This window comes from Chiloscyllium plagiosum, unplaced genomic scaffold (assembly GCF_037043375.1).
Source record: "Chiloscyllium plagiosum isolate Xiang-an unplaced genomic scaffold, Cpla_swu_hap1 HiC_scaffold_15, whole genome shotgun sequence".
In the NCBI taxonomy this organism is placed as follows: Eukaryota; Metazoa; Chordata; class Chondrichthyes; order Orectolobiformes; family Hemiscylliidae; genus Chiloscyllium; species Chiloscyllium plagiosum.
In genome coordinates, this window is record NW_028270153.1 from 32613568 (window position 1) to 32757746 (window position 144179).

Below are 144179 nucleotides of genomic sequence, written 5' to 3' on the forward strand. Positions count from 1 at the left end.
AGACACACACACAGACAAAGACCCACATGCACACATATATTTTGTGAGGTGAATTTGTACTTGCAGAGTTGCATTGTACTTTGCTCAAAAACTGCATGAGTTCATGTAAAACTCTGTTATCTCACTTTTTAGTTTAGAATCAATCTACACAACATGGCATAGACAGAGAACACAGGGGGCTAACACCTTCAACATATTGTCTAAATATCACCATTGTTAACAGCTAACCTGAGAATGCAACTTTTTTTTAAAAAGGTTTTGTGATTTACACATGAAAGAAGTGAAACTGTCATGGTATTCTAACAGATGAAAGGCTTAACAATCAATTTTTCAATGTATAATTTCAGTTACATCACACTGTAAATTTTTGCTATAAATTCTGTGTGTTAGGATTGAGCCCTCCACTACCACCTGTTAAAGGAGCGACGCTCCGAAAGCCAGTGTGCTTCCAATTGGACTGTAACCTGGTGTTGTGTGATTTTTAACTTTGTACACCCCAGTCCAACTCTGGCATCTCCAGATCATGACTACTCTCAAACATAGGGTGAATTCTATCATATTATGGTCACTGCACCTGAGCGTTTCCTTCACCTTAAGCTCCGTAATCTGCCACATTACATATCTCCAAATCCAGAATTGTCTGTTCCCCAGTGGGCTGAACCACAAGCTGCTCCAAAAGAACCATCTGATCGAAATTCTATAAATTCCTTGTCTTAAGATCTGCTCCCAACCTGATTTTCATAGTCCACATGCATATTGAAGTACCTCTACAATAATTGTAATAGTGCCTTTCTTATAAGCCTTTTCTATCTCTTTATTTATTTTCTTTCCCACGTGCTGACTACTGCTCGGAGGCCTGTACATAACTTCTATCAGGTTGTTTCTTCTTTTATCAAAAATCACACAACATCAGGTTATAGTGCAATGGTGTTGTGTGATTTTTAACTTTGTACACTCCAGTCGAACACCAGCATCTCCAAATCATTTCTTCCTTTGCTTGTCCCTAACTCTCCCCTGACAGTTTCCATGTCTTCCAATTCTATATCAGTTCTTGCAATCAATTTCATTTCATTTCTTACTCACAAGGCAACCCTGTCCCCCTAACTAGCTGCTTGTCCTTTCATTAGAACATGTATTCCTAAATATTTAGTTCCCAGCCTTGATCTTCTTACAGTCATCTCTCTGTGATACCGACAAAATCATATCTGCCAATTTCAGTTGGCACTACAAGCTCATTAACCTTGTTTTGTCTGCTGCATATATATAAAAGCACAACACCTTTAGTCCTGCGTTGACTGCCCTTTATTCACAGTTGTCCCCTCATCAGCTGCCTGAAGTTAGATTCATGATCCTTTACTTACCCTCTGTCTTATTACTTGTTCTGACACTTTAATAATTCCTGCTGTGCTCTCTCCTCCCTAACTTTTTCCCTAATTTCCTATGCAGCTGAACTCCGCCTGCTGTTTAGTTTAAAGTGCTAGCCACAGCTTTAATTATGCGATTCACCAGAACACTGGTCCCAACATGATTCAGATGGAGCCTGTCTCTCAGCGCAGCTCTCTACTGATGCCATCATCCCATAAATTTGAAATAAAAACAGAATTTGCTGGAAAAGCTCAGCAGGCGTGGCAGCATCTGTGGAGAGAAATCAGAGTTAACATTTCGGGTCCAGTGACCCTTCCTCAATGGGATGAATTTAAACCCATTTCTCCCACACCAATCTTTGAGCCAAGCATTTACCTCTTGTTGACCCTGTGCCAATTTGGCAATCATGGCTCAGGCAGTAATCCAGAGCTCATTATTCTTTTGGGTCTCTTTTTTAATTTAGTTCCTAGCTGGTCATATCCCCTCAGTAGAACCTTTTTTCCTCTTTCTACTTATATCATTAGTAAGTATGTAGACCACCATGACTGGATCTTTCCCCTCTGACTCGAATTTCCTTTGCCGCCTGAAGCCGGGCATCTTGCAGGCAACACAGCCTTCAGGACTATTGATCCTGGCCACAGAGAACAGTATCTATTCCCCTGACTCTGTCATCCCTAATTACAACTATATTTCTAATTTCTGCCTCCTCTTGAATGGCTCCCTGTAACACAATTCTACGGTCAGTTTGCTCATCGTCCCTATAATCCACACTCTCATCCACACAGGGAGCAAGAATCTCAAACCAATTAGCTCAAGGGTTGACGCTCCTTCTGTACTACCTTCTGGATCCTGCTGAAGGTCTCGACTCCCGGGAGGGGTGTCTCAGTTCTGCGATCAGTCAAATAATCAACAGGAATGCGGTGTGCTTCAGCAAGATTTCCAGGCACAGGTTTGTCCAGCAATACAGAGGTTAACAGCTTCTGTGTTCCTTGGAGAAACTGCACAATTTCACTTGAAACAAAGACAATTTTTATATGTTTCTTAAGGAATAGTACAGCCTTAATTGCAGATTAAATCCCATAAAGTGTAATAAAATGACGTAGTGGACAGCAGGTTAACCCAATGATATTTTCTGGGAAACAAAGTTGTTTACCACCCATTATCTCTTCACACTTGCATTTCAAGGTTAGCTGGGATGATTAGTAATGTCCTATCTAACTTAGTTAATTCCATACTGTGAAGGCTCCGTTGTCTGCTTTATCTTTTGATTCAGTTAGCTCAGCAAGGCAGGAATGCAGCTTTTAGCAGGGTGAGAAGCCATTTTAAACACAGTGTTAATGTGCAACCTGAAGCCATTTTGTTATGTTACTTTGTATTAAGAAGCCATTTTGTGGTTAATAAAAGCATGCATAAAAATGGTTACTCCTGACAACAGTCTAATTCCAGATTTTAGATCCTCACCTCTACCTGCCTCGCTTGTAGCCACACCTCCTGTCCCTGACCACTGACAAAATTTGCAGTAGTTCATCTAAAGGGTGTGACTGCCTTCTGAAACACCAGGTCCAAGTAACTGTCCCCTCCCTGTATTACAGTATTCAAAGCCAGAGTTCCTCAAGCAACCAACACTTGCTACGAGCAAGTGGTCACTACGAGCCCCAATGGGGTCTACCATGCAGTAACAACACGTCACCTGGCCCAGGAAATCTACTTTAGTTACTTAACTTGATTTTTAAAAATTTCATACTCTTATTTTAGTTTCTAATCTGTAAGTGTTTCACCTACTTGCATTCAATCTGAAAGTAACCTATAATAGATAGTCAAATTAGTAGCTATCACCAACCAATGAACTTATGGCTTACCTGCGATGTCATTCCTTTGTTCTGTGCCCCAGTGCTGGGTTTTAATTTATGTTAAAAAAAATCTTTGCAATCTTTGTGCCAGGAGAAAACAAGCAAAAAGCACCTGTTCACCTTGCACTAAATTCTGCATTGCCTTCCAATTCCCCAAACTATATATTCACTCAAGCTGTGTCTCACTACGCATATGATTGATCCTTTCTGACTGCGCAAAGCTTACTGATAGACAATTTTCATCACATCAATTTTAAATACTTTTCTGTTTTTGGATCAAGAATGATTTCAGCAAGTGGTGTGTATGCTGCATGCAGTTTTCTCAGATGAACACCAATTAAACCTTTTTGTTTTGAATATAGTTATCCGATTGTGGAACCAGAAGGTGTAAGAGTACACTGCTGGCATGATTAAGCTACTCATGATTTCCTGTTTCACTTTCTGGATGCACAATAGGTTTGATCTCAGCAGTACATCTCTATGACTCTATGACACAGTTGTAGCACTGCTTTTCAGGCACAACTGATCTTCCCAATATGCCAGTTGTGTCTTAATGATGCAAACAAACTTTAATTCCTTCTGGTCTTCTTGCTCATCCATTATGACGGGTGATTTATACTCATCTGAATTCAGATGCAGAACTATCTCATGGCCCATTGTTCTCAATGGGAGCAACAGCTAGTGGAGTATCTAAGAATGGAACTAACAAAGTTAGTGGTGCCCAATAAACTTTTGTTTGCTTTTGTGTATTTGTAGGGCAAAAATAGCTTCCAGAGGGAGAGTAGGATTTTATGAGATTAAGTGATGTTCCTACCTCCCTGATCTATTAGAGGTTAAGTATCTCAAGATACTTTGTGAAGACTCTATTTGACGTCTTCTGGTGTCCTAGCTGCAATTTGTTCCACATCACCAACATCACCACCAAAGACCAATATTCAACTCTTAACTATTAGTCTTGTTGCACTGAAATAACAAAAGTGATAGTACTCATTGGATATGTGTTAATGAGTGTTGGAGTAAGATGGTTTGGAAATTCCAAGGCACCTTTGATTGACAACTGTCAAATGAATGCATAGAAGAAATAGATATTACCCAGTGTGAAAAGCTCCAGTGAGGTATTATCCTAATAATCACATTTCTCCTTCTATTTGTCACTGATTAGTTTCTCAAATGACATGACTGTGCTTGTCAATTATTTTCTGTGGTTTGTCTTGACTTTGTTTTATTCATTCACGGGATGTGAGCATCACAGGCTAGGTCAGCGTTTATCATCTAACCTATGAGAAGGTCATGGTAACATCCTTCTTGAATCGTGCAGTCTCTTTGCTATAGGTAGATCCACAATGCCATCAGGGAGGGATTCCAGGATTTTGTCCGAGACATACTGAAAGAATAATGATATATTTCCAAATCAGGATGGTGAGATTATCCAGGTTTGTGCTGAAAGTGGCAAATAACATTTGTGCCACACAAGTGCCAGACAATAGAGGGAGCCCACCTCCAACGAGGGAGAATCTAACATTCAATGGCATTGCCATCACTGAATCCCTACTGTCAACTCCTGGGGTTATCATTGACCAGAAACTGAACTGTACTAGCCTTATAAATACTGTGGTTACAAGAGTATGTCAACTGTTATGGACCCCACAAACAGTAACTCACTTGCTGACACCACAAAACCTGTCCATCATCTACCAGACACAGTCAGGAGTGTGACGGAATACTGCTCACTTGCCTGGATGCAGGCATTCCAACAACACTTCATAAGCCTGATACCTCGCTGGCTTAGTTGGGACTGGACTCATTACCATTTATTCCTTTCACAATCAATTCCCAATAGCAGTAGTGTGTAACTTCTACAAAAAGTGCTGCAAAATTTCACCAAATTTTCTTTGACAACATCTTCCAAAACTAAAATCATGATCATATAGAAGAACAGGGCAGCAGATAATTGGAAACACTATAACCAGCAAGGTCTCCTTGAAGCAATGCAACATCTTGACTTGGAAATATAGTGTTATTCTTTCATTGTTGTTGGATGAAAATCCTGCAACTTTTCCTGTTATTGCTGTTCAGATCTCTACACTAGATTGACTTCAGTAGTTCAAGAACACAGTTCCATCTTCACAGTTCCACAGTCAAGGGCAAGAAGAAATGGGCAATAAATGCTGGCATAACCAGCGATGCCTACATCTTGTTAAACAATAAAAAAGATTGACAGAAGAGCATGGAGATATGAATTTGATTTTCTAGCAAGGCAGGCTTCTGGCTAGAAGTGTTTCTTTAATTTGTTAGAAAAGATGAGTTCAAAAAAATGTTCATTGATGCGATAGCCTTGTTTTTTTATATGGGAATATATAATGTAATCCAGGTGTAATGTTAGGGTTAAATTTACAAAGTTTTATTCCTTATACAGAATTTAGCAAGAAAGGAAAATATCAGACATTTGGGTAAGGAGTTCAGATAGTACTGTAGGTTATTTTGTTCATTAAAATCTGGTCAATGTAAGATCTTATGTGGAATTAAAAGAATTCAAGAAAATGCACCTGATAAGCTATGCAGCTGTTTTAGGACATTTGACTTCTGCCTTATTGTTCTCATTCTTTGCTTCATAATGTGAAAGCTTTTCACACATTATTAGAAACTGTATTGTGTTAAGTTGATTGTATGGTCCTGTTGGAAGGATAGGATGAAAACTTTGCAGTTAATCAGGTCCAATTTTCCAGTGTGTTTCCTAGCTGTTGCCTGTTTTCCAGACAAGTGAAAGAATGCAGAAAGTTAGCTTTGTTCCCTGTCTCTGATATTTGCACCAATCCAACATCTGCAATGGCAAATTAAGCTGAATTTTTCTCAAGCCTTGCTGGAAAAGCATCTTATGCACCCAAAGAAGTTGGCACATTTCTTAGGTATTCTGATCTTTAGAACTTATCACCTTGCCCAGAAGGAAAAAAATAGTAAAATAGGCAAATGAAACATTCTGCTCTGGTTTCTTTTTCAAAATACCTTCAATTCTAAGCAGAGGTCAAAAATCCTTTATCTGAAAACCTCAAGGCCAACTGTTATTCAAAAGAGGATATTTTCAGTTTTTATACACTTACCCTATCCTTCAGTAGGTTCATTCGAGTCCTTTGGAGATAAAAAAAAAATTTGCTTGGCCCAAACAGATGCAAAAGTCAAGTTTATTTTCAAAGGGCCCAAACCCATTATGTCTACAGGTCCATTCAGGTCCACTTGCGAAAGGTTCTTTGCTTTTTAAGTAATTTTGGTTTTCAAAAGTGCAGATAAAAGGTACTGGATCTTTATTACTGTTTCTTTCCCTCTGGATGACCAGCTTATCTGAGAAAGGACTAGCAACAAAGGTATAGGAAGTCCAGATGGGTGAAGATTCACTTCTTTTTCAAGCCTCCTTTCCAAAGTTTAACAGTCGCACAGTCAGCAGCCAGACTTGGAGCTGTATTTGTTGGCTGCAAATCAAACGTTTACGTCCAAGTCACTAGTGTGTACTCCTGCCTAGGAAAACCCTTCACTGGAGTTCTGTTTTGTAACATTTATCCTGTTTCTCTCATTAACGGAGTAAGTAAAGGATCTACACCAACTTGTGAGGATTATAAGGTAAAATTTCTTGTGTGTGAGAATTACCAATGAGCACAGATTAAGAAGTATAGATATGAAAAATATGCCTCAAATGTATAAACCTATACATACTGTGGAAGTGAGTGAGCTTTTAGGCCACTTGGCAATTTTTTTGGGAAGCCATAAGACACTTTTATCTATGCTATTTCAATGAGTCTACCAAGTATAATAATTTTAAAAATTGGATGTTGAACAGGTTTTATTTTGTGATAGTTTGTCACTGCTTTCGGACAGACTTGCACAGATGAATTTCTTGAATTTGTGTTTCCAGTGCTGAACTTTGCACAGGGCAGCCCATAGCGTGAACTTGGGAACATCCGGAAAATCCTGTAATGTATGCTGGACTTCTTTAATTTAAATTTCTGAGATGCAGTGCCAGCATTTGTGGTTTGGCACTAGCACTGTGAATTTGTAGTCTACCCTATTTTCTGTAACTGAGTGATACAGGTGGTGAGGATGTTCTCTATTATGAATTACATGAGCATTTGTTAACTGTATTCCACTGTGCTGTGCAATATTATATTATCAAACATTTAGAGTAAGAAGTGTCCTGACCAAGGAAAAGCCACCAATCTGTTCAGCTTGCTTCATTTATTGTCTGTCTATGATTATTTGATCACAAACTTTACCTCCTCTATTTGCTGTTGATCATTACTTAAGAAACGTTGAGTCCTTCTGATATTTCTCCCCTTTCAATAGATACCAACTAACTTCTTTAGGTGTCTGATCTACAAGGGGCACTTGCATTTGGAAGGGAGTTTTCTCACACCCCTTCCCCACCACCATTTCAAATATGTTAGAGAAATCATGATGCAATGAGATAAGCTGCTATTTTTTATTCCACAACAGGTTAATAATTACAGTATTTTTCATCTAAAACCTGTTTTTGCTTTGATTAGAATCACTTATTCAAGTTAACAAGGTAGCAACTTTTGTGTTGGACAATGAAGCTCTTTGTGTTGGACAATGAAGCATCCAGCACTTATAAAACAATATCACAGCCAGATGCTGAGTAAAACTCCTTGTGCTTTTGTGCAACAGCATATTTCAATCATAGCCTCAGGGAGAATCTTCACTCTACTATTGCTAACATTTTTTGCCCTACTGCTTGCACTAGCTACCCTGTGGCCTCTCTATGTGAGATTGTCAACTAACACCAAATTAGGAGCACTTTTGCACCCACTGGAAACTGAATTGAGACAGAGAAACTCATTTCACATCGTATCTTTACTGTAGATGGCCAGGAAACTTCCATATTGTTTTAGGTTTGAAATCAGATCCCTAAAAGGAAAGTCAGTTCAATTTCTTTATCAATTGCATGGAAGTTTCATTCATGGGGTTCTCAGGTCTCAATCTGTCAGTAAGAAGTGATTCATGTGAGAAAAAAGCTGAAGAGTTAAATTTAATATTTGCACTAAAAGACAATTTGAAGAATTTATAAATCATTCCTTGATTTTTAGTATTCAGTGTATCTTCTCCATTTTAATAATTGCTATCTTAAAGATCGTCCTGGAATTCAAATGACTGTGGTTATACTGTACTGTAGAGTATAATTGTATTTGCCATCTCAAATTAAGTATTATTTACCATGACCTTGATGTATTAGAGATTTATTTCAGTGAATTAAAATTACAGCTGAATGTCTGCTCAGCAGTGAACTCGCACAAGAACAGTAAGGTTCATATTGGTTGTTTATGGCTGAGTGCACACAAATCTATTCAAGAAGTTTCTGACTGTATATAAACAGAAAGAAGTTTCTGATTCTGTGATAACCCTTGTAGTGTGTTCTAATTTTGCACTTCAAGTAGCTGAAAAAAACAATTTAAAAAATCACAGCCATAAAGACCAAATTATTCTGTTAACTTGAGAAAGCAATGGCCTATCATTAACATTGTTTTTGTTCGAAAACATTTCTTCGTTATTTTGAACCCACCATTTACGATACACTAAAGTAGATTTTAAATGCTGCATAAATCAATGTAGTCACTTTTTGTGATTCCTAAGCATTTTTTAGCATTCAGCTGAAATGTGGGCAATGTTTTATAAACTGTTATTCAATGTTAATGTTATTTCTTGGGCAATATTCACTGTTATTAGAGTGTGTTCATAAACCTTAGTTTATTCACATTTAGGTTTATGCGCATTGATTTTTATGAAACATGTTAAAGACACTGCCGGTTGCTGTAGTTGTTCTATTTCCTTTTTACGAGTCTGTTCAAATAGACCATTGTGAAGAGTAAATAAATTACGCACTGCTTTGTTGGCTTTTTGCAGCAGCAGGCATAGTTCCAAGCAGCTGCTTTATTATAGATGCAGACCCAGCTGAACACAAAACAGGCAGCAGGCCGCACACTTCAAGGTCAAAGGTTTACAAACTGATGGCCTCATGCATCATTGAAAAGTTTTGTTAGCTATACACCTACGTATCTTCTGTATGAGTTTTGCTTGTCTGTCAGCAGCTCAGCTCAACAGCTGAAATTCTTGGGGGGAAGCAAAGATAAAGAAAGAATAATCATGACCAGAAAAAAAGTTTGTTTGTTCCAAACCTCCATGTTTACTTGTGTTAGTTATTGCTATTGGAAACAAAGACTGTTAATGTAGAATTTGATCACAGACCCTGGTTCACTTTTAGTGCAACGTTGTAAAATTGATACCAGTGTGACAGAGTACTTTATAGCACTGTCTACAGTTTAAATGTGTGTTTTTCTGAGCTAAACATTCAGAATAATAACAAAATGAATGTTTTAAAGAAAAAAAATCTGCTCCTTTGATATGTAGTTGTAGTATTAATTTCCATATTAAAAATTAATATTGCATAGAAATTTTCTGAAATATTTTAGAACATTACAGTGGTAAAATAATTTTGCACACTTAAGACTGACATAAATGTTTCCAAACATTTATTGTTTTGTGATATTCTTTTTGTTTAGAAGTAGTAGTGAACTTAAAATCCTGGTAATTACTGTAAGTGATGCCAGTGTACAAATGATTAATACCTAATCCACGTCATTTCTACTTTAACTCTGCAGTAATTCATTTAAAACAAACAGATAATCCCACCTTTTAAAATAGAATGAAATTCAATGTGAGCATGTTAAGGGTTTAAAGAATAAAAGCATCCATAAGGGGTAATCTTACAAGTCTGAGTGCTGGCAGGAAGTCTCATCTGATGGCAGCATAGACTCATAAAGTTACACCTACAATGTCAAGTAAAATAGTGAAGTGAGTCATCTGTTGATAAAATGCAATTAGTAGTGAATGGATTTAAACAAAATCATTGGTTAAATGCAAGCTGCAGTGAACGTCATCTAATTTTTATCACCTGCAAAAAATGTTTCCCATTTATTGTAGCAACTATGAGTATTACAATAAAGGTACGGGATTTAATTTGTCACCTAATCTACAGTTTTAAGCTAAAAATGAATCAGGCGCAACCTAACTATAGTTCTCAATAATTCAGCTGTCTTCATATTATTGTTCTCACTTACTCAAAACTAGATGCTACATGCTCTTGGTTTCAATTGAACTAATAAACCAGGAGGTTAAACGAACAACTTATTATGATGTAGAGGGAAAAAAAATCCATGAATTGAATTGTAAACAATACCAACGGCAGGTGCTATCCCAAATTTGTTCCAGATGGAACTATTTGTTTTGTTGCTAAGTTTTTGTAACTTCTTTGTGTAAGTTAAGACTTTATTGTGAAACTAAATGAAGGCTACCCCAGGCAAAGTTTGCTGCAACAGGTGTTTTCCAAGACCATTTGCACCTAGTACTTTGAAGTGATTGGTGAATGACAGCAGTCCCCTGCAGAACAGGATGATGAGAAAAAGTAGAAGAATTTGAATATTCCAAGAAACTTTTACAGAGTCAACTCAGTGCTTTAGAATAAATCATGGGAGACAAAGTACCATTTAAAAGTACTATGCCTACATAGAACTTCTGTTGATTTCCATATAATCTTAAACTATGTTTTTTTCCTCCTTGTTAATAAAATGCATTGCTAGAAGTTATATACTTTGGGGGAAAATTTTGATTAGATCTGCTTTGTGGTAAGGGGGCATAATTCATGATTTGCTCACACCCTGTTCCCCTTAAAGTTAAAAATCACACAACACCAGGTTATAGTCCAACAGGTTTATTTGAAAGCACGAGCTTTTGGAGCGCTGTTCCTTCGTCACGTGTTTTGTGGAGTATAAGATCATAAAACACAGAATTTATAGCAAAAGATTACAGTGTCATGAAACTAAAATGATATATTGAACAAACCTGGATTATTCAATATATTATTTCAGTTTCATGACGCTGTCATTTTTACTATAAATTCTGTGTCTTACGATCTTATACTCCACAAACACTGATGAAGTAGCAGTACTCTGAAAGCTAGTGCTTCCAAATAAACCTGTTGGACTATAACTTGGGTTTGTGTGATTTTTAACTTAGTGCATCCCGGTCCAACACCGACATTATGTTCCCCTTAAGAAAGACAGCATGGAGTCTTTCTTGCTAACTCCTCATTTCATTGCAGCTTGCTAATTCCCTCAATGCTGTCTGGCTGCAGACTTAATCAGTTACAACTAAACTCCAACTCTTAAAGGCAAATTATTTCTCTTGAAAGAAAATTGAACTGACCCAAAGGAGGAAGATGCTGACAGTTAGTGTTCCAATTGAAGATGATTTAAATCGAACACCTGGGCAGAGAGAGGGCTATGCAGTTCACAGATGCAATACCAAATTAGAGACACCATATTTCCGTCAGACCCAGGAAATGCCCTCTGAACGGTGGGTGTCAAAACAGGTCAATGCAAGGAGTCAGTTGTCGATAACTTGGCAGCATTGACAAAAGAGGTTAAATGTCCTCATTTAGGTGGTCAAGGTCAGTGAATGCATTCTCACATGAAATTCATACCCTCTACATCACCAGCCTTTCGGCGTGCACAACACATATTCTCACCCATCACCAGTCCATGGTATTCAGAACCCTTATCTAATATTCAGATTTTCCACCACATCCTCATACATCTTTCAATGAAGCTTGCTTCACATCCACCTATCACTTCATGCACACAACTCCAGCTATTCAATTATGAAAGTCACATCACCCAATATGTCTGCTGCCAGACACATTGCAATATGCTAACTGACATACTTCCCTGTCTTTTACAGAATAATAAGTTACAGTGAAGTATAGGGGAGCACCAAAGAACTGGGTGGGATCCATCGTATCTTCACCCTCTGTGCCTGGTTGAGAGGATTGTGGCCACATTGTTAGCACTGTTGTGACAGAACTCTTAGGATCCTGCATCATGGAGAGTTTTCAGGATTCTGATATGCTCCTTTTAAAACTCCCAGCTCATTTTCATCTACAAACTGAAGATGTTGTGACCATTAGCTTTATCGTCCATTGTTCATCCACCTCAACACCACCCCTTTCCAATTGTATACTTTCAAAAGAGCAGGAGGTACCACCAGGCCAGCCACAGCAAGTACAAACATTGCATGTACTTTAGAGAGAGTACAATCTCAATTGGATATTTTCATTAATGCAAGAAAAGTTGCTTATCTTTAAAATCAAATATGCTGTGACTGAACCTTTAATCTGACTTAAGAATTTAAGGACCAGCTAACCAGAATGAACCAACCCAGTGGCTGGTATTTGAGTTTGGAACCAAAGGTGGGCAGGCCCATAATTTTGTGCTGACAGCCATGTTGCCAGTTTGCTGCCACAATACAGCAAATCAACCCAAAATAAGCCTATTTTTGGAGAGGCTATGTCAGGCTCAAACTGTTTGCTGAGCGGTTGGAAGACATTTAGAGCCAGTTAGATGATTCTGTGACACTACAAGAGCTTATTAGATCCTAACATCAGCTCTGATGACTGCCAGAAAATCATGGAGATCTTCCATCAGGAAGTTCATTTATCTGGCAAGGAACCCCACGCACACCAGTCACTGGACTCTCAACATCTCCACAGCCACTGGCCATCCTGTGGTGGGGTTGCCCCTCTGTATTCAAGGCCAGGCATTGGTGATCATTCTAAATTTAAAAAACACTGCCCACTTTTTCAGCGGTCATCTCTATGTTCAAGCCTTGTAACACACTATAAGCAGCTCCTATCTTTGTGGTGGTTCAGCCTCTATGTCAGTTCTGGATAGCCTGCTATTGGCCTTTCAGCCTTGGCTGCCCACCAAGTACTGCCATACTGCGTTCTGTCATTAGTTGGTCCAGGCCATTTAACAATCCAGTTAATCATATCTGGAAAGCACCATGTTATGTCCAAAAACTGGTCCCAGTGTGTGGTTTATAACCTGAAATTGAAAAACCAACCCCTGGTATCTACAAAATCTTTATTTTCATTCTGGCAAAATCACCCTCATTTATCTTGGTCCATGTACTTGCTTATTCCAATCTCCATTGTCATAAGAATGAATGATCACACATTTAAATGCACAAGGATTGACTATTGATCATTAAATGAAGAAAATAACGGTGAACCCCAACTTTGGTCATAGTTTTGATGAAGATTGACACTTTTTCTTAATTGCATTCTGTGGAAGTTCTTACCAATGCAAGACTTTATTCATCTTTAAATGTGGACTATTTTGTTGAAACTGCAATAAGCTTTAACAAATGCAATCTAAAATGGGCGAATTAGAAAATGCTTTGGAAGACCATATTCACTGTGTGGCAAGTCCACTGTGAAACTAATAAAGCTAGCCCAGTGTGAGATTCAATTTTTTAAATCACTGTTAAAATGAATGATGCTCTAAAGCAGCACTGTTTTTTTGCAGAGAATGTCCTGAATGTCAGAACTGATGTAAGATTGATTACAAAGCCAACATTCTTTCCCAAGTGTTCAATTTCCATTGTTATATACTCTGCTCAGGATAAAGCAGTGGTATAGACATTTTAGACCTGTAATGCTACCTAGATATTTAAACATTCAGTTATTTGGTTGATGCTATCATCTGAACTTGGGATCCTGGAAGTTTCTTAGTTTTAGATGAACATATTTTGTCAAGAACAGATCTTACTCTTTGGTCAAACTTCAATCCTCAAAGTGTTCACGCATAGCTGTGATAATCTCTCACTTGATTCTGAGGATGCAATTCACCTTCACATAGTTTCAGTCTAATAACCAGTGTGCTTTTATTATATGCTAGAAAAGTTCCAAATGAATCCTCAAAGTTATTAGTTTTGCACAAATCTGGTTCTTATCCATCCAAATGTATCTTGACTTGTTTGCTGACTTTCCTTAAACTTGTCAGTAATAGGAAGACAGAACAATTTGTTGACTAATGTCAAACAAAACCATGCAAAATCATTGTTTCATGACTATCAAACAAGCTTCTAAAATGGAGAAGTGAAAACATTATGTAATTAGGATTGCTGACTTACGACTGAATTAATAACAGTCTGAATTTTTGGCAAAGTTGTATCCTGATAGCCAGAACTCTAATCTGAAATGTTTTTAAGATGTCCTTTAGACTTTGATGTCATTTTGTCTCTTCCTTCATCATTACCACTTCCTGCACATCAACCATTTTACAATAATATCATGAATCTGTAGTATATGGACTATTAATCACCAATTCCATTGACTGATTTCGTGTTTGGAATTTTGTTTTGGTAGAAAATATTTTTAAATGAACCTGTACTCTAAAATGGCTGCAGAAGCTATTGGAAACTGGCCAGGTACTACAGAGGATTATGAAATGGATGCCTAAACAATACTTCTAAGGGATTGATTTGTATTAGGATAGTTTATTACTGACATTAAACAGTAGAGCTGTCATCTATAGGAATGACCAGCGACAAATATGGTCGAACAAAATTCATGCTGCAAAGAGAAGGCTGAAGTATCCCTAATCTATTTTAATTGCGTCCTGATATCATTGACAAGGGAGATCAAATCTCTTTGTTAATATGGATTGCCTCTATTGTATGTCAATAGCCATCTGTCACATGGTCAAAACCCTACCCAGGACGAACCTGTAAGTTTGTATCGTTCATTCTGTTCTAACTTTTCATCAATGTGAATTTGCTATAATGCGATCGATGAATTGAGAATGTTGTTTCTACAGTGTGAACTTTTAAAACATGTGCTGGCTGTAACGCAATTAGAGCATTGACACTTTAGGCACTGTTTCGAAAGCGTGATTTTTCTGTAACGTTGGGTTACATCAAGAAGGCCTGTAGGGTAGCTTAATGGTACAACAGATCTCTATCAACTGTTTTTGACCAGCTTTAACCCTATCGCTGTTAAAGGTTGGAATGTATCACTGAGATAGCGAATTTTTCTAAAAAGAAGGAACACAAGTGCCATAGAATCTACTTTGTGAAAAGGGCTAACTGCAGGTTTGAAGAGATTGTCTCCAGGTGATTCATCAACTTACATTAGTAGTTATGCCTTGAACTTCCAAACAACAAAATGAACATCAAAGCATATGATTATTTTGCTAATGAGCTTTTTTTTTCAATTCCATTTCCTCCTACCCTATAACTTGTACTATTTGCTCACATGCTAGAGTATATGTGTGTCTGTCATGCGCTTCAGGATACACCTAACCTTTGAATGATGTACCATTTAACCAAGTGAATATTTTTGAGAAGAAAACCAAACTCTTTATTTGCAAAGTCACATAATCTGGCTGGTTTGTTTCTTCAGAAGCACAACTTTTAAAAAGTTCAAACTCTGTTACAGCCAACCTCAGGAGTGTCAGAGAAATTTAGTCAGCCCTCTGGACTTGGCCATAATAGTCAAGAGGCAATCATTTCCAGTTATATTTAATTAAATAGTGGTTGCTCTCAAGGAAAGCTGTCCTGGATTTTGAGATATATTTTCTTTGAAATAGTTTATAGGGTTTTATTTGTCCTTAAGCAAATTAAAAGTGCTTGTGGCTGCTGCATATTCTGAACTGTAAAACGATTTCTGACATTTGTTTCATTTCATCATGGGAGTCCTTCTAGGAATCTTACTTTGTGATGATGAATAGAAGGGCAAAACAAGCTACAAAAGAAGAAAGCAAATTGACAAAGTTTGCCCTCAGGATTTTCTACCTGTCCAATAGAGTTTATAAGCCAAAGACAGGAGAGCTATAGTTCTCTAAAAGACACTTAATCTGGAAGCTGTATTTCTTGAAAGAGACTAATAGAATGCAGCACCCCCTGCAATACTATATGTAAACAGCTGCCACCAGCTAGCCCATTATCATCTGTTGTAGTCAAGGTCACTACAACCCTGAACCTTTTTGCCCCTGGCTTCTCTGAGATTGCCACAGAGAATATTAATAATAATAGTTAGTCTGCAGTCCATGTTTGCATTAATCAACTGATGCTTTGCAAGTCTGAATAAGTTATCCACAAAGGATAGTGTGCTTGGCTTTGCACAGATTGCAAAATCTTTGTGTTCATGACATCATCAACTGCATCCATGTGACCTTGCACTGTCCTTCATATGACCCAACTACCTTCATGAATTTTAAGGGCTTGGTTATCAATGTGCAACTAGTAATTTATCATCAAGAAAATGGTGGCTGCCATTATCTTTATGTATTATATCTTCTATCCCTAAAACATTTGCCCTGCCCAACAATTGAGAGCCTTGCTGTTTGGAGACAAGAACTACCCATGGCACATATGGTCACTTTTAGGAATCCATACTCAGCACCAAAACTGCATGCAATCAGATCCATTGGTCAAATGTCAGTTCCAATACATGGAAGGTCTGGTGGCTTTTCATAGTGTAGCACAGAAAGAGTGCTCTCAATGATCACTATTTGCTTAATGCTTCTGTTTGTGAGGGATTGCTGCTGCTGTGTGAAAATGGGAATCAAGTCCCCGCTGCACCAGGAAACTGCTCAAACACATTGTCACAGCTGTGAAAGTCAGAATAAAACAAACAAAGCAGCTAAATGGCTCTCACACCATACAGTCACCGTACCTTCCTCCCTGACAAACCACACCACATCCATGTTAAGCCATGCCACCTCATAAATCCAAACACACTCTCCATGCCAATCTACTCTGCCTTTACCCACCCCGTGTCCTATGACAACTCAGTTCTACCTCAAGCTATGTCATGTTCCCCACCACCATCCTTTGCTATTACATCCTCATAGAGAAAGTAAGGACTGCAGATACTGGAGATCAGAGTAGAGATTGTGGTGCTGGAAAAGCACAGCAGGTCAGGCAGGATCGGAGGCGCAGGAGAATCAATGTTTTGGGCATAAGCCCTTCATCAGGAACGAAGGGCTTATTACATCCTCATGTCAACTTATCCAGTAACCATCATGGGCAGATCTTAGAACTGAGTCTGAAATAAAATAAAGTACATAATAATCATAATAAATTAAATAAAGTTTATTGATGAACTCACTATTGATAAAATCCTCCCATTAACCCATTCACTATATGTAACTTCCTTTATTCCCTTAAAAAAAGCAAGCATTGGAATTCATAGAGTGAATCATATCATTCCTTGGCCAAGTGAGAGTCACATGAGTTTGATAGAGTGATTCTTACCTCGAGCCGAGCAAAATTTTCTTGCTGTATCTGATCAAACTCGCCTCATTAATTGCTGTTTGAATCCTCATGGTGAGAATAATGTCCAATCTCCACCCCATCTTACCATGTGCTGTCCACAGATGAACCTCTCGCTCACCAGGTCCTCCATAACACCAGCATCTCTTGGTACCATGCTATCTTTCAAAGCCTCCTGCACAAGTGCAGGGCTGCTGCCATTTGCATCAAGAGAGGTGGAGAAAGTGAGGACTGCAGATGCTGGAGATCAGAGCTGAAAATGTGTTGCTGGAAAAGCGCAGCAGGTCAGGCAGCACCCAAGGAGCAGGAGAATCGACGTTTCGGGCATGAGCCCTTCTTCAGGAAGAAAGGTGGCAGAGAAGAGAAAGCTGGCACCCTACCTCTCAGAGCGGATCTGGAAGTGATGGAGAGAAGAGTCCCCTTTCTAGAGGACCATGAGAAGAGGTACATGACGGTAACATGCAAGCCTGATTAGAAATGGCCACCCAGATCAATGCCATCTACAGGATGGGCATCAGTTCGGGAAGAAGATTAATGATCTTCCCCACTCCACCACAAGTAAGTGCAATACTCTGCTCTCTGCTGCCTCGTACTAATCTATGGCACTATACCCACCTCTCACCAACGATTATGTTCTGACACCCCTCAGTTGAATACAACACCTTCCCACACTTGGTTGTTAGCCCCCCACCCACCTCATCGTTCCACACCACTAACCCTGCATACTGTCTGCATTGCCTCCTCACTCTTTCGAACACCTCAACACCTTTTCCCCACAAGCACCAGCACTAATAGCCATGCTACCCACTTGCATATTTTGCATTTATAACAGGAGAAGACATCCCATAATAGGGTGGTATGATGCCATATAGGTTGGAGTTGTTGGAAATTCATGTCCTCACCCCCTCTCAGGAAAGGATTCTTGCACTAGTAAGAGAAGAACAGGAACAGGAATATGAAGACATCCATGTACTGATACTAGAGTAAGTAACACTTGCTATCCCATTCTTATGGTGACTTTACCAGGCACAGAACACTATTACTAACTAGTGGCTGCAATGCCTTTTGTTTCTTATGTCTTGCATCCTCCCAAAAACTAGCCCATCATTTACACAGGAGATTTCCTCAACCTCCCAAGATCATAATGGGGAAGCATTGGTGAGACCATCATCCTTAGAGGCTCCTGTATCGCCATCGATTTTCCTGCTCCTGCAGGTTTCACACACCTGCAGTTCTGCACCTGGGTGAGGGAGAAACTCCTTAGACTGCTAGAAGTCAGCAGAGTGCAGGAGACCAGGCATCCACTGAGCCCCCGACAGGGGATGACACTATGGTCTCAGCCACAAGTGACTTTGTGCAGATGCACATGGAGCTCCAGCGTTGGCATACAGGCATTCAACTCACTGGCCCTCATTGCTGAGAAGTTGGATAATGCAGCCACTGCATCAGTGCACTGCCTGTTATTGTCCAGACTCTACATCAGTGTAGGCTGTCCATCAATTCACTGCCATTTATCATTCAGACTCTGCAGCCAGTTTTATGACCACCCCTGAGGCTTCCAGCCTCATTCCTGTTGAAGGGCTCCTGCCCGAAATGTTGATTTTCCTGCTCCTTGGATGCTGCCTGAATTGCTGTGCTTTTCCAGCACCAAGGTAATCTTGACTGTAATCTCCAGCATCTGCGGTCCTCACTTTCACCTCGTTGATTTTAACCTTACTGCGAATCCTTTTGCAAGGATGCCTATCTTGAAGAAGTTCTCCTCCTCTCTCTACAAAGATCTCAATGAGTCTCTCTCTCACTGCACCCCCACGTCGTCTCCTCTGCCCCAAAGCTCTTCAACCATGTCTGAACCTCATTCTCCCCCCCCCCCCCCCCACCTTACCCCAGTTCCAAACTTCCAGCTCAGCACCATCCACATGACCTATGCAACCTGTCAATCTTTCTTCCCATCTATCTGCTCAACCCTCCTCTCCGACCTATCACTATTACCCCTTCCTCCATCCACCTATTGCACTCTCAACTACCTTCACCCCAGCCCCTCCTATTTATCTCTCCACCCCTGAGGCTTTCAGCCTCATTCGTGATGAAGAGCTCCTGCCCGAAACATCGATTTTCCTGCTCCTTGGATTTTGCCTGACCTGCTGTGCTTTTCCAGCACCACTCTAATCTTGACTCTAATCTCCAGCATCTGCAGTCCTCACTTTCACCTAGCCAGTTTTATGCATCTGTCTCCATGGACAGGTTGGAGACTGCCATGGCGAGTCAGGCCCAGCAAACTCAGAGGTAGCTGGAGAGTCATCAGCTCCAGCACCCCATCGCCAACATATTTGTCCTCACGGCCAAAGACTGGGCTTCTGCAGAACATAGGGCCTTGGTACTAACCCTGATGCTTTCCCCTTCCTAATGAGACAAGACTGTGCCACAAGGCACCCAGCAGGAGAAGGAACCACACACAGGTCCTTTGATAGAGTCTCCACTGATGAGACTGAAGGTGGCCAGGCCTTTCCTCTTCACTCCATCTGTCCCTGTGTGATCATTAGAAGTTCCAATCTGTCCGTGGAGGTGGACAGTCAACTTGCCCCTAGCAAGAAGACCCTCAGCGTGTCTGTTCCACCCAAACCCAAGCACTCTGGACCTACAGGCTCGTCTATGGAGCAGACTTCCTCCACCCTATCTGGGGAGCAGAAGAGCTTTCTACAGCACAATGGGAAGGACAGGAGGAGTAAAATTTACTAATGCCTCGTGGGCAATGGTTAGAAAACTTAAACATAATTAATGGATCATTGCTACACTATGGTCGTTTGCCACACTATGTTCTGTCCACAGTTTGTTTGGAAAACATTTTCATGTTTAAAGTTTCTGTCACAAACAATGATATGAAAATAGATTTAATATTTCATGAACCCTTGTGATTCACCTTCCGTGTGATGAACCCTTTCTCCTTTATGGCTGTAGATGCTTTGTAACCCCCTGTGGCATTATTCCTTGGCCATCAATGTTTGGGTATCTGCAACGATCACTCGATACATCTTTTCAAAGAGTCTGTAACTACTTGGAGCTATTAATCAAGTTGTAAACTGAGAGGTACCCCACTGTAATAATGAAAGATTTTGAAATCAGTCATGCAGCACCATACCTGTGATGATAGTTGTCAACACTGCAGCTTTTGAGTAAAATATTTGAAGAGCAGGATATTTAAATTCCTTGACAGCCTGACAATTCTAAGAGGATTTAAATGCCTTGGAATTTTGACCTTTCCATTGGGTTTTACATGAATACATATCAGACAATGTAGATTATGTGAAAGCTTTGCATCACCTCTGTACACACCCATTCACTATGCTGTGATACCATCAATCACCTTTGAGGAGGATGATGACTTGATTTGTCAACATCGCCACCAAAACACAGGAAAACCTCAGGACTCTAGTGGGACTCATCTTTCTTGCTTCCCCACAGCTTTTCTTAACTCTCATATTGATTTGAAAATATGCATCCTTGTTTTCCAATACCTCACTGCCCCTATATGTGTAACGTCCTCCAAGATCTTTAACTTCTTCATGTTCTGGTAAATTATGCAAATGCAATTTAAATTTCTCCAGCATTGACCATTGTGCCTTCAGCTTACCTAGACTTCAGGCTCTGAAATTCAATTTCAAATTCTCATCACTTTCCTATCCTCCTTGTCCATCTTGACTCTAAATTATCCTCTTTCACACCTCTAAAACACTGGACTGTACTTGATTAGTTCCACTTTAATTGTAGTCAAACAACTACTTGCTAATGGTTTCTCTCCACCCTCCCACCATACCCCACCCACCAAGTTATTACATGCAGACAAAAATGCCCTTCAAATTCCTTAAGACTCATAGGACATACCTCTCTTTCTGATTGCAAAGTATACATAAACATAGAACACCTGACATCTTTCAGAATTGCATAGCCATAACCGTAAAATGTTGATTATGATGTTATTCTGATTACAATCAAGAGGCAAGGAGAGGGCCACTGGCAAAATGAAAGATAATTATGCAAAAATAACACTTGATATGTGAGATATGTTAAAACGTTTGAGTACAACAAAACATTGCTATCCTGACCTGATTGCAAACGCAGAATTTTGATTTCATCAGCCTTCAATTCTAAACAGGCATGCCCTTTTACTCTTGAAATGATATTGAGTTAGAACAATTATCCTTAATATTTGAAAAAATGTTAACTAAATCATATTAGCCCTAATAATATCTATTCTCATGTAGCAAATTACCAATTGTTCTTTCCATTCCAGAAATGACAGTTAACTATATTAATGGACATGTATTTAATACATTCTTCTGTTAGATGTTAAACTTGTTTACTTTAAATGAGTTAATGCATGTGTTAATCCATTGGAGTGAAGGATGTCTTATGTTTCATAATGTTCCAAACAGATACTTGGTGTTTTTGGGGATGTAAAAATAATGCTCAACATGTATTGTTTATTATACTTATGTAAGCCTTTGCGATCAGGGGCTGATTTTGGTCAGCATCAGTAAATGCAGGATAGACTGACTAAGGATCTGCTGTGCATTTTACACTTGCCAAATTTTCATTAGCATTTGACTTCAATGGAAAAGAAAATAATACATGTTGTAAAATGTATTGCTGAATTGACAGTCCGGTGCTGCTGGGTGTTAATCAATTTCACTTTCCCTTCTCCTTAGTATTTTGTAAAAAAGATTTAAGTGCTTCCCATAATCATTTTCACCCCTGTTCTGCTGTGTTTAATCCTAAATTATAAAGTGGAGTCTGGTTTACCAGATAGCTTTATGTTACCTAAGATAAATGAAAGTGGATTTTTGTCCCTGATCAAAATATTTAGGGTAAACAACAAAGATGTTTGATCATTCACTCAAAGGAAGTCATCAAGTTGCTGATAATTATGTTACCTATCCTCTTTTTGTCTAAAAGACAATATCAGTTGAACAGTCTCATGAGGCAGGGAAATCAAATGGGTCAAGACATGCTGAGAATTATTTTCCAATGGGTGGCAACATTTGCAATAGTTGCAGCCAAAGGTGCACAATCATCCTTTTGTATACATTCCAATCTGTCATTATCAAGAATAAAATTCAGATACTACTATTTCTGAAAACAGTTTGCAATTTGTACGTGGAGTATTCCAGATTGATTACGCTTTCAGAACCCAATATAATTAACAGAAAATACAAAGAATGCTGGAGAAACCCATCAGGTATGGAAGCATTTGTGGAGAGAGAAACAGTTAACTTTTTGAATCTGTATGAATCTTCTCCCTTTCCCTTCCTTGACTTCACCAGTTCCAATTCTGAGGATAGGCTATCCAGCAATATCAATTACGAGGCCACCAACTCCCGCAGTTATCTTGACTACACCGCCTCACACCTTGCTTCCTGCAAGAGTTCCATTCTATTCTTCCAGTTTCTCTATCTCCATTGTATCTGTTCAGATTTTACCTCCTTGCACCAGACTACCTGTGATAACCCCCCATCACACTGTGGTTGACTGGGCCTTCAGCCACGTGCGACCCTCTCCCACATTTCTGCCCTCATCCCTTCCCTTCTTCCCATAACAATAGAAGCATTCCACTTGCCCTTACCTTCTACTTAACCATCTTTCAAAGGATCATCCTCAGCCATTTCTACTACCTCTAGTCTGATATCACCACCAAACACATTGTTCCCTCTTCTGCATTATCAGCATTCTGCATGGACCGTTCCCTCAATGACATCCTGGCCCACTCTTCCATCACACCTACTGCTACCCCACTTCCCCATGGCACCTTTCCATCAATCACAATCAGTGTAATACTTGTCCATTCACCACCTCCCTCCTCTGAGGTCCCAAACACACCTTCCAGGTGGAGCAGCATTTCAGTTGTACTACTTTATATTTAAAAACAAAGCTTTGGTAACAGAAGTGATGTAATAATGATCTGCACAATGTGCAACTATTCATTGAATTCCTTAGATTTAGTTATTTATGTATATATGAATTAACTCAGCTGCTTTAGAATATTACATTTTCCTACTCAGAAGTACTTAACTTTATGCACATCTGTTTTCATGATGCTCCAAAATTTTCAAAGGTTTCCAGAGTGAAGCCAGCCTTGCCAACTAAATTCCCTTCTGGATCAGGATGACTCATTTCCTACATTTTGTTTAATCCAGAAGTGCTGTTACAGACACTGAATTCTTTTTCTTTTCATCATTAAATCACCTGTGACTTTTGTTTTCTATCTATTAGCCGCCACCAGTAAATCATCCATGCAAAACCTGTAATGTCCAATGCAAACCATCAAAAACTGAGTGACTCAGTTTAGAATTGCTACTTCCTTTCACCTGTAAATAATTTTCATAATTGAGCTTATCCATTGTAAATTAAAGGATATTTAAAGCATCTCTTATGGCTCCTGCGAAAGTTGCAAGTCCCAACCTATGAAAACTGCAGATATTAGTGAAGTCCTATTGACACATAGTGTGTCAGTGAACTAAAAAATTATGATGTTGTTTGCATTCAAACACCATCCATGAAAAAAGATGTTTTGAAATCACTAAGCCATGTGATCACAACAAGTAAGGCTGTTTATTAATGGTGATGTCACTTGGTAAGTTTCTTCAATGTGGTTCGTGCAGATTAAGGCTTCAGGTCTCAGAAAGTTCTGAAAAATGAGGAAGTTTTTAAACAAAGGAGACTGAATGGAGCATTGGTAATGGATCTGTGCCTATGAATCAAATAAAGCTCCTGAACTAAATCCCATGCTGAAATTAGTCAGCAGACATTGAAGTAGGCCACAGACTCTCATCCTCAAAGAGTGGGAATAGTGTTTCTTCTTCTCTGCTTCATCGAGTTTGGAAAGGGCAGTTCTCTCAGTGATGGATAAATCCTAATGCAAGACTGCAAGATCTATTTTTGTCACTACCTCCTTCAAATGGATGGGCATATAGCTTGGTCACTCCGCCAAGTATGTTGGTGAAGCCAAAGTATGCTGTCTATGCCAAGCTGTGGCTTTTTCTTGCCCGTTCACTCACTATATTACCAACAATTCCTATAATGACAAGCAGAGGTATTTAAAAAAATTCTTCATGTAACAGTTATTCACTTTCTTAAAACAAAAATGCATTCGCTGGCTGCCAATAAAAGTGTATCACCTGAACTATTTAAAGTACCAACTGCAGCAACTGCAAGCACTGAAACCTGTTAATCATTTTTTTATTTTCCTGGGAATCAGCTGATGACCATCAGCTAATGTTCTAATGTCTGTCAATCAAGAATAAAGAATGAGACTTTGAAGAAACAAAACATCCAAGTTATGTTAGTTATCCAGTCCTCTCCTTATTCACCCCGACAACTTCCTTCCTTCCCTTCCGTACCTTTCATTGCAATCATTGGAGATGGATTTCAGCTATTTCACTACCTCCTTTCTCATTGTCCAATGACCCAAATATTCTTTGCAAGTAATCAGTAATTTAGTTCTTTTAATTTTCTCTTTTGTTTATCCTAACCCCTTCCATTGGCTTAAAAACTCTTAAATGTCTATTTTCCTGCAGTTCTGTTGAAACACATTGACCTGAAACGTTATTGCTGTCACAGATGCTGCCTGATCTTCTGAGTGTTTCCGGTCTTTTTTGTTTTTATTTCAGGTTTTCATTGTCTGCAGTACTTTGCTTCTGAAAACCTACATATGCTAATAAAACTTCTGGCTTTCCAATTTTTAATCTTTTCATTTCAAATTTTCAATTTAGCTTTTCATTTTTATTTCTGTACTGATGTATCCTACTCAATTTCCCCACACAGATTATGTTACCGGATTATGACATTATTTCAGAGTGAATGATTATTGTCAAGATTGGGTAAAATTATAATTGTACCTTTCATTCTCAGACCACAAATAAGAGATTAGATTACTTACAGTGTGGAAACATGCCTTTCGGCCCAACAAATCCACACCGACCCTCCGAAGAGCAACCCACCCAGACCCATTCCCCTCTTCACTTAACACTACGGGCAATTTAGCATGGCCAATTCACCGAACTTGCAAATCTTTGGACTGTGGGAGGAAACCGGAGCACTTGGAGGAAACCCACGCAGACACGGGGAGAACGTGCAAACTCCACACAGACAGTTGCCAATTGAACCCAGGTCTCTGGCGCTGTGAGTCAGCAGTGCTAACCACTGTGCCACCGTGCTGCATGGATATAAAAAGGGCAATAATAGTGAACCTTTAAAGATTACAAATCTTTAAAGCATTGTTGTCAAAAGAAAAAACCTGTCCTAAAAAAATTTTTTAAAATCATAATTTAATGTAAAAATCATATGTATTTTAGTTCAGTATCTTGACTTAATTGCAGTTAAAACAACTTAACTTGTTCAAAGATTTAACTCTCATGTTTTCTCATTTACTTCTGTGATTATAATAATTGTTAGTTATGGTCTTCAGGGTATTAAACACTATTAAAGGAAAAAAATATACAGCTCTACCCTGAAAGTGCATTAGAACACAGCACTTTAGGGAAGGAACTGTTGCAGTACAGCTGTAATGAATAATTCATGTTGTATTTTGAGTGCCTTCTGCTATAATGGATAAAAGTGGTAGCTGTGTTTAAGAATTTGAATAAATTAGATCTGAAGAAGAAATAGCATAAAAATAAAACTCAAAAATGAAATGCTGATAGAAGGAAAAGGGCTATCATAGCAGTTTCATGATGTTACTGGAAGCTGGGCCTAAAATACAGCGTAGATAGTAGAAAAGTGTAGAACAATCATCACACAGGAGAAAATTGTTGAAATGCTCTATTGGTATAACACCTCAGCATAAAGTACTTGCATACCAAACTCCAAGGCAGAATGTGATTTGCATACAGATGCCAAAATCTCTGGCTCAGTTAAAGTTGAGGGTTGCATGTGTGGCCACCTAAATCCCCTGTAGTACATGAGCATGCTGACTCAGGGTGTCCAGGTGGCTGGACAATGACCATTCATTTGGAGCCATTATTTTCCCTGGGGTTCCCCCTTGCTTGTAGTTGGTAATCCTAAAACCCAAGATGAACACATGGCGAGGCATTGTTTTGGACTTTGCTGATTGCTCTAGATTTTATATCGGGGTGGGGATGGTAGGGAGAATGTGTGGAAGGCAGTGGTTAGTAGGAAGGAGACGTTGTTGGAATAATTGTCATTGGCTCACCGGCTGACAGTCTTAATTCACTTTCTTCCATGACTGAAATTTAAAAGAATGCATTTTTTATCCTGAAGTGTGCCACCATTACTTTAGGACATCTGCTAAGCTGATTTATGGGGCTTAACTGCAAGACTATCAAACAGATTACGTGTCAGTACAACTAATACAGCAGCAATTTCATTCTTTGTATGGAGCTGGCAGCAAAGTTTGTTTCTTTTACTGTGGTAATTTTCTGAAAATCTGATGCATTTACTCTGTTACAGAATAGTAATTTATTTTCCTTTGCAGTGCTTGTTTCTTTTAGAAAATCAAATATTAATTAAAAAGGTAGACAAGCTATTCAAATAAATATTTACATAGCACTTAGTTCAACAAAATTTTGGAGAAGGAGATTCAATGGATATATGTCAACAAACATAAGATTAGGTAAAATACACTCTTAATTTTTAAATCATACAGAAATTACATATGCAATTATATTCAGTCTATATATCAGTTATACACCAAGTGAGTTTCAACCTATGAAGAGCCATGTAAAATATGTACTATGCTTTTTTGTTGTAAAGTGCTGATTTGAGTAGTACTCTTGATCAACTAAATTTTCTTAGTCTCTTTTGATTTATCATTGGACACAATCAGTAAATTGTGTTCAATTCATTTGTTTTTGTATTAATTGCTCCCTTTCACTGGCTGTCCTTAAATCCACAGTCTGGATCATTTTGCTATTCTATAGTGACAGCTGGTAATGGAAGCTTACACTTCTATAGAAAGCCTATTAAGTATGCCGCTCACTCAGTGGCCTGTGGTCCAGGATAGAGAGCTCCTCCCATAAGTGTGGCAGGCTTTTGTCATTGTAATTGGGCTCTGTTTGTAGAGTGCTGTCTGTATTTACTCTTTGCCAGGGCTCATATTTACACAGCCTGTTAGGGGGCTTGATGTCTCCCTGCCATGCCACAAATGCATGCAAATACTGCTACAATGCCTTTCGGCACTTCTGCTTTCTTGTAGATCTGTTAAGTTACTCTGTCAAAGAGTACAGTATGTGCAGTAGGGGTAAAAGGCCTTGAGGGGTTGGGGAAGTTAATAGGTTAATGACCCTTAGACTTTGGGAATAATATTAAAGGTGTCTGGCGTTATGGGATTTTTTAAAAAAAGCTATCCAGAGACATTAGCTGGCCCTACCTCTTTCACTGAGCTCATTCATTCAAGAAGTAGAAAGCACAGAGCTAGCAAATTTAATAAGCGCTGCATCCATTACACATTTAGCTTCTGCCATAGCAACAGAGTCAGGGCCATTCAATCTCCTGTGCTCAGCCATCATTATCTCCTGAGCCATCTGTTGTAGAGGAGTACAATTCCATCTTATTTAAATGAAGTGAAGCTAGCATCTATTTAGCAGGACATATGTCACAGAAAGCATGCAACTAGAAATATAGCTACATAGATTTGGCTTGTGCTTTCTTTCGAGATGTTTGTATGCTATTGTGTTTCATGTGACAGACCAAGAAGAAATTTAGGAGTAACTCTATTAAGGTAAAGTGTTCATATGCTGCTGTAAAGTGGTTAAATGTGTCTGTGGTGAGTTTGTATTTAAATATGGTGTATATCATCCTGGGAAGTTGCCCTATTTAAACTTAAAATGAACAAATAACAAAATCGGACAAGGGAAGCTTTAACAACAATGGTAGGGCTGAATGTAGTTTTTAGTATTTTATTCTTCTTGAATGATAATTGTTTTGTGTATGCAGCATTGCTGCAATGTGATTGGCTCTTGTGTGTTGCATTGAATTTTAATTATGTACAAAATTGGCTGTGATTGGTGCAGCTGTCAGGCTGCGCTTCCCCTTCAACTGATAAGTTGCATGCACTTGGCAGTAACTTTCCAGGAATGATACTCACTTCTGTACTATTCTTCCAGATATCCAGAGACTAGCAAGAATGAAGCTGTGTGGAACATTTCTTGGTTTGTGAAAAGCATAACTTATTTACTTTCCTTACAGTTGTTCCTTCTCCAACTCAGCTGATAATACAGGGCAATAGTGAAGCTGAGAGGTTATAACATAAGCAATTGCAATTCTTTAATAATATTTGTACTTATTTTGTTGTAGATTATTGTGCATCTGCAAAAAGGAATTCTTATAGTTTAGCTTATATAGATCTGTGCAAATAAAATAGTGTTTTTGATCTATTTCTTGCATTATATTATGGTGTCTTAAGTTTGCTTTCCAGAATTTGTTTGCTTAGACTTTGTTAAGTGTAGTTTGGAATATATTATTTTACATGTAAGGTGTTAGAGTCTGTAAACCTGAGCAGTGAGGATGTGGAAAATGTAATGTAAACTTTCCTTTCCTTAAAATTAGGTTTTTTTATTGAAATAGAAGAGAGATAAATATTGTCCTTAGACTTTGGGCAAAAAAGTTTTGTCTCTCAATGATTCTGATATTCCTCTGACAAGGATCATTAAGACAATGTTAGCCTGAAGGCTTATTAAAAGTTTCTGTGTGCTGCTTCCATCTGCCAGGATCTGCCACAGGCAGGTTTCACTCCAAATGCTCAGCTGTTACGTATACAATATTAATGCTGACCAGTTGCATCCAGCATACAACAGGATTAATTGTAGTTTGGTGAATTAGGGTTGCCCATCTGCATAGGTTCAAAATCTGTTGCAAGACTAACATGAAAAATGAATTTAGTTCCAGCTGGTAATTGAAGAAGCTATCTTCATTGACTATGCAAAAAGTTTAACTTGGAACTTGCTCAAAGTAAAATTTAGCAGATGTAGAACTGGAAATACTTCAGAAATTGGCATATTCATTTTAATACAAGTTTAAAATAGCATTTCATCATTTCAAATATTTTTTAATGTTGGTTGAATAGTTTTGTTCTTTTCTGAATTTCTAAACTCTTTCTCACTTAAGGTTACAACATTGTATAAAATTTTAATGTTTAACTATTGTGAAAAAAGTTGGGAAACTTCACTTTGAAAAGTAGCTAATTAGTAAGAACTGTTTAAAAGGGCAAAGTAGTTTTACTTCACAAGATTTGTGAATAACTCCACTACTGAGCAATTTACTTAAAACGTATAAGTCTAAGAATTACTACAGGTACAGTTTATGTATGAATGTTTAAACTACTCACATCAAATTGTTCTCTCTCTTTTATTTTAATTGTTTTTTAATTGCTAATTGTAAATATTATTTATTTAAAAGTATTGATAGAATTGCACAGTAATTAAATAAGTTCGTAAACTCAGGTAGGTTGAGTTTTTGAAACGTTTGGGATTGCATAGCAGCTTTCTAACAAATCTTCACTAGCTACAGTCATCAGTATTTTCACTATAACTCTTCACTAATTGATGGATATGAATATTTATATTTTCTGTTTAGTAATATTAAGGAAAATCCTGGAATTGGAGTAATTAGCAAATTGAGGTTTGCACAGGAAGCAGAAATCCCTGGAGCTGACTAAAGTGCTGAAACATCTATTTGTTCAGGACTGATTATACAGGGACTGAAAGGAGCTGTCCAAGGTGTCTGTCATGCAGAAATTCTCATATAGGGATTCCTGTTGCAAAACAAAATGTTATAATAACTCGAGCCAAATCTCTAGCTAAATTGATAAGATTCTAAGGTTTACTCATTGTGTTGTACTTTAATTTAAATTCATGACACAATTTAGATTTTTTCTAAATGTGATTTTGTGTGGAAATCTATGTAGTTTGTGTCTGTCTGCTTTTGTTCTAAAAGTAGTTTGTGTAATTACACAGTCAATTCTATTAATCTGAGTTAAAAGTATGTTGTAAGAAACCAAAGTTTTCCTGCATCTAGAGATGTCCTTTGGTTGAGGCTTGTCTCTGTGTTTAGTCTCTGTGGTCTCTGCCAGTTGTTTGTTTCTTTGTTATTCTTTCTTAAAATGGCATGATACAGCTGATCCACACCAGACACTGCTGATTGATTTCAGCCATAATGCATAACAAAAGAAGTGCAATGTATAATACTGCCTGGTGCTTTGAGATAAGAATTTAATAGAATTTTGGCAAGGGGAGATTGGCTTGTAGAAGCTTACTATATGCACAACCTGGTAAAGTGAGATAGAAAATGACATTTGAATGCAAATCTCAAATGATCTTAATGAATGGCTGCTGTCCTTTGCCTCTAATAAGGTTTGAAGCCAACAAAGGAAGTAGCTTTGATAACCTAGGGCATCTGTCATATCCTGGGCCGCTTACAGTGTTTCTAATAGGAATCCTAGGACTCTACCACAAGTATGGATAGAGGGGGTAGGTTGACAGTTGTGACATTAACAAGCTTTTAGTTCAAAGCATTTATTAAAGTAAGCAATCGTACCCATTAAATTTTAATAAGATTGGATGCATTAACCAGCGGTGTGTGGCACTTCTTTTTAACACAGTGGAAACAAGGATATTTGAAACAATAGTTCTGAGATGTTTAAATTTCAAGGACCACCTATTAGATAGTATACAGTAAATTCATTTCTCCTCATAGAGTAAACAGATATATTGCAACCCCAAGGGTTTATGGGTAGTGTATTTACACAGAAAATGCATCAAGCCTTCTCTGCCATCTAACTAATGAGACTGGTCATTAAGTAAATGACACACAGCCTTTAGCAGGCTTATACGACACACTGGAGTATCAAATATTTAATTCAACCACCACATGTCTCATACTCCGTTGTGGACTGCCGTGGCCCAGCCCCTGCTGTAGATTTCATTATTGCTTTCCGTGATGTCATTTCACCGAGGTGGACAATAGCTGTGGGGAAAAGGTAAGTCAATATTAATGTTCTCCTCCTGACAAAGGAAGACAAAGCTTGTGTTCTTGCCCTCTGTTGAAGTCTGATAAATACAACTGAAACTGCCGGTGCTACCTTGTTGGGAAAAAACTATTTGTTTAACTGGGACAGCTTGGAGAGAGCTTAATTTACAGTTACATCCAGTATGTTGTTGCATCTCTTCTGTTCTCTGAGCTTTGTACGGACACAGCTGATCTGTTTGCCAATTGCAGTCACTTTAGGTTGAATTTACATTACTTTAGCTGTATCTCATGAATCTCCTTTTCCTCATCAGCTTCCATTATCATAATTTTCTATCTGGTCATTTTAATTTTGGAAACAATGACCAACACGTCCTCATTCTAGAATTACCCTTTTGACGAAATCGATCTGTGCATTCTAAAGTAAAAAAGGATTGTGGTGCTGTTTTGATATGTCAGCTGTTTGAACTGTCGGGCTCTTGTCAGTACAAAAACTATCTAACACAGTGATAAGTTACTTCAGAGCAGAATCAAATCAGGACTGACTTTTTGATGCTTTTTCTGCAGAGGACTTCCGCATTTGATAAGTCGGGTCCAGCAATAAGATCATTTTTCAAAAGAAAACAGTTGCTGAGATCTTTGATAAACCTGGAATTCAAAGAGAAATTGTGTTTTCTCCTTGTTTCTCCGTGTTTTCAACTTCGGATCCCTGCTTCTGTAGAACTCAATCTGTGCACTGCAATTGGGATACTAATATCTGTTCAAATTAAGGATTCAAGAAAAGATTAGTTTCTATTGGAAATATTTCAAAAGGCTGGAATTTAGAAAAGCTTTAAGATGATTAGGTTGATTTACATTTCCTGCTTTATAATATTGATAAAATAATCTATCAATAAGATGTAATACAACTTTACACAAGCTTTAGTTAATTTTTCTAATTTTATTTTGATACTTTAAAATTTCTTTCTTCACATGAACTTTAGCAATATTTACATGCTGGTAAACCGCAATCACATGCTTTTAAATAGACACAATTAAAAAATTAATTGTATCAAAAGTTCATGATTTAAGTAGTTAAATCCCATTAGTATATGGCTTTTTTAAAAAGGGCAACTTTCCAGCTAAGTGCAAGTTTGTTCATGTGTTAAAAATCAGAAATTACCTTTACATGAAAACCTTGCTCAATGTAAATTAGCTTGAGTACATCTCGTCTCCTAATTGTTTTGTGTTTTAGTTCAAAGCCGTTTGGCAGAATGTTTACAATGCCAGCAGATAATTTGGTGGTAGGTGTTTTCTGGGACTAATTTTGCACAGATTTGTTTGCATGATTTGTGGGAAAGTGCTGATTTCTATCATTGATTACACAGTGACAGGAACAGGTGACTTGCTAATAAAGACCTGGAAAAAAAGCAATTAGCTGTGAGAAAAGAACAGCTGTTTCAAGCAGCTCCTTGCTTTCCAGAGAACATGGTCAATAATCAATGAAAAAAATACTTAACCTATAGAAACAAATCCTATCATTGCAGCAGTGAGAAGGAGCCTATTATTCCCATTCAGCAGCCTTTGCATTTATTATACTGCAATTAACAGATTTGTTTCTTAAAACCACATAATTTGTGCATTTGTTTTTGGGAATTCTCATATTTTTTGAGATGGATAATTGAAAATCCTTCTTAAAATGGTTATTATATAACAGAATTGATTCACTAACAATCATGTACAAGTATTTAAATTGCTTTACAAATTACACCAATGCGAAATTAACCACACAACTTAGTTTTAGTGAGTGTTATTAGAGATGATATGCTTCAGTTCTAATTGGAAATAATAATTACATTGCCCCATTTTTTAAAAATGCTGTATGAAGTGTCAAACGTGTTGTACTGTATATTTCCTGCAAGCTTTAAAGGAGCCATTTACATTTGTAAGAAAGGAATCACGTGGTTTCTGTAAGTACAGTCAGCAGGAAGCCTTTGTTTAACCTCACCACATTTGTCACATTTCAAATTGAAATCTGCTGAACATGAGAAGAGTCACAAAGGATTTATTTTTAAATGAGTACGCCAATGATCATTTATTTTTAATTTGATTGAATGATTTGTATAAAACTATTACTGTATTTCCCAAGTAAAAGTTTTATTTTATTAAAACTTCAGCCAGCTGAACGTAACTACTGTGTACAGATGTATACATACAACGTGCAGCAAAGGGACAATGTAACAATATCATAAGCTTTATATTACTTACATTTGTCATGTAGCCACCTAAAAGGCTTGATTTTGTAGTTATTGTCTACGTTAATATTGATCAGAACAAGCAAACTCTAAGGATTGAACATTATTTATCTCAGTCAGCCAACTTAAGACTCCATAATTCTTGACTTGGTTTTGTTTGATCTCTGCATTAACACTGCATACATTCCTCATAATATCACACCATTTTACATGAAATCATATTGGTTCACAGCAATTTTCTGATAGCCCAGTACAGGATTCTCACATCCATAGGTCCAAAATTTAGTCCACTACTTCAAAAGGAAAAGCTAAGGGTGCAATGTATAAACCTTCTCCATTGCTGAAACTTGGGCTAGGATATGGATGGCACTGCCTTTTTGCAACTGTTTAAATAAGCCTGTAGCAGGAAGCAGGTTCATGGAATCTTCTCATCTGCCATAATTGAGGCCCTTAAGTGGGCAAGCATCCTTTTGCCACTGATACCAACGCAGTAGTGGGCGGGAGACTCACATTGTGGGGAACTGAAAAAGAAAACCTGATGGAGTTTTTTTGGCGCTAAAGAAAAGAGGCAGGTTAATAAGCATCCATTGCCTGATTGAGGGACCAAGCATTAGGTAGGGAGATTATAATGTCATACAATTTGGAAACAGCTGACAACTATGTCATTGCCCTTGCTGCCAAATGCCCCTGCCCCACTATCACTCACCTGTGCGAAGGTCCTTGCTCGATACGAGGTCTCATGTGAGTGAAGTGCTACCAACAAATACCCTCCCCCAATGGTATTGTCATACAATTAAACGCTGCCAACTTTCAATTAGCTGGCAGAACTTGGCAGGCAGGACTTCCACTCCTGATGTTCTTGATCATAGGCATGGCTTGCTGCAGTATAGATTGAAACTTAGTTTGGCTGGTCTTCCCAAAAAGAGCTGATCTGGAGCTCTCGCTAGCATTTCAGGAGACCTCCATCATCTCGATCAGAAGCCATCTTAAATTTATTGCACTGGGAAAGAAAGTTTTCCAGTTTATCAGAATGTATTTGCTGTTTTCGTCTCTAAAAGTGAAGAGCAGTGCCTGTGGAATATAAGAAGTAGAAAATTTTGAAGAAAAACAAGACAGATAAAGCTACTGTTACTGTAATTACCTACATTAGTGTAAAATATTTTGCTTATTTAATAAATCTAATCTCAACTGATGATTTATGGGACGTAAAAGCTGTCCCATAGGTATTTGTTTTATTGAACAAGCATTTCAGTTCTGAAATGTTGTCTGGTACAGTGTATTGTTAATTGTAGAGAAAGTTCAGTAAGTATCTATTTCAGCTCATTTCAGATGTTTATATGCCTAAGTTCTTAAAATATAATTCAGTGGATGCCAAAATCACGTTCCACAATAGAGGACTATATGCAAGGGTAAACTATCCTCTAAACTCATCTGAACTACGAAATGGCCATTAGTTATTTATTGTTATAGCATTTATAACTTACAGTGCTTAGAAAGCAACTCAAAAGCAATGTAGATTTAATATACATAGAGGCAGATATTCAGTAAGGTATAAATCAAAAGTGCATCTTAAATCCCTGTGCTGCAAGCTTTACAAAACCTGTTTTCCCTTTATGCTCAGAAAGTAATGAATTGATTCCAATATCACAGTGGAGATTAAATGATATTGTTAAAAGGGTTATGATTGAACAATATGGAGTAGTTCATTGTTAACAGAAAGTTAAGATCTTGAGTTAAATATTGTAAAAATTCATAAGGTACAATTTGTTTAATTTGTGTTGATGCTCACATGTGTGCAGGTGGTAGTTATCAACTGTCCGATTCCTTTTTTTAACTGGGAAAAAGAACAGATGGGGTTTCCAGCCAAGATCACTGTTGCACCTAGAAAATTAACCATATGTAATGAATAAGAAGTAATGTCTGGAAAAGCTTTTTACCCTGGAGCAAACAGGAAAAGTTGGTGGAGATTTTCACATGGGAAAAAAAACATCTAATTATTTATACACAAACAATAGTCAATTGAGTATGCACAGATAAGAACATGGCATTCCATGTTTAACTGATAATTTTATGACAAATTTGCAGCAATAATACTATATTTATTTTCCAACAAATTAGATTCCTTTTGGGTAAAAGTCAAACATTTATACTGAGCAAACTATATGCACAACTGATTGTTTTTAAGTTATATCAGCTAGCAGCTTTGAGTTGTAGAATTTCAATTAGTTAAATGTTAAAAAGTTCATTGAGCTAGTTGCAATAATTTAAGAAAGGGAACAACATTTATATTTTTGTTAGTTACCAACATCCACTGATCTGTGGGTTTCACAACAAAATCATCCAAACTGAGGATTGCAGTAAAAACTCAGTATAAAGTCAGCTTTGAAAAGTATTTAATCCCATGTAAAGCAACTATTTTTTTTTGCCAGCATAAGCCATTGGAGGTAAATTATAAATGTGTCCAAACCAAAGCAAATAAAAAATGGCATTTAATAAAAATAGATTTAAAGTCAATACATGGAGTAGTGGTCCTGGGTACAGCAAAGGACAATACAAACTATCACACTAAAGTAGAATAGAAAAGCATGTTCACTTCACTGTAAAAACTTTGGTGACCTATTAACTTTTCTAGTCATTGTCAACCTGTCAAATCTCACTATTTTTCTAGTGAGAATAGCACTTTAAAAATTAGGAAGTCTGTTACATACCTTGGAGTTCCATCAAAGACACAGCTTCAGCAATTTTAGACAACCTTGAATATGAGTCTGCATTGAGGTTTGAACTGATAGTATCAAGGTAGGAGTGCAATGCTACTATCAAGTGACCTCTCATTTGAACTTTTTCAAACAAAAAGCAAGTTTGAGTCCTGTATCAGTTTCATTGAAAGCACTTTTTAGTTGAATAGGTGTTGAATGATAAACCTTAATTTATTTTCTTTTTTGGCAATTTGACTGACATGTATTTATCTGATCACACTTTCTTATTTATAATTGCAATTAAGTGGCAACGTAATTAGAACTGTAGGGGTTTTTAACCATTAAAATATAGCTACATGTATCCAGAGGACATCCTATAGGATAGGTGTTTGGGACAGTAGTGAGGTTGTCATTTTAATACTTTTCTGAATCAGCTCATCTTTGATTTGAAGACAAAGCAACATAAAAGTGGAATATTAGACTTCTTCATGAAAAAGTACAGAAAAAACATGTTTTGATTAGAAGAAAACATTGAAATTAAGTTTTTTCATCTAAAGTGGGAAGTGATTTAAGAGAATCTGTGTAGACTAGTTCATATACTGATTGGACAGACAAAGAAAGTTTGCTGCATCATTCTCTTCTGGCCAAAATCTTCTGAACACATGCTTTGTCAGCTGGATTCAATGAGAAACTGGGGAAACAAATCTGTCATTACTGAGAAGTGACATAGAATACTTTGATTTTCTTGTCTTTCTTCCAAATCAACCTATTCTTGGAGTTTATAAGACATCTCCAAATAGCCATCCCTCATTGAATCATAGAATCCCATAGAATTGTTCAGGAGAATTAGATGTGAAGTAGAAGAATTTACTGTGACTCATGTGCAAATCCCAGTAGTAAGCTGTGCCATAGATTTCAGTCAAATGGGAAACATTCACAGCAAAAGCTGTGACCTTCACCTGTCTTTCATTGAGTACTCTGCATGATGAATTGTCTCCAAACATGCCTTTTTATCAATATCCCTCACACAGACTTCTATGATACTTGGCTACGCTGAGGGTCAGCTGTCTGTTGTATACCTTATGAGAAAACTTTGACTTGGTGGCTGCAAGTATATGATGAGGTTAGACCGACAGTTGAAAGTTCTGTATCTCAGACAGTGGGATTTTGTTCCAAGAGCTATAGTATGTATTCATGCTTCGGTCGGAAGATGATGGAAATGTTCTCATAAATTTTATAGTGGTACTCATTAAGGCACTCCTAAGGATATCCAAGTACAAGTGATCCAGTTAGCAGTGTTCATACCTGCACTTACCAGTTGTCCAATGACCAGCTTATGACTGTCTTCCTTAAGAGGAAGTGGGTGGGATTGAGAAGGGGTTGTAAGCAGGCATAACTACCCGTGGAATTTCAGAGTTCATGGCAAATTCAGTAATCCAGTACTTAATCTTGAAATTCTGTATAGTACTTAAGATATTGTTGATTGATCTGGCAACCTGCTTCACTAATGAAATCTGAAGGGATAGACATGTCACTGAGATCTGATACTTTCTCCATTTATTTCTAAAATCTCTGAAAGTCAATGCTTTAATTGCCAAGGTAATCTTGCCATTTCTGTATGCTAAAAGATTTACATGAGCTTACAGTATCCTCGCACACAGTTAATGTTCTCAAATCTTTGCTTTGCCAATTTGCATCAACGTTTTCTCTAATTGCATAAGTGTTGTATGTCCTTACTGCAACAGGAGCTGTTCACCCTAACTCGAGCAAATATAAATATGGATTTCTCAGGAACTTGCATTGCAGAGTATTGAGTATGGTGCAAGATATCTGTACATGTTGGCTATTCAACTTGTCCAAAGGAAAATATCAATAAGGCTTTGAGGCACCAGCAACTTACAAAATAACTAACACACCAATTAATCTAGCACCTTCTGGACTGTTCATATAGTGAAATGAAATATAAAACTCTTTGACTTAAGAAATCCAAATACATTTTGATGTTTTTCTTGTCTATATTTTTGCTTTGAATTATGACTGCTTTGTTTATTGGAAGATACAATCATAACAGAGAAATGTAAATTTTAGAATTTAGCAGCACAACTATCAAACAATATGAATAAGGTACAATTAAATGCTGTTGCTTGATATAGATTTAAAATGCTATTTCAATCATTTGTACAATGAGCTGGAAAAATAATTAAAAAGAGATGAGTGATCTCATTAATATTATGCAGGATTCATGGGGTAGCAGCTGTGCCACTGATGGCCAAATAGATAGTTTGCATGTTACTCACCATACACTAGGCATGTTTCTCTTTGGAAACTTGGCAAGTTTTCAAAATATGTTCAAGTTGACTGTAAATTGACTTTTGAGCGATGATTTTTGTTTAAAAGAAATCTTACTTTAAATCACACAGAAAATGAATTTAGAGGTGAGCTGCTGAATCAGACTTGGACTCAAGGAAGTACTGAAAAGCTCAGAACTTGTGAGACACCCCATAACCTGCACAACAAACACACCAAGGTGACAAAAAAAGGTTTCCAATCTCTTAGTGCTACATTTGATGCATTCATGTTGTAAATAATAGTAAAACTGCAATAGTCCCAACTACCACTGATGCAATCATACATCTCAACACAAAATATGATAATATATAGGGTGTATACTGCATATAATATGCCTCATTCCCAGCAAACTACTCCTCATACTTGCTTTATGGTTATATTCTGATTAACAATCTGAGACTACTACATTATCAGATCTACAGCTTTTTCTCCTGCACCTAATGTAGAACTACAGCACACTGATAACAATGAAATTTAAAATTGAGATCCTAATGTCCTACATCAGCTAGTCTGTTATTTCCCATGGTTATTTGTTCGTTTCAGCAATATGATTTTTTTTCTCTGTGGAAAATAAGTAGAATCAGATATGTAAGCTAATTTAAGTAGGATGCTACAACACATTAAACTAACAGATCACTTCCTACAAAGTAACAGAATTTAAAAGACCATGATATCTATATCTAGGAAGTCCAGGCTCTTAAATTACTTATCCTGCTGCACATAGAGTCATAGATGTGAATACTTTTGCGAGATCTAATGTTTCTGTATAAAATCTTTATTAAAAACCATTCTTCTGAACTCTTCTTTGCCTCCTTTCTGTTAAAATTTAGGAAAAGAATGTGATATTATTTATTTCCCCCAGATCAACACACAGATATAAATTTAACAAATATTGTGCACTACACATCAGAGTTTTATGTGTCATCTATTTTAATAATTTATTTGCTGAAAGCAGCAATTGCCAAGTCATCATACATAAAATTTGCATTGCTGTGAAATTTCAAATGTTTATGAAGAAAATGCTAAACAGAGATTTAGCTGAACGTAGGCCTCCATGATGAAAAGTAATATACCTATTGTGATAAAAAAAACCTTTGAGGTCATGGAATTGCTGCAGTCCTATATATTGAATGCCTACTAAATAGAATTGCAGCTTATCCCATACCTGAGTAAGTGCATACCATGCCACCAATGGGAATTTACACTAAGAATAGAAATTAATTGTGTTTTCTGGTATGACTGAAGTGATAATATAGTATTGGATGTTTCTTTTATTAATATAACATATCAACAAATCTTAAGTATATCAGTTACTTTGGAGATTATATCTTGAAACTTCAGTACGATCAATTATATTATCCTAAAAATATTTAGGTGGCTAAACATTCCACAGTTTAGGTCCCAGGACCTAGAAGTTTCTCTTTAAATTACTACTTCTCCATTTTCTTCTCCTTTTTTAACCCTCATTAAAATCTACCACTCTGTTCAAGTTCTTAGTCATTACTTCTGAAATCTCTTCCATGGGTTAAAAATCTTGATTGTCTGTGAAGCTCCTTGTGATGTTTTTAGATATTTAAGGAAATTTGTCATTGCCATTGTTGGTAGCAAATTCCTCTTTCTGATATTACATCAGAAAAGTGAACTAATTTAAACAAGGTCATGTCTCCACTAAAGTAGTGAAGAGAGGATTTTGGTCTGAGTCTCTTAAGTGTTATAACATCATAATTTAGAATAACTTATACAAAAAAATACCTTTAATGTCTTTGGAAATCAACCTGATCATGCATTATATAAGCTGCAAATATTTGAGGCAAAATTAAACCTACAGCCCATTAACTGCAACTTTTTACTTTACAGATGAATCAAGATGTTGATGAAAAGAGGTTACGCACCCGCTCAAAGGGAATCAGGAGTAAGTATGACCATCTTTCACAGTTTGCCATGTTGTGGTAATCACGGGTAATTAACGCAATGATGCAGTTTCGCAATAATTTGCTGCTAACTTTATTACTGCAAGTTCACTAACCAACGTAGGTGAAATGTAATATTATGAAATTGACCTTACAATGCTTTATAAAACTTTTATTTACTAATGCTGCATTTTCTATCTTGCTTTGTACTGCATAGATATATCTGTCTATTTCAATGTTACTTTTGTCGTAGTTTTGAAACTTTACTGCATAATTAAACTTAAATATCAATTATATCAAACTTAAGTCCTGATTATCACTTTTTTTTCATCAAATTGCCCAGTACCAGCAGAGCCTGTGGGACAGGATGTAAGGTATGATGTGTTCTTAATATGCTATTGCATTTTAGCTATTTACGTTCTTTAAGCCTCAGTAAACTTTTTTCTGAATAGACATGAGGAGTTTTGCTCTGGTCCTATCAGACAGAAATGGGATAATCATGAAAACCTTACGGTCCTGCTGCTAATCACAATCTGGCATATTTGGCCAGGTTCCACTCGAATTATGTAGGCCATTGCCATCCTGGCTACCCCATCTATCTCCAGGCCATTCAGTCACATTTCCAATCCCTGTCCCAAACCTACATTCCAGCCGAATGAGTTGTTCTCTGGATTGCTTTATTTTATATTCCCAGTACATGTTTAGTGATGTTTACAACAGCACATGTGCAGTGCCTTTAGCCCAATGACAGCAGGCTAATGAGGTCTGGCCCTCAAATAGTGCCATCAGATGACAGGTTAATTAAAAATTCCACCCACTGCTTTGGGTCAATGTTGTTTGCTCCCAGTATTTATAGGCCATTATACATAGAAAGAAAAACACTGTACACTGGGAAGGAAATCAAAAAAAAGGAAACAGTAGAAGTTCAGTTTTTCCAAAAACAAGCTTACACGATTTTATTCCAAGATACTTTAAATCTGATTAGAATATAGTATCGTTGCATGCTGAAAAATAGCAATCTGTGTGGATGTAGCAATTTAGCATAGCAAGGGGAGAGAACTCTGGCATGAAGGTTACTGTAATCTGGAAAGTATGTTGTGATCTTTTTAAAATAAGTGACTATGGTTCTGGTCTCAAAAGTGACCAATTTGCCTTGAACAATAACTTTTAAAAGTACAATTGGATCAGCCAATTAGAACAATGTTAGAGATAGACCATATGAAATGTCTCCAAGCACCTGAGTCATGGAAGTAAATAGTATCTGTGGGCAGATAATTCAAAACTACAATTCTAGTGACAATCAAACATTGGCAGAAATAAACCTTGTATCTTTTTTTTAACATTAAGCTCCTAACAATGAGCAATTTTCAAAACTAAAAACAAAAGATTAAAAGAAATTATTTATCACACATCTTTGAAAACTTATTAATCATTCCATGCTATTATCTGCAGTAATTACTTCCAAATGTTCATTCTTCCTTGCAATAAAAGGGGGACATTCACACAATCCATAGTTTTATTGTAAAAGTCACTAGTCTTTGCAAAGGTATACTGATATGTAAATGTTTCATGTACTCATCAAAAGTTCACTCACTGGTTTTTCATAAAATCATTAGAATCCTCAGAAGCAAAATTACAATAAATCTGTATATTAGATTATTGCAAAGCGATATCATAGCACACATTCAGGATTGAAAACACATTTGGCTGACTTTGTGCATCATGCTCCAATAGTGTATGCAAAGAAAGATTGACAAAAAAATGTTGATTTCTTCTGGCCTTGAGCTAGGAATTTATTAACACACTTTCTAATTTTTGTACCCATCCTCATGATTTTCAGCAATTATGCTTTATATAATTTTAATGACTATTTTTAACAGTTTCTCCTCTAATATTTTCATAGAGGTGTCACCTTTTTAAAAATAAATAGGCTAATGCTTCTACTAAAGAGTGAATATTATTTCAAACAAACGTTTGAACACAAGTACGTGTATTCCATGGCGTGGTTTTAATGTTAGTATGGGTACAGTGGGAAATCCCATTTTGTACAAAATCCAAGCATTGCCACCACAAAGTCAAAAAGAAGAGGATGACCAGGTAATATTGTATTGCGTGTTGTAATGTGCAAAAGTGTTGATGTTGTAATCATTTTATTGTTCAGCTGTCCTACTCCAGGATGTAATGGCTCAGGTCATGCTAGTGGAAAATATGCACGGCACAGAAGGTAAATCCATTTTTCCAATGTTAATGACCATAGCCTGAAAATTGCACAATGGGATGCTAGTTTGTCAAAGTCTGATAACAAACACTCGATTTAAAAAGTGGAGATTAGATTCAAACAAATGTTTTTGTGTGTTATATCTCATGGTGTAATTTCAGGGTCTGACATTACTTTCAGTCAAGAGTTAGAAACGCTTTCTTGAACTTGTTTGTTTAAAAGGATTGAAATGTCTTTCAAGTAACTTTAAGATTCTGCTCTTTTTATTATAAGCTCACAAGGTTGTCCTTTGGCAAGAAAGAGAAAAGTACAGGACTCTGATTCTGATCAACCTCTAACCAAAAGGAAATCCCATCCATTGAAACTTGCTTTGGATGAAGGTTATAATGGAGATAGTGATGGAGTAGTTGAGTTGGAGATAAAGGAGGAGTCAGTTGTGGATGAATCAGAAGAAGCACTTGAAGTTGAAGAAGAAATGGAAGACGACGAGGAGGATGAAGAAAAAAGTATGGAAGAAATTGAAAGCACTGAATCAGTACCAGGTGCATAATAAATTACCAAGATGCATAGAAATATTCTAATTAATTTTGCGTCAATGCTATAACAATAGAAAATACCTCTAAATCACCATGGGAAATGCCATGAGACCTTATAGTATTTATAACAGTTTCATATGCACCAGTTGCAATCCAGATCTTCTATTTTGCTAAACTACATTGCCAGTATTTGACAAGCTCCGTGTTTCCACCCTTCCCCCTGCCCATCACTCACAGCGGCATGAACAAGTCCCTCTCATCCCCACCAGCGTCTGCATTCAAAGGATTATTCTCAGTCATTTCAGACAACTCCAGCAGAACACTACCACCAAATACATCTTTCCCTCCCTCCCCTTGTCTGCATTTCGTAGGGATCATTCCCTTCGGGACACCCTCATCCATTTCTTGACCACCAACAGCACTCTACTTACCACAGCACCTTCCCATGTGATCGCAAAAGTTGCAAAACCTGCCCTTCACCTCCTCCTTGCTCACCATCTAAGGGCCTAAATGATCTTTCCAGGTGAATTAGCATTTTACCTGTACCTCCTTCAATCTTGTGTATTGTATTCACTGCACCCAGTGTTGCCTACTCTGCATTGGAGAAACCAAATGCAGACACGGAGACCACTTTCCAGAACACCTTCACTCCGTGCGTAAACATGACCTATGTCATTTTAACACAGCATCCTGCTCACGTGGCCACTTATATATCCTCAGCATGGTGCAACGCTTCAGTGAATCACAGCAAAATCAGGAGGAGCAACATCTCAATTTAAAACTTGTTACTTTACAATCCTCTGGGGTCAATGCTGAGTTGAACACCTTCAGATTGTGAACCTAATCCCTTTCCTTCCACTTTTTTTAGCTTTATTTGTTATATTCCCTGTCACTATGTCCTCTCTCCCCTCCCCCCACTCTAGTGGGACAGTTTATTCTTTCCAGTCTGGCAATGAGACACACCATTGTTCTGTCATTCTCACATTCCAATTACTTAATCTGAACTATCAACATTCTTTCTCCCCCAGAACTCCACCTTTCCCCCTACCCAACTATTGCATAAATGCTGCCCCCTCCACTTCACATCAGCTCTAATAAAGTGTCATCTAGACTTGAAACATTAGCTTGTTTTCTCTCCATGGATGCTAACTGATCTGCTGTGATCACCAGCATTTTTTGTTTTCAGTACAGATTCTAACACCTGGGGTAATTTGCTCCTAAGCAGTTACTGTTACCTGGAATTGCTTAATTAGACCTCTTTTTCCTGTGGAGTATATGAACAATGGCCGGACTAAACATCATTACATTTTTGTAGTTAGATAATCCAGGCTTCAGATTCTGTCCAGTCTACACACATTGCTACTAATATAATCACCTTCTAGAGTTCTGTCCTGAAGGCAAGTCCAGCTCAAAACACTGTGGTTAGGTCTGAGAAGACTAATCCACGCCAGCTAGAATGAAGTTCTGACCCAACTTTGTTGGTACCAATCTGATGATCAATTGAGCCAACTAGACCTCCCACCCCACCCCGCTACCAACCCACAGTCCACAGTTCAGATTGCCGTGTGGACATGCACTTTTACTTGCATATCGTATCTTAGAGTTATCGATGATGATATCTTTACATCTTGTGGTTGAATCACTCTCACTTTTACTTTCTGATACTTAACCTATTCAGCCATGTAATGAGGTGACAGCCTAGTGGTGTTATTGCTGGACTGTTAATCCAGAGATCCAGGTAATGTTCTCGGTACCCGTGTTCAAATCCCGCCATGGCAGATGATATAAGTTGAATTGATTTTTTAAAAAATCTGACATTAATAGTCTAATGATGACCATTAAATCATTGTAGCTAAAGCTCTTTAGGAAAGGAAACTGCCATCCTGGCCTTGCCTACATGTGAGTCCAGACTGACAGCAATGTGGTTGATGCTGAACTGTCCTCAAGGTGATTAGGAATGGGCAAAACGTGCTAGCCTAACCAACAATCCCTTTATCTCATAAATGAATTTTTTAAAATGAACACATTTTCCTTGGTCAAAATCGCCTTGAGTATCACTCTGGATTATAGTCAGGGATGCTATCATTGTGCCACCATACCTCCACTAGTATAATAAATCAGTGTAAATTACATCTTGCAACTATATGCAGATGTGGTGACATTTTATTGCTGAAATACAACGGTCATTATGGAAATCATTAACTTTTATCCACCATGCAATGCAAAGAAATGTTCCAAAGAATACTGTAATCTTTAAACAAAATCATAAATATGTTCGTTAGATTAATGTAGTAGACTAATGTATTACATTTGGAAAATAGAAAATACATTTGGACATCACACTCAAATGTGCCAAAAATATCAATTTAAAAAGGTATAATTTGATACTGGTTTCTTCTGACTTAGAGCTAAGTTGTACATACATCTGGCAATCTGAAAGCATCATTCTCCAACTTCTAAGTTCTCTAAATATCTCCAAGATTTTCAGTCTGTTTAACCATAAAGGGACACATTTAAATGGTTTCATCTCAATAAAAAAATTTAACAAACATTGCATGCTATCTTAAATCACATTCCAGCCATTAATTGGATATCTTGTGACTTCCCACAAGCAATGCCACAGGCGCTCAATTAGTGTAAGTTTAATTAAATATTTAATAATAAAATTCTGAGATATTTCTCCTGAAAGTACACAATCATAATGGAAGTTAAACATGTTTCATTTTGCTTTGTTGCAGATGGCAGGCATAAAGGATCAGATGATCGGCATCATTGGGAGGATGGAACCAAGAATGTCAGCACTCGAAAGGACGATTTTGTTAGCTATCAGGAATTAGTTGCCAAGTCACTTCTAAACCTGGGCAAAATAGTAGACGATACCGCAATTCCTGCATTTTCAGATAAAAAGCCAAGTAACAGTGAGTCACAACCTACAGAGACTTGCATTTATAGAAAAGACAGCACACATCAGGAGGCAATGGAAGAAGAAAGTGATTCTGGGAAGGAAATTATTGAAAGTGAGACTGTGACTGAAGATTCTGAATGCGAAAAGGAAGTTGACCAGGATCACGATTCAATTGAAGAAAATACACTCGAAAATGTGCTTCCATCTAGTGATGAAAGAAACGAAGAACAATGTAAAGAATTTAAGGACATGACTGATTCCTCTCACTGCAGCGAGCAGACAATTGTTTTCCAACAAGAGGTTGATGAGGCTGATAAAAAGGATATGGGGGAGAACAAGTCCACTGATGTGCAATACAAGGACAGTGCTGAAGTAGTAGTACAGATATCACAAGAGACAAAACAGGAAAGCCATTGTGAAGGACAACCAAAGTCAGAAAGCTCAGCAATAGCGGAGGACAATCTGGATGAATGCACTGATGAGAGTGAGAGTTTACCTCCAAAATCTGCAATCACTGACGAGTCAGAAATTTATGACATGATGACAAAAGGAAATCTTGGGCTCCTAGAGCAGGCCATTGCTCTGAAAGCTGAGCAGGTGAAGATGAAGAGAGAAGACATAAACAGAGAGCCCAGTAGGCTATCAGGGGAACAGATGAGGCATATCCATTTGGAAGAAAAAACAAATAAGTCTTTGGATTCCATGAGGAAAAACCTTTATAGTAAAGGTAAGTGGCAGGCTATAGCCTGGACAGCAATTACTTGATTATTCTATGTACATGGAATTAATTTTCAGTGCGGTGTACATTGTTATTCCACCACATTGAGCATAACACGTGCTGTACGGTATGCATAAAATAACTGATCACACACTGAGAAAATTACACATGCTCTGCAGCTGTGCTAGCACTCAAGCCAGAGCTATTAAACACACTGAAGCATTTCTCTAAATTATTCAACCGAATGCAGTTTAAAAACACAAAATATTGTAAAAACAGCAGTTGATTATAACATTTTGGTACTCTACTTATGTGAAAAGCGAAGAGAATTTACAAGTGGCTTATTGTTTATGCATAACATATTCAGCTGAAAGTCCACAGGATGTCTTATTGGCTAAATGCAGTTTATGGTGCTGCATAGACAAAGACAGTCCAATTTCTAATCTTATTGTGCGTTGATTTTCGGAAGTATCACAATAGAAAGCCAAAGTTGGCTTCTGCAGATGGGAAATAGGAAGGACAAAGAGTTACCAGAGTTTTTGATTCTGCACTCCATCAAGAGTCCTCTAGTTAAAGTCTGAAATCTTAATTTATCTCCAGTTGGTTTGATGGCCAAAAAAATCCAACTAACAATATTTAATATCATTCTGTTAAAAGATCCCTTCATTGTAAGATACAGGTAAGTGTTGGAGTCTAACACTAACATGACCTACAATGTTCACTAAGCAAGGGTAACTAAAAAGAAAATAAAAATTAAAGGCCCTGAAATTGAGGCGTAATGATACAATACAAATACTTAATATGTTTTTTTTCCAGAAATTCCTGCCTTTGCACTTTTATGATGTTATTTTCCAGTATAAAATCAATGGATTGTGGCTTTGTTGAAATAACAGAGAAAATTACATACAAAGGCATTCAGTGTTTATAGGTTCATGTCAGATGCAGTAATTTCAATATCAGAGATTCAATGCATAAAAGATAAGCCATTTGTCACTGTGTGTTAAAACAATAAAATATTGCAAGGGACTTTAATACAATTGGAAGAACATCAGTAACATACCAATGAATAATGCAATGGTCTATTTATTCCATGTGGATTCATTTTTAAGATTTAAATCCTCCCTGAAATGACCATTAAGTAATAATTTGTTGGAGTGAACTATATATATTTTTTTAATTTCATGTTGCTGAATAGTGGAATTATAATTCACCTCTTTGGAATAATGGACTTTTACACTCATTATTAACCATAATCAACTGTAACCCATGTAATTTTCCATACTTAATTGAATTACATTTTGCTCAGTGAAGATTGTATGAAACGATTATCATTTAAAATGTATCTTCAAATGTTCGTTAACGTGCAGTTAGTTCAAAGTCTTTATATTTAACTTGAACAAAACTTCTAAAATTCATCAGCAAAAAATATAACTATCTTTGAAGATAAGTGATGTGATATCAAGGGCATATTTTTCGATCCCCGGAAGAAAGATCAGTCACAAATCGACTGACTTAAAAACCTGCCCTGCAGATAAAACACTGCGAGCAGCATAAGAAAGCTGAATTCAGACATTCCCAGCTTTCTGTGCACAGGTAGCCCCACGCCAGCATTTCTGTTTGTTTGGTTAGCTCCAGTAGTCCCAACAGAACTAGAACTCAATTGTACAGAAACTTCAAGCATCTCCCAGAGAAGAGTAATGCTGATTGAAATTAGTAAATCTGAGGCTTTTTAGGGTTGAGAGTTTGGACTTGGTGAGGGTCAGGGCACACAAACAGGCAGGAACAATGGGTTTTGGAGAATAGCCAAAGAGGAAGTAGTGGAGATGCCCCCGATAAGAAAAGGACTCCCCTCAATTGATGTGTCACCCTTCCTTTATACTTTTTTTTAACTCACCCATGGTAAGTGGCATCACTAGCTGGGCCAGCATTTATTGCCCATCCCTAGTTGCTCTTGAGAAGATGGTGAAGAGCCGCCTTTGTGCACTACTATGATCCATTCAGTGTAGGTACATCCACAATGCTGTGAGGGACAGAGTTCCAGAATTTTCTCTCAATGACACTGAAGGAATGGTGATATATTTCCAAGTTAAGATGGTGTGCACCTTGCAAGGGAACTTAAAAGTGGTGGTGTTCTCATGTATCTGCAGCTTTTTCCTTCTAAGTTATAGTGTTTGAGAGTTTGAAAGATGCTATCTAAGGAACTTTAGTGAATTTCTGCAGTGCTCTTCACATGGTACACTTGCTGCCACTGAGTGTTGGGGATGGAGGGATGAATGTTTGTGGATGTGGTCATGATGTAGAGGTGCTGGTGTTGGACTGGGTTGGACAAAGCTAAAAGTCACACAACACCAGGTTATAGTCTGACAGTTTTATTTGGATCTACTAGCTTTCAGAGCGCTGTACCTTCAGGTAGCTACCTGATGAAGGAGCAGCACTCCGAAAGCTAGTACTTTCAAATAAACCTGTTGGACCATAACCTGATGTTATGTGATTTTTAAGTGTGGATGTGGTGACAATAAAGTGGGCAGCTTTGATCTACATGGTGTCCAGCCTCTTGAATGTATTTGGAACTGTGAGTATTCCATCACACTCCTGACTTGTGTCTGTATAAGGTCTATAGGTGTTGGGGAGGCAGGAGGTGAGTTATCTGCTGAAAATGTGCTACCATCTGACTTGCTTTTGTAGCCACACTATTATATTTAACAGTCCTGTTCAATTTCTGATTAATAGTAACTCCCAGGATGTTGAGAGTAGGAGGGATTCAGTGATGGTTATGCCATTGAATGTAAAGGGATGATGGTTATATTCTCACTTATTGGAGATATTCATTACCTGGCACTTGTGTGACATGAATGTCACTTGCCACTTGTCAGTCCAAACCTGGATGTTGTGCAGGTCTTGCTTCATGTGAAATGAACTACTTAGTAACTGAGGAGTCACAACTGGTGCTGAACATTGTATAATCATCAGCAAACAGCTGAAGATGGTTGTGCCTCAGACACTTTGCTGAGGAGCTCCTGCAGAGATGTCCTGGAGCTGAGATGATTGACCTCTTAGAACCACATCCATCTTCCTTAATTCCAGATATGTTACTCACCAGCATAGAGTTTTCCCCTGATTCACGTTGACTTCAGTTTTGCTGGGGCACCTAATGTCACACTAAGTGAAATGCAGCCTCATTCTAGAGCTCAAGTCTTCAAGACTGTTGCTGAATTGTTATCAGGACCCATAGCCTTTGTAATATCCAGTGCCTGCAGCCAATCTTTGGTTTAAGATCAAGTGAATCAAATTAGCTGAAGACTGTGATGGTTTTTGCCCTGTGGCCCACCTGCAACTGCAGTGAAAGCAGATTGAGGCTATTAATTGACAATAAATTGGGCATTTAATGGTGTCAATAGGGCTAAACGCAGGCACCGACTGGGTGCCTTACCTGCTTGCCTATTGTGAGGTATGGATCACGGTTGGACAAGTAAGATATGGGCTAGTCACACAACATATTTTACATATACCGATGCCAAAAACCACTCCTAGTGGGGAGCTGTAAAATCCAAGTTGTTTATAAGATTGAGTAGGACGAGGACAAACATAATGAATAAACAATAAATGTATGGCTAATGTCAGGAAGCTTTTCATACTAAGAATAGTCAACATATGGAATCAATTTCAAGGTAAAGTGTTGGAGTCAAAACCCTTGGTATCATTTTGCATAATGATGGTAGATTTTTTTCTGAATGGATGAGATTGCTAAATGACCTTAGGCTTGTGAATATACCTTGTTGTCTTCCCTTTCCTTAAATTATTCACTGGTTTAGTTTAATAAACGGAAACTGTACCAGTAAAGTAAATAAATCTTAGTATTTTATCAGTAGCAGTGAGAGTGTATGTGACAGGGAAACAGCTTTTTCTACAGTTCTTTGCAGCTGACACAAACTGTGCTTCATAAGCTTCCAAAATGACCTTAGGCAATAAGCTAATGATAGGGAGTATGCAAAGGAATTCTGATTATTGGTATTTTCTATTCACACTGTTGTATAGATCCCTCAAGATCTGAGAAGAGGGAGATCAAGTGCCCTACCCCAGGCTGTGATGGCACTGGTCATGTGACAGGATTGTATCCACACCATCGTAGTCTTTCTGGATGCCCACACAAGGATAAAATACCTCCAGAGAGTGAGTAGCTTTCTTTTTGTAATAGGGACCCTTATTTGAAATGACTTGACAGCATTGCTAGACAGGGTTGATTTTAGCAATTGGTTCTCCTGGTTCAGAATTTCAAAGCTCTATTTAGGCAATCTTGGTTGCCCAATAAGTGAGAATTTTCAGCCAAACTCCTGAAATTCACTTCCAGAAGACAAAGTTCTCAGTCAGGAGTGTCAACAGTAAATTTATCTTTGTGTTTCATCATAGTCTTTTGCAGCAATTATATTGTACAAATTATCTTCTCACATTCATTATTCTCTCAGATACTTTAAATGGAACCGTGAACCTATTTAAAATAAATGTCTTTACAAAATTTGATATGAATATGCACAATAGTTGTGCAGAAACATTGCTAACAGCATTTGACAGGCTCAGCTTAGCAACTTTCTGCTGCTTATGGGTTTGAGGTGACCAAGCTAATTATGATTTATGATCCTGCAATAAAACATAAGTGAAGGTCATTATTTGCCAATCACTTTTAATTCAAAAGCATAATATCAAAAAATTAGTTACGTGAAAGCAGCTTATTTTGTTCAGAAAAAAAGTGATGTCAACTCAGCAAGTATGTATTATGTAGAATTACATTAAATATGAGACACAGAAAGAGACCATTCATCCCTACCAGTCCATGTCAGCATTTATGCACCACTCAAGCATCCTCCTACCTTTCCTGAAAACTCTATCAGCTGTTTCCTTCTTCTTCATACACCAACTGACTTCCCCTGAATGTACCCTACTCATCTGAACTACCCTTTATAGTATATGTGTGATAATAGTGAAATGGGTCAAACTTTCTGCATAAACTGAACTATTTGATAAAAACCATGAAATAAAATCAATACTCCTGATTTTACATTGATACAAATGCATTTGTCCCAATGCGAGAAACACTTACATTTCAAATGATGCTATCAGTGAGGTACTGTACCTTGATTAATTGAAACAACCCTATTAATAAGTAAGAGAAATGATGCAGTTTTTTGTTCACTTTGTGGATGAATTATTGCTTCAGCATTTTAAGATATTGATAATTTAATTTGGCACTCTCAGTGCCTCAGTCATTTGCCTACATTGTATAACTTAACTTATAACTGAATCATATAGGCTTGAAGGTTCCATAGTCCCTTACCAATCAATGCTGAGGTAATAGCAACTGAAGTTCAGTACAGTTCACCTCAGCATTCCCAAACAAGCAAGAAAATCATTCAGGCTTCCTGTCCTTCATCACTATTCAGTGACCCCTGTTAGAAAACTGAGTGTGAATAGCATTTGACTACAGAATTATATTCCCCTGTGATTCCTTCCTTCCAAGGTTAGATATCCCGTAACATTTGCATTTAAAGAATAGCTACTTAACTGATGATTATGATTCGGTCCATAAAATCAAAGCACAACTGCCCAAAAGTAAAATTGCCAAACAACATGGATTTCACAAGCTTTATCTGAACACCAATACAAAGTCGTATCACTACGGACCAAAAAAGACAATTTGTGTTTGATACTTAATGTTTTTCACTTGCTATTCAGTACTTGCCATGCATGAAAATGTTTTGAAGTGTCCCACGCCAGGCTGCACGGGACAGGGGCATGTCAACAGTAACCGAAATACACACAGGAGGTAGGCATCTTTCCTTAATATAACTGATTTGTTATACTTTGTCATAATTTAAAGGTGAAAGATATGGCAGAACAGTTGCAGTTCAGTCTATTGAAATAGATATTAAATCTAGCTAAAATTTCTTCTTGTTTTTTGATTATTTTAAAAATCTGAACTCCTTGTTTCTTTATGTAGCCTTAGGTAAAAGATATTTTGTGCCAATTATTTTGGATTTTCAGAGAGAATTGGGTAGATAAGGAGGCAGGGGTAGCTAGTATTGCATGTTTGTCCTTCGGTACACTGTGCCACACCATCATGGCTGATGTCACAGCAAGACCAACGCTATGCATTTCTACAATATACAGTAGGAAAATCAAGACAGTTACCTAAAGGCAGAGTCCTGGTTCTTATCAATTCTCTCAATCAGTTAATATATTTGGTTTCTGAATTAAATTAAGATACTATTTTTAGCATAATAGGTTTTAAAAAGGTAGGCAATAAATTGTTTTGTTTGAGTCAGTGTCTCAAAATAAGAACTGAAAAGTCCCATGTCCACACACAGCCTGCAGTCTCCATTGCCTTCCTGCCTCTGGGTTAGGGGAGAGGGGGAAAAAAATGAGCTGTTCCTGATAACTGTCCAAGAAGACATCACATCTGAACCTGATCTTGTCCTCAACTAACATAATACAAGAAGCTGCCTGACCTGCTGTGCTTTTGCCACACACACTTTTTGACTCTGATCTCCAGCATCTGCAGTCCTTACTTTCTCCACAACCCCACCATTCACAGTGGAGCAGAAACACTGGTCACAAGCCTTGATTGGCCTGGACCTGTTGTGAGCAATAACCTGCATGACAGAAAGTCATGGATTTAATTAACAATAGTTACCTTGTTGAATAAAAGGAATTACTGAATTCAGTTAGCACCAAAATAGTGAAAAGTTAATTTGATCTCGAAATTAAGGAATATGTTTTTTTTCATTTTGCATGAAGTACTTAAAATGAATGGGTCCTTCCATTAAAAAAAAATGACAGATGGTACAAGATGGTAAAGAATTCATACGGGGTTATCACAAAATGCAGTCCAAAGTAGCTGCAATATAGCTTTCTTTAGTTATTTGGATGCAAAGCTATCCTCAGACTTAAATTGCAGCTTTTCTTTATCACAGCCTTTCTGGATGCCCCATTGCTGCTGCTGAGAAACTGGCAAAATCTCACGAGAAACAGCATAACAGTGAATCTCCCAAGAGCAGCCAAAGTTCTGACAGAGTGTTGAGGTAGGTTTACTATACCAACAGTCTAAGGCAAATTAGGGAAAACTGCAAAGGTGAGAGCAAATTAGAGGAAACATCTTCTGTGCACCACTATTTATGTAATCAAGAACAAAATGTTAGGTATCCCATTTGCATGTGCGTATCCTGAAATGGCATTGTCTGCACATTATTAAATAATTGTAACATTGATTAATGAAGTATATTTTGTTTTATCAATTTTAATATGGAACTTTTGCACAATGTTTGATAAAGCTGATATTTAAAAGCAATGGAAGCAATATCTTAGAGTATGCAAATATTTATGTATATTGGTATATTACAAATTCACACTCAGCATATATCTCTACTACAACAGCAGCACTTGTCAGGAATCTGGGCACAGTAATCAGCATATTTTTCAGGATTTATCATCCATTGGAGGACAGTTCTGTAGACCTTCACTGACCTTCACTCTTGAAATGAATTTTCAATATTCATTTCTATTGGGGGATGGTCTGTGCCAAATTCATGAAATATCAGAACAGTAAATGTTACATTCACTCACATGTTTGTGGCTGATTGTTAGTAGCTCGAATAATAAGTGATAAAATATTGATGGAATGTAGCAACCTCGGCAATGGTTCCTGTCAGCATATGAAATAGAGCAGAAGTAGATCATTTGGCCCCTTGGACCTGCTCCGTCATCCAATAAGGTCATGGCTGATCTGCTTGCATTTCAAATTCCACATTCCTATCTACCCTCAATAACTTTTCACTCTCCTGTTCAACAAGAATCTATCCACGTCTGCCTTAAATATATTCAATGACCCCCACTTTCATCGCCTTTTAAACAGAGAGTTTCAAAGCTGCACAACACTCTGCAAGAAAATTTCTCATCATCTCTATTCTGGAAATGCGACTGCTAATTTTAAAACAGCACCCCTTGTTCCACATTTATTGCATGCATGACATTCAGGTGAATTACAACAAGGGCGCTACATTGATAATACATGTTTAGATAAAAGGTATCTTCAGAGTCATAAAGGGTTTAGGTAGAGCATGTGAAAAGAAACTGTTCCTGCTCATAAAAGTATTGAGAAGCTGAAGATGTAGTTTTAAAGTGTTTTTGCAAAAGAAGCAAACATTTGTCATTAGGGTCTAGAGTACTGCCTGGAAGTGTGGTGGATGGAGGTTCAGTTGAGGCATCCAAGAGAGCATTTGATGATTATTTAACAAGAAACAATGTCCAGGGCTACACGGGAAAAGGAAGGAGAACAGCATTAAGTCAAAATGTCTAGTGATCTGGAACAAACTCGATGGGCCAAAGGCCTCCTCCTATACTGTAACAATGCTGTGATTAATCTTGTGATTGTCTGAATGCGAGTTGACATCCAGAAATTTCCATTGTAGGAGAAACTGTCAGGCATTCTCAGCTTGATTATACGGTTAAACTTTGTGTTGCATTTTTGCAGAAACTAGTATTGTAAAATGAATGGAAATGAAGACAGCTTTGCTCATTCAATATGACATCTTTAAATAAATGAATGCTGCACAGTCTTAGTCATTGCTTTACAATTCACCTAAGAACTCCTTATGTCTTCCAGGCCGATGTGCTTTGTGAAACAGTTGGAGATTCCACATTATAGTTACAGGCCTAACATGCTGCCAGTCACGCCTCGAGCTAACCTCGCAAAGGAGTTGGAGAAATACTCCAAGGTTACATTTGATTATGCCAGTTTTGATGCACAGGTTTTTGGGAAACGTGTGATTGCTCCAAAGCTTCAGGCATCTGAAACCTCCCCCAAAACCTTTAAATGTAAGTTTTTTTTATATCAAAGACTGGATAAAAGCTAGAATCTGGTGCCTCTGTCACTTGATGTTAGGATATCACATTTCAGATTAAGTGCACTGAATTGATTATGTTATTAGCAATTTTAGCTTGAAAATTCCCCCTAATAAAATGGAAAAGCTGTTCTTAAGTGCTGACATAAATATTATCTTAAATATTTGCATTTATGAGTATTTCCAATTGTATCTCAAACTGAGGCAAATACATTGCATTATACCTGAAAAGGTTAAGTCTGTTCAGAATCTAAATCTGCTACAGTCAGCTGTACCCTTGATATGATCCACATCATTTCATGAACGATGGTATTACTGAAATAATTTGAAATGGAATCTTGCTAACCTATTCAAAATTATATATGTTCCTGCACAGCTAAACCATTTCCAAAGGCCTCCTCACCTAGTCACAGTTTGTCTACTAACTATGTTAAAAGCTCATCCTCATCTGGTGGATATGACTATGCTCATGATGCTGAAGCTGCACATATGGCTGCAACGGCTATCCTCAATCTATCTACACGTTGCTGGGAAATGCCAGAAAATCTAAGCACTAAGCATCAGGATCATCCCTCAAAGGTAAGTAATTGTGTTCTGTTAACTATAAAACTGGATAGAATGTTTAGGAAATATTGGACAAGGCATGTATAATTCAGAAGCTAGTGCGTCTTTAGATTTGTCAACAACTATGAAAATTAACAAAGTAAGTGGATTGCTGCCTTCAGCTCATGTGTTTTAACAGTGTTCTATATACGGAAATATTTTAAGAGATGCCTGTCACAGTTGACACTGATGCAAATTTTTTTTTGTCACAAAATGAGAAAGAAAGTACTCAAAGGAAAGGCTATCGTGTAATGCTAGTTTCCTCTGAGGTGAGGAAAAGCCAAGTCTTTACACGCAGTCATTTTACTGTCCTGCAGTTGACCTCAGCCTGTAGCAAGTCAGGTCATTGTGCTTTGGTGATGTTATAATTACAAATCGATTTACACCCAGCTCCATTATCCAGCAGAATAATTCAGGAAGTAAAATGAGAACTTCCAATTGGACCAGAAACCCTAGGTGGAATCTTTCAGGGCCTGAACGAGGTGGACTTCGGCGAAAAATGTGGCAGAGTCACACGTGAAATCCAGCAGTGCCTAGCTTGGCATTGGGAACAATTCGTTGCCTCCCTTAACTACAAGAGAAAGTGAGGGCTGCAGATGCTGGAGATCAGAGCTGAAAATGTGTTGCTGGAAAAGCGCAGCAGGTTAGGCAGCATCCAAGGAACAGGAGAATCGACGTTTCGGGCATAAGCCCTTCTTCAGCTGGAGAATGCGTCAAATCCCCACTCCCCTGTTACCATATCCTCAGCCATGAGGACCAATAGCTGAAACAGTGTTCGTGTATCCAGTAGACCTTGGGGTATTAGACCCAGCTGTCCAAGCACTGTTGCCAAGTTGGCCTTGGAGTGTGCCAAATGATTGCATGCTTGAGGCAAGTGGGTCACCATGGTAGTTGTAGCTTCTGGGCAGTCAGGGCCACTGCATCCCACACTGTCTGCCACTCCTGCCTTCCTCCCCACTTGTGTGGACAAAGTCTCCCCAAGTGGAGACAGGGTCCTCTCCTACCTGGGACTGAGCAGGTACCAGGTCTCTGGCAGTTCACAATACAGGTGGCTTGGGCAGTTTCTTCCTCAGCCACTTGTAAAGCTGCTGAAATGAGGTGCTCACCAACTTGTGCTCCCATACTTTCTAAATGTGACATTTCTGCTGAGTCTGCATTCACAACAAGTGCAGGAGGCAACTTTGCCAGTGTTTCATGTGAGTCTTCTGAACACTCTTCCTCAGAAGTCAAGGATGTGGCTTCTGTCAAGCAGGCCAGTTTTCCACAGGGGTCGTAGACATCCCTGCAAGACACGGGAGAGAAGGCTTCATGGTCAATGGTTAGAAGTTGTGTGCAATGAACTACCCTGACAAGAGGGTTAATGTGAGGGTTAGAGTGGAATGATGCATGGTACCTACTCGGTTGGCAGTTTTTGGATATCATGACATCCCTACAGGAAAGGTCATGGTCTTCTTTTGCGATGAACAGGATTCTACCCTTGTACTGAGTGAGGAGCTTGATATCAGTCACCTCTCAACCTGTCATAGAATCCCACAACATGGAAACAGGCCATTTGGTCCAACTAGTCCAAGCCAATCAAATTCCCAAACTAAACTAGTCCCTCATGCCTGCATTAGTTCACATATCCATCCAAACCTTTCCTAATCCTGGCTCTTTCCACCCTGATATGGGCTGCTTTTCCCTGTAATGAGAGGGATTGAGTATGTTGAAAGATGGTGGCCCAGCTGTTCGTGCTGATGTAAATGAAGGAAAGGTGATGAAGTGTTCCAAGCAAGTGGGTAGGCAGTGCAGAGGCCACACAAGGTAGGTGGTGTGGGAGGGTTGTGGAGAGTGAAGACAACTAAGGGAACATGTTGCATGCAATAGTGAGAGTGGCAGAGTTTTGGTAGGAGGTGGGTGCAATAGCAGAGATAGAATGAGTGTTAGATAGGAGAGGGAGAGTGTGGCCCTTACCCTGGTAGCAGTAATGAAGACCACTGATCTGCTTGCGACATTGCTGACTGTTCCTCCAGACCATTGAGACTGCACTGACCCAAGTGGAGACCTCAGAAGAGGTTGCCTATGTCTCATGGTGTGCCTCTTATGCTAGGGTGAGGATGGCATGCTTTGAACCACCCTGTTCACCAGGCCCTCCAGGTCACTCTTGGAGAACTGTGCCACCACCTTTCTCTTCTCCAGCATGTTCAGAATGAATCTCATCACCAAGCGGGGCAGCTTCAGAATACCAGTGCTCATTCAAGTTCATAGTGGCTTTTTCCATTTAGCATAAGCACAGGGACACAGGTTTATCAGTGGCTATCCAGTGAGTTCTAGAACACCAAGTGGTAAGATAGGGCTAGAATTAGGTGAGAGGTATGGGTGGGTTGGGAGTTAATGATGCGAATTTGGTCAGATAAGCTGAGAGATCTCACAAAGACTTGTGGTGGGAAACCCTCCATAAGACTCAATGAAACTGACAGCCAAAAAAACCATAACATTCAGCTCCATATTTCAGACTCTGATTGGGCTAAAATAATACCATTACCTTCTTTAGATTTTTCTGAAGAATCGTGTAAAGGAGGATATTTCAGAAGTGGCTCAGCTAGGTAATTTGTCAGAGAGAGTGGTGCAGGGAATCCATATAGAAGTCATATTCCCTTTTTGTGACACCAAGTGCCATAACCTGGTAATTAAAGACTGAGTATCCCAGAGTTACAACCTAGAAGGAAAGTGTTAGATAGGTGTGTAGGATGGCAAAAGAGACAAAGTGGATAAGGTAGGGGGATGTAAGAGGTGAGATATGTGGGTAAGAAGGAAGGGTGGACAGTGGATAGGTTGAATAAGGTGGCAAGTTGGAATAGGGACGGGTTGGGGGGTGTGGGGTGGAGGTGGTGAGGTAGTCAGGGAATCAGAGGTAATCTAGGGGATCAGATACAAGTCAGGAATTCAGGTATTTAGTCCGGACGTCAGCGAGTCAGTTTGAGCGATTGTGGAATCAGTTGTCTAGTTAATCAGAAGTTAACAATGATTTTTCTGTCTCACCTGCAAGTCCAGTAAGTAAATGGAAACTGTCCAAGGTGTCTGACTGCAACTCAGAGTTGGGGCAATTTTCAAGGAGTCTCGGGAGCAGGGGAATTGCCCTTCTGAAGATCACATTTCTTGGGCAATTGCCATTGTACATTGGGACTTCAGAGTGACCCTATAATGCATCTCCAGGGCACATCATATCTCTGAAAATCTAGAAATCAGAAGACCTAATTGCATCACTCTATTGAATGGTATATTCAAGAAATTACAATGAGCAATAATTCGGAGAGATCCATTCTTAATATCAAGTTGTTAACCATGCATACTAAAGTAACAAAAGATATGATTAGATTCTCAAAAATAACTTTTTTCATAACATTTTTGTTCAATTATTTTGTAGAATATGGATATTGAAGTAGATGAAAATGGAACTCTGGATCTCAGCATGAATAAAAACCGTAAAAGGGAAAATGTATTTTCTGCAATAAGCGCAAATGTCAGGTCAGCAGATTTATCATCCTCCTATCTTCATGGAAGCAACAGCACATGTAGCAGCGTCATGGGTTCACCACAGTCCAGTCAGACTTCTAAACAGGATGAATATGATGGTCCTATTGACTACACAAAGCCAAGCAAACAAAGGGAAGAAGAGTCTGAAGAAGTGAGTTCTGGGCAGGATCGAGTTTGATTGACAATTAATAAGAAATATGCTATTTGCTTTAAAGTTAGTGGCATCCAACAACAAAAATTGAACTAAAAGTACACCATTCATCTCATGAACAAACTCAGTCATCTGATAAAAGCAGCATAGTAACTCATTAATTAGTTCAAATTAAGTTCAAATTAATTTAATGTCAATCAGTTATTCCAGTGATGAAATTTCACTGATTTCATCAATTTCCCCTTTTCTCCCCATTCTCCTGCATTTGGTGATGGCTCATTAAGGAAACTAAATTGACTCAAGATCCAATTCTTCCTCCCTGCCTGATGAGTCAGCTCAAATTAAGAATTGTCTACATAGGATATTTTGATTATTGCTATTCTAGAACTTAGTGCAAATGTATGTAAGTGTCTTGTAAAATTAGATCATCTCAGAAATACCTTATTTATACAAATATGAGGCTTACTACACATAAACAATAGCTATGTGAATTTTAGTTATCTTCAATCCTGGAATTAATTGTGTCTGTCAGAAGGGAAGTGTAGAATATGGAACACAGTAAGTAAACAGGTGCTCTTTAAGCAACTGTTTCCTTACCTTTCATTGAAAACACTGCCAAGTATGAAAACCTTATTTTATGTTTAGACCTAGACCACAGTGGGTAAATCAGACCCAAGAGACTCTGGAACAGCTGGATAGAAGGTGTTTTATGATGGTATTTACATTGTTTGTTGATCTACCTTAAACATCAAATCATGACACTTCTCAACATACAGTATATGTGAACAAAACATAATGCCAAATAAACCATTACTAATTTTTATTAGGGCTACATACAATGTACCTGCACCATAAGAACAGTAGGGGTTCAAGAAGATAGCTCATCACCATCTCAAGGGCAGTTAGGAATGGGCAATCAATAGAAACATTGAAAATAGCAATAGCAAAAGGCCATTCGATCTATCGAATCTGCTCTCTAATTCCTTTGATCATAGTCGATCCTCCATCTCAATGCTATATTTCCACCCTCTCCCCACACCCTTAGACAACTTTAATGTCTCGAAATTGATCTATTTATTGCATAAACATATTCAATGACTTGGTCTCCACAACCTTATGTGGTAGACAGTTCCACAGATTCATTACCCTTTGAGTGAAGAAGTTTCTCCTCTTCTTAGTCTTAAATGATCTACCCATATTCTGAGACCATGGCCACTTTTTCTGGGGTAACTAGTCATCTAAAACATCATCCCTGCATCTAGACTGTCCAGCCCTGTCAGAATTTAAATGCTTCATTAAGATCTCCTCTCATTCTTCAAAATTCCAGTGAATATAAATCTATTCAACCTTACTGTTTACAAGCGATATCCACATTCTATGAACAAACAAAATGTAGGGAGGATAACACATTGAATACTGCAGCCTTCATCAGAGTAATATACTGGCACCAAAGTTTAGGTTACTTTCAAATTTATACAAAGCTGTCTGTGAGCATGCTAACATAAAATACTTCACCTAAACCCACTTCACTACCTTGCCCCTGCCACCCCCTTTGTCTACAGCTCCCCCACACCCACCCCCAATCCTGAAGAAGGGTTACACCCAAAACGTCGATTTCTCCACCTCCTGATTCTGGCTGGCTTGCTGTGTTCTTCTAGCGTCCTGCCTGACTACTTAACATAAAAGTGTCAGTATAACTCTACAGTCAGCATAACTCTACAGTCAGAACTCAACCACATCAAATAAAGACTGTCTCCAGCAACTTGACTCTTAAAAAGATATTTGCAAATTTAACACCTAAAAATTGCTAAAATCTGGATCCTTAATTGTAAAATACATTTTAACATATTATCTATTTGTGTTATTTCATTTCTTGGAATAAAATATTGTAAAATACAATACATAGTGTGAATATTCCTACCTACATCCTCAGAATATTAAGATCTACCAGTCAGAGTGCAGAGCCGTATTTCTAGTTACATTGTGGTTGGAATTAAACAGCAAGTATTCTATGACTGCACCCTCGATGTCACCAACTATGGGACAGTGATGTGATGTGTGATTTCAAAACGAAACCAATAGAATTAACAATACCTCCAAACCAAGTGATGCTGTTTGAATTTGGCGTTATGCTCCTTAAACAGACTGTTTCATATTTAAACCGATGACAGAAACAGCTATTTAGAAGGCATGTTACAATCCAAAAATGGTTTGGCATCAATTGAAAATAGGAGGTTGGATACCCAATTTCCATTCTATCATAAACTTATGATGTACACTTCAGATTCAGAATTTAATGGATTATGATTTCTGACAAGTGGCATGCAACTCGTGATTTCGAGAGGTTAGGAATTAATAAAGTTCTTTGAAAATAATTATATTCTCTGATCCTAGATGGAACCTGCCACATCTTCATTTCCTTCATCAGAAGCAGGAGATCTGGAAGTGATGGATGAAAGTATAGAAGATAAAAAGTACCCAGGAGAGGTCACAAGTTCAAGCCTCAAACTAAAATTTTCATGCAAGGATGCCAAGAAAGAATTAATAACGTAAATAACCTCGCTGCCTGAAAGCTTTGTTACCAGTAGATAGCAAATAAACAAGAAGGATTGGCATGCCTGAAATGTTATGTTCTGTTTCTCGTTATACCACAGTGATAAAGTACCTGCTATCAAAGCAGATTGTTACTGTTCTAAGGCCTGAAACTGCTTGCTATTTCAGCATACCTGTCAGTGGGATTGAATTTCTACGTTCTTATTGTGTCACTAATGATACATAGATGTGTTATCATGGGGAAATTGAGATGGGCAGCTCACAGTACAGTAAACACCTTTCACCAAATCACTCAGACAGCAGATTATCCTCCCTTTCAAGTCGCTAGTGACAAACAGCTCTAACAATAAAAGAAAAATGCAAAGAAAAAATACATTTTATATCTACGAAACATTTTAGGAAAGAAAAGCATTATTATCATTTTGAAGTAGTTATTTTTGGTTAAGATCTGAAGGCCCTTACAGATGAGGCTTTGTTTTTTGTTTTATTCACTTGTGGGACGTGGATATCACTGGCTGGCCTTTGATTTACTTTTGTTTTATTTAGTTTTGTTCAGAATCAATTCTTTCATATAGCTTCTACCAGTAAAATGAACTGCACTAGTCTTAACTGTCATGTTGCTTCAATTTTCTCCCAGTTGCCCAACCCCTGGATGTGATGGCAGTGGTCACATAACTGGAAATTATGCTTCGCATCGTAGGTATGTTGGTGACTTTTTGTTCATGAAATCACCATTCAGTTATTTGCAACACAGTAAAAGATTGGTAAATTACTTATTTGGTGTTTAAGAATATATTTTATTGAATTCTGTTGTTTCTTCTGTGCAGTCTTTCTGGTTGTCCTTTAGCAGATAAAAGTTTAAGAAACCTCATGGCTGCCCACTCTTCAGAACTCAGGTATGTTTAGTTTTTATAACGCTTGCATGTTCAGCCACGTATTGTTACTATCTTTAATTTCTTACAGCCATTTGACACTTGATTCATTTTCTCATTTAACTTAATTAGGACATTTTTTTTTGCAGAAACACATTATGACCATATTTGTTGCAATTGAATTTGCTTAGGTGCAAGTTTAAAAAGGAGGAATTTTCCATAGATTTGTTGTGTTCTCAAACCTCTTATACAAAAAGAACATGATCTATTAAAATTCAAGTGTCTTTTACATTTTTAACTTTATCTTTCTTAAGTTGTAAACTTATCTTTTGTCTATAAATTGCATTTTTGTTGAATCGGGCTCCTTTAAAAAAAACTACTGAATTGTTAAATGTCTGCTTCTACAATATTTGCATTTCTTTTCTACCAGGAAAGAAAATTGCATTTTACCCAGTCAATAAATCTTTGTGAGTTGAACCTCAGTCAGTGCTATTATAGCTATTCTTATGTGATTTAACTTAAAAGGAACTCTTTTGTCCATCCTCTCTAATTGCACTTAAAAGGATCCTACTGAATATGCTAAAGTAAGTTTCATTTCATTTCAAGGTGCCCAACTCCTGGTTGTGATGGGTCTGGTCATGTGACAGGGAACTATACTTCTCACAGAAGGTGAGGCCTATAACATTGATCAGCTAAAGATTTCAATATCAGATGGGTTCCCTCTCGTGGACAGAAATGCTGATATAGTTGGTTTTTAAAACCAAGGTCTGTAAACTCTGTGAGATACTCAAGTGGATCCCATCAGGTCCACAAAGTCATCAGATTTCTGTCCATCATACCGTCATCCTGTTCAGCAACGTAGCTTCTCAAGAGTTCTGAATTCTACATTTTTATGTATTTTGTTCATTTGTTGTACAATAAGAAAAATAATTTCTACAGAGAGTATTAGTTTCCTTGAGTTAGCTGACACTTCCTGCAATTAGGGAAGGGGGTTGCTAAGTAAATGTGTGTACTTCCCCAAATCGAAACATTTGGAAACCACTGCATAACTATCTTACTGTGTTACGTACAGAACTTGCAACATTCTTTGCTGATCTATTCCAAGAATACATCAAGAAGTAGAACTAAACCCTCAAATCTTTTCAGAATTAATAAGGTCTGAGGTTTCTGGGTGATGAATTCCTTGCAATTTTGGGTCAGCTTTTCTTTTTATACTGCATGCTTTTAAACTGTTCAAGTACAGGACAGTTTACTTGTCTTGCTGCTCTTGAATTTATTATTTGTTTTTAAATTAATGATAGGGCATTTAAAGAGTTTGCTACAAAATATCTCCTCTTGTCAAACTAGGAATGAAAAATTAAACAGAATGACCAGCTACCCTGAAAGGCCTTATGCTGTGACTATGGTGTGGAAATTCCTGTTAGCAATAATAGCACATTAACACTTAATGTCATTATATGCTTATTATTTCAATGGAGGTAGCCTGTTTAATTTAAATGGGTTAATACATCCTCTAAAAATGCTGATAGAGAAATATTATACAAACTAGGGCTAATTTTAATTTGGCCTAGTTGGCCTTAAAAGAACCAATAGATGTGCTAGAAAAGCGCAGCAGGTCAGGCAGCATCAAAGGAGCAAGAGAATCGACGTTTCGGGCATAAGCCCTTCTTCAGAAATGTCAATTCTCCTGCTCCTTTGATGCTGCCTGACCTGCTACACTTTTCCAACAACACATTTTTAAGCTCTGATCTCCAGCATCTGCAGTCCTCACTTTCTCCCAATAGATGTGCTAACCTATTAACACAGATGCTGTGCTGTGTGCAGTTTTTAAAGGGTCTTTACATTGGGCATCCAGAAGATTGGCCTGTTTCAGGCCATATGCTATGATACTATGACATAGTAAAGAGTCAAATTGCAATTTTCAGGAATGCATAGCTGTTAAGCGAGTGCCACCCATTAATTCTGGCATTTGGCACTCTTAAAGACACCAGTGTCTGTTCCTAAAATAGTCCAAAAAGTGTGTAGATTAAAAATTTTGGAGAATCAAGGAGTAGGAGAGCTTGCTCTGATTATGCAAAAAGTCATTGTCTCACCCATATCCCACTCTTAGTGGGCTAGCACGACTGCCTAATATTCTAGTGATCCAGAGTTAGCAAGATGCAGCAGGAGATCATCACAATACCTGTATCTATAACCATGGATATGAAGCCCCATCTCTCTGACTGGCTCAAGACTCCCAATAGCAGGAATGAGGAGGTAGCCAGTTCACTTTGCCAGACAGTTACCTGCAAGTTAAAATCTATCCCATTAAGTGTTCATAAGCTGTTATTGCAAACAGTTTCTACCCATGTATCTTCTCAAATAATTCACAGCGACCACAATTATTCATTTGTTTGAGATGCATTCATATCAAGCAGCAGCAGTTCATGCCCTTCATTATGAGTCAGTCCCATTCTGGTTGTTTTTACAGCTTGTCAGGGTGCCCACGTGCAAAGAAAAGTGGACAGAAATTAACACCGACCAAGGATGATAAAGAGGACCCTGAGCTCATGAAGTAAGTTTTGAACATATTGCTGGCTCTGCTCTCCTATGGCAGAAGCTAATTCAGTTATGTTTCATAACTTGCCCCAATAGAAGCTGAAAAACTGCTACAACTCTGAACTACCTACACATCCTGTAAATAGTTAGAGACCAGTTTGTTTTTCACTAATCACACCAGAGTTAGTTGCAAGTCAGTCAATAGTTCAACAGCAACAACCAGAACGTATGTTTCACCATTAACAGCATAATTTCCCAAGGCACTTCGCAAAAAGAATTTGGGAAAAGAGAGTGACCTAGGAGCAGAGGTAGAGAAAGTGACCTGAAGATTTTGTTACTGACATAAATTTTTAAGATACAATTAAAAATGCGGACAAAACATAGTAAGATTCAAGTAAGACTTCAAGGAAATTCGAAAGGGCAAAGTAGTGGTGGCTCAAATCATTGCCACTGATAGGTGCAAAGTGAGCTCAAGAACAGAGAGAGTGAGCTAATCTGAACTATTGGAAGAAAGTAGAACAGAGTGTGATCACAGAAATTAATAAGGATGCGGGGTTTAGAATCATTATATTTATTGAATGGTGGCTAATGCGAAAGAAAATGCTGTTGGCAATGTTTGTGGGAGTTGAGAGGAGTCGGAAATGAGAAATATTGTTAAGAATATTCCTGAGTACATACAGAAAAGAGCAACCTGATTTAAATGGATACACGTATTAATTATGTCATAGAAAGACTCCATACTAAAGCTAACAGCTTATGTTAAAGTCACCACTATTTTAAATCTGGAATCTTTCTTTTTCCCAATTATAGTAAATCACTGGATCTTGGTAGACCATGGTTAGGGAACAAGATACAATTAGAGCATTATGACAGTTGAAGGTCAGACGTGAGGTGGATATCAGGCACAAAAGGACACATGGGACTGAGTGGCACTGAATGTTCTTTTAATTTGACCATGGAATATGAATATCACTGACTAAGACAGCATTTATTGCTCATTCCTAATGCTTAGGTGGCAGTTAAGGGTCAATCACGTTGTCACAGATCTGGAGTCACATGTAGACTGTTTTGGGTAAGGATGCCAGATTTTCTTCCCTAAAGAACACTAGTAAACAAGTTGGGATTTTATAACAATTGACAAGGCTGACATGGTTGCCATTTGGTTCACTTTGTATTCTAGATTTACTATTGAATTCAGATTTTACCACTTGCTGCAGTGGGATTCAAATCCATGTCCCCAGAACATTAGCTTGTGATTTTGGATTAATCATCCAAAAGCATTACCACTTCACCACCCCTCCTCCATTGTAGTAAGATTAAGGCAAAATGGATATTAGCATTTATTTTGAAGGAAATGGAGTATAAGGAAATGCTCAAACTATTATAAGGCAGTAGTCAGACCACAGCTGGAATACTGTGAACAGTTTTGGGCCCGTAATCTTAGAAAAGATATAGTGAATTTGGAGGCAATTTAAAGAGATGCATCATGCTAATGCCAGGTATGGAGGTACTGTCTTATGAGGGGATGTTGAGTAGATTGTGCCTGTATTTATTGGAATATCGAAGTATGAGAAGCCACCTTATTGAAAAATACAACATTCTCAGAGGATAAAGCTTTGACAAAGGGTCACTTAGACTCGAAAGATTCTCAGAGGATTTGACAGGGTAGAAGTGGCAAAGTTGTTTCTGCTTGTGAGAAAGTCCAGGACCAGAGGATATAATCCCAGAATGAGGGGTCACATATGAAGAGGAATTTCTTCTGTCAGAGAGTTGTGAATCTGTGGAAATCTTTATCTCAGAGGGATATTGAGATTGGGTCATTACTTATATTAAAAGTTGAGATGGGCAGATTTTTATTCAGTAAAGGAATTGAGTTTTGGAGAAAAGGCAGAAAAGTGGAGTTGAAGGTTATCAGGTCAGCCATGATCTAATTGATTAGCTGAATGGCCTACTCCTACTCCTACATTTTATGGTCTAAACATGGCACTGGTGGCCCAAATCTAGAAGTCCCATCTTGAACTCAGGCCCAATTACATTCGTGGGAGTGTGCCACAATGCACACCCAGTATTCACTAAGGAAGCTGCATCTCTTCCACCAGAGAAATATCAAAACAAAAACTCTGCTGTTTCAGCCTAGTAGAAGAAGTTCTGAACTTTCCAAAATTATTTGGAGAGGGAGCAATACTTTTTGGAACAATAAGGTATTCTCTAGATATGTTCCAGGGACATCTTCAGGATGCTTTTAGGAGAGTAAGTTGCTCTTTGAAAAAGGAGAACATCAAGCAGCCTTTAAGATTGTTAAATGCTGATAAATGACCATGTGAAGTGGATAAATTCACTGGAACTGTCAAAGGAAGCTGTTAAGCATTCAAGACATTTAAATCTGCCATCATTTAAATGTTTAAAAAATGTTCAAAAAAAATTCTGTTCTCTCTTGACATAAACCTCGGGATTAGTGCTGTGTGATTGATTTTACAACCACTCATTATCTCAATGTGGTTTGCCTTTAGTTCGCAGTTTGAAGGGCAGTTCCAAGTTCTTTAGAGTCTTTGAAGTGGGACTGTGAATACAAAAGCTTCCTTTTATAAGAGATTAAAGGAAGCTAATTGTAGTGATTGGGTTTTTTTTATCATTTCAAACTATTTTTAAGTGAATTCAACAGTCAATTAATAACTTTATTTAATCTCAGCATAGGTTCTGAGATTCGCCAATCATGGGACTGAGTGAATTAGCCTGGACGGTGCTAAGGGCAATGATGGCAGAATGATTTGAAAAAAGGGTATGAAAAGCCATAGGATGGGTAGAGTGACATTGGTTGGCATAAAGGAATTGAGGGGTCATAGGGGGCTGGGTGATATGAGGTATAATACATTGGCAAGGATGGAACATGGGGATGTGAGCGATGAGGGCTGGAAAATTTTTCTTGATTAATGCCTCTTTTTGTGCTGCAACCCCAAGTCAGGTCTTTCAACACTCCCATTTATGCACTACGAGCCTCTTTACTCTTTCTGGGGCAGTGGGCAAAACTCCCATTTTGATGCTGATCTCCAGAACAAAAATCTGTACATCAAGGACAGTTTTTTCCTCAGGTCTGGTTTGTAGAGCAGGAAATTTGTTCCAAATCTGAGCTCCTGACCAGGGGCCACATTTCAAACCAAGGTTGATCATGGCAATTATCACTGAAGCCAAACTGAATTGACTTATGAAAATGAGGTTCTGAGATTTTAAACCAGAATATTATAAAACTTAGTACCTTCAAGTATTTTTTTCCTTTGTGCACACTTTTCTTTAATCATTCTTTCATAGATTTTGAGCATTGCTAGGTTTTAAATCATCAATTAATATCAGGGCATGATAGCCTGGCAGTTATCCTACTACACTGCCAACCCAGAGGTCATGAGCTCAAAGGTTCATATAGTAAGTTGTGAAACTGAATGAATAAATCTGGTAATTTTTCACTTAAATGCAGCTTAAAAACTGTTGAAACAAGACTTAACCTATCTGTGCTGCACGTGACTCTGGTTCTACAATACGTGGTGTCTCTAAATGTTCTCAGGGCAACCAAGGATGAACAGGATCAACATTCCAGAAGCAAATTTAAAATAATTAAGCAAAACATTAATTTCAAAGAAGGATGAACTACTTCTTACCATAAAATGAACTGACTCATCAGGGTCATAGGCTTTCATTACAAAGTAGAAACAATAGTTGGTACAGATTAAAAATATGGTATTAGAGGATTGAACTGGTTCCTTGTTATTGTTAAATTGAAACTAGTGCAACAATGTTGACATGGCAGATCTGCTTCTGCTGCTGACATGTACAACATCCCTACTAAAAATAAATCAGTGTCATTCTATTTGCCAATATCAAATCTCAACATACTGAACACTCAAAAAAACTAACAATTTCAGTTATTCCTGTAGTTAGAACTGCACAAAATTAACAATTGCTTGCATGAACCTATTGCCTGAAACACACACAGTACATGTAAAATGTTCCTAATTTTGCATAATGTGAAAGTTAATGTCCAATAATACATTTTCTAAGCACAATAATATTTGCCTCAAGCAGTAGAAAAGCTTTCTTGCAAAACTCCATTTGAGATTACTTTGGCATGGGAAAAAAATTGCGTTTCTCTTTATAATGTTTGATTCAATTTACAGAGTAAATGGTTTGAAATACAAATCTGTTAGAAAAGGATGTTTGTTATTTGAAAAACTGTTATTTAAAATCAATCATGGGGAATAATAATTTTTAAAATTTCACAAGCTGCTGATGAGTCGTTAAAATCATATAAATATCTCAACGTTTATTAGTCCACTGATGAAAGGTGTAGTTTTTGTGTAAAAAACACTAGATGAAAATTGAGAAATGCCAATTTACCCAAGAACAACAGCATTTCCAACAGCAATGCCCTAATGTCCATTTTAAATGATGATGGAAATTGGGGTCCTGTCCATTATCAGGTCAGTAGTTTTTCAGTTTGAAGGGTGTTGCTGTCCTAAATTATACCTTGGTATGTCAGTTCTATGCCCACAAAATATGTATAATGCAATCAAATTGCTCTGCTAACCCCCAGCACAAATTCTCCTCAGATTAATAATCACAGAACCTCCTTTTTCTTTTGTTTAGCAGTTAAATCAAATCAATTTCACACCACTTTTTTGCAATATCTGCCCACTATGCTTGTCAACAGTAGCTTACATTTATGTACCATGTATACTCAAGTAATAGTCGAATTTTTGACTACTTTTTAAGGTTAAAATTATGGATTATTTTAACTATTACATGGACTATTATGGACTATTACATGGATACTACTTTTGAGGGGCTGAAATTCATGCCCGTCAAAATTCACACCGTATCATTAGCAGAAGCCCAATTGATTTCTAAGCGAATAAAGGACAGAAAAAAAACGAATTATGGTAGTTCTGAAAACCCGGAGCAGTGCACAACAGCCAGTGGACTGGAAGACCAAGAGCAGAGCGGTACAAGGAGCAGACTGGAAAGCTGGAGTTGGATGTGACAGCCAGCATACTGACTCATTAATGTTGACCTGTTATCTGTGAAGAATTGGGTCGACCTTTACATGAGATATAGGGAAAATTCCAGTTATTTAGCCAAAAATAGGGGGTCGACCTTTACATGAGATCAACTATTACTCGAGTATATATGGTTTGCACCTTTTCTAATTTTCTATGGTTTGTGTCTGTAGAATTGACGTTAATGCAATAGGAGTAGCATTAATGTGACCTTCATACCAACATTTCCCAAATTAATGAAAGTGGTTAATAACTGATTCAAGGCTCCATCCCTGAACTTACTCCTACACTCCTGATTGATGAATGTCATTATTAATATACCATTTAGAATTATACTGTTAGGGTAACTAAATTACATCACTAAACATTTCTTAGAAAATTATATTCTAAAGCTTTATGGAATGTCTGTATAAAACTTCAAATGCAGTTGATGTATTATTATCTAGAATATTTTGTTTATGTCATGTGAGTTTGCAAAGTAGTATTCCATTTTGACCTCATGCCATTCAAATATATTAACTCAAAAAACCATTCTGACAAACAATTACTAGGTGCTGTGCTTATAATTACATTATGCATTATTTTAAAGCAACAAACATTTTTTTACAATATATTTGCAATCTTAATGTATGAGTTTATTTTGCAGAGCAATGCATTTTTCAAAATTATACCTTTCCTACTTGTGAGTAGCACTGTTATGCCAGGCACAAGGCAACATGTAAGAGTATTGCAATCAGATGTAGCTGAGCCTCAAACTGAACTATTACCAGAAACTTCTGGTTTCTGAGTTTTATTCTGTTGCCATTTTCAGGAATTCAAATGTCTCACCAGCATCTGGGCATTTCTTATTCACTTCTATTACTGCAACAGTGGCACCTCTGAGTTTCATCGTTGGCAAAATCATGAGACTTGCTATAATTTTTAATTTGATACATTGGAATGCTTTGTCATAATGAAGCTGAAACTGGCAATAAAACAGCCACATTTGGGGTAAAATTAGTCTTTGGCAGAAAAGTATAATGACCATTAGCAAATGAGGGACCTAAGGAGGATCTAAAATGAGCTGTCGGTTTGATTTTCTTCATTTGATGCTACTGCCCAAAACCAATTTCATCACTTTTAGCTCAATTTACTTTTTTTTCAATAAAGCAATCGCATTAAACAATGGTTGTGTTTAATTTTAACTGAAAGCACAGCCTTTTTATTCATATATTTTTGCTAACAGAAAAAAAAGAAATATTATCCTGCGTTAATAAAACTGAATAATGTATTTAAGTAAGAAACACAGCAGCTCTATAATATTTGACACAGTTACCTCAAGATAGATTACCATGTACTGGAAGAAAGGGACAAACATATGGATAAGCAATGTTTAACAGCCTCTTTCCCAGTTTCTCAGTGCATTTTATATCAAGGGACTGCTGTTTAATTAATCAATTATCTCTGTGCATGCTAAAGGAACAATTTACACCAGATGCTAAATATAACAAGTTTAGCTTTTCTAATCGTCATTAACATGATGCTAGGTTTTCCACTCATTTCTGTTATATCTGCTATATATGATAAAGCAAGCGTAGTCTTCAAGTCAAGTAGTGTTGGAAAGTGTTGCAAGTGGACTTGGGCAGCTAATTTAACCCACATTTTAAAGTCATCCATTCTGCCATTCTACTTTCTGTATAAATTTATATGTCCGTTCTCAGGAAATTAAACGCTATTGTGAGTTTCTGAACCAGAGTAAATACAGACTTGGTTCTTAAGGAAATTCTCAGATTTTTCTGCCTCATGCAACAAAGTGGTCACATATTTCCCAGAAGATATCCATATGTCCATGATAATTTTCAAATAAAACGTTCTTAATCCAATTGTTGGTGGATAGATATTTGTGAAGGGATATGGATCTTCTACAATTTTGCTTTGGAACTTGGCATGCCAGGTTCCTTAATTTCCACCATCTCTTCATTCTCCAACATATGTAATAATAAAGTGAGTACTGTAGTCCCCATTGGTAAATCCATGTAGCAAACTTTGGGGAAACTTTCCAAACAAAAAACAAATGCCTGAAAGGAATGTTCTAAACAAAACTCGAAGCCTCAAAGGTAGCGAACAAAGAATTTGACAAAACCACCGACTGTAAATAAGTTTAGAGTAAATAGAATGATGCAAGGCTATCTAGCCTGTCTAGTTATCCAGTCTCCATCTTTCTCTCATCCATGTTTCCCTTGGGTCGCTATATCTAAAGAACCAACATCTATAAATATATTGGCAATACCCAACTCTTATCTTTCCACCTCCTCTCCTAACCCCTGCACCACCTCTGTGTTGTTAGATTGTATATTCAACAAGTCCTGATGACATACATCTTATTATAGCTAAACATTGACAGAGTCAAAGCCATTACTTTTGACTCTGTCAATAAACCTGTTGATGAACACTTGAGGCAATGTTTCAGGTTTGTGTGCCAAAACTGCATGAAATTGCAGCATTTAAGATACAGTTCAAGTTCTGCCAAAATCATTTTCAATGAACTAGTGTAATTGGCCAAGGTAATAGAACATAGTTATTACCATTTTTTCCCATTTAAAAAATTCCCTGATTTATTAATAATTAATATTTAATATAGTTAGGTTTACTCTGTTTTATTTATATGGTTCAAAAATTAAGCATGTTTAATTTGAGTGTCTCATAATCCACCTTTAGATACCTTAATTTATAAATCATTGGAGTTGACTCACAAAAACTATGCTGAGACAATTTGATAGTTTCATTTATGTACACTATTGATTTCTTAGTAAGTGAGATCATTTGTGATATGAAAAAAGCTTTTAAGACGTGCTGACTAGTGTTGTGCACCTAAGCCTATAATAAAGATTTAAAAGATCTTCCCAAACCAGAACCTTCCAAACTGAATCTGGGGTAAGGGCAGTTTTGTGCATAAGGCCTGAGCCAGGTGAATTGGCATAAACCTTCGCGGTATACTTGGAGCTTAGTGGTTTGGGGAATACTTTTAAAATTCCTCAATCTCCTGCACTGATTCTGTTGATTCCACCTGGATTGCAGTGCTATTGCTAAGGAAAGGAATAGGATGCTTTACTCCCAGGTACCTACCATGTATGATGCCCTTGCAAAAGTCAGGTTTTTATGGCTAAATCTGTAGTCTAAAAGCGGAGGATAAATTTTTACGTAACTAATGTTTTGGAGAGATTGAAATCCACTATTCCATTATGCACAGAGCTGCTGGGGGAGAGACTATTATTGCCAATGTTGCATCCAAAAGTTGCAATAAATGAGCAGAGGCAAGAAGCCAAACAGTAGTTTTAGTGGTGTGTACTATTCAATAATTCTACCAGGTGAAATTGAATTCCGTGGCAAACAGATTAAGAGTTTTGATGTTTTTCCGATAATTTGGGGTCAACCTATGCATAAGGTACATGAAAGATTAATAATCCTTTTGGCCAAATGTTAGGGGTTAGCATTTACATGAGGTAAGCCATTCCTTGAGTACAGAGGGTATCTCGGACCGGGGTCATCTTGTATACCACAATGGTATACATTGTCACCTTCAAAAAAGGGAAGAAAGTAAAATTACATTTACAGCAATGTTTAGAAATTATAGGCCACTCATTTATAAATGTAGAAGAAACCAATTCACTATTTTACTAATTTCACAGTAAAAATGAACAGCCTCAGAATCAAGTCTCTTGAACACCAGTAAAAATTCCTAAATATCTAATAATAAAAGCAGAACTCTCAATTACTAGCCCTGGCAATTTATTATCAGTTCATGTAGCATCCATATTTTAAGGAAAAAGCTGAACTTTACCACACTATGAGCTGTACCCGTATATATGCAGATGTATGGGGTGGCACGGTGGCTCAGTGGTTAGCACTGCTGCCTCACAGTGCCAGGGACCTGGGTTCGCTTCCCATCTTGGGTGACTGTCTGTGCGGAGTTTGCATATTCTCCCCGTGTTTGCGTGGGTTTCCTCCGAGTGCTCCGGTTTTCTCCCACAATTCAAAGATGTGCAGGTTAGGTGAATTGGCCGTGCTAAATTGCCCATAGTGTTAGGTAAATTAGTCAGGGGTAAGTGTAGGGGAATAGGTCTGGGTGGGTTGCTCTTCGGAGGGCCAGTGCGGACTTGTTGGGCCGAAGAGCCAGTTTCCTTACTGTAGGAAATCTAATCTAGATGTAGTGTATAATACTTACATATCAATCATTAACTGTGTCCGTAATATTTTATTAAACACAACAACAGATATCTCAAACAGAAGTTTACACAATTGCTCTGGCTTTTTGTGCCAATACCTTGGCACCAACATATAATTCATACCAAAATTGGTGAAATTTTAAGCACAAATTGCACTCACTCAAGTTTCCACAATCTTTTGTGATAATTTTAAAGGCAGTGCTCCAGAATAGTCATGGCCACAAAGCTGACCATACCCCCAGGTAAATTAAGAACCATGGAGAATTCCTATCAATTGCACTTGGTTGCAGATGTTCAATGAGCTACAAAATATTCATTGAATCTTCTACCATAATAATTTTTGAAAGATATTATTTTACTAGGGAATTGACCGCTGTACACCAAACTAGAAAACTAAAATGACAAACGTTAATTCCACATTTCGAAGTACCAAGCATCAATACAAGTAAAAACACTATCTTTATTGTAAAAAAAAGTGTTGAATTTGACTCCTTTCACCTGATGTTAATGGGATAGCAATGGGGTGAAAAATGGGTCTGGTAACTTACCTCTCTGTTGTTAATGTGGATGGCACCGTTTTGAGAATAGTCAGCCTCTGCATCCATCTGATTCATAAATGGGACTACCATTTTCTTTCAGTTCTGGTCAAAAGTGGTACAGTGAAATTTCAATAAATTTTATGGGTGATAGTAAAGAAGAGGCTTCTCAAAGACAAATATAAATTGTGGATGTGGGTACAGTTACAACATTTAAAAAACATTTAGATAACTACATGAATAAGAAATTTATGGAGGAATATGAGCCAAGCGCAGGCAGGTAGGACTAGTTTAGTTTGGGATTATGGTCAACGTGGACTGGTTGGATCGAAGGGTCAGTTTCCGTGCTGTATGACTATGAAAGTCCACAAAAATAATCTTTGACACAACTGCACTGGGACAAACCACCCTCTTTGACTGGGTCTCCCCACCATAAATTACATTCTTTGCAGCAGCTCTGGTGCTTTTCCTGTGGATGCAGCAAATTGCATCAGTAAATATGGTTGACATCTGAGCATTATGGGGGCCACTTTGCCATTGCAATGGATGGCTGACCAGCATGCCAAAAAGCCAAAATCAGTCCTTGGCAGTCATTATCATCTGGATACTTCTGAATTCAATCGTAAATTGACAGGCAATACAGCTATCATCCTTATCTGCTTGTTTAGTCCATCATCCCACCATGACAATTGAGTAGTGATCTTTCAGAGTCATGTCCAAAGCAACCGTCCCTAAGCATTTTACAACACTATCTATCAGAAATGTTATGTACACATACAGACAGCTTATTACATATTTTAAAAAGAGCTGGGTAGCCCAGTTGGATGGGTGATTTGTGATGTCACAGTGTGGATTCAATTCTTGCACTTGGTGATATCAAAAAGAATTCTCCTTCTCAACCTCTCCCCTCACCCCTGAGGCATTGGTGACCCTCAGGTTAAACCAGTCATTTCTCTCTAATGAAAGAGTAACTTTATGGTTTGGTAGGACTATGGTGACTTTATCTATATTTATATTCTTAGAAAACAATGTTTATGTGAGCAAACAAATGTATTTTACTACTTTCAGTCAGGATCATAAAAATATGGATTCAAGAGTCAAATCAACATTTTAATTGAGTTCACTGTAACTTGTAATGTATTATGTACATGTAGCTATAACGATTATTATCAATTAGTTTATGTTAAAGTTGTAGAATGAAAGGAAATTCAATAAAAGTAGTGATGCCATTTTCCTATATATCTCATCAGTATCTATAAGGTGAATAAGAGGTGGGAATCTGGTCATCATGATATGATGGAAGTTTTATGAGCAGCCAAATTCTATTCAATTCTAATTTCACCCATCCTGAAATGGGTATTAAAATACTGGTCAAAACATCTAAAGAACAAAATTAAAATCAGGTGGATTTTATAAGATCATGTGTTCAGCTCTCTTTGATTATCCCCCAGCAGTGAAGGTGTGTATTCCTTTTTTTTTCCCAAAATAATGTGATGGTAAATTTCTATTTGCAAGACTCTAATTTTGTACCATTTAAAGTCAAACAGCTGAAATGCAGAACACACACTTAAAAACAGCTTGAAAGAAATTGCAAACTAATAAATATATTCCAGTTCAAAGGTAGAGATGGTAATTACATAAGTTTTGAAGTCTTTACATCTCCTGCACATACATCACACACCAGACATCAGGTTTCAAAATGTCACACTTCGTGGATGCAAAGCCATGTTTTAAAATGAAGAACTAAACAATTATTGGCCCAAGGCTTGGTGTTTACATGCAATTTGCTAACTTCTATTTATTGTCAGTCACAAACAGCTACATTAATCCTATTGAGTATACGTGAGCAGCTGTCTGAAGACACATGCCTAGTTTGCAGTTAAACTTCACATCCGTAGTCCAAACCCCATTCGATCAATGAATAATACATGGTACATTCTGCACAAACGGACTGCATTACTTTCATGCTTACAATTTAATAATACTTTGCTTTTTCCTCCTAAACAAGTTTTCACTGTTTTTCTGTGGCACCTTTGCTTACCTTTGCTGGTGTTTTTAGGACAATTATTCAGTATAAGGCCTTTCTTTTTCTTTAGATGCCCTGTTCCTGGTTGTGATGGGCTCGGGCATGTAAGTGGCAAGTATGCATCGCACCGTAGTGCATCTGGCTGTCCTTTGGCTGCACGCAGACAAAAGGAAGGATTCCACAATGGGTCACCATTTGCTTGGAAACCTGTGAAAGGAGATGGGCCAGCTTGTCCAACCCCAGGGTGTGATGGCTCAGGGCATGCGAATGGCAGTTTTCTTACACATCGAAGGTATGTACCATTAGCCTGAAATTAAGCAATCTAAACAAAACTGCTAGAACGGTATTGAAATTTGTATGATCAAAATATGCTCCTAATCTAAAATTCCTAAGATCTAATATTGCTGATGCTTCACAGTCTCATGCAAAATCTTTCTGTCATTTTGTCAAGGAAGGCATTCAGCAGTTTGAAATAAAACTATCAATGTCCCCAAGGAACCTTTCAACAGTGAAAGGACTAACAGAAAAAATGTGACAAACATTAGGACCAAGATTTATTTTCCATCATTTGTTGGTTGATACCAAACTTCTCCATGGAATTTATTATAAACTGACCGACTCCCACAGCTACCTAGGCTACACCTCCTCCCACCCTGCCCCCTGTAAAAACGCCATCCCATATTCCCAATTCCTTCGTCTCCGCCGCAGCTGCTCCCAGGAGGACCAGTTCCAATCCCGTACAACCCAGATGGCCTCCTTCTTCAAAGACCGCAATTTCCCCCCAGACGTGATCGACGATGCTCTCCACCACATCTCCTCCGCTTCCCACTCCTCCGCCCTTGAGCCCCGCCCCTCCAATCGCCACCAGGACAAAACCCCACTGGTCCAAACCTACCACCCCACCAACCTCCATATACATTGTATCATCCATCGTCATTTCCGCCACCTCCAAACGGACCACACCACCAGGGATATATTTCCCTCCCCTCCCCTATCAGCGTTCAGAAAAGACCACTCCCTCCGTGATTCCCTCGTCAGGTCCACACCCCCCACCAACCCAACCTCCACTCCTGGCATCTTCCCCTGCAACCGCAAGAAATGCAAAACTTGTGCCCACACCTCCTCCCTTACTTCCCTCCAAGGCCCCAAGGGATCCTTCCATATCCGCCACAAATTCACCTGCACCTCCACAAACATCATTTACTGCATCCGCTCCACCCGATGTGGCCTCCTCTATATTGGGGAGACAGGCCGCCTACTTGCGGAACGTTTCAAAGAACACCTCTGGGACACCCGGACCAACCAACCCAACCGTCCCGTGGCTCAACACTTCAACTCCCCCTTCCACTCCACCAAGGATATGCAGGTCCTTGGACTCCTCCATCGCCAGACCATAGCAACACGACAGCTGGAGGAAGAGCGCCTCATCTTCCGTCTAGTAACCCTCCAACTACAAGGGATGAACTCAGATTTCTCCAATTTCCTCATTTCCCCTCCCCCCACCTTGTCTCAGTCCCAACCCTCGAACTCAGCACCACCTTCCTAACCTGCAATCTTCTTCCTGACCTCTCCGCCCCCACCCCCACTCCGGCCTATCACCCTCACCTTCACCTCCTTCCACCTATCGCATTTCCAACACCCCTCCCCCAAGTCCCTCCTCCTTTTATCTTAGCCTGCTGGACACACTTTACTCATTCCTGAAAAAGGGCTCATGTCCGAAACGTCGATTCTCCTGCTCCTTGGATGCTGCCTGACCTGCTGCGTTTTTCCAGCTACACATTTTCAGCTCTGATCTCCAGCATCTGCAGTCCTCACTTTCTCCTCCTTCTCCATGGAATGCCAAACTTACAAAAGCTACTAATCTTCCATTGCTAATGCAACAATATTTAAGTTCTAATGATTGATAATTACTTGTACAACTTGGAGCAGTGTGCTATCAGTAAACTAAAACATGGTAGAGGAGTCTGACAAACAGATGAGTGAATTAAACTTTAGAATAAGATACTGCAGATTTATGATGGAACTATAGTGTCATAATTCTCTTGTCAGCCCCTCTAGAGGATGCTGTGCTCCCTCAACTAGCAGTTGTTAAAAAGAAATTGGCACACAACAGGTTGTGAAACAAAAGTTCTAAGTCTATCTGAATACCAAGAGTAACTTCTTCACTACAGTATTAATTCTATATTATTTAAAATATACAATTGTTGATAATCTTAAGGAAAATTAAAAGTGAAGGGATTACTGTTGGTTATATTAGTGAAAACTTGCTGAATTCATATGACTGGCCAGTGGAAAAGTTAGCTCACGTAAATCAAATACATTACTTCTTGTGATAAAATTACAGAAAAAGGCACTGATTACATTATGCATTCCACAGCTGATGAAGTAATATTTCTAGTCTCAGGTAATTTAAAAACCTTTGCTTCTGCCTCAATTTCTTTTGTTTATATTCTTTTATATTTAAATAAGGCTGCTATTAACTCTGCTTAATTAATTAATTTTTCACTGTCCACTTTCTAAACAGCAACTAATTTATTTACCCTTTTAAACATAGTGTCAAGGTGGTTCAGAAGCAAATCAAACAGTAAGCCATTTAAAGAGATATTAGATCAAATTACCAAAATCTTGATCAGAGAGGTAGGTTTTGGAGAGCATCTTAAAAGAGGTAAAGGAAGAAGAGAGGAATAAGGGGAGAATTCCAGACTTAAACCTTGACAACTGAAAGCATGTATGCCAATGGTACAGTGAATAAAATCAGGAAAATTGGAAAAGCACAGTTAGCGTTAAGTCAATCAGGAGCTAGTATGGGTCAGCAAGAAAAGTGTCAGGGAAACTTATTGTGTGTTCGAGCATGGGCAACAGAGTTTTGGGGATCTCAAGTTTACAAACTGGGGTGCAGCCAGCAGGCTTTGCATTTGAATGGTCAAACTAGAGGTAACAAAGACAAGAATGAGTGTTTCATTAGTAAATGAGCTAAAACACGGGTTATAGTAAGGCAGGAGGAATAGGAAGTCTTAGTGATACAAACACCAAGGTTGTGAATACTTCAGCTTCATACAGCTCTCAGTGGGAGGGATGGAGTCAATGGCTAGGGAACAAGTTTGTAGACAATGGACTGCACCTTCCCATTAATTAGTTGTGGAATTTTGTTTATCCAGTACTAGACACTGGCAGACTGACAATGTCCAAACAGTGGCGAACGTGAGGACTGCAGATGCTGATGAAGGGCTTTTGCCAGAAATGTCGATTCTCCTGCTCCTCGGATGCTGCCTTACCTGCTGTGCTTTTCCAGCACCACATTCTCAAAGTCTAAACAGTGGAAGGTGTTGATGGGGTGGTGTAGTAGAGTTGGGTGCCATCAATGTGAACTGGGTGAATAATGTTGCTGGTGGATCCAAAGAAAGGGAATTCATTGAACGCTTACAGGATGGCTTTTCGGAACAGCTTGTGATGGAGCCCACAAGGGAGCAGGCTATTCTGGACTTAGTGCTATGTAATGAGCCAGACTTTATAAAACATCTTAAAGTAAGGAAACATTCGGAGGCAGCGATCATAATATGGTACAGTTCAGTTTGAAAGAGAGAAGGCAAAATCAGATGTAATGGTGTTACAGTTAAATAAAAGCAATTACAGGGGCATGAGAGAGGAACTGACAAAAATCAACTGGAAAAGGAGCCGAGCAGGGAAGATAGTAGAGCAACAATGGTAGGAGTTTCTGGGTGTAATTGAGGACACAGTACAGAGAAAAGAAAGATTATCTGGGATGGGATTAGACAACCATTACTGACAAAGGAACTCAAGAAATGTATCAAAGAAAAAGAGAGACCCAATAAAGTGGCCAAGAGCACTGGGAAATCAGAAGGTTGTGATGGCTACAAAAACAAACAGAGGATAACAACGAGAAAAATAAGGGAGGAGAAGATCAAATATGAAGGTCGGCTGGCCAGTAATATTAGAAATGAGAGTAATAGTTTCTTCCAATATGTAAGAAACAAACAAGAGGCAAAAGTAGGCATGGGCCACTCCAAATTGATGCAGGAAGGCTAGTGATGGGAGATAAGGAAATAGCTGAAGAACTTAATAAGTACTTTGCGTCAGTCTTCACACTGGAAGACATGAGTAATATCCCAACAATTAAGGAGAGTCAGGGGGCAGAATTGAGTATGGTAGTCATTACAAAAGAGAAAGTGCTGGAAATGCTAAAAGGTCTAAAAAATTGATAAATCTCCTGGCCCCGATGGGCTACATTATAGAGTTCTGAGGGAGGTGGCAAAGGAAATAGCGGAGGCATTGATTGTGATCTTTCAAAGGTCACTAGAGTCAGGGAAAGTCCCAGATTATTGGAAAATCACTGTTGTAACCGACTTATTCAAGAAAGGATCAAGACCAAGGATGGAAAATTATAGGCTGATTAGCCTAACCTCAGTTGTTGGTCAGACTTTAGAATCCATCATTTAGGATGAGATTTCTAAATTCTTGAAAATGCAGGATCAGATTAGAACAAGTCAGCATGGATTTAGTAAGGGAAGGTCGTGCCTGACAGACCTGTTAGGATTCTTTGAAAAGGTAACAAGTAGGTTAGACCAGGGAAACATGTTTCTGCTGATGGGTGAGTCCCGAACCAGAGGACACAGCTTAAAAATAAGGAGTAGGCCATTTAGGACAGAGATGAGGAGAAACTTCTTTACTCAGAGTGGTGGGTGTGTGGAATGCTCTGCCCCAGAAGGCAGTGGAGGCCCAGTCTCTGGATTCATTTAAGAAAGAGTTGGATAGAGCTCTCAAGGAAAGTGGAATCAAGGGTTATGGAGATAAGGCAGGAGCAGGATACTGATTGAGGATGATCAGCCATGATCATAATGAATGGTGATGCAGGCTCGAAGGGCAGAATGGCCTATTCCTGCACCTATTGTCTATTGTCTAATGTTATCTATCTAGACTTCCATAAGGCCTTTGATAAGGTGCCTCACGGGAGGCTGCTAAGTAAGGTGAGGGCCCATGGTGTTCGAGGTGAACTATTGGCATGGATTGAGGATTGGCTGTCTGACAGAAGGCACAGAGTTGGGATAAAAGGTTCTTTTTCGGAATGGCAGCAAGTGACAAGTGGTGTTCCGCAGGGTTCAGTGATGGGGCCGCAGCTGTTCACTTTATGTATTAACAATCTGGATGAAGGGACTAGGGGGCATTCTGGTGAAGTTTGCCAATGATACAAAGTTAGGTGGACAGGCAGATAGTACTGAGGAGGTGGGGAGGATGCAGAAAGACTTAGGCAGTTTAGGAGAGTGGTACAGGAAATGGCTGATGAAATTCACCATGAGCAAATGCAAGGACTTGCACTTTGGAAAAAAGAATACAGGCATGGACTATTTTCGAAACAGTGGGAAATTTTATAAAGCCGAAGTGTAAAAGGATCTGGGAGTGCTAATCAAAGATTCTCTAAAGGCTAGCTGGCAGGTTGAGTCCATGATTAAGAAAGCAAACGTAATGTTGTCATTTATCTCAAGAGGTTGAAATATAAAAGCAGCGATGTGCTTCTGAGACTTTATAAAGCTCTAGTTAAGCCCCATTTAGAATACTGTGTCCAATTTTGGGCCCCACATCTCAGGAAGGATATAGTAGCAATGGAGATTCACACGGATGATCTCTGGAATGGTAGGCCTAACATATGATGAATGGCTGAGGATCCTGGGATTGTATTCATTAGAGTTTAGAAGGTTGAGGGAAAATCTAATAGAAACTGACAAGATAATGCATGGCTTAGAAAGGGTGGATGCTGGGAAGTTGTTTCTTGATCTCGCGAGGAATTAAGGGCTACGGGGAGAGTTCAGGTAAGTGGAGTTGAAATGCCCATCAGCCATGATTAAATGGCGGAGTAGACTCGATGGGTTGAATGGCCTTACCTCCACTCCTATGTCTTATAGTCTAATGCACAAGTGGAAATTAACACTGCCCCCTTAATCTTTTGGGCCTCGAGGCGGTCGAGCAAACAAAACTTAATTAAATAGGATTGTAGCACTAGAAACCTGGCACCAACCTGATCTTGATCAAAGTAAGTCCTAGGCTGGAGGTTCCATGTACAACCTTCCTGCCCCACCATCAGTTAAGATGCTTAAGTGGTCAATTAATGTCTTACTTGGGCTACAATTACTTCAGCTGCACACAAGACTGGAAAGAGTTGGCCTTTCCAACTCGTTGGAAAAAGTGTGGACTGCAGATGCTTGAAATCAGAGTCTAGAGTGTGTTGCTCAAAAGGCACAGCAAGTCAGGCAGCATCTGACGAGCAGGAGAATCGATGTTTCGGTCATAAGGCCTTCATCAGGAATCTCAAAGAAGGGCTCTTGTCCAAAACCTCTATTCTCCTGCTCCTCGGATGCTGCAGACCTACTATGCTTTTCCAGCAACACATTCTCTTCCCAACTCGTTAGCAATGTATGCAGTCTGTCTGAGACACTAGGAAGTTCCTTGATCTGCACTGATTCATGCACAGTCAAGGGACTGAACCACGGAAAGATAGTGGTGTCCTAAGAGCCTTGTTGCTGGTGAGTCAAGAACATTGCCCTTAACCTCTTGCCCAGCATTTAGTTGCAGAGGTGATGAGAAGGGAGACAAATTTTTCTCATGAGCAAACTCACCCAATTATTTCCTCTTGTCATCACCGCCAGGGAAGGGAAAATTCCACCACTTGACACCTTCATGCAAAATGTCAGTCAAATCAAAGAAATGAAAAGAAATGAGATAGCAATATGGTTCACTATAATTCAGTATATGTGGATGGCCACCTTGTTCTCTATAGCCACAACCAGAAGCCACAAAGGTTGTGTTGCCTGCCCAAAGCCAAGTTTAAGGACATCTCAGTTCAGCTGGAAATGAGTTTAAAGTACAAAGACAAAGATCCAGTTATTGTGGTCCACTTAGGAATCAATGACCTAGATAATTAGATTCCCTACAGTGTGGAAACAGGCCCTTCATTCCAACCGACCCTCTGAAGAATAACCCGCTCAGACCCATTTCCCTCTGACTAATGTACCTAGCACTATGGGCAATTTAGCATGGCCAATTCACCTGACCTGCATATCTTTGGACTGTGGGAGGAAACCGGAGCACCCGGAGGAAACCCACACAAACACGGGGAGAATATGCAAACTCCACACAGACAGTCACCCAAGATGGGAAGTGAACCCAGGTCCCTGGCACTGTGAGGCAGCAGTGCTAACCACTGAGCCACTGTGTCGCTAGATAGAACTAGGATTGATTTGTTCTGCTGCGTTTTAAGGGATAGATTCAAAATTAGCAGAACATCAAAAATAATTGTCTCTGGATTGTTCCTGAGCCATAGCAGCAATAAGTCAGAGAATTAAGCATGAAAATTAAGGCTGTTGTGGGAAGAAAGTTAAAATTCACACAATACCACGTTATAGTCCAACAGGTTTATTTGGAAGCACTAGCTTTCAGAGCGCCACTCCTTCATCAGGTGTTCCACAACCACCTGATGAAGGAGCAGTCCACCCCAGTCCAACACTGGCACCTCCAAGTCTTGGGAAGAAAGGGTTTTAAGTCAAGGGGCATTGGCACCAGTACTCAGAAGCGAGAGTTGTTCCGCTTACAAGAGTTCCATTTAAATTGAGCTTGGAACATTGTCCTTGTGAATTGTATATGGCTGGGCTTTAAACTAACTTGAGGGGAGGATTCAGGTGAAATGGAATTTAGAATTTCAATGAAAAAGTGGAGGCAGCAGGACACTGTTGCAATGTAGGTAAACTCAAGTTGCAATGTAGGTAAACTCAGGTAAAGACAGAGAAATAACAGTAATAGTGTATCAGTAACTAAAGTCCATGCAGCAAATCATTAAAAAAAATGAAATTAAAGACTTTATACTCAATGCACAAAGTATCTGTCATGAAATGAACTAGTAGCGCAAAGAGATCAATGGTTTGCATCTAATCACCATTACACGGATTGGTTTGGATTATCTGCTGAGGGTAGATTCCCCATACCCCAGAGTAATGTGTCAAGGGAAAGCGCATCTGCCCGATTTGATTTTTTTTTGGGCAACAATCCTTTAATTTTTGTATAAAGGGGAAGAAAGTAACTGATGTAAAAATTGGTCCCTTAGGAGCAGAGACAGGGGAAGTAGCAGAGACCTTAAAATAATTATTTTTGTCTTCTTGGGGAAAGAGGTAAGTTTCCTATCAGAAAGAGAAATTAACCTAAAAGAGCTAAAAAGAGTGGAGAAATTAAAAAAATTGATGTCATCTGAGAAAATACTGGAAAAACTTAAGCGACTAATATCTGACAAATATGAATTGACTTAACAGCCTACTTTTTAGGATTCTAAATTAAATGGTTGCACTTGATTTTCTGGCTATGATTTTCCAAAATTCCCTAATTTCTGGAATCCCAGCAGTTTTCAAGTCAGCATATGTGGCACTATTATCCAAAAAAGGAGGGGGTGAAAAAATAGAGCTACTAACCTGTTAGGCTGACATCAGTCATCGGAAAAGTACTGAGACCTATTATTAAGGATGTTCTGCCAATGCATTTAGAAAATAATAATATGATCACAAAAAGTCAAAAGGAAAGGAAAACTGTGTTTGACAAAAGTACATGTTGTTTCAAGGGTGAACCTAGTTGTTCGGGAAATAAAGATCAGTGGCTGTAGTATACCTAAATTTACAAAAGCATTCAACAAAGTTATCCCCAAAAGGTAGTTGGCACGTTAAGCTTTCTGGAGTTGGGAGTAATACATTAGTCTAGATAGAGAATTGTTTGTGTATAAGAAGCAAAACATAGACATAAATGAGGAATATATGGAGAGGAAGTCCTGTCTTCACATTGAGGACATCATTCATCATGTTGTGGCACTCCCACTATGCTAAAGGGTCCAACTCCCAAAAGATCAATTCAAAACTTGGCATCTGTGAGGAGCTGTGGGCCATCAATAGCACAAATTATATTCAAACATAATCTGTAACCTCAAGGTCTGGCATATCTCCCACACTACCATTACCATCAAACTGGGAAATCAACTCTGTTCCAATGAAGAGTGCAGGAGAACATGGCAGGTGTAGTACCCGCCAAACAGCAGATGCAGCATGCAGTAGACAGTGCTAAGCAATCCCACAACGAACAGCTCAGATCTAAGCTAAGCCATCTTGCACATCCAGTGGTGAATGGTGTTGGGTGAATTATACAAATAACTCAATGATGGGGAAACCCAGCACATCAATGCAAATATTCATCCAGAACTTCCAAGCGGATGATCCATCTCAGATTCCTCATGTGGCCTCCAATATCACAGATGCCATTTTTTCCAATTTGATTCACCCCAAATGAGTACATTTGGCATACATTCTTCAAAGTTTTGAAGAATGAAAAGTGATCTCATTGAAACATTCAAGATTCTCAAGTGGCTTGAAAAGGTAGACCCTGAGAGTTTGTTTCCACTGATTGGGAATCTAGAATAAGGGATCACACTCTCAGAAAAAGGAGTCAATCACTTAGGGCTGAGGTGAGGAGAAATGTACTCACCTAAGGAGTTGTGAATCTTTAGAAATTTCTCCGTTATAAAGTTGTAGATGCTCCATCGTTGAATATCTTAAAGGCTGAGATAAACAGTTTTTTGCTGTCTCAAGGAATCAACAGGATGACAAAATGAAGTTGAATCCTTCAATCAACTATGACTATACTGAATGGCAGAGCAGGCTGTATGGGCTGTATGATGTGCACCCAGTGTGAGAAGCCATTGGAGATGATGGACAGGTGAAAGTAGAACCAGGCAAGTGCAGTCCCACCAAAATGGATGATACAGGAGAGGCTTTGGAGAGGATAATTCACCTAACTCTGTTACAGTCAGACAAGTTGAAAAATTAAAGGACAGATAGGTGATTTGTGCCACAAATGCTGTTTGCAGCTTTAGAAAGAGCTATTTTACTACTGTGACGGGTGGAAATCTGTAATCTGGGAAATGTCACACACTTGGGAGATATCAGCACTTTCAAGGAGCAATTGTTTTCAAGAATAAAGAGCTTAACAGGGTGTTTTAAGCAGAGTAAAATGGAACTTGTGTAGCTTTGAAAAAAGCAGTTGCATATGTACTTGTAACTAGTAAATTATACAAAACTCTGAGTAGTCAGAAACCAGTATCAAATTGGCTATCAGCAGCAGGTTAATCTGTTTAGCCTGCGTCAAGTTACTGCAGACAGAGGGTAGCCTACAAACATTAAGCATTCATACGTAGACTTCACTGATCAGTATATCCAACCTCTTCTCTAAAGCAGTGAAGTGTTTTACAAGAGACATCTGTTTATTATGCTTCATTATCATACTTTAATTCTGATTTTTGATACATGTGCATGATTAAATGTGTGAACAAAATTATTAAACTATTTCCAAACTTACCTTCATGACTCCTTCACTAGTGTAACTTATTTTTCCTTTATTTTAAGTCTTTCTGGATGTCCAAGGGCTACTTTGGCCATGAAGAAAGCAAAATTCTCAGGGGAGGATCTACTGACTACCAAATTTAGAGCTAGTGACGGTAAGAATTAAAAGAAAACTAAAAGATCAATGCAATTTTCCATTGTGTTGTTAAAATGTGGAAATTCAGTTTACTGATTGGTAGCTTTTAGAGAAAATGGATAAAATCACATAATTGGTAACCCTAGAGTTTGCAACAATTACAGTATTAAACAAAATATTTAATTTAATAGGTTGCTGTAAAAGCATGGCCTTCCTTTTTTAATTTGTTCATAGGACGTGGGCATTGCAAGGTAATCTAGCATTTTTGGTCCATCCCCAAATGCCTTTGATTTTGACCCAATGACAACAAAAACTGGTGTAATAATCAAGAGGGAAACTTGCAACTGGTGCTGTTCCCATGTATCTGCTGCCCTTATTCTGCTAAGTGGTAGAGGTCATTTGAAATATGGTGTCTAAGGAGCTTTGGTGAATTATAGCAATGCATGTTGTAGGTGGTACATACTGCTGTCACTGTGTGTCAGTGGTGGAAGGAGTAAATGTTGAAGTTGCGGTTCAATCAGGTCACATTGTACTGGATGGTGTCAGGTTTCTTGAGTGATGTGGGAGCTGCTGTCTTCCAGGCAAGTGAGAGTATTCAAGCAAACTCTTGTTTTGTGTACTGCAGATGTTGGCAGACTTTGATGATTCAGGAGGTGAGTTACATGATATAGGATTCCCAGCTTCTGATCTGCTCTTGTAGACATAATATTTATTCGGCCTTCCCAGTACTGATTCTGGTCAATGGTAACCCCTAGGATCTTGATAGTAGGGAATTCGAAGAAGGTATTGCTATTGAATTTTAAAGGGTAATGGTTGGATTCTGTCTTATTTAAGATGGCCAGAAACTTCAGCATCTGAGGAGCCACAAAGGCTAGTGAACGTAATGCAATCATCAGTGAACATCCCCACCTCTAACCTTATGATGGTAATGATGAAGCAGTTGAAGATAGGGTCTAGGACAGAACCCTTAAGAAACTATACAGTCATATATGGACTGGGATGATTGACCTTTAACAACTGCAGGTATCTCCCTTTATGTCACCTATCACTTCAAACTAGAGTAGAGTTTTCCCCCCTGATTTCCATTTACTTCAGTTTTGTTAGGGCTCCTTGATGGCATTGTTGGTTAACTGCTTCCTTGGTATCATATTAACAACTGTATTATGGGAGAAAATAACCAACAGAGTGATACTATTGATTGCCTTGAATGGGAAGAAAATTGCTCAGAAGTACTTATTTTTATACAAGAATTATGCTCTCAGCACTTTTTATTAGATAGTCAATTTTATGTTCAATCTGGAAACTTTTATATAAGGTCTCTTTCAACATTCAATCTTAGCAGTGATAGCCAAGTAAGAAATCATTTGAAAGTGGCTCCATTGCAGAATTCAGTAGGTGAGACCAAAAAGCTGTACCAATGCTAACCAACCTCTCAGTTTGTATTCTCAAAATTTATTATGACTCTTCGGAGTCAGCCAACTCCAGAGTATCATTTGGTCACCTTCACAGAGATTGAGCTACTTTACAATGCTTTTTATAATTGACAACACTGGAGTAGGCTGGAGAGGAAGGGAAGGAAGGAGTTGCCATTTAATAGTGTCTTAGATGGCAGCAATTTGGTGTTTTTGTTTAATATCTAGAGAGATTTAAAAGGAGGATATTTTGAAAAATAAAAGTTTTTCCAATCCTTTACTTCCCTTTTAATGTCTGCATTTTCTATCTACATGCTAGAAAATGAATGTTGGCACTAACACCCGGCAAACACTTAAGGAATTCTTATGACTTGTTTTCAAAATAAGGGATTAACACCTCTATTACAAGCATGAATAGTGGAATGTCATACAAACAGCTTTTCATAGATTTTGTATAGAAACAATGACTACTTTCTCTAATTCACTTTCTGTTCTCACAGCAATTGAAAACGATGAAGAAATTAAGCAACTTGACAAAGAGATCAATGAGTTAAATGAATCCAACACTGAAATGGAATCCAATATGGTGAAATTGCAGTCACAGGTAAAATTATGGGAGGGTTCTAATTCAAAGAAAGCTTTATTTTACAACAGATATTTTTGATCCAATGCTTTTACAACAGAAGTATATGAATAAATTGCTAACATCAAAACATACCATCTTAAATGAACAAGTAACTTTAACAAATACTGGAAATTTGACATAATGAACAATACAGTTAATATTTCGGTTTGGTAAGTTTTCATCAGAAAGCTAATTATTTAATGTTTTAGCCTGCAGAGTAAACATTTAAAAAATGAAAGTGTCTTTTTTTAAATCTTTCATACCTGTTGGAGTAGACTGGATTTTTATATCATATTGTAAGAAACATCACCTTAAAATGTTTTTGACTTGGAGAGTTTGAAGATATTCTTTTGTGATCTTCCCAGCTCCTGTGCAATATATGTAGCTGGTTTTAGAGTAAAGTGGTCTGTACTCTGGCCCAACATCAGAAGAGCACCCTGTCAGATAGTTGTGATAAATATATCCCATACCTGATTCAATGAATTACCAATTCATATCAATTTTATGTTCTAAAACCTTACCATAATTGAAGTTTCCAAACTCATATTACATTGGACCATTACAGGTACCAAACTGAGATTTTATTTCCTCAATATTTGAGGCTAGATTTAAAATATTGGCCACATGTGAGCAGTAGTATTTCAGGGGAAGGGTCACTGGACTCAAAACATTAACTCTGTTTTCTCTTCACAGATGTTGCCAAACTCGCTGAGTTTTTCCAGCAATTTCTGTTTGTGTTTTATAAATTGATCTGTCTTCGTTGACATGCCTGCCATTAGCCCCTAGTATGATTTTACAAGCCACAGGGGAGCCATCAAGTGGGTTTCACAGCTTTGACCCAATTGAGGCCCATAAGAAGCCATTAAACGTCCAATGAATAGCCTCATGCCACCTCCACTCTGATATGACGAGCAACACTGCCATTCCCATGCAGCCCAGAGAGTTCAAGCTTTCAGTTTGCCAGTGAGAACAAAGAGTTTTTCTTATTTACTCACAGCTCTGGCTAGGCCAGCGTTTATTGCCTATCCTAACTGCCCAGATGGCAGTTCAGAGTCAACCATATTGCTGTGGTCTGGAGTCATATGTAGGCCAGACCAGGTAAGGATGGCAGATGTTCTTCCCTAAAGAACATTAGTCAACCAGATGTGTTTTTCCAACAATCGACGGTGAATTCATGGCCATTATTAGTCTCTTAATTCCAGATTTTTATTGAATTCAAATTCCACCATTTGCTGAGTTTCTGGATTAATATTCGAGCAATAATACACTAGGCCATTGCCAATACTGTCTTTTCTCCGGATATCTAGTGCCAAATGGAGGGTCCCTTCCCTTTTCCTCCCCACACCTGCTGCCTCCACACCACGTCCAACAGATTCCCCTCTCCCCACCACCCAACCTTGCTGGGACATGTCAGTCTGGCCCCATTAAGAACCTGGACATTTCTGAGTGTCTGGATATATTGCTGGAAGCCACCTCCTTGACCTACCTGAAATACTAGCAGTGACCATGAGTCCTGCTGGCACTCCAGTGTAGAGAGTTGTAAGCCTCTATTGGCCAGCAGGTTCATGATGTGGGACATCCTTCTTGAGAAGAACTGAAGACCCGGCTCATATTAATTAATGGATTGCTGTTCAAAATACCAAAGCAGAGTGAGCCAGCTAAGCAGAGACAAGCTCAGCCCCGGTTTTTAAACTGAAATGAAGGGAACCTACCCTCAGTAGGTAATCCAGCCCAATGTACCATTGATTGTATATTTAACATGGCAACTAATCTGCTAATAATGCAATTTCCCATTTGTATTTTTCAGTTATTATCACTTTATGTGGTTACTCTGCTAATGTTAGTCTCTTTCTTAGTAAAAGGCAGTAAAAGTAACTTATTTGGGTTTATCTACGTGCAGTAAACATTCCCATGATGTAGAACTTTTAGGATCTGTCATGACCCTCTGTTCTTACATTAATGTGTAAAATTAAGTTTATTTTTCTGAGGCAAGTTACTTACCTGGCAGGGGTAGGTCATGATAAGGAAAGTGTGATTTATTATCAGTGATGTCCAGAAAGCGTACATAGCACAATTTGGGTGGCGATGAAAGTTGGTGAAGAAGCTACACAGTAGACTGAATTTTCTTCATCAGGAACAATCTGTTGGAAACAAGTGGATTTGAAGCATCAGGCATCCATTGACTGTAGGACCTCCATAGCACTGGATACTTTGATGTGACCTTCACAAACATGAAGACCTGTATAAAGTTCTTCAAGGACAAGAAGAATCTGCCCAGCTGAAAATCCTCACAGCAGAACCATTCATTAATCTGCTGTCCCAATAGGCTTGAGTGGTGAATGTGCAACTTTATAATACATATGTTCCCATCAAGAATGTCCTCATCTTCCTAATTCGGTACATTGTCAAAGTTAAGAACTGTACTGAAGATAAAGATATCGTTGAAATCTGGACCAATAAATGGTTGGTCAAGCTAGCTCCGAAGGTCGATGATATGGGAGCAGTCCTCCCCCTCCCTCTATCCTCTGTGGCTTTGCCTCCCAAATGGAAAATCTGGCCAGGTGACAGCCAACTGCAGTAATGTCTTTTGGAAGAACTACAAGCAGGTTGGCCACCAGGCAAAGGACTGCAAGCAAACTAAGTAATGTTTCCTGTGTGACGTATCTGAAGAGATGCCCAAACCACAGCCTCAGTTATACACAAAAAGCGAAATAAAGGAGGGACCTGTACACAGAAAAATGAATGTGACTATTAGGAAGGAGTCCCTCGACTGTCCCCACCAAGTCAAACCCATGAAGAGATCTGAAAAGGAGAGGCCGAGGAGCCTTTCAAGTGATTTCCAGCCAGTCATCCTGGGCAATGTTTTCAATGGTATCATCGACGCAGCTGGATGATCCAGCAGGCCCAATAGCAAACTAAATGCCATATTCACACATTGGATGGAAACAACAAAAAACGCTCAGTTGCACAGTGTGTTCAGCAACCCTGAAGATGGAGTTTTTTTTATTCACTCATGGGATGTGGGCATTACTGGCTGGGCCAGTTTTTTATTACCCATTCCTAGTTGCTCTTGAGAATGTAGTGATGACCTTCCTTCTTGAACCACTCCAACAATGTTCTATAAGTAAACCCACAGTGCCCTTAAGGAGGGAATTCCAGGATTTTGACCCAGTGACAGTGAGGAATAGTGATATATTTCCCAAGTCAGGGTGGTGAGTAGCTTAGACGGGAAATTGCAGCTAGTGGTGTTCCCATGTATCTGCTGCCTTTGTCCTTCCAGATGGAAATAGTCATGAGGTTGGAAGGTGCTGTCTCAGGACTCTTGGTGAATTTTTGCTGTGCACCTTGTAGATAGTACACATGCTGAGCATCGGGGAGTGGGGTGACTGAATGTTTATGGATGTGGTGCTTCGTCTTGGATGGTGTCAAGGCAAGTGGGGAATAGTGCGTCAGACCCCTAATCTGTGCTTTGTAGAGGGTGAACAGGATTTATGGAGTCAGGAGATGAGTTATTGACTGCGATATTCCTAGCCTTTGACCTACTCTTATAGCCACTGTATTTATATGGTAAGTCGAGTTTCTGGTCAATGATCCCCCCCAGGATGTTAATATTAGGGGACTCGGTGATAAAAACAGCATTAAATGTAAAGGGGAAGTTATTAGATTGTCTCTTATTGGAGATGGTCATTGCCTGGCATTTGAGTAGCACAAATCGTATCTCGTTGCTTGAATGCGCAGCATAGCTACACCTGATTGAAGTGAGACAGGACTGTACTTTACAGCGTAGGCTTCCTGTTGATGAATACAATGTGAATGCATGAGGCACAAACACCAAGTCAGTGTTCCTCTCTGACCTCAGCCTCCTACTGGCTGACTGTCACCAACAGGAAGAGGAGAGGTATGTCCAGGACACATGTAAATTAAACGTGAGTCTACTGACACCATGAAACATCGAGGAACTCAAAAGAGTTTTCAAACTTTGGAGAGCAATGAAAACCCTCTTTGAAGCTTCCACACTCTTGATGGGATGCAATCGACTCGAACATCAAGAGATTTCTTCACCCTCGAAGATGTTCAGAAGGCAAGAGAGGAACAAGGGAAATGCATCAATTCCAAAACAGCAGGGAGAAAAAGGCAATGATTTTTGTCAAGATTCAACCCCAGTAGCTCTGTGACACAGGACACTATACATTCCAGGAATGAACACTGATGTGCTTTGGTCTGCTCATAATAAGACTATAAGATATAGGATAAAATATAGGAGCATAATAAGGGCATTCAGCTCATTGAGTCTGCTCTGCCCTTCAATCATGACGGATATATTTCTCAACCCCATTCTCCTACCTTCTCCCTGTAATCCAGATACCAATCGAGAATCTATCTAGCTCTGTCTTAAATACACTCAATAACTTGTCCTCCATAGCCTTCTGCAGCAATGAGTTTCTCAGATTAACCACCCTCTGACTGAAGAAATTCCTGTTTATGTTAGTTCTAAAGGGTTGTCTCTTCACTCTGAGGCTGTCCCTTCAGGATCTAGTTTTTCCTACTAATGGAGACATCTTCTTCATGTCTACAGTATCCATGCCTCTCAGTATTAAAAGTTTCAATGAGATCGCCCTCATTTTTCTAAACTCCACATCGAGTACACGCCTAGGGTCCTCCACTGCTCATTGCCTGGCAAGCCCTATAACAAGCCCTTCATTCCCAGGATAATTCTTGTGAACCTCCTTTGGCCAGCACATCCTTCATTAGATATGGGCCCCAAAACTGCTCACAATATTCCAACTGCGTTTTGACCAGAGCATTACACAGCTTCAGCAGCACATCCCTGCTCTTGTATTCTAGCCATCTCAAACTTGCTGGTCTTCAAGTCACAGGAGCTGTTCTTGATTGAGTACTGCATATTGGCATATTCCAAGATTGTGGACTACATGCTGAGGTGACATGTTAAAGCTTGGACAAGCTACTGCAGAGGCGCATTGGGAAAATGTTGTGGTTGAAGGCTTTTCAGCAGTAATACAATTGGGGACTGGGAACTGTAGAATTGCCTCAGTCTGTCTGCCATACAAAGAATGCACATTGTAAAACAAGAGTATTGAAAATGGTTTGAGGCACATTACAGTGTAGTATTGTATATCCAAATTCTGCATCTTTTGTAGAACTTCTTGTAATTTTCAATTTGAATTGTTTTCCTTGGGTCTTGGGCTGTATATTTGAAGTCCATCTTGTAAATATGAAGTCAGTTACATTCATATCGCGTGGAGACAGTTTGAATGTTATTATAAATTCTGTCAGATTCACATTGAAATATTTTTGTAATTTATAATATAAAATTATATTTATCATTTTTAGGAATAAAATAAAATATATTTTTGTAAAAATAAGTTATTCATAATGTGTATTTCAGCAGCGTCATCATAGTTGATAGTAAGAGCAGTATCTGTTGTTTTCATGTGTTTAATTTTTACTCAGCTGAAATAATACTAGGAGCAATTGAAATAGTTGTGGGTGTATAAATGCATTAATTAACCAGATTAGTATGACTCTTGTGGTTCAGTGGTAGTGCCTCTACCTATGGACCAGCAGGTCCTACCTGCCGCAGAGTGTATCATAATATGTCTGAACAGGTTGATTGAAAAAAGGAACAGACTAATGACAAAATTGAAGGTATGTTAACATTCACCGAACCACAGTCCTAAAACTCAGTACTAATGCCTTTCAGATTTCTAACATGGAAAAAAATTTAAAAACTATCGAGGATGAAAATAAAGTGATTGAAGAGCAAAATGAAGCCTTATTCAAAGAGCTGGCTGGGTTGAGTCAGGCACTGATACGTAGCCTTGCTGATATAAAACTGCCTCAAATGGTAAGCAAGCTTGTTGTGCGTTATATTCTCTCACTATCTGCTTCTGTCAAGGTCTTTCATAGCTGAGTATTATTCTGATGATATTGCAGATAATTTTATACATTTGTGCTGCTGACGCAGTGTTTCCCCTGCTGTGAGCACATATTGAGAATTCTAACATTGAAATGAATGTGCCCACAAATTTTCTGCCCATAAGATTATTCATAAGGTGTACAATTTATGAAATTTAACCTGCTTATTTGCTTCTTCATGCTTTCAATAATGAGTTAAAGTCCGGTGCCATAATTCCACAAGAAATGTTTTATATTGATGAAGGGAGTCATTGGACAGCATTAGAATTTTAATCTGATTGATTGTATTTATGATTTACGATTTCAGAATACAATTAATACTCCTCGGAACTCAACATAATCTTTGCCGTCATCTTGTGCATTTAGCCATGAGTCAAATTGCAAACATCTGCTGGGCTGATATCACAACTGGTCCATGCACTTATATCTTCGATATCATGATTGCTTATTTTTCCTGTTACTCATTTTGTAATTCAATTCCATGTCATTAAATCTGTGAAACTTACTGGCTGCACTTACATTATGGCCAAGGTTTCAGGAATGCATTAATGTAGTCACCAGCCTCAGCCAACTTATACCTGGGAGTTGGCAGCCAAAGACCAAAATAAAACAAATGTTTATTATTAGGAGCCTATAATTAAAATGCTTGAAATTGTTCACACACAGACCAACATTATGCTTACGTATTTCAAGTGGAAATTTCAAATTTTGAACTATTTGTATCAAGGCCTTCCACAACATTGCTTGGTCACAATCTTTTTTTACATAAAACCATGACATAGTAGAGTATATCTTTCAGCCCCTTATCCATAAGCAACAATTAAAAGCTGGGAGTCTTGTGTCTCAGTCTGCAGCACCCTTGCCTCTAAGCCACACTGTTCTGGGTTGTTGGCCAGGAGGGAACTGAGGTATTGGTGCAGACAAACACTGCCATGAAGAATTCTCCTTCTCAACCTCACCCCTCACCTGAGGCATGGTGACCTTCAGGTTAAACCATCACCAGTTGTCTCTCTCTGATGGGTGCAGCTCTGCTGAAGTATTGTGCATTGGTGTTGATCCCCAGTGTGAAAAAAATGGAGAGTCTTAGTAGCAGGACAGATACCTTGCTATAAAGCAACCCACCAAATAAAATGAATGGCTCATCCAGTGGCTGATATGATCAATTAGCATTGTGGTGACTCCATTTAACATGGGAAAAGCGAAAAGAGATTTAAGAAAGAAGGATCGATAACAAACAATTGTACACATGCATAGATATTGTGATGTGTTGGGGGTAGCTTTCCCAGGAAATAAGCAAGCTGGGAAGTCGAAGAAAATGATGTCAGGTTGGGATCCCTCCACTATATTTCACCAGAAATGGCTTAAAAGAGAGGAGGGCAAATGATAAATCAATGAATAAATAATGTCTAAGTTGTTGAGATTGTTAAGAAACCATTTTAAAGGTAATTTAGAACTGAAACCTGAATTTCTGAGCCATGTAAGCTGCATTCCAATCTGTCAGCAACTCTCCAGGGTCACTCAGGCAGATGTACAGTGGAGAGAGCTTCAGTGAAACCGACAAGCTGTGAGAGCTTTTATCAACTGCACTGAAGGTTCCAGCTCTATCCGTTGAGCAACTACTGTTCAAAACACTTCTTCCATCAGATAGTGCTATCATTGGTGATTGCTAACTTTTTAAAAGCATACTACCTATCAAGCCGATACTTATCTTCAGGAGCACTTCTCTGTCATCAGCCTTCGGGTTGGCAAGGAAGCAACTTAGGCAGCTTCAACTTTGCTGACAGTCAAGGATAGAAGCTGTACCATTGCTAACTGCTTTGTCAGCATCAAGAACAACACCAGCAGCACTGGCTGAATTCTCCTCAGCCAGCACGCCTCTTCAAATGGCAGAGAGAATAGATACTAAGATCTACCCAGAAGGAAGCCACACCACATCTCAAGAGAGAGTGCCTCAAGAGCCAAGACTGTCATGGTAGGATGTTACTGATACAATCCAGGGTATCATAAAGCAAAATAAATAAACAGACCATACTTCAAATACAATGGCAAATTTAACCTTAAATAGTTGATACAACAAAGGTATGTGCCACAAAATCACAGGGATTCATATCATTCCTCATTCAAATGTGGCACTGCATGTAATCACACAGTATTTCCAACTTAGCCTGCAAAACATGGGATCTCTCACTTTCCACTCAATGGATTTGGTCCTCAAGTTGTACTCACCAGCAACCAAATTCTATCCATCATTCCCAGATAGTTAATACTGAGCAGGCGCTCACCCACAAACGTCTTATCCCCCTGGTTACAACAGTCTTGATAACATAGTTTTCCTTGTTTTTTTTTCAACCAACTAACCAGCGCACCCTGTTTGCCATCTGGATCCCTGATAAACGTGGCTACTAGTGTACCTGAACTGTTCATACCATTTTCAGAGTTCAATTACTTGTAATGTGCTCATGCAATGCTTAACTGAGATCATCTTGAGTTGTATTTTCTAATTCCTGTAAAATAGGGAATTAGGTTTTTCATTGAGCTTTCACAGGTTTCTCATATAAACTCTGTGTTTCCCTTTCAGCTTCAATTTGTTTTCTCTTTGTGCTGCTTACATTCTGCTTACAGCTCTCCTTGGTGTCTGACAACACAACTTTGGTGTTTTTACTTTCCTTTTGTTGGTACTGCTTTCAGGTCAAGGGTCACCAAGTCACAGGAACCGCTATTTCTTACCCAAATAAAATATAACTGACCCCCTTACAATTGAAGCAATCTCTTTAAAATCCTTACAATTTTCTTTTATAAAACAAGTACATATTCTCCAAATATAATAAAAACTATTGAAATTTTCTTGACTGTTACCAGATCAAAGGTCATCGCACCAACTATATCAGCAGTCTTATTGAAAAAGACCTTCTTTCCAGTATAACAGGTGTCCATGCATATCCCTCCTCTCACCATGTGTCTCTGCTTCTAGCCATATTGTGTACTGACTTGTCCTGAGAGAGAGGAAGCATAGAGTAATGAGTGCAGATAACAGCTAATGTGCTGAAGAGTGAAATTTCTAAAGAGTAGGTGAGAGACATGGATGTGAAAGTCCAATAGACTGAGATTGAGTGCAAGTTAATGGTGCTCAGAGTTGGTGTGAGGTGCCTGTAGGAAGAGTAATAAATGTAACTTCAAGGTATGTTGACCTACCTGGGGAATGCTGTGAAGGTGAATGTTGGACACATCAGAGTGTCCAGTTTTGTGTCTGAAAGCTGTCATGTCCTCCTGGATCCTGTTTGATACTCCAGGTCAGGGAGACCATATTTTTTGGCTACTTTGTTGGCTACTTCCATACATACCTCACGTGAGAGTGAGAGGCCCAGTCTTTCCAATCCTCCTCTCCATTGTTGTGGCTCCTGCAGCTTCTATCTTATTCTTATGTTGTCAATTTATGTCAGTATCATTTTTATGTAACAATAATTCTAAGTGTAGTTATTTGTTGTTATTTATTTTCAAAAATATTCAATGTTGTTGATTTCTAGCACTTAAATGTGGGTAAGTGATTAAGAGGGTAGGGAGTAAGGTGTCCATGGAGGGGTGGGGTCAGTGGGTGTAGTAAGGATAGGGAGTTGTCACTCATGAATAAATTGTTCAATTTAATACTGACCAAGGACATGTACAGTAGGTCTAATTCCTCTAAATGTCTGTAGGTAAGTGAGTTAAGCGAGTTGGAACCATTCCTGTCTTACTCTAACTCAGAGTTGGGAATATTTTCAGTGGTTTCCATACACCAAGTAATTGCCTATCAGGAGTTTCAGTTATCTCAGTAGGGTTAGCTGCATTGCAAGCTCCGCTTGGTCCCATCATGCAACTTTGTGTCTAAGTTGCTGCAAAGATTATCTTTCCATCGGAAGATCTGAGCCATGTTTGCATTGAGCTAGGAGGAGAAAGTGAGGTCTGCAGATGCTGGAGATCAAAGTTGAAACTTTATTGCTGGAACAGCACAGCAGGTCAGGCAGCATCCAGGGAACAGGAGATTCGACGTTTCGGGCACAGGCCCTTCTTCAGGAGCTAGGAGGAGCAATGGCATTCACCTGACTTCAAATATTCACAATTGCCCATCATCACCTCCATCTTCAGTCCCAGCATCCTGCACAAAATTGAAGAAATGAGACAATAATAATCCAAGGTTGATTCCCGCTTTTAAATTGGACTGGCTTTATCAATACCCAACTGGTTATGGCTTTGAAATTGGCCATAACTAACTTGCATCTCTTGAGATAGTTTATATCATTTAAAAGAAGTAGACATGATTCCTAAAGGAGCAAACTATGATAGAACTCCAGAACATGTAGAATACTCTCAGTTCCTATAGATGTGATATTCAGATTATGCTGCGTACAGGAACTACCTTCTCGTTGTGAGATGTGAAATATGCATTTGTTACAATGCTGAAAACTATTGTGAGAAAGAATAATTAGTCATTTTATTGCTTAAAAAATAAATCTGTTTGTTGTCTCAATCAAAAGTAGATATTAGATTGTAAAGATAAGGCAATGATGTAAGCTTGTTAATGCAGTTACAATTGAATTTTCAATTAAACTTTCTTTGCAGTTCATATGACAGTTCATGTGACAGTTCAGATAATAAACTAATCAGATAAATGTGAAGAAACATAGAGTATCAACATATATTTGGAAGCAAATCATATCTAACATTACAAGATCCAGCTAGTGGTTCATACAGCAGTAATTATTGTGGACTACAAATTTTCCCATTTATAATGTTGTCTTGTGTTAACTGTAATGTAAGGAGTGTGCTTTAATTTCCAGAGTGTAGGTTACTCAACTCAGGTTTAGTAACCAGTGTTTTACAATCAAGGCATTTACATCTCTTTCCTGTAGGTAGTGGTGTGTGAATAAAATGTGTTGAAGCGCATTGTGCCAGTGTGAATCTGAAGCTCATTCAAAATAAATTTTAGCTCTTGGAGCCATAGATTCTTAGAAGTTTACAGTATGGAAGCCAGCCAGTTGGCCCAACTTGCCCATCTTGCCCCGTTTCACAATTGGCCTAGTCCCGTTTGCCTGTCTCTGGTCCATATCCCTCCATACCAATCCCATTCATGTATTTGTCTAAATGTTTCTTAAATGATGAAATTGTACTCACTTCCACCACTCCTCTGGCAGCCCATTGCAGATAGTCACCATCGTCTGGAGAAAAAAGTGCCCCTCTGGATATTTTGTATCTCTCTGCTCTCACCTGAAACATATGCCATCTAGTTTTAGACTCCCCTACCATGAGAAAAAGCTGTTGGCTATCTACCTTATGTATGTCTCTCATGATTTTATGGACTTCTATAAGATCACCCCTCAGTCTCCTATATTCTGGGGCAAAAAGTCCAAGCCTATCCAATCTCTCTATATAACTCAAACCATCCTGTCCAGGTAACATCCTAGTAAATCTTTTCTGCACTCTTTCTAGATTAATAATATCCTTCCTAGACAAGGGCGACCAGAACTTGATGCAGTACCCCAAATGTGCCCTTACCAATGCCTTGTACAACTGCAACAAGATGTCCCAACTCCCGTATTCAGTGCTCTGACCAATTAAATCAGGCATACTTAAAGCCTTCTTCATCACTCTGTCTACCTATGACTCCACTTTCAAGGAACTATGAACCAGCACTCCTGGATCTCTTTTTTCTGTACTCTCCCCAAGGCCCTACCATTGACTGTATAAGTCCTGATCTGGTTTGACCCACCAAAATACAACACCTTGCATGTATCTAAATTAAACTCCATGAGCCATTTCTCAGCCCACAGCCCAGTTCTTCAAGATCTCGCTGCATTCCCAAATAAACTTCATTATTGTCCACTATACCACCAATCATGGTGTAATCGCAAACTAACCATGCTTCCTAAATTCACATCCAAAACATTTATATAAATGACAAATAACAGTGGACCCAGCACCAATCCCTGTGGCACACCACTGATCACAGGCGTCCAGTTTGAAAACAATTCTACCACCGCTCTCTGTCTTCTACATTCAAACCAATTTTGTATCCCTATGGCTAGCTGTCTCTGCATCCTATGAGATTTAACCTTATTCAACAACCGACCATGTGGTACCTTGTCAAAGGCTTTGTTAAAGTCCATGCAGAAAAGATCTGCAGCGCTGCCCTCATCTACATTCTTGGTCACCCCTTCAAAAACCTCAATCATATTCGTGAGGCATGGTTTCTCAGGCAGAAAGCCATGCTGACTATCCCAAATGAGTCCTTGCCTCTCCAAATACCTCTAGATCCTGTCTCTGAGAATTCCCTCTAACAACTTACTTACCACAGACATTAGGCTCACCTGTCTGTAGTTCCCAGGCATTCCCCTGCAGCCTTTCTTAAATAACGGGACAACATTACTCACCCTCCAATCTTCAGGCACTTCACCTGTGGCTTAAGTGCCTGAAGTAACATAGTAGTAACATTCGGTAACTTTACTTCCATGTTAGAATTGATAAAATGCATAGTTCATTTTAAAGAGTATATCCTTTAAAATTCTACAAATACAGCAAAAATTATCTTAACTAAATATATTCTAAACATTCTTTTGCATTTAAACTTTCATACAGAACTTAATTTGTAATTCATACTCCTAAGTTATGTAAACCCAGTATCAGTTTTGCCTAAATGTATGTTTCCGATAGATATCCTGACTTTGTTATGTTCTTAATTTACAGTGTTGGGCTCTGAGTTATATGTTGTCCACAAAATGTGTCATTTTTAACCATAATTGAGAGATTTCAGCCGTTCAGATGCAGGACTATTAGTACTGTAGAAAATAGATATATAGTTGTTCTGCTATAACGCGCTTTTCGTCAACGTGAATTGGCTGTAACGTGATTGACGAATAGGTGGCGCTGTTTCTAAAGCACAAACTTTAAAAATGTGTTGACTATAATGCAATTCCATTGCAAACATTTTAAGTGCTATTTTTATTGCACGATTTTAATAAGAATGCAACCAACGAATTATAAAAGAAATGACTGTATATAGCATCAGCCCACTGCTTTGATATCAATCAGCCCCGCCCCCACCATTAATATGTAGGATGCTAAATGTTTAGGAGTTAAAGGTAACAAGACTAACAGATGTTATGAACTAATTAGTCGATGCATGACGAGCTGGCACATTTGAGGTTTCTTGTGACAGATGGGAACTGTGGGACTGGGGTGCATTATTTCCTCTTCCACATTTTGACTGAATCTGCCAGATTTTGTTTTGAGTTAATCGGCTGTTTTAGTTTTTTGATTCGATTCAGCCATGATTTAAGTTTTGCAATATGAGTATTAAGCTTCATATAAAGGAGAAATTCAGCAACTTTTAAATACAGGTATCTGAGATTGGATATTAAACAGGATAGCTCTGAATCACTGGTCTCTCAGAGGAGAATGTTAAAAGGATCCCAATAAACCCAACCAAATTCTCACCAAAGAAGACTGTATGACTCAGGAAGAAGTAGATTGGTTGAGAAGTTTAATTAAACTGGTGTTCTGCACACTAACTAAACCAGATATGTGTTTTGATGTACTAGAATGAAGCATCATGTTGAGATATGGTACTGTTGGAAAAGTGTGAAGGTGAATAAAGCATTAAAATGGCATGGATGATTTGGACCAAAGGGTTTGTTTCCATTCTATACATCTCTATGACTTCATAAATTAAGTTAATACCAATGTTCATTCTGATTTCCAACCCTGGGTGACACTGAAAGAATGAAATTAGTCATTATTTTAGCGGTGCCACACATTCTCATCTTACCAATGATTTTTCAAGTATAGCAGGATTTATTATATTTTTTGTGGGAAGAAATGACAAATGTTGTCTGTTAGCTTAGGAATCAAAAAGATTAAGAAGAGTAGTTAAAAGCACCTTAGCTGTAGAGAAACCTGCACTGGTAGAAGCAATACAGTCATCAATACAAGCAAGACAATGGCTATACAATCATCTAATACTCTAAACGAACTCCTACATAATGACCAAAAAAGGGGAAAAATGTACCTGCAGAATGCTGTTTTGATAATTATTCACTCTGAGACAATGCCCACTTGGTGAAGAATGTTGCAAAAAAAAGATCGTGCACTGATCTCATGAATATGAACGAAATGTTAGAAAGGAAATTTCAAAAATAAGATGTGTTAATGCAAATGTTCAGATATCGGAGTGATTTGCAAAAGTCATTAGATGCCCTCAAACACAGTGTCCTGTGTTATATCAAGAGAACAGAAAATATTCATGTAATCTTACTGAATACTTTTTAAGGATGGGATAGTATATAGAGTTTGTCAGTGGCATTATTATATAATCTGTAACAACATATTATCATTGTGTATATTTTCCTTTTTACAGAAAGGCAGGAATCTGTTAGGATTTAATTCTTTTAATAGGATGCTAAATAGGAGTTAAAGGTGACGAGGCAAAATATGTTGTGTAATTACGTAATTGTATGCAAATGTAGAGGAGTCTTGTTCCATCACAAAGTATGAATGTAAGCTATAGGGAATGGAATAGACTATTTAGCCTCTCGAGCCATCCAATGGTCATGGCTGATTGGTTCCGGGTCTCAACTCCTTGTTCATACACCTCATCAAAGAACTTTCTGATAGTTCAAAAATCTATCTACTTTTTTTAAAATACTTCAAGCAATCTACTCTCGATGACTTATAGCAACATAGGAACAGGAGTAGGTTATTTAGCCCTTTGAGCCTGTTCCACTGCCATTCATTGAAATCATGGATGATCTAACTGCATTAACCTGCCTTTGGCCCATACCTTAATATCTTTGCTTTACAAACATTTATTTAACTCTGATTTGAAATTAACAACTGATCTAGCTTCAACTGCCATTTGTTCGAGAGTTCCCTACCTCTCGTCACCCTAACATCGCTCCTGAACAATCTACCCTTAATGTTGAGACAATGCCCTCTAGTTCCAGAATCCCCAACCATTGGAAATAGTTTATCTTCCTCTATCCTGTCTCTTCCTGTTAATATCTTGAAGACTTTGATCAGATCATAACTTAGCCTTTGAAGTCCAGGTAACATTCTTGTAAACCTACATTGTATTTTCCCCTGTGCCAGTATATCCTTCCAAAGGTGTGGTGCCATTTGTCCAAACAAGTTGATCAAAATAACAATGTAAAAGTATATAAAGCAGAGTCAGCCAGAAGGTGACTGTGTTTTAGTGTGTGGTTGGAGGAAATAAAACTCTGACTAAAAGTGTATGCTAGATCTTTACCTAACTTGTAGTAGCACCCCTAACCTTTTCCAGTTCATGCTAAGAGCCCTTATAAACAACATTGACTGATTTCACTACATTGTAGACACAATGTAAGAAGATACTGTCATTTAACTTTGTTTTGAAGTATTGCCTCATACTTAAGTTTTACAGCATCTAGTTTTTTAAAAAGTACACTTACACTTATGGAGGCTTCATAGTGGTAAAAAACAATGATATCTTCATGTTTTGTAAGGTCACTGTAATAACATCCAACTGTATAAAATTCAAAATTTTGTTTATTTCAGAACTGTAAGAAATTGACATTTCTTGATTTTTTTTCCCTCTTTATTCTTTAGCAGGAACCAATCAGCGAACAGAACTTTGACGCATATGTTAGTACCCTCACAGATATGTATACCAATATGGAATGCTACCAGAACCCAGAAAATAAAGCACTACTGGAGAGCATCAAACAAGCTGTAAAGGGCATTCAGGTTTAAAAAAAAATTGTATATGAACTGTTCACTTACCCTGTAAATACAGTAAATTTGTGATTGATATTGGTTTAGAAATATTTATAGCAATTACGAACATAGAAATTGCACTTGTTTAGAACAAGTTGTCCGTAATCTTATTATGTAAATTTTAAAATAACATTTAAAATGAATCTGGAAAGCAAATATGTAAACTATTCTGAATTCTGTATGTTGACTCTACCTATTTATTTAATGTTGTCTATTTATTTAGTTTTGTTTTTAATCCAGATAAAACTGAATTTAAAAGAAAGACACAAGCATCTGGAGTGCATGAGGGAGTGTTATTCCTTATGCTGATCCAGTACAAACTTTTAAGAATTTAATTAACACAAGTCAGGTTATTTTTGTATTGTATTATTTATTACTTTATTAGTGTGATTTATTCCCTTTTTATGTGGAGTGAGAATATTTTATAACTGACATGTTTTGATAATTTTTTCAGAAAATATTTTGATTTTGTTAATATTTTTTCCTATTCATGAAAATATTTTTCAAACATTTACCACGGCTAAAGCAAAATTATGTATTAACCACTATTTATTTGATATTTAAGCAAATTAATTTAAAGAGTCCTTACTGTAATACTTAAGAGCCATTTTTTGTGATTGATGTATATTTATTTTGTAAGTCAATGTGTCTGTTATGTGACATTGAGTTTCGAATCAGCATAGTCTGCGAATTTAAATGTATTGTAGAGTGACGCATTTAGAAGCCTTCCACATTGAATAATTTGAACAGTTTCAAATAGGGATGTAATGATCAGACATTTTAATATGGGATATTTACAGCCTTTTTGCTGCAACAGCAGGTATACAGAGTTTTACAGGCGCTCTATTGCATTAACGCTCCACTGGCCAAAATAAACAGTTAAACATAGTCAATGGAGTTAACAATGCAACATTTATAGGACAGGAAGTACAAAGGAAAGAGCAATTATGGACTTCTGTACAATGTATTGGAGTCCAACTGTAGTTTAACACATTCCAGGTACTAAACTGTGTTTGAATTTGTTGAAGTCTCAGGTCATTAAAACTTGAGATCAGGGCATTAGTGGCGCTTTTGCCTCACTGACAGATATGTAATTTATAAGTGATGTTTGTAAATCAGAAATGAAAGCTGAACTTTGTTGCAGTGCTAAGTATTGTAATTATTTACAGAAATAGGCACTGTTCAAACATTGTTTTAGTGCAATTTTTGTTGTGATTGTGCATCCAAATGTATGTATCTATGTTAAAAGACAAAATTACTGTTTACTTGTTTAAATACGTACATCTTGTTGTTCCACCTACATAATGAAATAAAACAAAGCTGATAAAAAGAAAAGTTTTCTGGAACCTTATTTTTTTCCTGCTGAGAATTCTGCTCCATATGCAGTTTCAAATATCTTTCATGCTTATTTTCTTTATTTATTGCTTTATTTCCATAGCATTTTGCATACTAAGTCAAATGGTAATTTTTTAATGACACGAATGGTGTGTGCAACGTATTATTCCATTCCTAAGAGCTGGATTTTTCATCCACAAATGAAGCAGGCCACACCCCATGCAAACTTCAAACAGGACATGATAATGACAAGGCAACAATATAAAGCCATTGTGCCAGTCTTCAAAATTACAGAATGCGAGTGAATGTGGAAATCAGCAAAAATCATTTTCAAAATGCCAATTTACAAGCTATTGGGTGTTTGAACAACCCAATCATATGAACTTTTTGTTTTCCGTTGAATATTTCAGGCAGCAGCCAAGAAAATGTTTAGGATTGTTTGACTACAGCTATGATCAGGTGGCACCAAGGGGGTGAAGAATGGACTTGCTGCTAGAACCATGCCTAATGGGGCAGCAGATTCTGCAAGTTATGATGCCAGGAACATCTGCATTATCTAGAAAAAAAAATCATCTTTGAGCTTTTAAGAACCTTCAATAAAAAGTAGAGATTCTGAGAGCAGTGGTCCTTTAAACATGTAGCCATGAACAACTATATTATGTAATAACTATATTATATAATATTATTAAATATATAATATAACTATATCATATGATATTAATCAACTATGTATACAAAACTTTATATTCATAGTATTATCCCTTTGTCACATGACTCCCAGCCTTAAGTACAGATTGGACAAAGACCTCATTCAGTACCTCTCCTTGGTCTCCTTCCCTCACCCCATTGAGAAACGAATAATTCAATACCAAGGTGCAACTATGTTTAACCTCCTCATTAAGGCGATAACATTTAACTGCTAAAAATAACAATAGCCTGAGATTATGTCGAACTTAGTTGACGTTGATGAGGGAAGCTTGGAGGTTGACAGATACTCGAAACTGAGAACTGTAATATTTTTAAATGTACTAATAGTTCTTTCAAGACTTGCTTACACAAAATTGTGATTTCAATAGAAGTGTTACACCATGTAACACAATAAATATTCTTCTTTTAACATGGATTTCTGTGCATCTTAGTCAAAACGCGAATTATTGTATCAAGTATGTCCTGTGCTAAGTTAAAGGCTAAAGAGTTTTTGGCTGACCATGAGATTGACAAGAAAAGTTTCTTTCATACCAGAGAATTTGGTAGATGTTTATAAATCTCAAGCCTTCTCCAAACTCAGAAGGAAAAAACAGTTGGAATTTTATAAATTGTTTTTCTTAAGTATGGCACACAAATCTGTTAACGTTTGCACAAGATTTTTTTCATACATTTCAAGTTCTGACACTTCGAAATATATTGGTTTCAAAACATCTGCCAGTATATAATTTGACAAAACTCCATTAATTTAAGTCTGGTAAGCATTTTTATATGGACAGGATTAGTATACCTCCATATCCAATCTGCATAATTTATTATGCTTCTGTCCAGGTGGAAGAATGCCTTTTAAGATCAAAACAATACCACAATGCTAAGGAACCCAGGTACAACCGTGTTTAATCAAGAACTTTGCAGTTTGACAAATGTTTGTCCCTTTCAAATTGTATGTCAGAAACAAGCAGATTAACTTTACTGCACTCACTTCAAATCCCTCACTTTGCTTCAGGGTTTAATTAGGTAAGAATTGCTCAAAGGGACTTTTTCAACTCTCTATTTTAAGGTTTTCTTATCTGCAAATAAATACAGGCTAGGGGATTTCCCTGTTTGCATATCTTTAACAGGAGGACCAGGGAAACCCAGCATTATAAATGTGGTGAACTCAAAGCTAACTAAAGCTAAACTAAAACAAAGAACTACAGATTCTGGATATTTGAAAGAAACACAACAAGTGCTGTAGAAACTCAGTGCTTCAGACAGCAACTGTGGAGTGAAAACTGAGCGAACACTTTGGATCCAGTGACCAGAACAAATGATAGCCAGGAAAAGGTGGTGTTTCTGCTGAAGTCAGGAGTGAGGTGTGGGGGTGTGTGGGGTGGTGAAAGAAGTAAGCAATGGTTAGAGTCAGAGACCAGAGGAGAGAAAGACTGTTAGGTAGACATAGGGATGGATAATGGTAAGCCAGGGAGAAAGAAGAGTTGCAAATGGGGGCCATAAGTAGGTGAATATTAGTTGACTGTACTGAAAGCACCTCATGTCATGACAGAGCCTACAGTGTGAGAAGGTACTCAGGGCCTAAAATTATTGAACTTGATGTTGAGACCTGTAAGCTACAAAGTCCCCAAGCAGGAAATGAGATGCGGAGCTTTAAGCTTGGACTGAGCCCAGCTGGACCACTACAGCAAGCCTGAGACAAAGATGTTGGCCACAGGAACATGGCAGTGCATTGAAGTGGCAGGCAAGCAATAGCTTGGAATTATTTTTATAGACAGAATATAGATGTTCTGCAACATGGTATCCCAAACTGCACTTCATCTCCCCAGTGTAAAAGAGGTGACATTGTAAACAGCAAATACAATAAATTGGATTGAGTACAGTGCAGATGCTTCACCTGGAAGGTATGGCTGGGGCTCTTGGATAGTGAGGAGGGGAAAGTAAATGGGCAGGTGTTACACCTTCTGTAGTTGCATGGGAAGGTGCTGGAGGGGGTTTGGGGATGTGTTGAGAGTAGACGAGGAGTGGACACAAATAACCTGAATGGAACTGTCTCTGTGGAAGGAAATATATGTCTGGTGGCATCCTACAGAGGTGGTGGAAATGGCAGCTAATGATCCTTCAGATGTGGATACTAGTGGGATAGTATGTGAGGAGGAGGGATCTTACCACTATTGTGGGAAGGAATAGGGGGCAGAAATGTTAGAAATGATTCATACATGGCTGAGGGCCCTGCCAACCATGATGTATAGATGCCGCAGTTGGACTGGAGTGGACAGGGTCAAAAATCAAATGACCACCAGGTTATAGTCAAACAGATTTTCTTTTTGAAATTGCAAGCTTTCAGAGCTCTGCTCCTTCTTCACAGCTAAGGAAGGACTGAAGTTCTGAAAGTTTCCAATTTCAAGTACACCTGCTGGACTAAAACCTGGTGTCATTTGATTTTTTACCCAGTCAACCACAGTATCAGATTGAGGAAAAAGGAAGACTTTCCTGAGGCTCTCTGTGGAAGCTGGCATAATCAGAACAGATGCGACAGAGAAGCTGAGAGAATGGAATGGAATGAATTTATAGCCCCAATAACTGTGGGAGATGGTTGGTTTGCATTGGATATTGGTGAACAGCCTATCCCCAGAAATGGAAGCAGATGTTGAGGAAGGGAAAGGAGGTGTCAGAGATGGACAAGGTGAAGATGAAGGTAGGGTGGAAATTGGAAGCAAAATAGATAAACATTTCCAATTCAGGACAAGAGAGGGGAGCAGCATCAATAATGTTATCGATGTACCAGAGTTTCAGGGACGGGCCCTAGTAAGATTGTAACAAGAAATGTTCCACAAACTACACAAACAGACAGACTGGGGCCCATGCAGGTATCCATGGTCACACCTTTGACCTGAAGAAAGTGGGAGGACTTAAAGGCGAAGTGAGGATGAGCTTGGTTGGTGGAAGAGGGTTCAGGCCCTCAGGCTTGCTGCAGTGCTCCAACAGGCTCAGCACAATCTAAAAGAACAGCACCTCATTTTCTGCCTGGGAAGCCTGCTACCTTCTGGACTCAATAGTGAGTTCAATAATTTTAGCACTTGAACACCTTCTCCCATGTCCTTACCCTACCTCTCACACACTATTGTGACATGGGTGCTTTCAGCACAGCCAACCCATTTTCTCTTACTTATGGTCCCCATTAGCAACTCTTCTATCTCCCTGGTTTATCATTATCCATGCATTTGTCTTTCTCTCCCTTTCTATCTCTACCTATCACTTACTCCTTTACCACCACCATCCCCACACCCCATACCCTGTCAGCATATATATCACCTTATCTATATCACTAACCATAACAATCATACCTGTTGTGCTGGATCTATCAGACACACCGGCAATGAACCTGTTTCAGGAACATAAAGAACTGAGAGGTTCTTAGCAATGCGAACACTCAAAAGTTGCATCTCTGAAAATTACCCCTGACATGCTCCTGCATAGAGTCAGACATGTTGATCCCTGAAGAAGGGCTTATGCCTGAAACATCGATTCTCCTGTTCGTTTGATGCTGCCTGACCTGCTGCGCTTTTCCAGCAACACATTTTTAAGCTCTGATCTCCAGCATCTGCAGTCCTCACTTTCTCCTACGTTACATTTTGACAAGGACAACCACGGGATGACTCATTTTGCCATTTTAACATGGAGCTTATTTCAACATGTGCTCCACTGATTCTGCCACAGAGCAATTGTAGCAAAGTGACAATGCAGCATGAGCACAAATATCTTTCTTCCCCAGCCACACTTCATCCATGAAAGGCATTGTTACATTTGATAGTCTCCCATTATGCTTACTGTTCAGATGGCGATGTAATTGGTTTCATGCCTTTTTGCTCCCTAGACTGTCTTGCCTTAGCTGTGTGTGATGTGGACTGTGAATGCCTCGCTTAAGGGACACATATGGATCTGCAATTTGCAAGGACCAATGACACAGGCAACAATGGCTGTGACTAGCAGTAGACACTATGTACTTGTACACTGCATGCATTTCACATGCATGGTGATCTGATTTTAAATGACTTGAACCTGCTTAAGAGGCGCAACTACCTCTTGAAGAGCTTCCAGTCCCATAGAACTGGCGTTCATATTTTTGGTCGTCAAGCTACCAACTCTCACCCCCAGCAACTGATTCCCATTATTACAGCTTGGTGATGCTTGCCATCATGCTACATATTCTCCCCATTGAGGCAACAGTGATAGTGACCACCTATCAACCCTCACCTCCCTCAGCATTCCATGCACTACAATTCTTCCCCTTGTCAAGACACCACCCTCTCCCTATCTCTATCTTTGACCCCTCCATTTCCAATACTGCTGCCTACAAGCTCCACGGATGATTCCCTCCATTTCCTCACTTCCAATGTACTTGTTTGTTCCCTAACACCCCTTAACACTCATTTCACTGACATTGAGGACTGACTTTGGCCCATTCCCAGACTGTACTGAGATGTATTGAACATAACCACCCCAAGCGGATAACTGACGATGGCCAAGGCCTTTGACAGTGAATAGATGCTGACTGCAGCAAGAGCTCCTAACACCCAATAGTGCCCCTTGACTCTGCTGTAGGATGAGACATGCCATTTGGATGAAGCAAATTTTGTGTGTTTGCTGCACAGGCACAGCATCATGTGCACCCTTTTGAATGATCTCAGCTAGCAACCATGATAAGCTGCCTGACTTTGTGTCTGTGCTACCCTGCAAGGCAAGACAGAAGTACTGTGCACTTTTAAAGTGAGGCTGAAGGGACAAAGCACCTAAATGGAAGGCAAGGCAAGACTGGTATGCTGTGTGCATCCAGATAGGTTTAAATTGAGTGCACAGTAAGACAGCAAGTGCCTCACTGCAATCTGTAAGCTGGGTGCCTGTCCCTCTATGTAAAGTATCTCTGCAATGACATTGTAGCAGATCCATCCAAAGTGCAGCATTATAATGCAGAAGTGTACTTTAAGTGGATCAGAGATGTGCCATGATGGTGCGGAGAAGCACACATCAGATGCCAGCCACCACTGGCATGGAGTGTGCGTTTTTCTATTCAGGAGAGTGCCATTAATGCCAGGTGTTCAAGGTGGTGGTCCAGAGGAACAAGCAGTGAGCTGCAGTCACCAGTAGCTGCTCTGAATTTCATGTCAGAAATTCTTAACTTCCAGTTTCAACTCGAAAGGTGGGAATATATGAATCTAGATATTAATGAGGTGAGATTCGGTGTTAGAGGGTGTTAACGAGCATTATTCCCCAGTAAGAGACACCTTGTTGCTCTCTAGCAAGAAGCATGTCTCAATGCCCGAAACGTAGTTGGAAAATGTGACTTGTTTCGATCAACATCAAAAAGGGACTCACTTCTGATCTAGAGGTAGGGAAAGTACCACTGCAGTACAGAACCCCATTAAAGTAGTACAAGGACACAAGCCTCCATGAAGTAGCACAGGGCTGGAACTTTTACTGTTCGCATAATTCAGCAGCACACTCTAGTCAACTGAGCTATCTGACCCTAGTGTCCCCTTTTTAACAGGTTATAGTTGTATGGGATGAAGTACTTTTATAAAGCAACTTTAAAACAAAATTAAGCCAGTGAATTCACATTAAGCCACAGTGGTGGTTACCAGCCCCATAAAGGCCACCATCACGAAAGGAAACCCCAATTAAAAGTTACATTTTCAATAGTAATAATGCACTCCAGGCCCTGCAATGCTCACCAGACACGAAAGGCCTCAGGTTCACCAGTGGACCTTGCATGCTCTTCACCAAGGGCACTCAAGGAATGAACATAACCTCAAAAGGGAGACAGGCAGTCAGGCCAAATGACCCCCACTGCCCTCACCTTGGCCAGGCCCAGGAGCAGATTCATGAGGAGCTACTGATCTGCCCAAAGTTATTCTTAATCAGTCTGTTTGGACATGTTGTGACACACCTTTCTAGCTACCACAATCTGAGGTGGGTCTTGAACCTGGCCCTTTTGGCTTATTATTGGATCTCAAGATCTCTTTAATGCAGGGCAAGGAAGTAAACCTCTATGAACTAGCACAGCCAGTGCAGGGCTTGAACCCATGCTGTTGACATAATTTGGCAGCACACTCTAGCCAACTGTGCTAACTGAGCCCTTTTCATATGTGCACAAAGACAATCAATTAACACCTGTCATCTGTTTACCATTAACTATGAAATTGACTGGACATTAACAAAGTGGAGTTCTACTTGAAGTATTCAGACATGATAGTTTCTAAATCCCCAACCTTGCTGGGGCTGTCACCCATTACTAGGCCTCAGTGCTCCCCTTCTGTACCAACTAACTGCCTATAGATCAAAGCCTTGGTGTCTGCTTAAAATCTGCCATTCTTGAGCCTGGCTGTTCTCCAAATCAGGAATGTCATTAAACAGCTCATGCTAAAGATACTTAATGTAATTTCTATGTTGTTATCAAGTGGAAGTGTTCAGGAGTGGCTATATTAAGTTTCCATATGTGGATCTGTCCAGTTCTTGCAACAGAGTCAACAAGAGCTTCAATTAACAAATGTCACTTTTGACAATGTTAATGAATGAACTATTATTATATGGTTCCTGTTATTGAATTATTACTGGTGCCCTTGAGATCATCCTAGGAGATGCAATTGGACTTTACATGGTACTATTAAGACAATATCACTTCAAACCAAATAGTTTTACTGTTTTGGAGTCTGTGCATGCTTTCACGAAGGCAGTTTGTAGGAAAAGACTAAAAATCACTAAATCGCTTATTTATGCATTAACAGTTAAAACCTTAAGCAGTTGCTCACAGCGCACTTTCCATTGTGTAAATGAATATTGTGAAATGGAACCACAGAAGTCAAGAGAGATACTGTTAATGAGTTAGCTAACATCAGCTAGGTCAGCAATGTGAATGTTACAATTGTTTTCAGTATCCTGGAATAGAGAATAGAAAAATTCTGTCAGTGATCTCATTCCGCATTCCCATCCAGTGATACTGCCAGAGCATGTTTGTAGGTCAGTTATAGGAAAGCTGTTGGAAAGCAATATAAAGCATACAATCACTTGTCAGGGATCCCTAACTTAGTTTCAGGCAAGGTAAGTCTTTCCTTACTAACCTGAGGTATGAGAAAGTGCACTTTATAATGAGTAATTGAAGATTTTAAACCTCACAGTGATATTTTTACTAATATGCTGAATCCCAAAAGAATGGACTTGCAGAAGTTCAAGAAATTTAAACATATGCGAGTTATCAAACTTTCAAATCTATTTAGTTTGTATTTGCCATGACTTTCTATCCTGGTTTATGATTCAGTTTATCAGACCATACATCCCCAGTCAAGTTTCCAATATTCCCAATATATGAAACTGCACTATCTCTTCAAGTTTCATTGTTTTTGGTCAGTGCAGGAGGTACATTTTCAAATTATTTTCACATCCGAAAAGTTAATTTATAATGAAACTGAGTGGTAACTCCACTTTAACCATTAGATAATTCAACAGAGAATGTTTAAAAGACATCTTCAGTAATAAAAATCATGTCACTTATGGTGGTGGCCACTAACACATTTCTGAAAATTGTTTTTTTAAAATGAGAAAACGCTTTCAGCTGTGTTTATAAAAATGCCCCATACTCTAAAGATACAATCTGAAATATATCCAAGATAGAACATAGAACAATATAGCACAGAACAGGCCCTTCGGCCCATGATGTTGTGCCGAACATTTGTCCCAGCTTAAGCTCCTATCCATGTACCTATCCAATTGCCGCTTAAAGGTCACCAATGATTCTGACTCTGCCACTCCCACAGGCAGCGCATTCCATGTCCCCACCACTCTCTGGGTAAAGAACCTACCCCTGACATCCCCTCTATACCTTCCACCCTTCATCTTAAATTTATGTCCCCTTGTAACACTCCGTTGTACCTGGGGAAAAAGTCTCTGACTGTCTACTCTGTCTATTCCCCTGATCATCTTATAAACCTCTATAAAGTCACCCCTCATCCTTCTCCGTTCCAATGAGAAAAGGCCTAGCACTCTCAACCTATCCTCGTACAACCTATTTTCCATTCCAGGCAACATCCTGGTAAATCTCCTCTGCACCCTCTCCAAAGCTTCCACATCTTTCCTAAAATGAGGCGACCAGAACTGCACACAGTACTCCAAATGTGGCCTTACCAAGGTCCTATACAGCTGCAACATCACCTCACGACTCTTGAATTCAATCCCTCTGCTAATGAACGCTAATACCCCATAGGCCTTCTTACAAGCTCTATCCACCTGAGTGGCAACTTTCAAAGATCGATGAACATAGACCCCAAGATCCCTCTGCTCCTCCACCTCACTAAGAACCCTACCGTTAACCTTGTATTCCGCATTCTTATTTGTCCTTCCAAAATGGACAACCTCACACTTGACAGGGTTGAACTCCATCTGCCACTCCTCAGCACAGCTCTGCATCATATCTACAAGATACTTGTAGAAAGAAAAACAAGTAATTGTGTCCAATGAAATTTCCTGCTGGGGTGCATGCAATATTTTATGCTTATGACCATGCAAATAAATTTTAATGGAAACTTGAACCATAACCTAACGAGTGTGATATGGTGGCACAGTGGTTAGCACTGTTGCCTCACAGCACCAGAAACCTGGGTTCGAATCCAACCTCAGGTGACTGTGCAGAGTTTGCACATTCTCCCTGTGTCTGTGTGCATTTCTTCCATATGTTCTGGTTTCCTCCCACAGTCCAAAGATGTGCAGGTTAGGAGGACTGGCTATGCTAAAATTGCCAAAAAGTTCCAGGGATGTCTAGCTTAGGTGGTTAGCTATGGTAAAAATCCCATATTGGGTTCGGTGCAGGCTTGATGGACTAAATGACCTCTTCCTGCACTGTCAGGATTCTATAATGCATTTTGGGCATAATTTCCTGATTGCGTCCAGATTAGGAGCTCTAATATCTTGATTTCTAAGCTTATTTGAAAAAATGATAAGGAAAAGGCTGGTGGAAATTATTAAAGATAGAATTGATCGATGTTAATTTTAAAATCTCCCTCCATACCTTCAGTAAAAGATCACACCATTCCTTTAAAAACAAGACTTGTGTTAACATAAGAGTGAATATATTAATTCCTAAAGGCAAAAAAAAGAATAACACAATGCACATACACAGATTAAACATACATACATAGTAATAATACAAAATGAATCCAAATAAAGGTAAACATTAAAAATGTTCCAGATCAGTATCTCTGAGTGGTTCATGAGCAGTAGATAGGGGAATGTTGATAGATGGACAATTTCAGCATCGTTGGCTTTTACAGCTAGTTGAAATCATTTTGCCCTTTTCTTTGACAGCAGTTTGCTGCTAACACTCAGAGTGAAAGAATCTTTTTTGTCCTGTTTCCTTTTGACTGGGTTGCTGGCTAGTTGGCTTCCAGCACTCAGAACAAGAGTTAATGCATTTAACAATTAACATCATCATACATTATTCAAATAACAGGCAAATACTTTCAGTATGTGAATGTGATTGACAGTAATTTATAACTTTATAAAACTCTATCAATCAACAAAGTACCAACTACAACAATTCCTTAAATATTAGAAATATTTTTAAAAACACACACATTTTTACTAACCTCCATGTGTATATCCATGTATGTGTATTTATATATGTGTACATATATATATATATATATATATATATATATATACTTTGGTGAGCATACATATTATACAAATATGTTTCATATCTTGCCATACAACTGTCTGTACCACCTTGAATCATAAGATTTAAAAGGGACCAAAGAGACAACTTTTTCACACAGAGAGAGGTGTGTGTAAGGAAGTGTTGGAGGCTGGTACTACTACAACATTTAAAAGGTATCTAAATGAGTACATGAACAGGAAGGGTTTAGAGGAATATGGGCCAAATACTGGCAAATAGGACCAGATTAGTTTAAGATGAATAAGTCTGGACTGAAGGGTCTGTTTCCGTGCTGCACATCTCTATGACTATGATTCTAAATATCTTAGAAAATCTTTAAATATTGACGATATGGCTGTACATGTCTTTATTTCCTTCAGTTGTCCTCAGCGTTAATGATTCAAAAAATTAGCAGGATAGAAGTAAATGGTTTTAATTGACATTGAACACGTAGAAATGTTCAAATCTGTAACAGTATTAGGTAAACATTTCAACCTGTTTGTGTTTTATTATTATTTCATTGTTGTTTGTGAAATCTTGCTGCGCACAGAGCCAATACATTTGCCTACATAACAAGACAGTCTTTCAGATCAATTAATTACTTTTGAACTATTTTAAGACATTTTCCTGTGAAGTGCGACTATATATGATATAGATGTACATGATTCTTTCCTTCAGCCTCCTGAGAAGCATTTGGTTTCCACAACCTATCTCCACAAGCTGAGATCAGTAATTCACTTCATGAAGAATTACAGGCATAAATCCACATCCCATTAGGTAGTGGCACAGCATGCTGAAGCTCATCATGCTTTCCAACTACTTAGCTGTCTAAAATAATTTATCTTTTGAAAGAAAACTTGATTAGCAGTCACACTTGAATCGCTGACTTACTGTTTCAACCAAGTCTGATTTTGTGGCTTTTGTAATCCATACAACTGAAAAAAATAACTTATTTGCAAAAACTCTTAACATTTAATCCTACCTGGTTCTTAGATATGATTACCTGGAGAAATTACCTATCTATACAATATGATACTAAAATTTTAAAACTCCGTCTTATGCAATCAATCATATTTTAGTAAATTAGCCTTATTCATTACTTTAGTTCAATTACAGCATCAATGTGAAAGAGTTATAAAAATGAGATTTTCAGATCAATCAGAATAGTTTTAACACTTTTAACGAATTCATCAGTTGTAGCTGACAGATGGCAGATGATATCGGGCTTTCAAGGGAAAAGCCTTGAACAGCAGGAGCACCAGCCTTCTGACTCACACCTAATCTGTTAATGTGTAGATCTGTTTATAAATTGTATCTAAGGTTAACCCAATGTTCCTTAACAATCAGTATCAGATTAAATTAGTAATAGGAATTAATACCAAATTTCAATGGAATCCTGAGGATGACCTATTATCAATTACTAAAGACAACTTATAAAATTCACAATTTTAGGAAAGCTTAATGCATTAAAGGAAATAACTTCTATTTACCGAGCACCCTGCCATGTCTTCAGGGCATCTCAAAGTACTTCACAGCTAATGATTTACTTTTACAATGCAATCACTATTGTTACATGAGAAAGCATAGAAGTTAATTATACATTGGAAGGTTCTACAAGCAGCAATTTAAACTAATTGGCCAGTTCTTTTTTCTCAGAGAATTTTTAAACACTTTTTTAAATTTGGACAGTAGACGCACTCCATCATCTCCTTTGAAAAGTGACATCACATCTTTCCTATCCACTGAAACCATTCAAATAGGCAGGTACTTGTCTCAGCGTAATGTCTCGTCTCTTATATTGTGGCACTACCTCAGAATGCACTAAAGGATCAGCCGAGGTGATGTACATAGAAGAGCTTAATTTCTTGTGGATCCGCTGAGATAAGCCATAACCAGCAGCATCCCTGTCTGGCTTTAATGTTGCCTGAAGGGGATAAACTCTCCATTGACTGGAAGAAGAACTGTGGTGTTGTAGATCAATCATCTCAGCATCAGGACATCTCTGTAACAGTTCCTCAGTCCTCGGTTCAACTATCTGCAAATGTTTCTTCAGTAATCTTCCCCACCCCGTCATGTTCGCTGATGTTTGCAAAATGTTCAACACCATTTGCTACTCCTTAAACCCTGAAGCAGTCCATGTGATTATGCATATGATATTTCAAGGGGTAGGATGTGATGTGGTGAGTGGGCTTGATAATCATACAGCAAGCTCCCTTAACAGGGAATACTGGCAGGCTTAATCTACAAGTGCTTCTTTAAATTATATTCATTCCGAGGTGGTTAAGGAAGTAAGGATATACAATTTTTAAAAATGCTAGAAGTACCCCACAGGTCAGACAACATCAGCAGAAAGAGAACCAGGCAACAGTTCATGTCATTATCTTCCTTCAGAACTGGAAAATGTTAGATATTAATGCATGTGCAGAGTCAGGGAAAAGACGAAGTTTGGTTGTGGCAGGGAGAGAGGGCTGTGACTAGGTGAAAGGGAGCAGGAACGAAATAGCAAAGGAGTTGGGAAAGGGAGAGGTAAAGAACCAAGCAATGGTGGATGTGTAAATGGGAAATAGCAGAAGTTTCATTAACAGCTGCAATCCAAAACAACGGGTACAGAGGTTATGAATAAAGAATGGTTTACCTTGGCCGACACAAGAAAAATGTATGAGGTTATGGACAAAGAGGTCTGAGAAAGATCAAAGCGTTTCTTTAAAAAGGGAAATGGTGGTAAGCTCAGGGGCTCCCAGTGTAGAGGAGGCCATGGTGTGACCAGAAATGGAGAACTAAACTGGGAAGCTTTTTTCCTTTAGCAGGATATTCACCAATTACTCCAAAAAATGTCTAAAGCAGACTCTGCAAACTAACAGTCATGAAGCCAATCTTCTGTAAACAAGCTGTTTTCATAAGCTATGTGATGATCAAGAAATGCCTTGTTAAAAAAAGTTGTTCTAATGTCCTTTCATTGACCTTTTTGAAAAAGAGAACCAAGGTATTCCCAATCCTTCAAACTCAATTTCCAAAAATTTAGTAAATATGAAACCTTCACAACAGTATTCAAGGCAGCTTTGGGAGTCAACTGACCTTTGATGAATATTAATCAATAGCCCATCCAAAGAACTGAACACAGAAGAGTTGAGGCAGGAGAGGAAAGAATATGAGATTGTAGGATCACAGCAGGAAACATTTTGGAGAGAAGACCTCCAGCAGAGATGATATCTACGACCGTTTTAGAAACAGTAGTTGGAAGTGAGATTATGGTCCTAGCAGAGGGTGGCAGAGCTGTTCAAGAGATGGCATTCAGTGTCCATTAACTAGAGTTCCGTTCTCCAGACAGCAACAGAACCACACTTGTCAGTCTTTAAAGATGATTGTTGGGTTCAACTTGTAAGAACATAATTCTGCAAACTCAGAGGGTGTTAAGTTAGAGTGAGTGAGGGGTACAGAGAAATTCTGACAACTGAAAATACGCCAGAACTTTTCAATACAAATAATCTAGAGATGGTAAGAGTTCTGCAAGGAGAGTTTCCGGGAGTAGGAGGTTTCTGAAGACAAGAGAAAGGGTCTTCTGTTTGCGGCAAAGATCTTTGGTCTACTGAATATTTCTAGAATTTCATTTTCATTTCAAAGCTACAGACTTTTATTGTTGAAGCAAAGTGCATGACCTTGTCCAATAAAAGGACAATATTGTGGATGATGGAAATCTGAAATATAAAGGGAAAGTGCTAGAGAAACTCAGCAGGCCTGACAATACCTTTGAGGAACACAGTTAATGCTTTGAGTTTGATATAACTTTTCTAAAGAACTTCATCTGCCCTTTAGAGGACATTGTTAACAGCAAATAGCCACAGACCATAATCTCCCCCCCAGGGAGAAGATGGCTTAGGTAGTGGATAAGGTGCTGAATCAAGTTGGTTGCTTTGTCCTGGCTGGTGGTGAGCTCCTTAGGTATTGTTAGAGTTTTATTCATTCAGCCAATGAGTAAAATTCTTCCATCACTGCTTCACTTTCCAACGAGTTGCAAAAGATACTGAACAGTGTACAATTATTAAACATCCTCATTCTCTCCTTCTATCTGAGAGAAGGTCATTGTTAAAGCAGCTAAAGATGGTTAAGTCTAGAATACATCTCTGAGGAACATAAATGGGAATGCACATAGCTGTACCTCCCTCTGGAGGCCATCAGTGGAAACTGCACATTTTATGCAAGAGTAATAGCTTTATCAGTCATTTTGAGGAAGACATGGTCTAATATTTTTTTGAAAACTGGCTTTGCTGATGTTTTTTGGATTTGCTGTTTCTCTATTGATTTTGCAATCATCCACTTTGCTGTTCCCAACAGAATATTTTCTTTTCAATTTAGAACTCATTTTACAACATCAATTCTCAGCATTGGTGCCTTCACCAGCTGTCAACCTCAGCTTTAACTTTCCTCCTCAGCAGAATCATGACATTGAGCTTGCATTGGCTCAAAGGCTGTTTTAAATTTGGAGGAGGCAAAGAATTTGATCAAAAAGTGAGGAAGAGTTGACATTTCTCTGTCTCAGTTATCTGGCACTCACAGTCAGGCTAGAAACACGCTTCCGGACTCAGGCACACAATCATTTTTACACTATCTTCACTCCAAAAGAAATGCCATGAAAAGGTTTTAAAAGCAGCACACTAGATCCTGCACATTGAAAGTAAAAACACAAACTGCTGGAAATAGTCAACAAGTCTGACAGAGCACCTTCTCACAAAGCTCAAGGAGACTCTGTCCTTGATTTTTTTCAGAGGGGTAATAAACCAGGCCAGGCTCCGATTAGTCTGGTTTGGTACAGAGATGAAAAGGTTTTGAGAGGCCTTTTGTTTATGTATAAACAGATGAGACTTCAGGCCATTGTGGTCATCTTGTAGAAGTGACCTGTACAAAGAAAGGGGAGTAGTCAGCTCCAGCTGAGCTGAGCAGTTTTAGTTCAGTCTTGACCTGGTGGGAAGTTCAACTGGGAGCTGTGTGGAAGCTCTCTCTCTTTCTTCTCTTCAACTTCAACCTGTAAACATGTGTTCCGTTTATGCAGGTTTTTAAAGAGAGTTTGCTTTTTGGGACTGCTGTGTATATTTGGAATAACCCCAACCTCACTATCAAACCGGCAGACAAGGGAGGCGCGGTGGTAGTTTGGCGCATCGATCTTTACATTGCTGAGGCTAAACGCCAGCTTACGGACACCTCCTCCTACTTCCCCCTTGACCATGACCCCACCTCCCACCACCAAATCATCATCTCCCAGACCATCCATAACCTCATCACCTCAGGGGATCTCCCATCCACCGCCTCCAACCTCATAGTCCCACAACCCCGCACCACCCGTTTCTACCTCCTGCCCAAAATCCACAAACCTGACTGCCCCGGCTGACCCATTGTCTCAGCCTGCTCCTGCCCCACCAAACTCATCTCTGCATACCTCGACACGATCCTGTCCCCCTTAGTCCAAGAACTCCCCACCTACATTCAGGACACCACCCACACCCTCCATCTCTTCCATGATTTTCGCTTCCCCGGCCCCCAATGCCTTATCTTCACCATAGACATCCAATCCGTATACACCTCCATCCCCCATCACGAAGGCCTCAAAGCCCTCCGCTTCTTCCTTTCCCACCGACCCAACCAGTACCCTTCCATTGACACCCTCCTTCGACTGACTGAACTGGTCCTCACTCTGAACAACTTCTCTTTCCAATCCTCCCACTTCCTCCAAACCAAAGGAGTAGCCATGGACATCCGCATGTGCCCCAGCTATGCCTGCCTCTTCGTCGGATATGTGGAACAGTCCATCTTCCGCAGCTACACTGGCACAACCCTCCACCTTTTCCTCTGCTATATCAATGACTGTATCGGCGCTACCTCATGCTCCCACGAGGAGGTTGAACAGTTCATCCACTTTACTAACACCTTCCACCCCAACCTCAAATTTACCTGGACCGTCTCAGACTTTTCCCTCCCCTTCCTAGACCTTTCCATTTCTATCTCGGGCGACCGACTCAATACGGACATTTACTATAAACTGACTGACTCCCACAGCTACCTAGATTATACCTCCTCCCACCCTGTCCCTGTAAAAACACCATCCCATATTTTCAATTCGTTCGCTTCCGCCGCATCTGCTCCCAGGAAGACCAATTCCCAAACCGGACAACCCAGATGGCCTCCTTCTTCACAGACCGCAATTTCCCCTCAGATGTGGTTGACGATGCTCTCCACCGCATCTCCTCCACTTCCCGCTCCTCTGCCCTTGAACCCGCCCCTCCAAGCGCCACCAGGACAGAATCCCACTGGTCCTCACCTACCACCCCACCAACCTCCAGATACATCGTATCATCCTTCGTCATTTCCGCCACCTCCAAACAGACCCCACCACCAGGGATATATTTCCCACCCCTCCTCTATCAGCGTTCCGGAAAGACCACTCCCTCCGCGACTCCCTTGTCGGGTCCACACCCCCCACCAACCCAACCTCCACCCCCAGCACCTTCCTCTGCAACCGCAAGAAATGCAAAACTTGCGCTCACACCTCCCACCTCACTTCCCTCCAAGGCCCCAAGGGATCCTTCCATATCCGCCACAAATTCACCTGCACCTCCACACACATCATTTACTGCATCCGCTTCACCCGATGTGGTCTCCTCTATATTGGGGAGACAGGCCCCCAGTTGCGGAACGTTTCATGAAGGTCCTTGGCTTCCTCCATCGCCAGACCATGGCAACTCAATGCCTGGAGGAAGAGCGCCTCATCTTCCGCCTAGGAACCCTCCAACCACACAAGATGAATGCAGATTTTTCCAGCTTCCTCATTTCCCCTTCCCTCACCTTATCTCAGTCCCAACCTTCAGACTCAGCACCGCCTTCTTGACCTACAATCTTCTTCCCGACCTCTCCGCCCACCACCCCTCTCCGGCCTATCACCCTCACCTGAACCTCCTTCCAGCTATCGCGTTCCCAACGCTCCTCCCCCAAGTCCCTCCTCCATACCTTTTATCTTAGCCTGCTTGGCACACCTTCCTCATTCCTGAAGAAGGGCTTATGCCCGAAATGTTGATTCTCCTGCTCCTTGGATGCTGCCTGACCTGCTGCGCTTTTCCAGCAACCCATTTTTCACCATAATTAAGTCGAGTTGGATAGACTGAGTTCTGTAGGGGTTCTTTAGTGTATTCTTTGTGTTTCATTGTGTAATTTTGTGAATACATTTTTGTCTGCTTTAAAATCTAGTAGTCAACCTAGCTAGCTCACTGTGGGTAAGTTTCACTGAAAACTTACCGAAACAAATCGTAAAGTTATCATCTGGGACTGTCTGCTTAAGAATGTTTTGGGTGGTCTGGCCTAGTCCATAACAGACTGGGGGCTCTTTGCAGGATTTTAAGCAGTGAGTGGTAGGTGCTAGTGTCATTATTCCGGGTGTGGGGTTTGGTTGGGTAGACAAAGCTTGGGATAGTAATAGCTCTTTCAGTTGCCACAAGTTTTCTGGAAGTGGATGCGGTGACTTTGGAAGGTTTGAAAAAGGTGAATAAGACCAAGCTGCAGGAATTAGTGGACACGCTGGAATTGGAACTGCCTGCATCTGTGAGGAAAGGAGAGATAATTACGGCAATAGCTCAGCATTTAAACTTGCTGGAGAAACCATCAGAGTCTATAGGGATGACAAGAATTCAATTGCAAATGAAGCAGATTGGGTTAGAGGCAAGAGATAAGGGGAGCTGGAATGAAACAGTTTTGAGTTACGATTAGAAGCAGAAGAGAGGGAAAAAGAGAGCGCGGCAAAAGAGAGAGAAAAAGAGAGAGCAGCAGAAGTAAGGGGAAAAGAAAGAAGAGAAAGAAAAAGAGAGAGTTTTTGAACTTCAAAAACTGACACTTAAAAAGAAAAGGCAGCTTAAAAGGCTGGAGATAAAGGCTAAGGGTAGGCTTAGTGAGGAAGAGTGTGAGTGAGCCCCTAGTAGTCAGAAGCCTAGTGAGAAACTGTTTATGTATGTCCAAGCATTGCCTAAATTTGATGAGAAGGATTAGATTAGATTACATTACATTACATTACAGTGTGGCAACAGGCCCTTCGGCCCAAGTCCACACCGACCCGCCGAAGCGCAACCCACCCATACCCCTATATTTATCCATTACCTAACACTACGGGCAATTTAGCATGGCCAATTCACCTGACCTGCACATCTTTGGATTGTGGGAGGAAACCGGAGCACCCGGAGGAAACCCACGCAGACACGGGGAGAATGTGCAAACTCCACACAGTCAGTCGCCTGAGGCGGGAATTGAACCTGGGTCTCAGGCGCTGTGAGGCAGCAGTGCTAACCGCTGTGCCAACGTTTCGCCCACCGGATATGGAAACCTTTTTCATCTCACTTGAAAAGGTGGCTAAACAAATGCAGTGGCCAGTGGCAATATGGGTTTTGTTGATCCAAAGGAAACTTGGAGGTAGGGCTAGTGAGGTATTCATATCCCTATCTGAGGCGGTATCTGGGGAGTATGAGGAGGTGAAAAAAGCCATTTTAACTGCTTATGAGCTTGTACCAGATCCCACAGACAACTTTTCAGGAATCTAAGGAGGGGCCCTGGTCAAACCTGTATTGAGTTTGAAAGGATCAAACAGAGTAATTTCGATAGATGGATAAGAACTTTAAAAATTGAGCAAACCTATGATACCCTTAGCGAGGTCATTATTATCGCGGAATTTAAAAATTCACTGCCTGAAGTAGTGCGAACTCATGTGAAAGAGCAGAGAGTTAAAATAGCAAGGTTAGTAGCTGAAGTGACTGATGATTATGAGCTGATCCATAAAATTCGGATTAACTTCCAGAATCAATTTCAGTCCATCAGGGATAGAAACTGGGGCAAAGAGGAATCCTTACATGGAAAGGGTAAGGTAGATCTCAGAGTGAAAATGAAACCCTTGAGGGGGACAAAGAAGTTAAAATGCTCCGGTGTTTTCATTGTGATAAAGTGGACCACACGAATACAGTGTTGGTGGGCTAGGAGAAACCCAGATGTAGGAAAACCAGACGAGCCTGGAAGTTAGTAACAAAAAGCAGAAGGGATGTTAGACAACTGCCTCAGACTGTACAAGATGATCAGAGGTGGACTTAGGAAGAACTGCCAGATCTGCTTAAGAAATATACATACAAGGGTAAAGTTTATTCACACATAGGCCAGGAGTAGCGGGTAAGGAGGTTATAATATTAAGGGACACAGGATCCTCTCAGTCTATGATGCTGAAGGATGAGGAGATATGCACTCCTGAGGGACTATTGCCAGAAAAGGTACTGGTAACAGGAATTCATGGTGAGACAAAAAGTGCTCAGTTATGTAAAGTGAGGCTAGCGAGTCAGGAGAAGAGTGGAAAATTTATAGTAGGAGTACTGGACAAACTCTCAGCTCCAGGAATACAATTTGTCCTTGCAAATGATCCAGCTGATTCACTGTAAGCATGTTGTCTATTGTAGTTGAAAAGCCAGTGGAGACACAGGCAACCGAAGACATGGACAATGTTTTTCCGGAAACTTTGCCTGATTATATGATCACAGGATCACAGAGGCACAAGCTGAAGCAGGAGAGATCAAAAGGCACGGTTAAGGAATCTGACATAGTGTTATCCGAAACCTTTTTTGATCAGATAATTGGAACAGAGAAGGAGCAAATAGGTAAACATGCAAGAATCTTTAGCTCTACTAAGCTGATTGAATTACAGCAGAAAGATAAGGGGTTAAAACAGTTACATCAAAAGGCATTTATTGAGAAAGAAAGTGAATGCATTCCTGAGTGTTTTTTAAACAAATGATGTCTTAATGAGGAAATGGAGACCATCACACATTCAAGCAGATGAGAAATGGGCAGAGATTCATCAAATTGTTTTGCCAGTAGGGTATAGAAAGGAGATGCTGCGAGTGGTGCATGAGCTACCACTTTGAGGTCATTTAGGAGTGAGGAAAACACAAGGTAAAGTACAAAGACATTTTTACTGGCTTGGACTACACAAGGATGTAGTTCAATTTTGCCAGACATGTCAGCTAATTGGAAAACCACAGGCAATAATAAAACTTGCACCTTTAATACCTTTTCCAGCATATGAGAAACCTTTCATAAGAGTCTTGATTGATTGCCTAGGTTCCTTACTGCAAACAAAACGTGGGAATAAATATTTATTAACAATAATGGTTGTGTCAACTAGATTTCCAGAGGCAATTCCATTACATAACATTGCAGCTAAAAGTGTTGTAGAAGAATTACTTAATTTTTTTTACTAGAAACAGACTACCAATAGAGATCCAGTCAGATAAAGGATCAAACTTCACATCCAAACTATTCAAGGATATTATGGTTAACTTGGGAATAAGTCAATTCAAATCTACTGCATACCATCCGGAATCGCAAGGAGCACTGGAGAGATGGCAACAAACATTAAAGACCATGTTGAGGGCTTATGGTCATGATTATCCAGTTGTTTGCGATAAGGGAGTTCTATTTGCACTTTTTGCGATCAGAGATGCACCGAGTGAATCGACCAAATTCAGTCCATTTGTATTAATTTTTGGGCATGAAGTAAGAGAACCATGAAAACTGATTAAGGAGAAATTAATAAGTCAGAATTCAGATCCACCCATTTGGACTATGTGAGAAATATTAGAGGAAGATTAAATTGAGCTGGGGAGTTGGCTGGACAGCATTTAAAAGTATCACAGCATACAATGAAACAGGAAGCAGAGAAGAAATCACAAATCTGCAATTTTGCAAACGGGAATAAGGTATTGGTGTTACTTCCAGTAACAGGTGAGCCTTTAAAAGCAAGGTTTAGTAGACCGTATCAAATTGAGAGGAAATTGAGTGAGGTGAACTACTTAATAAGAACTCCAGACAGTAAGAAATCTCACAGTGTGTCATGTCAATTTGCTCAAAAGGTACTTTGATAGAGAAGGAAAGCCAGAGGAGAAGGTGTTAATGATTACAGCACAGAAGGAAGAACCAAGTTCAGAGGATTCTGAATTGGACATTCCTCAAATCAAATTGGACAATGAGGAAGTTGTCTAAAATTGGGATAAATTGCTGAGTTACCTTCAAAATGACCTAAAAGAGTTATTACTATCACATGGGAGATATGCAAAAATAAACTTGGAAGTACTAACCTAATTGTGCATGATGTAGATGTAGGAGATGCTGTTCCAATTAAGCAACATCCTTACAGGCATAACCCTCTAAAGTTGGCACAGGTTCAGAGGGAGATGGAGCACTTCTTCCAAGATGGCATAATTGAAGTGAGTTACAGTGACTGGAGCTCACCCATAGTCATGGTGCCAAAGCCAAATGGTACTCTCCGTTATGTGTGGACTATCGCAATGTCAACACTGCTACAAAGACTGATGCATATCTAATTCCATGGTTGGAGGACTGTGTCAAAAATGTGGGACAAGCAACTTACATTTCTAAGTTGAACTTGATCAGAGGCTACTGTCAAGTACCTCTGTCAGAGAGAGCAAAGGCAATTTTGGCTTTCATAACGCCAAATGGGTTTCATCAGTTCAAAGTTATGTGATTTGGTATGAAAAACACTCCAGCCACATTTCAGAGACTGACTAATAAGGTCATTGCTGGATTACCCAGCTGTGTGGTATATAATAATGACTTGGTGATTTTTAGTCACTCATGGAAAGACCATTTATAGCACTTATCGGATTTGTTCAATTGACTTCAGAAGGCAGGCTTGGTGGCAAACTTAGCTAAAAATGAATTTGCCAAAGACCAAGTCACCTTCCTGGGCCATGTTATTGTACATGGACAAATGGCCCACGAGATGCAAAAACAAACATAATTGGGGAATTTCCCGCACCGTCGATGAAGAAAGCAGTACCACAGTTCCTGAGATTGAGTGGATTTTCCTGAAAGTTTGTGCCGAATTTCAAGAGTGTGGCTGCTCCACTCACCGAATTGTTAAAAAAGGGCAAGAAGTTTCAGTAGACAGCGGACTTTCGAAAGGCATTTGACAGCCTAAAAACTGTGTTAATCACTGCCCCGGTATATTAGCCACACCAGATTACATGAAGCCTTTCAAGGTGGCTATCGATGCCAGTGATGTGGGTATCGGTGCAGTGCTCCTGCTGGAGGATGTCGAGGAAATAGAAAGACCCACTGGGTATTTTTCCAGGAAGTTGAACGTTCATTAACATAAATATTCAATGATGGAGTAAGAGACTTTAAGCTTAGTATGGCATTACAACATTTCAGTGTTCATATTACTAGCAATGCATCTGAGACAATTATATACACTGATCACAACCCATCGACATTTGTGGAAAGAGTCAAGGACAAAAATGCCAGACTGTTTAAATGGAGCTTGTTGTTGTAGCCTTTCAATTCGACAATTGTGTATGTGGCAGGTCATGAAAACATCATTGCCGATGCGTTATCGAGATTCAAATGAGATATGGAGGCGTTCGGGGGGGTGGGTGTACCGCGGCCTGAATTTGCTTGTGGTCGTGCATATTTGCATGTGCAGAGTTAGTAGAGTGTATATGTGCATTTAGACTACTAACCAGGTTTTGAAGGGCTAAAAATGAAGCCATCTTTTGGTATTGATGATTCATTTTTTTAAGGGGGGAGGTGTCACAAAGTTGGTCCATTTCTTTTAAAAGCTGTTCCTTGGCTCAAGGAGACTCTGTCCTTGATTTTTTTCAGAGGGGCAATAAACTAGGCTGGCTCCAATCAGTCTGGTTTGGTACAGAGATGAAAAGGATTTTGAGGCCTTATGTTTATATGTAAACAGGTGAGACTTCAGGCCAAAGTGGTCATGTTTTAGAAGTGACCTGTACAAAGAAAGGGGAGTGGTCAGCTCTCTAGCTAACTGAGCTGAGCAGTTTTAGTTCAGTCTTGACCTGGTGAGAGGTTCAACAGGGAGCTGTGTGGAAACTCTCTCTCTCTTTCTGCCTTTCAACTTCAACCTGTAAACATGCATTCCATTTATACTGGGTTTTAAAGGGAGTTTGCTTATTGGGACTGTTGTATATATTCGAAACAGCATAATTAAATCTTGTTGGATAGGTTTAGTTCTGTCGGGGTTCTTTATTCTGTTCTTTGTGTTTCATTGTGTAACTTTGTAAATAAATTTTTGTCTATTTTAAAATTCAGTAGTCAACCTAGCTATCTTACTCCAGGTAACTTCCACTGTACACTTACCAAAACAAATTGCAAGGTTATGGTCTGGGGCTGCCTGCTTAAGAATGTTTGAGTGGTCTGGCCTAGTCCATAACAAGCTGTGGAAATAAGGGCTCAGTAACAAAAAAGGGGATCTGTAAATTGATGCAAGTAAAGAACAGAATATTATATAAATGAGCTGTTCCTCTTTCTGCAAGACCATCAAATCACTATTTAAAATATATAGCATGCCCTACAGTTAGCTTTACTGTCAATAGGCAATGCAGTCAATAGGCAAAAACAACCAGTTTTTGGACTCCTGACTGCTAATGAGATATCCCTTCTGAAAAAAAACAACATATGTACATTGCACAGAAGGCCCATCATTACAGTGAGTGTTCCTCACTGTTAACTACCCTCAGAACATGTACTATCCAGATTTTATGAACCTCTCAACCTCCTATATTCCAGTGAAGAAAGTCTGAGCCTATCCAGCCTACTTTTATATTTCAAACCCTCCATCCCAGAAATATCCTGGTAAATCCTTGCTGAACCCTCTCCAATTTAATAAAATCCTTCATATAGCAGGGTGACCAGAACTACACATTACTCCAGAAGGGGCGTTCTGTACAATATCAATATGATAGAGATTTATCTATCTTTGTGATTTTGAAGATTTCCAGCACTTCCTCTTTTGTATCATGAACTGTTTTCAAAGCATCAATATTTATTTCCAAGAGTTCTCTAGCCTCTATTTCTTTCTCCACAATAAAAACTGAAGTGAAATAATCATTTAGTATCTTTCCCATTTTCTGAGATTCAAAGCATGGATGACCTCACTGATTTTTAAGGGGCCATATTCTCCATCTAGTTGCTCTTTTGCTCATAGGGTACTTGTAGAATCTTTTTGGATTATTCTTAACCTTATCTGCCAAGGCTATCTCATTTCCCCTCTTTGCCCTCCTGATTTCTCTCTTCAGAATGCTCTTACACATTTTATACTCTTCAAGAGATTCATTCAATTCCAGTTGTCTATATCTAATATATGATTCCTTTTTATTCTTGATTAGAACCTCAACATATTTATTCATTCATTGTTCCTTAGTCTCATCAGCCTTACACTTCACTGTAACAGGAACATAACACCTCTGAGCTCTCGATATCAGATTTTAAAAGTCTCCCTCTTGTCAGTTATCCCTTTAACTGAGAGTAGTCTACTCCAATCAAGTTTTGAAAGTTTTTGACACATACCATTAAAATTTGCCTTCCTCCAATTAAGAACTTTAACTTTTATGGAAGGCTTATCCTTTCCAAATCTATTTTAAAACTAATATCCAATTTCTTATTGAATGCTTCAATTGAACCTGGCTCCACCAGTCTCTTGGGCAGTGCATACTCGCCCTTAACCATGATAAACATTGAAACCATTTACTCATGTCACTTATGCTTCTTTTGTCATTTACTTTAAATCATTCTCATTCACAATGCTTTCACAAGTGGGAATAATTTGTCTCTTGTATTCCACCCAGACCCATCACAAATTTGAATACCTCTATCAAATCTTCTCTTCTCTAAGGTTCTCCAAACATTTTCAATCCAACTTCATAACTCAAGCTTCTCATCACTATAACCATCACACAAATCTTTCCTGCACTCTCACATTCTTCTTAAAAGTGCAGCAACCAGAACTGTATTAATAAAGCCTAGGATACTATGGGCATTATTACCACCCTCTTGACTATCCTGCTACCTACAATGACTTACACAAAGATATACCTAGGTCCATCTGCTCTTGCTTTCATGTGAGAACTGTATCTTTTATTTTATATTGTCTCTTCATGGTCTTACTTTAAAAAAGAATTTCCTCGCATATCTCCACATTGAACTTCATCTGCCACCTGCCTGCCCATTCCACATGCTTGTCCATGTCCTTCTAAATATCCTCCTCAGAGTGTCTAATACTTCCAGATGTCATATTATCTACAAATTTTGAAATTGTGCCATATATATGAAGGCTTATGTTATCAATATGTATCAGAAAGAGCAAGGGTTGCAATACTGACCACGAAAGAACTTCACTACAAACCTTCACCCAGCCCAAAAAGCAGCCATTACTCCTACTTTCTGTTCTACTCAGCCAATTTTGTATCTATGTTGCCCCTGACAGTTTTATTCAATGATCTATAATTTTGCTCACGAGTCTTTTCTTCAGCACTTTATCAAATGCCTTTTGGAATTTGTATACTATATCGACAGCATTACACTCTTTGTTACATCTTTGAAAACCTCCAGCTTTAAGAAAACCAGTACTGCAATTGTTTTTTCTCTTCCTTTTTGCACATGATTTCCCAGATACACCTATCCAGGCCAGAAAACTTGCCAGACATTTTCATTTTAGAATTTTCGAGAAAAAAATCAACACCAATTTATTTCACTTTATTATATTGCAATGTAGTCACAATTCAGGAGTTGGAAGGAACTTGCGGGTAGTAGTGTTTGCATGAATTGGCTCTTCTAAATGGTAGAAGTTATGGAAAGAGATCAGTGACCCTTCATCGGAACTAATACAGATTGTGGGCCTGAAGTATTAACTCTGTCACTCTCTACGCAGACTAAGCCCAACCTGCTGAGTTTTTCTGGCATCTTCTGTTCAGATTTCCAAGATCTGCAGTATTTTGCTCTATGCTGAGCACTTATAAGTTTGGTTAGTTTCAATTTAAAATGAAAATGATTTTATCACTCGATGCAAAGTGTTATTTTTCTGTTAAAGCTCACATGTATGGATAGAAATATCTAAGTATTGCAAGTGAGCTAATTTACTGGAAGTATTTGCCATTTCCAAATTTTGTGGATGAGGTGAAAGGAGGGGACATGAGCCAGTATAATATGTCACTGTTAGTTCAAGGTATTCTCCATTACACATAGGATTGGTGATTGCAGTGCTTGTGAAGTTCAAGTCCTTTTGATGTCACTGTCTGGATATTGCATAAAACCTATTGTAAAGAAGCAAAACTGCTTGCATAATACGAACAAACAGGTTTCGTGAAATATTCTGACAAAGCAGTCATTGTAAAGTGTACTGGAACTTGAGCTTTTGATGGGATTTATAAAGTGTAAAGAGCCAAAAGGTTTGCTATGCCTGAATAACTCTGACTCTGATTTGGATAAAGTACTGAAGGAAGAGAGAAGATTGGAAGGTTTGATAGTCATGTTAACTAATAAAATCAGTTCAGCATGAAGTTTCAGTCTATGATCTGTCAGTCCATTGCGATCACTGAGTCATGGTAAATCAGCAAACATAGCCCAGGTTCAGTTTCTTGGTTTTATTTTTGTTTGTATAGGTTTGGAAAAGGCTGACTACTAAAAACTCTTGTAACATTGATAATATTCAGGAGTGAAATACCAAGATCTGTTCAATTTGAAATATGTATAAATGAACATGCTTTTCTTTAATTAAAACCTTCTTTTATTTACTTTAACCTTAATTTCTACCTTCTGAGACTTTGTATGTAAATAAGCAACCCACACCAAGATGGATAAAAGCAGAAAATGCTGGAAATAGTCAGCAGGCCTGACAGCATCTATGGAGAAGCAAATATTTCAGTATCATGACCATTCGTCATCTGCTTTTTAAATGGATATCACTAGCTGGACCATACTTATTGCTGATTCTTTGTGTCAACATTCAGATGTTCATCTCACCTTATATTTTATGCCAATGCTGCCAACCTAACACCCACCATTTGGTGATTTAACATGTCTCCAGCTATTCGGCTATTTCAGGCACATCAGCTGACCACACAGCAACATTCCCACTAATGTTTTTCAAGGTTAAGATTTCATGGAGCATCAAGGAGGAACGAGGAACTGATAAAGGGCAGGCAATTCTTCATCACCTCAACTCATGGAGTAAACAGTATCGCACATCATGTGGTCAGTTATGACAAAGCCTGTGCAGTTGCTGTCATTGAGGATATTGAGGATGACGTGATGCCCCTTTTCACCTCTCAGTTTAACCTCATTCTCTGTAAGACATATATGCTGCAGATGTTTTTATACCATCACCATTTCCTCATTCCAACCCTCCCCTTTTGCATTTTTGCTTTCAAATGCCCATAATTTTCCACCTGGGCAACTGGTGCACTCTGAAGGGAAAGCGCAGACCAGATCATTGGGGAATGAGCATTGTTACTTGACCTGACAACAAGATGAGACATTTGCTGCATTAGCAGGCCAGCTGCAGAGTCTGTTACCATAGTCATTGAGCATGGAGGAATCTTGCTTCAACTTGGACACAGGATTTTGTGACTATCTTGTAGCCTAGCTCCATGAGAAGATGGATGGGCCGGGCTGTGCAGCAGCATTTAGTGGCTGATGTCTCAGGCTCCATTGCAGCACAGGCAGAAGATACCCAATGTCTCAGTGCAGCAGCTGAGGTTCAGATGTCATGAGATCCAAGCCTGCTTCCATGCAGGCTCAGCCTGCTGTGGTAAAGGCAAGCAGTAGTGATGTGCAGCTGAAAGTAAATTACATGCACATAGGTAAACTGGCACATGAATCAATGCTGTGACCACAATTACTTACAATATATTAATGACTTGGATGAGGGAAGTGAATGTACCATCACCGTGCTTGCAGATGACACCAAATACCTGGAAAAGCAAGTATCAAAATAATGCAAAGGAGGCAAAGAGGGATGTAAATATGTCCCAAGTGGGCAAAAACTTGGCAGCTGGACTATAAATTGGGAAAATGTGAGGTCATGCACTTTGGCCGAAAAACTATATGAAAATGAATACTAAAACATAAAAGCAAACTACTGCAGATGTTGGAATCTGAAACCAAAAGAGAAAATGCTGGACAATCTCAGCAGGTCTGGCAGCATCTGTAAGGAGAGAAAAGAGCTGACGCTTCGAGTATATCTGACCCTTTGTCAAAGCGGCCTCATCCAACTTCCGTCATCCAAGTCATGAAATGAATATTATTTAAATTGAGGGCCAAAAGCTGCAGCACAGAGAGGGATTGAGGAGGCCTTGGTGCATGAAACAACCAAGTTCAGCAAGGAATAGGGAAGGCAAATGAATTGTTTGTATTATTTCAAATGCTAGATTAGAGTGGTGCTGGAAAAGCACAGCAGTACAGGCAGCATCCGAGGAACAGGAAAATCGACGTTTCAGGCAAAAGTCCTTCATCAGGAATAGAGGCAGAGTGCCTGCAGGGTAGAGAGATAAATGAGAGGAGGGTGAGGATGGGGAAAAAGTAGCATAGAGTACAATAGGTGAATGGGGGTGGGGATGGAGGTGATAGGTCAGAGACGAGGGTGGGGGAAGGTAGCAAAGAGTACAATGGGTGAATGTGGGTAGGGATGAAGGTGATAGGTCAGAAAGGAGGGTGGAGTAGGTAGGTGGAAAGGAAGATAGACAGATAGGACAAGTCATGGGCACAGTGCTGAGCTGGACGTTTGGAACTGGGGTGAGGTGGGGGAAGGGGAAATGAGGAAACTGGAGAAGTCCACATTGATGCTCTGGAATTGAAGTGTTCCGAGGCAGAAGATGAGGCGTTTTTCCTCCAGGCATCAGGTAGTGGGGGAGCGGCGGTGAAGGAGGCACAGGACCTCCATGTCCTCGGCTGAGTGGGAGGGGGAGTTGAAATGTTGGGCCACAGCGCGGTGTGGTTGATTGGTGCAGGTGCCCCAGAGATGTTCCCTAAAGTGCTCTGCTAGGAAGCATCCAATCTCCCCAATGTACAGGAGACCGCATCGGGAGCAACAGATACAATAAATTATATTGGTCGATGTCCACACCGACCCAGCGAAGCGTAACCCACCCATACCCCTACATTTACCCCTTACCTAAAACTACGGGCAATTTAGCATGGCCAATTCACCTGACCTGCACATCTTTAGACTGTGGGAGGAAACCGGAGCACCCGGTGGAAACCCACGCAGACACGGGGAGAACGTGCAAACTCCACACAGTCAGTCGCCTCAGGCGGGAATTGAACCTGGGTCTCTGGCGCTGTGAGGCAGCAGTGCTAACCACTGTGCCACCGTTCCGCCCACATGTGGTAGGCTCCTTTGGGGCCTTGGATGGAGGTGAGGGAGGAGGTGTGGGCGCAGGTTTTGTAAATCCTGCGGTGGCACAGGAAGGTGCCAGGATGGGAGGGTGAGTTGTTGGGGGGCATGGACCTGACCAGGTAGTCACGGAGGGAACGGTCTTTGCAGAAGGTGGAAAAGGGTGGGGAGGGAAACATATCCCTGGTGGTGGCGTCCGTATGGAGGTGGCGGAAATGTCGGCAGACGATTTGGTTTATACGAAGGTTGGTAGGGTGGAAGGTGAGCACCATGGGAGTTCTGTCCTTGTTACGGTTAGAGGGGTGGGGTCTGAGGGCAGAGGTGGTGCGGGATGTGGACGAGATGCGTTGGAGGGCATCATTAACCACGTGGGAAGGGAAATTGTGGTCTCTAAAGAAGGAGGCCGTCTGGTGTGTTCTGTGGTGGAACTGATCCTCCTGGGAGCAGATATGGCAGAGGCAGAGGAATTGGGAATACGGGATGGCATTTTTGCAGGAGGTAGGGTGGGAAGAGGTGTAACCCAGGTAGCTATGGGAGTCGGTAAGCTTGTAAAAAATGTCGGTGTCAAGTCGGTCGTCATTAATGAAGATGGAGAGGTCCAGGAAGGGGAGGGAGGTGTCAGAGATGGTCCAGGTAAATTTAAGGTCAGGGTGGAATGTGTTGGTGAAGTTGATGAATTGCTCAACCTCCTCACGGGAGCACGAAGTGGCACCAATGCAGTCATCAATGTAGCGGAGGAAGAGGTGGGGAGTGGTGCCGGTGTAACTATGGAAGATGGACTGTTCTACACAGCCAACAGAGACGGGCATGGCTGGGGCCCATACGGATGCCCATGGCTACCCCTTTGTTCTGGAGGAAGTGGGAGGATTCGAAGGAGAAATTGTTAAGGGTGAGGACCAAACGAATGAGAGTGTCAGTGGAAGGGTACTGTTGGGGACGTCGGGAGAGGAAGAATCGGAGGGCTTGGAGGCCCTGATAATGGCAGATGGAGGTGTAGAGGGATTGGATGTCCATGGTGAAGATGAGGTGTTGGGGGCCGGGGAAATGGAAGTCTTGGAGAAGTTGGAGGGCATGGGTGGTGTCTCGAATGTATGTGGGGAATAGGTCCCGGCACCTTCCCCTGCCACCGCCGGAATTGCAAAACCTGTGCCCACACATCCCCTCTCACCTCCATCCAAGGCCCCAAAGGAGCCTTCCACATCCATCAAAGTTTTACCTGCACATCCACCAATATTATTTATTGTATCCGTTGCTCCCGATGCGGTATCCTGTACATTGGGGAGACTGGACGCCTTCTAGCAGAGTGCTTTAAGGAACATCTCCGGGACACCCACACCAATCAACCACACCGCCCTGTGGCCCAACATTTCAACTCCCCCTCACACTCAGCCAAGGACATGGAGGTCCTGGGCCTCCTTCACCGCCGCTCCCTCACCACCCGACACCTGGAGGAAGAACACCTCATCTTCTGCCTCGGAACACTTCATTGTGGGCTTCGCCAGTTTCCTCATTTCCCCTTCCCTCACCTCACCTCACCTCAGTTCCAAACTTCCAGCTCAGCACTGTCCCCATGACTTGTCCTACCTGCCTATCTTCTTTTCCACCTATCCACTCTACTCTCCTTTCTGACCTATCACTTTCATCTCCACCTCCATTCACACATTGTACTCTTTGCTACCTTCCCCCACCCTCCTCCCTGACCTACCACCTCCATCCCCACCCCCATTCACCTATGCTACTTTCTCCCCACCCCCACCCTCCTCTCATTTATCTCTCCACCAGGCAGGCACCCTGTCTCTATTCCTGATGAAGGGCTTTTGCCCAAAACATCAATTTTCCTGCTCCTTGGATGCTGCCTGAACTGCTGTGCTTTTCCAGCACCACTCTCATCTAGAATCTGGTTTCCAGCATCTGCAGTCCTTGTTTTTACCCAGTTTATTTCAAATGGAATGGAGTCTGAAAATATGGAGGTCTTACTCAAACTATACAAGGCACTAGCTAGATTGTACCTGGAATATTGTGAACAGCTCTGTTGCTCTTTCCTAAGGAGTGGTGCACTAGCATTGGAGGTCAACCAGAGAAAGTTCAATACGTTGATTCTAGGTGTGGAGCAATTTGCTTACAAGGAGACATTGAGAATATTGAGCGTGAACACATTGGAATTTAGAAGAATGAGAGGAGACCTTACTGACACATATAAGATTCTGAGGAGGCTAGGCAGGGGAGGTACAGAAAGGTTGTTTCCCCTTGTTGGAGAGTCTGAGACTGGAGGATATAATCTCCGAGTAAGAGATCACCCACTTAACATAGAGATGAAGAGGAAATTGTTCTCCCAGAGAGTAGTGAATCTGTGGAATTGTTTACCATAAAAGGCCGTGGGGGATCTGTCATGAACTATCTGCAAAACTAAGATGGACAGATTTTTAATCGGTAAGGCGATCAATGGATATGAGGATAAGGCAGATGTGAAGTTGAGGATTATCAAATCAGCCATGATTTCATTGAATAGAGATAAAAAAACTACAGGTGCTGGAATCCAAAATAGACAGGCAGGAGGCTGGAATGACACAGCAAACCAGGCAGCATCAGGAGGTAGAGAAGTCAAGAAAATGAACCACAGCGCAAATTGAAGGAACAGCACCTGATCTTTCACTTGGGCAGCCTACAGCCCAGAGGCCTCAACATTGAGTTCTCCAATTTCAAATCACCTCTTTCCCCATCCCCCAATTCCCTTCCCAGCCCCTCCCCCTCCCTTCCACTGTTCCCAGCCACCAACCGGATTCATTCCTCCCATTGACCAACCAGGTCGTAACCTCTACCTACCTTCACCTATTCCCACTTCACCATCCTGCCCCTGCCACTCCCTTTATCTGCAACTCCCCCTACACCTGCCACTAGGCCTGAAGAAGGGTTCCACCCAAAACGTCAACTTCTCCACCTTCTGATGCTGCCTGGCTTGCAATTTCATTAGATGCAGATTAGACTTGATCAGCCGAATGCCCTACTTTTGCCTCTACATTTATGGTTTATGTTGAAAGCTGTCTCACAGTGAAAGCGCACTGTCAGAAGTAATGCTGTGGGCATTAACCTTTTGCCTGCACATGGTCCGAGCTCTTCAGTTTCAACCTTTCTGTCAGTTTCACAGAAGTGCTCCCCTCTCTCCATGCAGTACATAATGTCGTAGAGGTTTACAGCATAGATAAAGGTCCGCTGGCCAATCAACTTTGCGCCAATCAAAATAAGTATTAAACTATTCCATCACTTGGCCCATAGCCTTGTATTCTTTCAATTGCAAGTGTAAATACTATGAGAGTTTCTGCCTCTACTATCCCTACAAGCAGTGAGTTTCAGATTCCCACCACCCTTTGAGTGAAACAAAAATTCCTCACATCCCTTCTAAATCTCCCACCCCTTACCATAAATCTACATCTCCGGTCATTGATCTCTCCACCAAGGGGAAATGTTTCTTCCTGTTTAACCTATATATGAACCCCCCATACCCCTCATCCCATAATTTTATACATCCCAAACATGTTCCCCATCAGTCTCCTCTGCTCCAAGGAAAACAACCCCGGTCTATCCAATCTCTCATCATAGCCAAACCTTTCCAGCCCAGGCAACATCCTGGTTCATCTCATTTGCATTTTCTCCTGTGTAATCACATCCCTCTTAAAATGTATCTTCCTGTACCCTTCTCTAGCTGTGGCCTAACCACCATTTATACAGTTCCACCATAACCTCCCTTTCTTAGCAACAATTCCCAACTTGAAATCAAGGAAGATATCTAGCAGCTGCAGCTTGCTGGTGTCTTCTCCAGGTATCGAACTTGTCCAGCGTTCCACGGTATCTCACGGGCACTGACTACCTATCACCTTTGTCCACAGAAGTCAGCACCAGCAAAGTACCAGTCTCATCATATCCTCACAGCATATCTCAGATGAACTTCTAATGCAATTCAGCACTTCAGTGCTACATTTTACATGTCATTGGTGAGAGCATCATATCATAATGCAATTGACTTCAGTAACAGGAAAGTATGCCATTGCATTAAGGTACAAGTCATCTGCAATAATTGTGACCACATCTTAGAAGTCTGTGCTATGTACAATGGAAGCTGCCATGATGCCTAGGTCCTTGAGAACTCTCAGGGACCTGCTTGATGCCTTACAAGTGAGTCTAATGGGAGACCAGGACTGGTGATTCCATTCTGCAACCTCTGATAGAGACCAAGTATAGATACAAGTATAGATTCTTCCAGCAGAGCCATCATGGAACAGATGATAGATCTCTTCAAGGTGAGGTTCTGACACACGGATCATATTTTTTGGGTTGAGAGGGGTCATGGTGCTTGGACATTGAGGACAGAATGCATTGCATTACCCTAACATGCATTCCTCTGCACAACTAGGGCAGGCAAAGAGGGTATGAGATGGATGCTGAAGAGCTGGGAGAGGGGCAACAGGCTTTTGATGAGAGGTGTGAGGCCATTGAGCAGTAAGAACATAACTCTCAGCACAACAGAGTGGTGTTGTGTTGGATACAACAAGCCAGACTGAACTTAATTAACACGTGGCTCCAATTTTTTTAATTCACTTGTGGGACTTGAGTTTCACTGGCTGGCCAGCATTTATTGCCCACCTCTTCTGGTCCTTGAGAAGGTTGTGGCCAGCTGTTATCTTGAACTGCTTCAATACATATGCTTTAGCTATAAGGAAGGGTTTTCTGGAATTTTTATCTACCAACAGTAGGTAAAAATGACTATATACTTCTAAGTCAAGATGGTGAGTTGCTTGGGGGGAAACTTGCGGGTATTCCTATGTATCTGCTGTCCTTGTCATAGAGTCATAGAGATGTACAGCATGGAAACAGACCCTTCGGTCCAATCTGTCCATGCCGACCAGATATCCCAACCCAATCTAGTCCCACCTGCCAGCACCCGGCCCATATCCCTCCAAACCCTTTCTATTCAAATACCCAAACAAATGCCTCTTAAATGTTGCAACTGTACCAGCCTCCACCACATCCTCTGGTAGCTCATTCCATACACTACCACCCTCTGCGTGAAACATTGCCCCTTAGGTCTCTTTTATATCTTTCCCCTCTCACCCTAAACTTATGCCCTCTAGTTCTGGACTCCCCGACCCCAGGGAAAAGACTTTGTCTATTTATCGTATCCATGCCCCTCATAATTTTGTAAACCTCTATAAGGTCACCCTTCAGCCTCCCGACGCTCAAGGGAAAACAGCCCCAGCCTGTTCAGCCTCTCCCTGTAGCTCAGATCCTCCAACCCTGACAATATCCTTGTAAATCTTTTCTGAACCCTTTCAAGTTTCACAACATCTTTCCGATAGGAATGAAACCAGAATTGCATGCAATATTCCAACAGTGGCCTAACCAATGTCCTGTACGGCTGCAACATGACCTCCCAACTCCTGTAAATACTCCGACCAATAAAGAAAAGCATACCAAACCCCTCTTTGCTGTCCACTACACCTCCAATTTTGGTGTCATCTGCAAACTTACTAACTGTACCTCTTATGCTAACATCCAAATCATTCATGTAAATGACAAAAAGTAGAGGGCCCAGCACCGATCCGTGTGGCACTCTATTGGTCACAGGCCTCCAGCCTGATAAACAACCCTCCACCACCACCCTCTGTCTTCTACCTTTGAGCCAGTTCTGTATCCAAATGGCTAGTTCTCCCTGTATTCCATGAGAATTAACCTTGTTAATCAGTCTCCCATGGGGAACCTTGTCGAATGCCTTACTGAAGTCCATATAGATCACATCGACTGCTCTGCCCTCATCAATCTTCTTTGTTACTTAATCAAAAAACTCAATCAAGTTTGTGAGACATGATTTCCCATGCACAAAGCCATGTTGACTGTCCCTAATCAGTCCTTGCCTTTCCAAATACATGTACATCCTGTCCCCCAGGATTCCCTCCAACAACTTGCCCACTACTGAGGTCAGACTCACCGGTCTATAGTTCCCTGGCTTGTCTTTACCGCCCTTCTTAAACAGTGGCACCACATTTGCCAACCTCCAGTCTTCTGGCAGCTCACCTGTGACTATCGATGATACAAATATCTCAGCAAGAGGCCCAGCAATCACTTCTCTAGCTTCCCACAGAGTTCTTGGGTACACCTGATCAGGTCCTGGGGATTTATCCACTTTTACCCGTTTCAAGACATCCAGCACTTCCTCCTCTGTAATCTGGATATTTTGCAGGATGTCACCATCTATTTCCCTACAGTCCTTATCTTCCATATCCTTTTCCACAGTAAATACTGATGCAAGATATTCATTTAGTATCTCCCCCATTTTCTGCGGCTCCACACAAAGGCTGCCTTGCAGATCTTTGAGGGGCCCTATTCTCTCCCTAGTTACCCTTTTTTCCTTAATATATTTGTAAAAACCCTTTGGATTCTCCTTAATTCTATTTGCCAAAGCTATCTCATGTCCCCGTTTTGCCTTCCTGATTTCCCTATTAAGTATACTCCTACTTCCTTTATACTCTTCTAAGAATTCACTTGATCTATCCTGTCGATACCTGACATATGCTTCCTTCTTTTTCTTAACCAAACACTCAATTTCTTTAGTCATCCAGCATTCCCTATACCTACCAGCCTTCCCTTTCACCCTGACAGGAATATACTTTCTCTGGATTCTTGTTATCTCATTTCTGAAGGCTTCCCATTTTCCAGCCATCCCTTTACATGCGAACATCTGCCTCCAATCAGCTTTCAAAAGTTCTTGCCTAATACCATCAAAATTGGCCTTTCTCCAATTTAGAACTTCAACTTTTAGATCTGGTCTATCTTTTTCCATCACTATTTTAAAACGAATAGAATTATGGTCGCTGGCCCCAAAGTGCTCCCCCACTGACACCTCAGTCACCTGCTCTGCCTTATATCCCAAGAGTAGGTCAAGTTTTGCACTGTCTCTAGTAGGTACATCCACATACTGAATCAGAAAATTGTCTTGTACACACTTAAGAAATTCCTCTCCATCTAAACCTTTAACACTATGGTTCCTCTAAAGGGAACTGGTCATGGATTCGGAAGCTGCTCTCCAAAGATCTTTGGTGAAT

General features: G+C 39.3%; 1 protein-coding gene across 11 annotated transcripts; it reads left to right on the forward strand.

The window, feature by feature from the left end:
- The first annotated feature begins 27970 nt into the window (after window positions 1-27970).
- LOC122560152 (myelin transcription factor 1) lies at window positions 27971-107461 on the forward strand. Of its 11 annotated transcripts, none has more exons than XM_043710467.2 (23): window positions 27971-28119; window positions 38712-38818; window positions 40498-40552; window positions 40894-40924; window positions 42712-42774; window positions 43042-43310; window positions 46043-46936; window positions 50963-51097; window positions 52655-52745; window positions 53893-54000; window positions 55581-55792; window positions 56195-56397; window positions 59828-60088; window positions 62483-62637; window positions 63279-63341; window positions 63469-63537; window positions 64120-64182; window positions 65984-66067; window positions 77934-78155; window positions 88306-88397; window positions 90291-90394; window positions 96138-96281; window positions 105965-107461. In XM_043710467.2, exons 3-23 carry the CDS (start codon window positions 40498-40500, stop codon window positions 106106-106108), a joined length of 3462 nt encoding a protein of 1153 aa, XP_043566402.1. In that variant the 5' UTR covers window positions 27971-28119; window positions 38712-38818; the 3' UTR covers window positions 106109-107461. The 11 variants fall into 11 exon arrangements, with proteins under 11 accessions (XP_043566402.1, XP_043566403.1, XP_043566399.1 ...); XM_043710464.2 differs by lacking the exon at window positions 27971-28119 and adding an exon at window positions 28454-28549; XM_087994856.1 differs by lacking the exon at window positions 27971-28119 and adding an exon at window positions 28454-28549 and having other exon boundaries at window positions 105968-107461.
- Window positions 107462-144179: the final 36718 nt, after the last annotated feature.

What these genes read in the sequence shown, in the direction of transcription:
- LOC122560152 (XM_043710464.2), top strand. Translation starts at nt 28,525, where the DNA reads ATGAAGCTGTGTGGAACATTTCTTG. An exon ending in CCTGTGGGACAGGATGTAAG is followed by an intron (nt 40,925 to 42,711) that starts GTATGATGTGTT and finishes TTTATTGTTCAG; the next exon opens with CTGTCCTACTCCAGGATGTA. An exon ending in GAAAAACCTTTATAGTAAAG is followed by an intron (nt 46,937 to 50,962) that starts GTAAGTGGCAGG and finishes ACTGTTGTATAG; the next exon opens with ATCCCTCAAGATCTGAGAAG.